Below are 144179 nucleotides of genomic sequence, written 5' to 3'. Positions count from 1 at the left end.
AAACTCTTAAGTGAATTTGTAATCATAATGGTACTCACAGTCCTTACTGGCATTTTCTCTAACTGCTAGCCTCATGAAACCTATCAGTACCGTTATATTTTCATTTCTCAAAATTAAAGTGGAAGATTTGGTTCTATTACTAGAAACAAAATAATTTTCTTTACTGTACACATGGAATAAAATAGTAGTTTATTTCTAAATTGTCTTCATTTTTTGGCCAAAGAATCACCAACATAAAGTAAAAATGATTTATTTCATCATAGAACTTTGAAGATGAAGAATATTTTAAAACCTCAAAGAACTTTTGAAATATAGCTTCCTAGGCACTCAGGACTTATGTAATCTCATTCTGGTTTCATTTCCTAAGATTACCATTGAACTCTACTACAAGACATTTTTCATGGATCTACATTTCCAACTCCAAAACTTTCAACCAATCTTTTTTGCTTGCTTCAGTGTAAAAGCATGTTTTATTCTGCATAAAAAATTACAAATCAGTGTGACTTAATCAGTACTAAGTTATCAGAATACAAAAACCTAAATCCTATAAATGCATAGCAGTACATTGCAAACCTGCTTCTTATTTTCTAAAAAATTTATTATTCCTGTACACACTTTTTATTAATGTGCTTTTCTTTGTAACAGTTCTTAGTTTTAGTTGAGTTACCTAACCCTGATACTAAAAGTCTATGTTTGCTCCAAGATTAAGGAAAACAAAACCAAACAACTTCCACCCCTCCATTTCCAAAATATCTTGTATTTTGGGGGCCTCTGCCATGTTTTCTTCTCCCCTTACTTATCCAGTCACTACAAAGTGGGCTCACAGGGGCACGTATCTCATGTACCTCATTTGAGGATTTTCTATTTAGTACACGCCTTTCCCCTATAGCATATTCAACACATACATTTCTTTTTTTTTTTTTTAATTTGAATTCAATTAATTAACATATACTGTAGCACTCAGCGACCCCATCCCATCCCATAATCCTCAGTTGGTTTCCTACGATCAAGAGTCTCTTATGGTTTGTCTCGTGCTACCTTTCTGAATCAAAATAGGGAAAAGCCCTCCTCCAACCCAGTCTTCCACACCTGAAAGGCAAATGGAATCTTCTGTCGTTGTACACTGTGTGAGAGACTGTGCCACTGAGTAAAAATGTCAAAGTATAAGATCTGGGTTACCTTCTATTTTCTCCTCATTGCCTTTGTTTTTTTGTTTTGGTCAAAACCTAAGTGTTTCTGCTAGAATTATCCTTGCAAGTTACTGTCTTTACTTTCGATGAAATCTTTAAGAAATATATACAGTACAAGGTTTTCAGTCACTACCCCCATTCTGGCCTATAATGTCCTTAACACTTTCAATACATGAAGCAGTAAGAAAATTAAAATATAAGGACCACTTCCTAAATATCTGTTACTGATGTAAGAAACTCAAATATAAGTTTTTTTTTTTAAAAATAGTCTCACTCAGGGCTTCCATAGTTTCCAGAACTGAGTCACTGGCGGAGCATAAAGCTCCGTAGGGTTTTGTTTGTTTGTCTGTCTGTCTGCTCCTCAGACTGCGGGCCCGTGGGTGAACGTCGATGACCGCGTTAGAAGTTGTAGGCCGCACAGCAGTCCCTCTTCATCAGAATCTTTGGGGGAAGAACTGGGAATCTGCATTTTTAGGAAGACTTTAAGGAAATTCTTGGCCTGAAATTTTGGGGAGCACACCATGAATACAACAGCCTCATTGGACCATGCTAAAACCTGGACCCATTCATATTCCTCTGTCTCTAGGTACTACCAGACTATTCTATTTTTTTCAAAGATTTATTTACTTTTACTTTTTTTCTTTTTGAGAGAGAGAGGTGGGAAGGGGCAGAGGGAGAGGGAGAGAGACTCCTTAAGCAGATTCCCTGGTGAGTGCAGAGCCAAACACCGGGCTGGATCCCGGGACCCTGAGATCATTGCCTGACCTTTGCTTAATGGACTGAGCCAGCCGGGTGCCCCTGCCAGACTATTTTAAAGATAGTGGGCACCTGGCTGGCCCAGTTGGAGGAGCATGTGACTCTTGATCTAGAAGTCATGAGTTCAAACCCCCCGTTGAAAATAGAGCTTACTACAGGAAAAAACAAACAAACAAACAAAACCTTATCAAATATAACTCAAGCAAAAGAATCTGTTATGTTCCCAGGAACAATAAATGTCTCAGAACTCCCACAGCAAATGATTCAAAAATCTATTTTAAATCTGTTTTGAAATATATCCTTTAGGGCACCTGGGTGGCTCAGTTGGTTAGGCGACCGCCTTTGGCTCAGGTCATGATCTCAGAGTCCTGTAACAGGTCATGATCCCAGAGTCCTATAATCGAGCCCCACATTGGACTCTCTGCTCTGTGGGGGGCCTGCTTCTCCCTCTGTCTGCCGCTTCCCCCGCTTGTGCTCTCTCTCTGACAAATAAATAAATAAAACTTACAAAAAAATAAATTAATAAAATGTATCCTTTAATGTTGTAATTCCTTTTTTGTGTGTTTATTTTTGCCACTAGATTATAAGCACAGTAAAAATAGGACGTGCATTGTGTCAACCTCTATAACTCCAAACCCTAGGCATAAAGAGAATAAATCAAAAGTGTGTTTGATGAATTATGTACACAATAAATTTAATTAAATTGAAGAAACTGGTGTTTGGGCGTGCTCTCAGCCCTATGAAGCACATTATAATTTCTGACACCTTAAAAGGGTCATTGACTAGAGTCTACTCCAAGAAATTTGGATTCAGTTCATATCGATTGCGGTCTGGGGAGAACATTTTCTTCAAGTTTCTAAGGTGATTCTAGTATGGAGCTGGAGTTCAGAATCAGTGGTGCAGACAGAAGGATTCTGTGGCGGCTGGAATAATCAGTCCCAAGTATTTCCATGCCCTAATCCCCAGAACCTGCCATCTCAAGGTTATGGACCATAAAACAGGGAGATTATCCTAGATTACCATGAAGCACCTGGTAGCCTAGACTAATGACCTGAGCCCTTCAAAGCAGAAGAGGAAGGTTGAACAGTCAGCCACGGAGATGCAACGGAAGAAAAGGAAGGAGAAGACCTATGGCACGGTTGGTGGCTTTGCTGGAGAGCCCGCGTACAGAGACTGGAAAGAAGCCTCTAGGAGATAAAGGTGGTTCTCAGATTAATATCCGGCCAGGAAATCGGGACCCCAGCTCTACAACCTCAAGGAACTAAATTCTGCCGACAACCTGCATGAATCAGGAAGTACATTTTGTCCCAGAGCCTCCAGAAGAGAATTCCTTGATTTGGGCCTTGTAAGATTTGCAGCAGGAAAACTAGCCAAGCCCACAGGACCCTTGACCTATGGAGCTGTGATGCCATAAATGTGTGGCATTTATTATAATACATCGGTGGCAACTTGTTACAGCCAAACGGAACATCTTGATCAGAAATTATATTTTCCCGTCACAAGTAAGTGGTGACTTTCTGCTTCGCAACTGGCTAGTCATCCCTCCTAACTTTAGAATACATTTCTCATGGTGCAAAGATCACATCTTCCAAGTGCTCCTGAATTATTAGGTGATTTTAAGATAATCATTTCAACTCTTTTCTCCTTGCCTTAGCCAACTAGAAAATCAGTACTTAATCTTCAGCTCCCTTTGCATGCTTCCTGAGAGACAGGTGCTGGAGTCAGAGAGACACCACTTCTGGCAGGGGAAGGGATACACAGACAGTGGCTCCATCAATGTTGCCAAGAATTTTTATCATCACTCGTCTTGCCAGGTTGTTTTAAGTGTTAAATCATATGGTAGATGTGAAGAACTTAGAATAAACCCCCAGTAAGGAGTAGCTGTTGTTATTATCTTTATCATTCTGTAATTTCAATTAGTCATAGCAACGTTAATCTCATACTTCATATCTTATCCATATCTTAGTGACTTGGCCAAGGGCACACAGATGCTTAGGGCCGATCCCAAGCTAAGAACGTAGATTCTCCAACTCTAAATCCAAAGTCCTTTGACCAAATTATATCGACTCAGAGAATTGAGTCATTTTTTGGATAATTAAGATTTAGAAAGTAGTGCAGGATACATTTCTGTTTCACTTATTCAGTTATTTTGTCTAACCACGTTTCGTTTCACTTTCATTTATCAAACTTTTTTATGGTTTCTCATGCAATTTCTTTTTATTCTTTTTCTTAGTAAAGTTGGGATATTTTACTTTTTTTAAACTTACACGAGTAAACAGCTTCACCACTCAGATTTGCCATTCTGGTAAGGTACCAAGATAAAATCACATGCATTTTAATTTAAGAAATACTTCTGGAAATTCAATTAATCATCTTACTGCATTTTTTGAGCATCTACTTTCACCTACTTGTGTAGGAAGATGGAAGTGAATATAAGTTAAGATTCCTTAACAAAAATATTTATCAAGTTAGAGAATGGTGATCTTATATTTAAGGACTCATTCATAAGGTTCTAAAGAGAGATGATTTCACCAACATTTAAGACAGGAAGTTAGTCCCAGGGCTCAGCCAGCATAAGCCATTCGGTGAGCTTGAGCAAGTAACATACCTTCCCAGGTATCTCATTTGTAAAGTGAAAGAGTAGAATAAGATTATTTAAGCCTTGGGTAAGGGTTCAAAATTTATGTAAAAGGCAGGAGGAACAGTTTTGTTCAAACTAACCCAAATCCAAAATATCCCCGAAACCAAGCCTTTCTGACACTGTTTTTTTCTGGCTCAGGACTTTCCCAAGGTTTCCTGCTTCTAACTGCCCGGAGGACTTTGAGTTGGAATCTAAGACATTGGAACATAGACCCATGATTTTTTCTTTTGCTACATGAGAATTCAGGAAAAGGTATCTAGGCCAAAAGGATCACATTTTGATTTCAGCTCTTCATATAGTGCCTCTTTTTAGAGCTATTCTTACTTTTGAAAGGCTGTTTGGGATAAGTCTAGCTCTCTCCTCTCCACTGCAGAAAACGGAAATTGAAAAAGCAAACATACTTCTTCATAAGCCTCCTTGTCAGACTTCTTCAGAGTGGGGTCTGATTGACTCATCTAAGCCAACGTACACTTACTGTCATCAACATTACAACAGCCTAAATGCTCCTGGGACTGGAAGCCAACTCTTTACGAATTTGGGATACATTGGGTTTTCATATCTTTTGCCTTTAACAGGAAATGACATAGATTAAAAAATAATAATTAAATTATACAGCTCCAAAAATTACAGAACATGTTAAGGAATGATTCAACAATGCATAAAGTCAACAAGGTAACCAATGAAATAGCAAGAAAGATTATTACATTTAATTCATCAAAATCTTACGAATGACTTAGTATATAAAAACACATCTAATAGTCAATTTTAAAAAGTCAATAAAAACCTCCAAAAACTATTTTATTTTGAAGAGACATCTGAGTTTAACTACAACAATTAAATTCCATGTGCTAAGAAAATATAAATATTGCCTACTGACCAATGACACAATTTCCCTTTTCCAGGAAGATAATAAAATAAATAAAGTAACATCCACCTGATACTTAATAACTAGCCTAATAGAGGGACAACTGTGATAAGTAGAGGCAGGAGTTGTACTGGTTACAAATTCTGATTTGAAAACCCAACCCAACCTCACACTTTCAAGTTAAACAACTTCTGTAAGAATAGCTTTCTCACTAGCAAAACAGCTCCTACACCAGAGGCTATTGTGAAAATAAAATGAGATAAAGTACACAGACCTTTTAGAACTTAGTAAAGTTAGATATTATTGTTATTACTATTATTATTATTATTATATCACATTAAAATTTTTAGAAACATAACCAAGGTTATACATGTTTTTGAGTTATTTGCCACAATTTCTATAGCATCATAAATGGGAATTTACCCTATATTTTAAGGGCTGGTCTTATGCATTGTGAGTTTATCTTCTTTAGATATAATATGCTCATTTTTTATTCTGTCATTTAAGTCAGTTATGAAAATATCAAATAAAGTGAATGGTAACAAGAATATTCCCAAATATGAAGTCCATTTAGTTAACATAACAGCATATTTCCCAATATTGAACTTATATAAACTAAAGATCTAGCAAATTGTTTGTCTACATTTTAATCAAATATTCACATCTTAAAGAATATAACATGCTAATCCAATTAAAAACAAGTAATAAAATCTCCCAAATTTGAGATTAATTTTAGGTTGACTATAATAGCATTTGCTAATACTGTATTGGAACAACAACAAAAAAAAATATTGACTCTATGCTTACTTGCTTATCTAACGAACATTCCAGGTTGAATAGCAGAGTAGCCATTAAAGACAGATAAAGTTGTGATTAAATTTGGGACTTCATTTTACACTCTGAAGTATGTACTCTTGGGAATAATTTTCCCATTGTAGGCATGATTAGCCATTTTCCGGTGATTTTGGTCACCTTCTTTTTATTTGAAAGAGGCAAGTGGCCAAATCTCAGCCCAATTAGTAAAAGGTGGGAGGGAGACTGAAAAAAGGCTTTGTACTTGATGGAAACACTCTCCCTCCAGGAGATCTAATATGGAAAGAATTGCTGCCCAAAGAGCACAGAAACAAAGCATATCTTTCCAGCTCTTTGGACTATGAGCTTTACACCTATTTCCCTTTCACAAAGTCAGGAATCAAATTCTATGTGAAAACATGTTTTCTTCCAAGGGCAATACAATCAGAAAACATATAATTCTCCTGGAATTTTAATTTAACAGAATAGCTCACCATCAACACTGTGTTTCTGTTATTTGGGGCTTTCAATTTTTCTTAAAAAATCAAATTTATACAGTACCTCCTAGCATATCTCAGCATTTGGGAAGCACAAGAACTCTGATGATACTGTTGATCCAGCACAATTTCTTTTTTTCCCTGATAAAATGAACCCTTCTTTCCAGCAGAGAATCCATTCCCTCTGGTTCAAGTGAGTCTGTCTTCCTGGTCCCAGAGGTAGGAAGTCACTGAAATCTGGTCAGATTAGCATAATCCTCTGGTTTTGGTTTGTTTGGGCGTGGGAGCATGGTCAAGCTACATCATTAGTTTTCTCTCTAGGACTTTTCTATTAGTGTTATCAGGGAAGACTTCTTTTTTCTGGGAGTTGCAAAGCAAGGAGGAGAAGGTAACCTTCTCTTATAAACGTTACACTAAGTAGAAGAAACCAATCTCAGAAAACACATCCTGTATGATTTGTTTTATGCGAAATGTCCAGCAAAGGCAAATCTATAGACAGAGCCCAGATTCGTGGTTGCGCGGGGCTGAGGGAAAGTGGTGATGGGGACTGCTTGCTAACGAGCACAGGGACCCTTTCTGGGGTGATACGAGTGTCCTCAAACCAAGTCGTGCTGATAGTTGCATCGTCCTGTGAGTGCACTGAAATCACTGAACTCTACACTTTAAATCGGTGGATTAGATGGCACATGGTTTGTATGTTAATAAAGCTGTTGTTTAAAAAGTAAATGCAAGAAAAAGTATGTGTATGTGAGGGAAGATCTGTGCCGAACAGAACATCTAGTTTCCTCTCTCTTCTTTGTCGAGAGATAATGCTCACACCATGAAACAAAGCACGATGAGCAAAAACCCGCCTAATCTACAGAGCATTGCATGGACGTAAACTCTGCCTTCAACGGGTGCATTAACTCTATTTTACATGTTTGGAACTATCTTATTTATAAGGAAAAGTACATTTTCCTTGAAATTTGCTTTCAGAAACTACTTCCCAGCTCATACACAAAAAATATTATATTTCTTTTGAGATAAAAATTTTAGCTTATAAAAATTAACCATCATACATAATTGAGGCAAAAGCTATTGTGATAAACTTAGAAAATATTCCTTAGGTTTAAAGAATTTATAATTGTTTATTTCTTTTCTCCTGTCAGTAACTTCTTTTATTTACATTTCCACAGTCTTATTTTATTTTTCTTACAGGGGTGGGAAACTGACAATTCATATACAAAAAATTTGTCAATATTTGATTCCACTTGTGACATATTTAATTCGTGTTATTACAAACACTAACAAAGAAACAACAAATGGGAGTATTAGCAAGAAAAATTAGGAAACTTTAGTTTGTTCTTAGAAATTAACCCAAGTTAAAAAACTCACACCCCAACGATTTCCCTTCTGTGAAGTTGTTACTCAATGGAAGCGAAGTGAGGGAAAGACGGAGAAAAGAGGAGCAGTGAAGGGAGAGATCGGTGGGTGCGTCTCAGGTAAATGCACACGTTGTTTAAAATTAACCTCATTTCCCATTATTTTTGTAAAGGAGCAAACGGTGTTGAATAAGCTCTCGCTTATTTATCTGAGAGAGAGCGAGGGAGCTTTCAGGGAGTGAGGCAGGGGCCGAGGGAGAGGGAGAGGCAGACCCCACACTGATCAGGGAGCCGGACAGGGGCCTCGGTCCCAGGATGCCAGGATCAGGATCTGAGCCGAGGTCAGACACTTAAGCAGCTGAGCCCCCGGGCGCCCTGGAGATCCCAGAATTTGTTTCTTTACAGGATCTCTATTTCTTTCAACATGAAACATTCTGTCTTCGTGTTTTTGAATACATTCGTTCACTTGTTCAGTCATCCAAATAGCCATTTGGAACCCAAGATATTCCAAAAGCAATGTTAACTGCTGGGGACCCAGAAATGATTCAGTTTTGGCTCTGAGAGTTGGTTAAAACCTTGTAAGAGAAGAAAGGCATGTACAAATACGGATAATGGAGTGTCCTAGGTAATCAATAGATTTTTTTTTAAAGATTTTATTTATTTATTTGACAGACAGAGATCACAAGCAGGCAGAGAGGCAGGCTGAAAGAGAAGGAGGCAGGCTCCCCGCTGAGCAGAGAGCCCCATGCGGGGCTCGATCCCAGGACCCTGAGATCATGACCTGAACTGAAGGCAGAGGCTTTAACCCACTGAGCCACCCAGGCGCCCCAATAAATATTTTTAGTGTTTGATCAGATGAGTGATGCATTTTACATGGGAGTGGTTTATGCGTGTGTCTCACACCCATGTGGAAAGAGCAAGAGAGACATAGAGAACAGGACACTCCAGTGGAGGTTTTAAAAATCAGTACTTGATGCTCCAGGTGCTTGCGAGACGCAGGTACAGAGAGGTGAGGCTTTCCAGGGAGGCAGGGAGGCAAATTAGAGACGGCATTTTCTATCACATTGAGGAGTTTTTGTTTAATGTTCTAGGCTAGAGATTTCCATCTAGAAAAATCTAGATTTGATGTGTTGGTTTTCAAGATTTCATCTTGAAAAGATCCGCTTTGATGTGCTGTGGCTGTGATCAGCACGACTGCGATTAGCAGCGATAAGCCTGAGTCTGGCCTCTGTGAGAGGCTCTGACCCATCAGTGACGTCTGCCACACGCACCATCCTAAGGAACAAGTATCCCAAAGACCTGTTAATGCTGCTACAAAATAATAGTAATAATAATAATAATAATAATAATACTAGTAGTAGTAGAGCACTATGAAGGGGTTTTCATCTGAGAAAGCAGGAGGATTGGGCGCCTGGGTGGCTCAGTGGGTTAAGGGACTGCCTGCGGCTCAAGTCATGATCTCAGTGTCCCCGGATCGAGTCCCGCATCGGGCTCCCTGCTCAGCGGGGAGCCTGCTTCTCCCTCTACTGCTCCCCTGCTTTTGCTTTCTCTCTCTCTCCGTCAAATAAATAAATAAAATCTTAAAAATAAAGAAAAGAAGGAAGCAGGAGGGTTAATTCAAAGATGGCAACAGGGGTAGTTGTAGAGGGAGAAATGAGAATGCTGTAGTGACTCGTAAGTAAGTGAAGAGAGAAAATAATCCTGAAGCCTAGAACCAAGAGTAACGATGATGGGGACAGAAAGGGGTATTTAACAGAGACACGAAGAATATTCAACCGTACGAGAATGTCAGGAGTGTAAGAAGCCTAAGCAGATTCCCCAAATTCTACCGTGAATATCTGCGTAAGGTCCAACCACTAATACAGGGGGCACAGCAGAGGAAGAGGTGAGGGTTAGGAAAGTATCTGAGTACAGACCCGACATTTTGAGGAAGAAAGTGCCTGGGAGATTGTGCAGACGGTTCTGGAAATCCATGAAGGGAGGGCACTGAGATGGGAAGTTCACACCCAGCAGCACAGAGTAGAACAGCAAACGGCGGGACTGTCCAGAAGGACCGTCACATGGGAAGGGAGCACACGGTGCATCCTGAGCTGAGTGTGTGAGTGGAAGGAGAGCAGTTTCCAAACACCCGTGTGCAAGGAGCTCAGCGTACGAACACGTGCTGATGGAGGACGGGGGCAGAGTTTTAGGGACAAGGAACTAGGAAAACAAAGGCATGGGCCCAGAACGAGCGGGGACTGTGTGAGGGCAGGTGCCAGCCTGTGGGACTCGAGATTCTCTGGGGAATTAAGGGTGGAAACCGGCCGAGTCATTGGGACCCTTGCTGGGCGCAGAGTCGCATGATGTGCTCCATGCCTGCCGTCATCTTGCACATACCGAGCACGGCTTATTTTTAATTATTTACTCCTGTGACTAAGTCTGGCTTGTGATTTAAAAATAGATTTTCCAGAGCAAAAGCATGGCACGGGAAGGCGCTCGCTGATGAACTGAGCTTAAGCGAGCACCTCGGCTTGGGAAGAGCGTCCCTGGGAGGAGACAGGCAAGTCCGCTTCAGGGAGTCGAACCTTTGCGGGGCTATTATCAGCTCAACTGTATGTTTTTTCCTGTTTCACAAACATGTTCCCAAAAGACTTTTAAAATAGCTTTCTTTCCTGCTAAATTGTTGTGTCAGGCACTTTTTCTGAATCTCAGCCTTCACTGGGCCAGGATGTGTTAAAGAAAAAATGCCTTGTCACGCTTGACACGGTGCAGGAGGCCTTCCCTGCCAGAGTGAAACACTTTCTTAACCTGACTGCCCTCTCCCACTGCAACTGAAGACAATGCAGTTCATGAAAATGCAAAATACGGAAGAAACGAGATGATTTCCCAAAAAACTCAAGCGTAGAATCTGTCCACTACACTAGGACTTTTTCCTAATAAAGAGAAAAAAAAATCACTGTAGAGAATTAATGTTTTTTCTTTAATAAAAGTTAAGATAACCTAAAATAAAACCTATTCATCCTATGGAATGGTTCCCTAGGTACCTAATACGTTGATCTTTTCTTTTTTTCTTTCTTTTTTTTTTTTTTTTTTTTGGAGGAAAAGAAAATCTCCAGCACGTCCTGAGGTCTGACGTGGTCACTTCAAATGAATCTTCATGCCCTGCTGGGGCGGGCTTGCAACTTGGGTGGTAGGACTACGTTTGCTTGTCTCCCTCGTGAGCAGTGTTTCCCCACCAGCAGTCTTTCTGAGCAGTAATAACCCTGGTCGTCTCCGGGGAAAAAGAAGGTGATGACCAAAGTCAGTACAAGATAAAAAAACAGCTCAAGGGCCTTCTTGATAGAGACAATGGGAGGAAAACTCCCACGTGCCCTTCTGGGGCAAGTCGGTCTGCCTCACTGAACAGTGTGCTGCTTTTGGCAGTACATAACAACAATTAAAAAACAAACAAACAAACAAATAACAGTAGGGACTTGAATGGGGGGGTTGGAAAAAGACAGGAAAATGGTAGAAAGTGAGATGTAGGGCAGAGGGCACAGGTTTTCACACCTCTGGTTTTGGATACGAGTTGCTGTATCTACGAACTAGGAATATAGGCAGAAATTAAACCTGCAAACTCTCCCTGGGTTTCTTAGATTTTACGTATTTATTTGAGAGAAAGAGTGACTGATAGAGTACAAACAGGGGGAGTACAACCAGCGACAGAGGGAGAAGCGGTCTCCCCACTGAGTAGGGAGCCTGACTTGGAGCTCCATCCCAGGACCCCAAGATCGTGACCTGAGCCAAAGGCAGACGATTAATTGACGGAGCCCCCCAGGCACCCTTCTCTCTGGGTGCCTTTAGCTCTCAGATGGGCATGACACAATGTCTCTTAACAACACACTCACACAATCACCAATTGTGTTCGAGGACCTGACAAGTACTTAAGAAGTATCTCTTTCCCCTGTGCAGAGCGGGGAATGCCTGGGTTTGCTTTAATTGGTCCCAGTGACAGGATTTGTAATTTTAAGTAAAATTATATGTCAACTCAGTCTTTGCAGAAGGACTTTATCCGCCATCCTAGGCATGGTATCACCACATTCAAGGGAGTGTGGACAAAGGCACTGCTTCCAAAAGCACTTACCTTCTTATCAAAACTATTTTGCTCAGGCACGTAACACTGCTGACCCTTGCTCTGTCAGGAGGTGCCTTTTCCTACATATATTAGGACCTTCCTCTAAAAATGGTAATAAATACCTGTGGTTAAACCTCTCAGATCATTTCTTTAGATCCCCAGGACAACAATATTAAAGAAGTGAAGTCTTTCATGCATTTTCACAAACCCATCCCCTAAGAAGACTTGTTTTGCATTATCAGCTGCTGGTTTTTATTTGCTTAACCGATTCCTGGATGAAGAAACCAGTGAAACAAGCTATCAGAGGCATGGCCTTGAGAGAGCAGGGGTAATTAGCTGGAGATAAAATGGTGCAAGTGCAAAATGTAAACGGTTCAAGGAGAAAGCAAGCAAAGCCTGCCGTGGCTCCTGATTAAGCTTATTTCGTTGTCCAAAATAATCAAAACATAATAACATACAAAACATTTAATAATTTGTTATTAATTAATGCAATACAATTTACTGTCTTGTGTTTTAAAACATAATGTTGTCTTCTAATGTAAAATAGTGGCAATATGGAGTTGTGGTGCCGTCGGGACTCTGCACCGCCCACACCATCCCCAGGGAAGAAAAAGTTCATGTGTCCGTGTGTGGCGAAGAAAGAATAAAAACAACAGAATGCTTTTCAAGCTAAAAAATACTTTCTTGTTCTGTAAAATTGCATAATTTTGATTTCGGTCTTACTATTTTATGAAAATTACTTGTAAGAAAACATGTGCTTTTAAAAATTGGGAATATATTCTTTAACTAGTAGAGATGTACAGAATATTCAATTTACAAATGAAACTGAAATTTTCTGCTACGTGTCTCCATCATGAAGAAAATCTTAGGAGGATGCTGTCTGTCTATAAGAGAGACCAATTAAAGCAAACCCAGGCGTTCCCGCTCTGTGTAGGGGAGAGAGATACTTCTTAAGTATTTACCAGTTGGTAAGAAAAAGGAGAAAAAAAGAGGAAGTATAGGGGAGCCTAATATTGTTGTTTGGTTGGTAGGTTGGTTGGTTTCTATGGATTTTTAACTAACCATTGTTTGTAATAAAACGGTTAGTACTTAAAATAAGCGACAACATAAGTGGCTGAAAAAAAATGCAGGTGGTTTGGTCCCCACTGCAGAGAGAATGTGTGTGTGTATGTGAGTGTGTGTGAGAGAGAGAAAGGGAGCTAAAACTAGAAGATAGGATCTTTTTTCCTGCTTATTTCATACTCAGGGAAGGAATGACAGAATCAACATCCTTAAAAACACATGTTAACTAATCAACTGGAAAATCTTCTAGTCTGATGTAAGAAGAGTAGAATTTGGTGGAAAAAACACTGTTTTATATAATGATGCTAACATTGCTTCATGAAGGACGTCATTGCTGTCTCTTCAGGACCTAACTTTAACTTGACCGTCCTTAAGAACTCCGAGTTTATCCCCACGTGACACTTCCACCACACACGGCTTCGTGGCCCTTTTTTTGCTCCTCTAATGGCATGTTTTAACACTAGACCTGGCGAGTTCTGGTCTTTGATCTTCCCCACTGATCTGAGGGCATTGCCTTCCTGATCCTTAGGTCTCCAGGGCATTGCCTGGTGTGTAGCGTCCTTTGGTAAGTGTTTTAATTAAAAAGTAAATACTTCCCATTACCAAATATGTGTCCATAGTTATAAAAATTAACATTGTTCTAAGGTTTACAAAACCTTGGGGCACCTGGTGGCTCAGGTGGTAGAGCATCTGCCTTGGGCTCTGGTCGCGATCTCAGTCATGAGATCACCGTCCTGGGTCCAGCTGGGGTCCGTTTTCGGTGGGGAACCTGCTTCACCCTCTACCTGTTACTCCCCTACTTGTGTGCATGGTCTCTCTCTCTCTGTCAAATAAATAAATAAAATCTTTAAAAAATGATTTGCAAAATCTGATCACAGTAAAAATTCATGTGCATTTAGGAAGAATAAAAGAAAAGTTAAGATGATTTGTCCAATCATTTTTTTTTTTTTTTTTTTTTTTTTTTTTTTTTTTTTTCATAATCTCTATACCCAATGTGGAGGTCAAACCCACAACCTGGAGATCAAGAGTCTTGCACTCTTCTGACTGAGCAAGCCTGGGGCCCTGTCCCCCCCATTTATAAAATAAAAACAAACACTATTAAACTAGTCAGAAAAGTGTTCTCTTATAATTCTGAAAAAAAATTTTTTAAATCGATAGGTGAATATATCATGGCAATCAAAGTGAAGAAGTTAGCAACAGTTTCAAATGAACTATTACTTCTAATTCTTAAATAGTGCATATGCAAAAGTTTAGTAGTATGTTTTTGCCTGTTAATCCTAGAAATTTGTGACATTGACTTTTATATTCTAAGAGGAAAAAAAAAAAATCCAAATTTAAAAATAAGAGAATGAGAAGTCTTTGGGCATAAGATGAGGACTGAGGTACAGTGAGATATAAATATACATTGATTGATATTCAAGCTTTCCTTGGCAACAAGCATATATTTAGGTAAAATATAGCTTCAAAAAATTCAAATAGCATCTGGTTGAATATGACTAAACCCAGGGTTCAGAATTTTAACCCTTCCTGGGGACCACAGGAGCAAGGGAGTGAGGGCTGGTTCTAGCAACAGTTGTGACCTATGGATTCCTGTGCGTGATACATTGAGGTTATTAATACTCTAACCTCGACTTGTTTTCTTGGCTTCTGTTACTAACTAAACAAGCTGTACGTAATTTGAGCAAACCCATTTATCTTTTTTTTTTTTGGTAAAATAAGGGAATTGGACTAGATTCTTAAGTTTCTTTTTTGTTCTTTAATTCTATTGTTCTGAGCGGAAAATACTGTTACTACATTCAAGATATATATATATTAATGCAAATACATTAAGTATTGTAAGGGCCTGTTTAGCCAGAGCAGCCCCACCCCCGCTGAACCGCCATTTTGCTGTAAAGCTTAAATTGACCCTGTGTCGTCCACCCCCCCCCCCCAGGAACTTATTTAAAAGCAAGTCCGGGAAACCAGTCCCAGGTAACAAAGTCCAAGTACAAGGGTGGGTCAGGCCAGGTGGAGGTGTTCAGTCAGTGGGGGCGCATACTGTCTCCTAGCTACCAAGGAGTATGGGCCCCTGCCCTTTGGGAGCCTTTTGGCGCCAATCCTAACCAAGGTGTGATAGGCTAAATCAAATGTCCACTAGGGTAAATTGTAATTCAATTGATCACCTAGCATCACTGTGGAGTTTCCTGTGTGTTACAATCTCATTGTCCACCTGTGTGTGGCCAAGCCCAACCACATGGCCTTTGCTCTATAAAAGTTAGTCTGGAAAGCATGGAGGGGTCGCCCTCTCTGTAGGGGTGGCCCTGACCGGTCTGTTTGACAGTCAGTCTGATTCCTGATGTTTGGCGCGGAATAAAGCTCTGCTTGACCTTCGCTTTGTATCAGTCTCGCTCCTTTAATCACAGACCCATTATTGGGGTACCCAATTTTGGGGGGACCCAACAGTATCAAAGGCCATACTGTGGGGGGGACTTTTCCCTACTAATTTATTTCAGATATATGGCACAGAATAGTACAGTTTGCAAAATAATGCCATTTTGAAATTTATTGGTAAAAACAAATTTGAAATTTGTTTTTAGCTATAGGGAGTTGGTTTTCCCCCTTTCTCCTCAAGGCCTTAATTAATAAATGAGTTGTCAACACTATTTAGGAATAGGGAATCTAGAAATAAACCCCAGAGATGCCTGATCCAACGCTCATAAAATTCCATCACGTGCTGTGTACCCTCCTTTGGAAAAGTTAGGACAATACAGAAGCCCAAAGTCTTGCTGCAGAAATAGGGACATGAATTCACTATAATCTTGCACTGGAGTACTTTATTTGTATAAATGAAAATTTTAAAACTCTCTTCTGCACCTAGTTTTATTCTTTTGCTCTTGTGGATTTTATTGTAATTCATCTACAGATTCTCCCATCTCAGAAAAGTGACCAATGAAATTTTAGTAATAGAAATTAAGTATTTTAATCACTGTAGAGTGGATGAAGTGATTATACTCCAGGATAGCTAAAGAATAAAGAGAGCTAGACCAAGAGAAAAAAAAAAGATAAAAAGTGCCTTGTTTTCTTTAACATTTTTATTCTAATCTCTCATTGTCTCTCATTATCATGCTCTATACAGTTTGTCATTAACACGTTTCATGGAGGTATATACTTTGGGTTTTCCTAAATTCTCTCCTAAAACTTAAGTAGCAATTACATTTTAAAGTGAGTACAAATAAATTAATTTATATCATATAAAGTGTTTACAATTACTCTTGGTGAAAAGCCTATCCTTCTCCCCTCTTTTTCTTCCTTCCCCTTGGTTCTGCCCCAGGCCTGTAACAGTCAATGTGAGCTCTTCGTAAAGGAATGTTTTACATGTGAATGCCTTTAATCAACTCAGTTTACCAAACAATGATGGGTAATAGCCCTCAAATTCCTGGGAAAATGTTTTAAACGTCAAAGTTTTTTCCCCTTCCACTGGATCAGCTTTTCAAACTCACTTGTTCTGATTCAGGAATTAAATCTTAGTTAAGATCAGGATTTTCCTCTGGACCAATAACGAAGATACTATTGTGATCTAAGCGACTGTGAGAGAGAAGGAGAGGGAGGGATGGATAGAGAGAGAGAAAGGCTGAGAGGTTATTCCAGAAGGGAAGTAACAGGGGCCAAAAAAAAAAAAAAAAGTAACAAAAGACAGGGAGAAAAGCTTCAATATCAAATAGGCATAATACTTACATATCAGAATTCCACATTTCAGAGCTTGAAACATCCGCTCTGTTTTCCTTGACAACTATCATACATGATTATTGTCAGTTAAATCTAAGTCTTGGAAGGTAATTGCTCCATCTGATGACTGCTCTACCTATATTTGTTAAATTTTTACAAGTTAAATAAATTCTATCTGCCCCCTTCCCAGGAGAGGACAGCAGGAGGATGCTCTAGGACTGCATTATTATTTAACGCGCTGGTATTCACACACCAAAAGGACAAAAGCAGGTTTGGGGAAGACTTTTAAGCAAATAAGAAATTATTCTTCCTTCAGCAATTCTGATACAAAACTACACAAAGTAATTGCCATTGGCCTTACCGTGAAATAATTTTTTTTATTAAAGGCATAACTTGTGTGCTGAGACCCACAGAAAACTTTGATTTGTATCTCGGTGGATGTAAAGTACCACAGAGGACCAGCCAGACTCTGCTTTGTTCACTTTATATCTTGGGAGAAGTGAGAAAGATTATTTTCTCAGAGTTAGTCATTGATTAAGTTTGTATTTTGTTGAACTCTGATACTATGTATCTATCCAACTTAGGCAACTTCTTTTACCCCTATAACCTTGATCTCTACAAAACAGAGGGATAATGATCTTATGCCCTATTTAGAGTTGGTGCGTCATACGAACAAAACGCATGTAGTTAGTTAAGAACACTGTATGACACATTAGTTAGCACTTAATAAATGTTAGTTATTATTATGGATCATTTTAATGCAAAATTAATACTATCATTGTTGGGTCCGCGGCTGGGGGAGTGCAGGAGGAACAATAAAATGGCCGCTGGGCGCCCTCCTCCAGGCCGCCCTCCTCCTTTCCCCACGACTCTCCCGCCAGAAGGAGGGACGCCGAGGACACGGCGCCATAAATAACCCGATACCGTGCAGGAAACGGAACATCAGGACTCCCCCTGCCCTCCAGCCACCAAACACTTTACCATATATAGTTGTGAACCCACACCCCAATACCTTACCTTATATGGCTGTGAACCTCTGCCCTGTCCGAACCCAAATAAAAGACCCAGCCGACCCCCTCCCGGGCACGACTTCCCCGACTCCCCTCTCCGGAGTCACGGATCCTCGCCCAAGAGCCCTTCAATAAACCTTGCCTTGGCCTGCCTCGCCTGGTGTCGTGTGTATCTCGCCTGTAAAACCTTAGACTCATTAGTTGTCACCCAGCAGGAGGAACGGAAAGCTAAATTGGGACATCAGTAAGCAAATATTTTATTTATACAAAAACGTCACTTTTGGGAGGAACTTTTTTTTCCCGGCAAGTTTTATTAGAGTGTGAGAAAGGGTAATTTGTATAATTGTAGTTGCCTAAGAAAGTCAATTAGTATTTTATCCAATGAGGTTTTTTAATTCCTCAGTATTTGTCAACAATATTTCATTTATAAATATAAAAGTTACTTTAAATAATAAAGTTATAAGTAGATGACCACATTTTAAACTCACTGCGCACATATGAATGTCATAATGGACTCATTTAAATCCATTTTTTTAAAGAAAGGCCATAATTATTAGCTGCAAAATCTGTAGGGGGCTGAAAACATGATCATTCTTTCATCATAATAGAAAAAATCATACCTAAAATCAAAGTACATATGTGAATCCTGGCTAAAAATAGCAACGGACTGCACTCTATGCCGTCTGCTCTTTTTAAGCCCACCACACATGGAATGCTCAAAAGTTGAAGAAAAACCCATGGAAACACTGACATTTAAGACAGAACGTTCCAGGACTATGGAGGCATTTCTAATTAACATAGAACAGGATTCAGAAGCAATCAGCACCTACCCAACTGACAAAAAGTTGACAAACACATCATCCCCAGATTCCTGTCTTTTCTGAGGCTCATAGGATTAAGAGTTGTGCCTATCAAGAAATTAATAAGTATTGGTGGTTTATTTTTTTTAAGGTAGCGAGAGAAATGAGTCTAATCTTTTTGCACACACCTCCTGTCCCCGCACCCCTCGTGCCCCACCCTACTTCCATTTATTCTGGAATTCCACACTCTGGAAAATAAGGTACATTTTGTTTGTTGATTGAATCGGTTAGGAGCAGAACCTGGTACTGTCTCTGTCATCTCTGTGGTTAAGAGTTGATCTAAGAAACCAAGCCCTGTAGGGAAGGAAGGAGGGAGCAAGACCCTAGCAGAGATATACTGAAGCTCCCCGAGAAGACGTGTTCATGCATTCTGCTGGTCAAAGTGTACAAGCTCTAGGATAGGGGGTATACATAGGGTATGAGACAATTCCGCATTAGAAAAGTCTAAAACGCTGTTTAGATAAATGCTTCCTTAGTGTTGGGAAATTGGCTAAAATCAGTAATGATATGCTTGCCTTTGAATTTCTGGCCAGAAAAGAGGTTTTTGGGAACCCCTAGAGACCAGTGAACATAGCCAAGGTCGTTTCTCAAAATGTGGAGGTCGGCAAGCAGGTCTGTTTTCAGGCTGTATTCAGCAAACAAAATAAAATGAATTTGTTCTATAAAGGGGCATGCTTGAAAAATATTGAAGAATTAGGGAAGGAATCGAAGAATTAGGGAAAGAGAAATCTTTTTTGAAGAATCTAAGGAAGAATATAGATCCGAAAAGTATGTTTACTAAATATAGAAAATTTTTCACAAACCATTGTGGCATTTAATAGTGTTTCTGGGAGGAAACTTGTAGTATCTCTGATATCAACTTGACATTAAGTCATAAAACTGTTTTTAGTTATATATAGTTCATGAAATATTTGGCTGAAAAATTATTTTTGAAGGATTGATATGTAAGAAGTTCTCACACAACAATTTAAATTGAGGAGTTACTGGTTTATAGAAGACATGATGATTATTTTCTACTTAGGGATTCAACTCCATTATTACCTGGGATAACTTTAAATTTTTAAAGTAATTATTACTTATTTACATCTACTCCTTTGAAATAATTCTTAGAAATTGTTAGCATTAGGGACTAAATTCTTTCTTCCAAAAACTTACATCTTGAAGCTTTGAAGCCCCACAACGTGACTGTATTTGGAGACAGTTCCTTAAGGAGGTAATTAAGATGAAATGAGGTCATAAGTGTGGAACTGAGAGAAACATCAGGGATGCACACACAGAGAAAAGGCCCTGTGAGGACACGGTCAGAAAGTGGGTATCTGCAAGCCAGAAAGGGAGACCTAAAGAGAAACCGAACCAGCCAACACCTTGATCTCAAACTTCCAGCATCCAGAACTGTGAGAAAATTAATTTAATTGTTTAAGTCTCCCAGTCTGTGATTTTTTTTATAGCAGCTCTAGTAGAATAATACAGTTAGGTTTTAGTCAGTTCTCAGAACTTGAATCTAAAGTGAAACTTGGAGAAAAATTTCCAAGAACTTTATAAACGGTATGAGTACAAATTATCTCATTTTAAACACTTTCTTATTGATGAATAGGTCATTTCATTTACTCAAAATTTAGAACAAATTTTATATCTGTTCTATATTTATATATATAATTAAACATATATTTCAATTTGCAAAAGAACAATTTGTGTTAACTAAAGAAAATACTATACGTGAGGTTAAATTAAAATGCATTAAAAAGGCCTTCCAGGGGTGCCTGGGTGGCTCAGTCATTAAGCGTTTGCCTTTGGCTCAGGTCATGATCCCGGGGTCCTGGGATCGAGTCCCACGTAGGGTTCCCTTCTCATCAGGGAGCCTGCTCCTTCCTCTCCCACTCCCCCTGCTTGTGTTCCCTCTCTCGCTGTCTCTCTCTCTCTGTCAAATAAATAAATAAAATCTTTAAGGAAAAAAAAAGGCCTTCCTTAGATTATTTTAACTAGTGTCATAAATCTATCTCTAAAAGATCTATGGTATCTGCCTGAAGGCATTGGAAAGATGAATAGCGTAATATTAAGCCATTAAATGTAGCAGTTTAAAAAATGCTATGACTAATAGCTCAGTTCTGGAGTCACATGCTCACCTTTTTGGAAGCAGAGCCTGGCTCAAATACCAACTTACCCTCTGTTTGCTCTACTAATCATCAAACCTTCAGTTGTGATTCCAAAATCTATAAAATGCAATAAATGCTAACATTCCTAAGGGAGCTTTCAGAATGAGACCATTGAAAATAATTTTCATGGAGTGGTTGAAGTTAATCAAAAATCTGATATTTCATGTTTTTAAAAGATCCTATCTTTCCAAGATTGGGAATATAAGATACAAATCTGTCTTTTGTATCAAGAATCAGCTTGATTAAAAGAATCATTGATTTTTTTTTTTTTTAAGATTTTATTTACTTGAGAGAGAGCAAGAGAGATTGAGAGAATGAGTCTAGGAAGGGGCAGAAGCCATAGTGGACCACCTGCAGGGAGCCTACCCTGGGGCTCTAGCCCAGGACCCTGGATCATGACCTGAGCTGAAGGCAGACACTTAACCGACTGAGCCACCCAGGCTTCCTAAAAGAAGCATTTATTTATTCATTCATTTATTTATTTACTTACTTTTAAAGATTTTTTTTTTAATTTATTTATTTGACAGACAGAGATCATAAGTAGGTAGAAAGGCAGGCGAGGGTGGGGGGGGAAGCAGGCTCCCTTCTGAGCAGAGAGCCCAATGCGGGGCTCAATCCCAGGACCCTGAGCCACCCAGGCGCCCCAAGAATCACTTAAACAGCTAGTTCTGGATGAGATCAAAGTTCTTTCATGACATTATAACTTAGTGTTCATAATGCATCTCTTGGAAAAATCTCTTATTTATTGAACTACTATTTTTTCCAAAGTGTAACAGTAACATTACAATGAACTGGATAAAAGTATAGCTCAAATAGGCTAATACTCATAATTATTTTTCTTCTTCTTTTGATAACTTTTTTAAAAGGAAAGAAGTGGGCCAGCAGGGAGAGGCAGCCGTCTTTGTGGTGAAGGGCATGCTGATGCTTTTGCCAAGTTTCACATATTTGCCCACAGCTACAAAGAGCTCAGCAGGCCAAAAAACTCTACTGAAAGAATACATTGAAATGGACTACAAATTCTTGTCAACTACTTCCAGGAGGAAAATAAATCATTAAGGGCTTCGTATGACTGAATTAGGAGTCCAGACTCAACAGGAGATAATATGAATTTACTTTTCAAGAGTATATATGTTTAAGTGGTATCTTCAGGAAAAGAAAAAGAATTTTGAAATGTTCATGAAAGGGATATAAGACAGTAGAGTGTGGGGGAATGCTAGTGTTCAGACAAGGAATGAAAGAAAATTCCTAATATCTAGTCCTAAATTATTTACACATAAATATATCAATCACACATGTTTAGAAGTTTATCTTTAAGCAGACATATCAAATATTGAATGCTTGCAGGGGTTTTGAGAAATAATTGAGTTAAGGGTTTCAAAGCTATTGGACAGTTTCTCTGAATGCACTAAATGTTGACTTTTGAATGCTGACTTACAGGAATTTACATGTTGGCTCTTAGCTAGAACTATCTAAGCCATGAATAGATTAATCCTAGGAGTTACGTAGAGCAGTAGCAAGACCTCCCATGTGGAAGTAGCTATCCTCATTTTTGCCTATTTGAAAATAACTTTATTAGGAAATATCATCCACTTTCTTTATTGCCATGTGACTCACATGAAACCACAAGATACTTTGAATCAAGCAGCTAATACCATAGTTCACTTACTATTTCCATAAATCCAAACACTTTGAAACCTACTCTTGGTTCCATACAATCGAAATATCTTAATTATCAATAAGACTAATAAAGAACCTAGACTTAAAATGCTCTTTTTCATGTAACTGAAACCTTAAATCTTAAATTGTTAGACCCCAGAAGCCTATGGATATTAAGTGATATCAGGTCATTTCTGATTTTGTCTGCCCCTTGGAATATATGACCTCCAGCATCCTGCAAAGTCTTACGTGTCTCTTGAAATCTCTAAAGAGATGCGTCGCAAGCCAGTCTCTTTCATAGGACCAACCAACACCATTCTTCCTCCAGCATTCTACTGCCTTTGTCTAGGCCCTCTGCCCTTGGAATCGCTGTCAGTGACCTTAATCTTGCCATGTCTTATTACTTCAACCGGACAACGATATCACAAAAACTATACCCTAATCCTCTCAAAGTCTTCAAATCTAGCAGTGCCAGAGTCCTGTATTCTATGCAGAATGGTAGAAAATGGCTTCTTTAAAAAAAAAAAAAAAAAGACTTCTAAGTTTACCCTCTGCTGTATTGTCACCTGAGCTCTAAAACAGCACAATTCCTGACCAGAATTTTACTAATTTTCTTATGAAAATGTTCCCTCCATCTTTGGGTCCTTGGAATCTCCCAACCAGCTCAAACGTCCAGTGAAGTATAGGTTCATGCCACACCATGAATTTTTATGTCTTCCTCGTCTTAAGTTAGGCCTCAGCAAAACAAACAGAACAGCTTCCTGTTTCCTTCTTCAGCAACATTCAAAGTCCTCTGTGTTCTTCAAGCATATACATGCTGGTGGAGGGTCATAGGAAGAGGACAACAGGAGGTAGTAGGAAGACCAGGCATCTCATCCTGGTTCCTCTAATTAATAAAAGGAAGTCATCGAGGTAGCATTTAATAATCTATTGTCAAAATATAAAAAAATAGATACACTATCTAAATATTTAAATACTACCTAAAATAAATTACTATAAACCAAGGTTTAATTTGATGTTATTTATAACAGTTACAATCAGGATTATGGTATAATTTACATGGTAATAGCTACCATTTATTGTTTACTGTGTGCTAAGCATTGTCAGGCACACTAGGCATACTATCATACTCAGTTCTGAGGGTAACAAATTATTACATTCTTTCTCTTTTTTTTTCCAGATAAGGAAATTAAAGCTCAAAGTTACTCACTAGTGAAGTCAGCAAGGTAAGATTCCAACCTGAGACTCCCTGACTCTTAAACATACATTCTTAACCAGAACTACTTCTGGACCCTGTTATATTTCACTTTCCCCAATAGTCACTGGTTATCTAGATACTTATCAGTACTATTTTGAAGTTTATATGGGGCACATGCTACCCCCCGCCCCATAGAACCATCACTAAAAGATCCGTGTTTATGGAGCACTTGCTTACTATGTGCCCACCAGCGTGGTAGCTCCTCCTGAGAGAGGATATGGATATAAGTAATCCTTACTGTTCCTTTACATTCAACTTGGTTTCTTTGCTTATGGTAAGAGTATTAGCATATACTTCAAGAAAAAAATGGACCATATTAAATAATACTATGCAATTTCTGCCTTAAAATTGTTCATTTTAGCAATCACATACAGTTTTAAATCTTTCTGACTCCAAAAAAAAATCTTTTTTTTTTTTTTCAGAATTAGTAAAACAGTATGTAACATGATTTTTGGAAAATGACGTAGTAAGGAAGCCTTCAGATAAGCCATACAAGAGTGACCAGTTAACAGTTGAAGAGAATTAATCATAGAAGACACTTTCAACTTTTTAAAATTTTATGTTGATACTAGTGAAACACAGTAAGTACCCATATTTTTACATACAATTCTAGTGAAACACAGACTGTTGGAATGATTTAAAACAGAACACCGTCAGACAAAACTGAATCAATGCCATTCATAGAAATTAAGGTTAAAAGAACCTAATGGTTTCATTAATAACAATAATAATAATAGTAATAAAAGCTTTTATTTGATGAGACCCAGTTATATGCATGTTGCCTTTATTATTTTGTTTAAATGTCATCATTTCACAATATAAACAAGATCGAGTAGGTACAAAACCTTTGCTTTTTAGATGAGGACACTCAGGACAGTGGACGTGAAATGTCCTGACCACATTAATGCAAATGGTCAGGCAGAGACAAGACTAGAAACATGTTCCCTACCTCAAATCCCTATTTGTTATCTTATGCTGCCTCAGGGAAACCATCCCAAATATACAAAATCCTGTGAACTATCTAACAGCATTTTTGAGATAAAATGTGAACAGCCAATTATATCCACAAACGGTCATGTGTTCTTTATCACTGAGATTTCAGTAGAAAATATGTGTTTACATATGGGTTCAGACAGATTTAAAAATCAGTGACTTAAAAGAGTTACATTTAATGAACAGAGTCTGTGCTTTGTCTTTATTTTTGTCTACTTCACCAATGTTTGAAGTCAGCTTGATGCCCCTACTAAGTCTGGCTTTATCTTCTGTAATAAAATAAATTTTATCTCAAACCTTCTTCAATATAAAAACTTAATGCCTCCTGAGTGTCTTCAGGCCCTGGTGCTAAGTCGGTTGCTACATAAAGAGAGAAAAATATAATAAAATGCTAGTTGAGAGACCTGGAAGAGACACTGTGGCCACAGTCTCTATGCACATGTGTGTGCTTTCTGTTAACTAGGTAGTATTTTCATGTCAGGTTATGGAGAGTAATTTCAAAACTTTGATAGGTCAATTTCTTTTCAACAGAGATACAATCACAGTGCTTATTTGAGCAGAGTTTGCACTTGAGGCAACTATCCTGAAAGTTTAATATGCATCAGCACATGATGTGAGCCCAGTTAGAAAATAACTGGACAAATTCAGTGGACACCGAATTGGACAAGAACCCAAAACAGGGTGATTTCTTGAAGTTCAGGCTGAACAGGATGTGACCGGGGACGTCGTGAAAAAGATTTATCAACTTTAACAACAGCGATAGCCTCAGCATAACAAGGTCCTTAAGCAGAGATGCTTCAAGCTCCAAGTTGGTCGTGTACCGGAGCACCCAGAGCAAGGAGAGAGGGAAGCTCATGTGAACAACGGAGTGTTGCTTACAGATAAGTTCTAAAAGGCATAATTACGTATTTGTACGCATTATGTGGAATAGTCAATACAAGTATATTGAGGAGAAACAGATATTAATTTTGGTTGTGACACCAGGTTACTATTTTCTTTCTTTTAAACATTTTTTTATTTGCCTATTTCTCTGTTATTCATTTCAGAAATGTAGAGGGTTGAATCAAAAATCTGTAAGGAGGGCATCCGGGTGGCTCAGTTGGTTAAGCGGCTGCCTTCAGCTCGGGTCATGATCCTGGAGTCCCAGGATCGAGTCCCATGTTGGGTTCCTTGCTCAGCAGGGAGTCTGCTTCTCACTCTGACCCTCCCTCCTCATGTTCTGTCTCTCATTTTCTCTTTCTTTCTCAAATTTAAAAAAAAAAAAATCTGTAAGGATATTTCTGGCCCTACAAAGCTATAAAGCTATTATATTAAAATATTGAATATAAGGCTTTTTAAAGCTCTGTGCCAGGAAATGGCATCAAAGACTTCCAAGTTAAAGAACTGTAATAGAGAGAATAGAAATTACAATTCACATTACAATATTTAGGTAGGTAAGGCTTATCAGAGAAAACTTGACTATTCCCTGTTCACTACAAAATTTTGCCAAGATTAATATGACCTTCAAAGACAGTAATAGAAAATAATAATAATAGAATGTAATAGAAGAATTTTTCTTTCTTTTTTTTTAAGATTTATGTATTTATTCAGAGAGAGAGCGTGTGCATGTCTGCAAGCAGGGGAAGGCAGAGGACCCCCCAGAGAGGGGGGCAGAAGAGCGGGAGAGGGAGAGAATCCTCAAGCAGACTCCCCGCTGAGTGGAGAGCCCCACACGGGGCTCCATTCCAGGACCCTGAGATCATGATATAAGCCCAAATCCAGAGTTGGATGCTTAATTGACTGAGTCACCCAGAAGTCACCCTAGAAGAATTTTCTGGCTACAAAGATATATAGAACTTTCCAAACCATTTTACATTATAAAATGTAAACCAAAAGAATAGTCTTAGCTTTTTAACTTAATATGTCTGTATGAACACACTTTTTTCTCTTCGTTTTTATTGCATGAATTTTTTTTTCTCAGAACGCATTTGAAGTTCAGCTAATGTCCCCCGAAGTTACACCATATGTATGCATGTTTGTATATAAATTTCCACCAAATATTCTAGCAAATGTAATACAGAATCTGAGATGTTATAGAAGTATTGAATAGTATTCTTCCCTTGTTAAGAAAACACAAAACTTATCTTAATAGGATACTGTGGAGGAATATTTTTATGATCTGGATACAACCATAAATTCTAAGGTCCAATGTGATTCAGAAAATTTACACTTTTGATGGGAAAAAAATGTGATTCAGAAAATTTACACTTATGATGGGAAAAGTATTTCGTGATTTTATATGTGTTTGTGTGTTAGTGTTTCTAGTGTGGTGGCAGCCTGTGTGTCAGACCCCCATCTGGATCCTTCATTGAATGTCCAAAGACTTCAGAAAAAATTGAGAGTAAATAGGGAATAATAAACTTTTTCTGGAAATAAGTAGCTAAGATTAGCAGATCTATAAAGTGGAATCCCAAATGATTTAAAGTTGGAGTTTATTACTAATTATGCAGTAAATGTGAAAAACAAGTTTACTCTATTTTGAAGATAATAAAAATAATAAATTCAGCATGGCATAATTTTTTTCCTTATAGATAGGGGCTATTCTGCTTAAAGCTTCGTTAACAGTAACCATCTTTTATTTTTATAATAGGAATATGTCCTGGGGCGCCTGGGTGGCTCAGTGGGTTAAAGCCTCTGCCTTTGGCTCAGGTTATGATCTCAGGGTCCTGGGATCGAGCCCCGCATCGGGCTCTCTGCTCAGCAGGGAGCCTGCTTCCCCCCACTCTTTGCCTGCCTCTCTGCCTGCTTGTGATCTCTCTCTCTGCCAAATAAATAAATAAAATCTTTTAAAAAATATATGAATATGCCCAACAAGGTAATTCTTTACAATGGGAATTGATAGTTATTGGCTACTTAAATTTCTCTTACTTTTTGGTGGCACGTAGACAAAACATTTGACAGAAGTGTTGAATTTTCATCTGGTGGTTTTGGGGTCAGATAAAACAGCCTAAAACAAATAAAAGTGTCTAAAGCCTGGCTTGAATTAACTAATTGTCACCAGGTCTATTTGCCAGGGTTACTGAATCACAGCTTTAGTTCCCTTCAAATCCAGAGTCTGTTTCTCACGGCAGCAAACTTTAGACTCAGCGTATTAAAAGCTACAACCGTTTGTGTGGGTTTTCCTTTGTCTTGTATCTGCAGCAGTCTGAGAGGGCAAGGAGCTTTGAGCCACAGCAGGAATTTCCTGTAAATTACAATAAATGTTTTCCTCATCGTCCACATCCTTTTTTAATTCCTAAGTCCTAGGCATTTTTCCACTCCTTTAGGTAGCAATTGCCTCACTTTTACAGAAGCTGTACATGTAAATTACAGGTACATGTAAATTTCGGTTTTTTAATATCTCATAGATATGTAAATAATACGTCATTAAATAAATTAGCAGGACGCGGTGCATTAATGGAGCAAGCCACAAAGCTGAAGACTTGCCCAACTGGCACTTTTTTAAAAAAAATTTAAATATTTTATTTATTTATTTGAGAGAGAGAGAGTGAGAGCATGAGTGGGGGAGAGGCAGAGGCAGAGGGAGAAGCAGGCTCGCTGCTCACCGGGAGCCCGATGTGGGGCTAATCCCAGGAGCCCAATCATCAGGCAGATGCTGAACCAACTGAGCCCCCAGGCACCCCCCAGTCCGGCATTTGAAAGTGTGATGTGACCGACGGAGTAACATAAACGGAAAATGAAGTAATCTCAGAAACAGGTTAGATTGGGCAGTTTAGGAAGAGCCGGCCGGGACCTCGTCACAGTCCTGGTGGGTGTAACGGAAGAGGCAAAATCAAAGTGATGGTGTCCCTTGTCACACTCGGGCTGAGCTCTGCATATTTTGGAGAGAGGAAAGGTTTGGCAAAATCGATATATTCCATAAAAAGATAAAGAATTTGCTTGAAAAGAAGCTTAAGGAAGTCCTGGGAGATGGGATGGAAGACAGATGAAGCAATAATAAAATATTGAAGCAGAACAAACAATGTTTTCTGTGGGGTGGGGAGGTGCTTTCTTTTCCTGTGGGGTTTTCCTGCATAGGGGAAGTCCGCATCGCACCCACGATTAGAATCCGTCTGGAGTCTGGTAGACTCTGGCTGACATTTGGCCCGAAGTACCCGATTCTTAAGCATAAGCACGGGTCCATCCCACCGAACAAGGTTTTCAAATATAAAACTTTCTTCACTGTAGGCGTTCCTGTTCAGCTGATTGCTAATTTTAGGAGTCAGTGCATTTTGGTAAACATTCGGGACTTTCGCCACATCTAACGGAAACCTCTTACGTTTTGCAGATGTGTAATGTTCTTCATTATCAGACATGAAACTTCATTATCAAAAAATAAAAGTAAGCTATCTGTCAATGATCATAAATTACAAATATAAGCTATTCACAGTAGAATCATAAGCCCAGGTTCAAAGGAACTTTCTTAACCTCCTCATAATTTGCTATCCTTCATAACAAAAGAGAAGCCTTTTTGGTACGTTCCCATCCATTGCTTGTAAAGCCTTATATTTACTCGTTTACTGGGAACACCAGCAGCTCGCTTCCCTGTGATAGATGCAGTATCTAGTCACATTATCCCAGATCCAATCCATCTTACTGTAGGTAAGCCAGAAAGATAAAGAAAGGTAGAAGGTAGGTCACTGAGGAGTAGGACATTCTAAGAAGGGCAGTGTTTGTTCCCTTCCCTTCCTTTAAAGTGCCTGCACGGCTGCCAGGCCAGCCTCTTCTAATCTTTTCATAGGAGAGTTTTCAATCAAGTCTTCCCTGCTCAAAATCTTCTATGCAACAAAACATGCACCTTAGTGAAATTTTATTAAAAAAATTTCCCGGGACACCTGGATGGCTCAGTGGGTTAAGCCTCTGCCTTCGGCTCAGGTCATGATCTCAGGGTCCTGGGATCGAGCCCCACATCGGGCTCTCTGCTCAGTGGGGAGCCTGCTTCCTCCTCTCTCTCTGTCTCTCTGCCTGCCTCTCCACCTACTTGAGATTGAAATAAATAATATCTTTAAAAAAAAAAAAATTTCCCGTCCAAATGACTGTCAGTGAAAGTTTTTAAAAATCATACTTGATTGCATTACTATTACAATTATAATTATTTTATAAGCATAAAATAATTTTTCATAAATAGACACTGTATTGGTAGATGAAAAACTAAAATGTATGAAGATGCTTAATTATCTCCCCAGTAATGTATAAGTGTAATGCAGTCAAGATAATGAATGATTCTAAAGTTTAACTGAACCAATAAAAGACAAATGGACCTTAGAATCCAAATAATTTTTTTTGAAGATTTTATTTATTTATTTGAAAGAGGGAGAGAACAAGAGACTGAAGAGCAGGGGGAGCAGGAGAGGGAGAAGGAGAAGCAGGCTCTGCACTGAGCAGGGAGCCAGATACGGAGCTGGATCCCAAGACCCTGGGATCATGACCTGAGCCAAAGGCAGATGCCTTACGGACTGAGACATCCAGGCCTCCCTCCAAAATAATTTTGTTAACAGAATTTAGTAAGTATGATAATTTAGTTAAATTTAAAATCAGTAATAGAAAAGATTATTTAGTGAAAAGTGTTGATAAACCTGCCCATCAATTTGGAGGAAAAGTTTATATCTGAGATTCAATTTCAGTTGGATTAAGACTTAAATGTGAAAGTGGACTATCAAGTTATTACAAATGTAGAAATTAATATTGTTGCAATGTTGGGACACAAAAGAATTTTTAGTCAGATTATTAAACGTAGTGATAACTACAAACTAGACCCTTCTGTTGCCAATATTCAGTCGAGCCAGAGATAGTCTCCTTATTTTTTTCTCTTGCCCACCTCTTTTTTTTTTTTTAAAGATTTTATTTATTTATTTGACAGAGATCACAAGTAGGCAGAGAGGCAGAGAGAGAGGGGGAAGCAGGCTCCTCACTGAGCAGAGAGCCCGACGTGGGGCTCGATCCCAGGACCCTGGGACCATGACCTGAGCTGAAGGCAGAAGCTTTAACCCACTGAGCCACCCAGGCACCCCTCTTTCCTGCCTCTTAACCATCAGTTCTATTTCAGAGTCTAACTGATGAAAGAAGTGCAAAAATGTTCAAAGTTAGAATCGAGCTATGACAAATCATTTTATTTGTTACAGAAAAATTCAGATAGTATTTAATCTTGTTCCTGTCTTTAATTCAGCATAGTTATGTTCAGAGGTTCTAGAATCTCAGCGCTGAATGGACCTGAGAAGTCTTGTAGAGAAACTTGCTCATTTTACAGATTTGGAAAGTAGGAGTTTAGGAGACTTTTTGCCTCCTAAGCCACAGCTGTGGTAGATGAGCTAAGAGTATGAGTTCCCTAAGTTTCGTTTCTGTGCTTCTTTCATTAGGTTGAAATTAAACCATAGATGAGTCAAACTAATATGATAGCAAAATACAAAAACTCATTTGTATTTTTTTATCTCCCCAGAGACAATTTTTCAACATCTTTCCTGCTGGAATTTAAACACACATTCACTTTAACTGTACTTGTTTAAAATAAAATTTTAAATACTGCAGAAGAGGCAATACTACCCCCCCCAAAATCTTACAAAACTCCTTAAGTCAGAGATCAATCTAATGAAGAGAAAAGAATTTAAATTTATACCTTTCATTTTCAAGCCACTTCCAATTCATGTCCTTTACAGTATTCCAAAAGCTGTTAAAATTTATTAAGTTAGAAAGACTCTTAGAAAAAATATTGTATAATCCTCTTAAATTCCGCATGAAGATGACTGGTACCGTTTATCTTGACGGAGAAACTGTGGAGGTCAAAATCAGTCTTTGCCTAGTAAGTGAATTTTCTTCCATTTTATGCTCTTTCCTACATGTCTGCATTAAGCAAATTTGGGGCTTATAAAAATTGATCTGGCTCCATTTCACATAAAAAAGCTCAGGAAGAGAAATTCAGCTGTCAGATATAAGTAGGCATTTCGAGCATCCAGACCTCTGTACGGGACAGTGAGTCATGTGAAACGTACTGTGCAAAGGAAGCTGACACACAAAGGAGGAGAACACAATGATGAGTTCCCAAAGACATGCTGTGGGAAAATATAGTGATGGAGGGTCTATTTCTGGGCCCAGCAGGATGACTTGGGACTTTAAAAATCAGAAGAAGGAATTATGTCACTGAGCTTTGAATTTAAGATGAAATTATTTAGGAGGCTTTTTTCATTAACGCTATTACAGTTTATCAGGATGGTACAAGATTGAATTGCTTAAATACTTTGCCGTCTAAAAATAAGTTAGGACAGGAAAACTACTTCAGTTCTGTTAGGGAGGGGGCTGTGAGGTGTAATAATAATTGCCTAATTAGTATGCTATTGACATGGAAGTAAAATGCTAAATGTGAATCAAGAGACGTGTCTGTCTGCAGCAGGAATCTCTTTGGAAGCACCCGCGCCGGTGCTCGGAATTAATGCCCAGGACTGAGATGGAAACTGTTCCGCCAGGGAGATCTAAAAATAGTCTCCAGAGCAACTGAAATCTTTAAAACAGCTTACCCCCCATTTTCCTGTTCTCTTATTGACAAGTGCTATCCTCTTACGTTCCAATTATGGGAAAGTTTTACAAGCATGTATAGGAATAGAACGGCGACTGTGTGATTCAGAAAAGAAAGAACTCTACAGAGGAATGTCATTTAGTTCAAATGAGCAACCTAGTTCTATTATTTCATAACATTAAACATAATTTGTTTTCTATGAATGTCTATATAGAAATATATATGTATCTAGTTACAATAAGGTTAGCTACAGACGTTACATATGTGCGTATATGAACATACATGTATGTTTGTGTGTGTGTGTGTGTGTGGTATTTGTGGCAAATATTACCAAATTACTAACATTGCTAAATCTGATAGGACCCATTTAAATTAATTTAACACTCCTAGTTCTCTGGCCAAGGTAACAAGAATTTAGGAGCTAAATTCATAACCTAAGGCCCAGGAAATGACTTCATAAGGTTGCTGGACATGCGTAAGTCCATCTCCACCAAGAGTTTGTTGGATTATCTTTCAAAGTTTTCCTTTTTGGGGAGTTATTTGGCATTAAGTTATAAGTCAGTCTGTGAAATCTTCCTTACTATGGTTAACATGTTCATATTATTGTCAGTTCCACTGGAAGTCCCACATGCTCCTCTCTTTAGGTCCTGAATGTTCTTTTGTAATGTAGACAATACCTGAAAGTAGGGCCATCCAAAGTTTGGACAGGTGCCAGCACAAATGGTTGCTGTATCATCGTAGAGCCCTGGAGGACAAGAGAACATTCCTGTGAATTCGGTAATATTATTAGTGAATAAAATTATTAGTGAATAGTGATTTTACAGAATTTAACTTAAAGTTATGTACTAGTGTGGGCTCTTTTGTTCAAACCATAAACCCCTGTATTTTAAATGTTAATTTTAATGGGAAGTTGGGAGGAGATGTGTCAGGCACTTTGAGGTTGCCATCACGCTAACCTGGAGGTAATCAAGAACTTTGTTCTTGGCACATTATTTTTAATGATGAAGATTTTAAGGGACACCAACATGAAGGATGGTCCCTGTTGTTCAAGATCTTAGCAGTAGGAAGAGGTGGTCCTGAAATGTTCAGGGGAAAGTTTGCTCCTGGAGGAAAGGAAGGGTCTGTCAGTGGTTCTGAGAATGGGATGACACGGCCGGTTCAGAGTACAAAAAGAAGGTCAATGTGGTCAGGGTGGAGTGAGTGGGGGGCAAAGAGTGTCCCAGACCTTGTCAAAGAGGAAGGCAGAGTCTAGATCATTTAGGAGTTTAGCATTTAACTTATTAAACATAGGACATTACCAAAAAGTGAGATTCCCCACCACTGAATGAGGACTTACTGTATGTAAATGGGGTTTATATGCCTCTTTTTGGACTCAAACTAATGTTGTAGGCAAGATATGGCTGTACTAGGATTTAATCCTGCTTTGCATTCACATGGTATTTGGACTTACTGAACTTCAAAAATGTCAAATTTGTGTTCACAAGTTACTTATCTCCATTAGTTCCTATTGTGATCTGAGAGGTTTTTATTGGACCTACTTTTGTGGATCATCAATTTGCTGCTACTTCTAGCAACAACCTTGGAATCGTCACCAAGGATTTCTATGAAGTCAATAGAGATATTTACATGAAAACTCAAAAGTTAAGAGCAATCTTTGTAATCAAATTTTTGTGACTCAAAAAACATTTTTGGATTACTTTGTAAAGCAGTACACCTTCATGTGTTTTTAGTAACTTATTATGTATTACTATAAATTGGTATATGTTACTATCAGGATCGTGATCCAGTCTTATTAAGGAGATGTGTATTTTTACGCCAACAAACACTGCACCCTTTTAGAATCTGGATTTTCTGCAAGCTATTTTGGAAAGAATAAAAACTCTGGTCTGTCTCAGGGTTTATTGGCATATATATGGAATTCAGAAGGTTCAAAGTGGAAGTTTATTTTGAGTATTTTCCCAACTTGCTAGAAAATAGCACATGAAATAGAAAGGACCGTGAAGTATTACTGGTTTTCTTCTGCAGGGCTCTAGAGATTTTGTTTTCACTCCGGCTGAAGATGCTGGGAAGACTCTTTCCACCCCTTTGGTGACGTGGGATAAATAAAAACCAAATACGTCAGTAGTTTCTTCTGGCTATCAGAAATTTTACTGATGAGGTAACTTCGATTAGTAAACGCACTATACTTTTTTAAAAGATTTATTTATTTATTTGAAACAGAGAGAGCAGGGGAAGGGGTGGAGGGAGAGGGAAGAATCGCAGGCAGACCCCCACGGAACGCAGAGCCCTTCCCAGGGTTCAATTCCACAACCTTGAGAACATGACCTGAGCCAAAGCCAACAACTGGGCGCTTAGCCAGCTGAGCCACCCAGGCACGCCAGTGTGTCGTACGTTTTAACAAAATAAGGCGTATGTCAGCATGGTCTGACCTCCACTTTCCTCAGAAAAATATCTGTATCTGTAGTACCAAAGGTTAATTGACATCCCAGGAGAAAAGATGCAAAGAAAACATAAAGCCTCTAGATCGATAGATCTGGAGAAAACTCAAAAGAAGCTGATTTTGTGCAGGTAGTGCCATTGCCTTAAGTGATCAATGAAATCAAAGTCAACTAAACCCTGAAAACAGAGAAAAGAAATACAGCAGGTAAGAGTAACAGATAAACCCTCGTAATGTGATGTCAAGGTGACGCACAACTGGTGAGGTAAAAAGATGCCAGTCTAAGTGAATTTAGTAATTTGAAAAAATATATTGGTTAGATTCGGCTGATGTGTCTAAGGACAAGCACGTGGTTTCCAAAATGAGAGATTATGTGAAAGACACCCACTCCCATGTCTTCTATAATGTTTTTATGTATGAGAGACAGTTCTCAGCGCAGTAGACAGCGTCTCTTTCAGGGGATTTGCAAGCTCCAGAAGCGGTTTTCACTATTTGAAGGATTATAAGAAGCTGACAACGCGGGTCATCGCATGTGTGTCCAGAGTCCCAGAAGGTTCAGCCCCGGGACTGAAGCGTAGCGTGAAGTCGGGCTTTCGGGTGAGGACGCGTCAGGTGCAGGTCCCTCCGGTGCGGCGGGCGCGAAGCCGCGAGTGGAGCGACCCCGACGGGGCCGGACGGGGCGGGTTCGTCCTCGGCTCAGTGCCGCGGTGATCGCGTAACCGCGTGGGAAGTCGCCGCGGCGCGCCCCCGCGCACTTGGTCCTCGTCTTCCTCTGTGTCAGGAGCTTGTGAGGCGCGCGTGGGGCCGCCGGGCGCGGGACGGGGCGTTAGAGCCGCGACCCAGGCCTCGCGGGTCTGCGTCCTTGCCGCGCCGAGAGGCTGTGTATCCCCTTCCCGTCCTCCGGGTGCTTTTTAAGTCCCTTTACAAAATGTGGAAGTGCTTTTAAAAGTTTTAAAGTGGCAACGTGCATTGTGTACAGTGAGCGCGTGTTGACGGGGAACGAAGCGCGCGCTCTGGACCCGCGACGGCCGCTCCCGCGCGGACAGGCGGACCCGCCCCGTCGCGGGAAAACGCGCCTTCTGCGCACCTGCCGGCTGCGGGCCGCTAAGGCCGCGGCGCGCCCCCAGGGGACCCGCCAGTCGGGCCGGAGGCCGAGCGGGCGACGGAGGAAGCGCTGGAGGCCGCGGTGCGGTGGGGACGCCGCGCGGCGGCGCGAGGAGCGGGGACGGGAACGGGGACAAGCGCTCCGCGTCCCGCTCGGCGCTCGGTCGCTGCGGAGGACCAGCAGGCCCCGTCCTGCCGCCGGCCCTGTCCGCCCGCGCTCACGGGCCGCCCCGAGGGCCGCCTTCGGAGTGACCTTCGGAGTGACCTCCACAGAGATGAAAGCCGCAGGACGCGGAACCCGCGCGTAAAAGCGCGCCAGGAAGTAAAGCGCAGGGACAGGGACAACCAGTCCGGGAAACGGTGCCCTTCGGGGCCGCGCGCCTCAGCCAAGGGGACGCGGCAGACGGGCGGGGTCCCATGAGCAGGCACTTGTCTACTTAAACGACGAGTTTCTGCTGCGCATCATCCTCCGGGTCTCCAAGATTCTTAAAATTAGAAAACATTCTTGTAGAACAGTAGGAAGAGTGTGATTCCTTCGTCTGAAATTGCGTATTCATTGTGGATTTATGGGTAAAAATATCAAAAGGCACTAGATTTGGGACGGGTCAGAGCACTGGGGTGGGAGAAATGCAGCTGCGTCATACATCTCCGATCCAACCGGAAAGTTTTCTTACTTTCCTCGGGAATCCTGTTAAGGTCAGACCCCTTTGAAATGCGCAAGTTAAAGACTTAGAATTTCATAAGTATGATTTAGGCGTATGAATTCTGCGTGACTTGGTGACTTTCCTAGCTGTATGGAGGGAATTTGGGAACGACGACGACGAGCAGCCCATGAATCACTCGTGTGTGTGTGTGTGTGTGTGTGTGTGTGTGTGTCTGTCTGTCTGTGCGCTTACCCCCGCGTCCAGGGAAAAAGGAAACGTCAGTAAAGTTATGTTCTGGATTATTACCAGGTTCTCAAGACTTCTAAGTTATGATTATTCAGATGGGGGAATGCACCCGCAAGTCACACAACTATTAATTTTCAAAGTCAAAATAGAAGAATTTTGTCTTGCTATTTATATGTACTTCATGTGAATTAATGCTTATTTTATTATTTAGAAAGAGAATCACTTGGTTTAAATATTTGTCTTGTTCCTCTTGCCATCTTTCATTTTGTCTTTGTAAACTTAAACCTAACTGTATTTTTACAACTTAATTCTCACCATATCCAGAGTTCAATAGAGAGAAAACTATTTTCAGGGCGCACAGAGATTATTTAAGCATTCCTCCTTCTGTATGCTCAGCAAACTCAGCCTGATTTGGTAGATTTAGAATGACCCAAGGGATTTGTATTTTACCAAACAGTTCTGCCGCTACAGATGTGCTATGATTAAAACAAAGTCTTAAAAATAAGTAATTAAAAATTAATTAGTAAAGTATCTTACTAATGTCTAATATTAGTATCTGGGCCAATATTAATGTCTGGCTGCCTTTTGAGAAAGTGTCCCAGACAGACTAGACTGGCCAGTAGTCAGACCCCACAAACCCTTAAAAGCACAGTTATTATCTTGACCAATAGGGCCCAAGCCTTAGAACAGGATTATCATCCAGGAGGTGGTGTTTGCCTCTCACAACTTCGTCATAAACACTCCCCACCTCAGAAGGAATAACTTCTAGGCTTAACCCTCAACCCAGTTTCCCAAACCAAAGGGCAGATGCAGTCTTCCTATCTGAACTGTTAGGCCAACCAGCTGGGAGGCATTTGACTAACTCTTGTCCATGGCCCTGTGTGCTGAGTGTCTCCACATCTTAATTTATGCAGTTCAGTGCTGGGTTTTTACTTTCTAACGTTTCTGGCAAATAAAATCTATCTTAGTGAATCTGTTGATCTTCTTTTATTGCCTCCCCTTTTATCTTCTCTGTTTTCCTCTCTATTTTGTTCACTCCCTTTTCTTGATCTAAGTTCTTTTACTTTCAAAACCCATTTCTGACTCTGATTTTATGTCAGTCTGTTTACTCAGCAATAATTACTAAGCTAATTACGTTCTTACAGTCATTTATATATCTGTTCTCTAGATGAAAATTTTCTGAATCTTCTATTTTCTCTGTTCTCTAGATTGGCCCTTTCCTCCCTAACTTGTTCCTTTCATGTCTTGTTTTATCAACTTCTGGGTGAATCTTCAAACCCTTCATCTTGCCATTTACCAAAGATACTGTCACCAGACCTGGAACAACATTCAGAGCTCGGATTTATTCCAGGATGGGATGCATGTCAACACAGACAGCACATTTGTTCCATTAGAGACGTCCAAGGTGAGGACAGCTAAAAAGAGGAATTAGTTAGAATAGTGCTAATTAGAGAATTGTTAATAACATTTGTTTGGGCAACATCATGAACCACAAAGTTGATATGGTGTTCTATTTTATGCTGTAGGTTAGCTAGCTCTGTCTCTGGTGTTACTGTCAATCTCCTGGAGGAGAGATTCCTAACACAGTCAAGGGGATTTAGCAGATAGAAAAGCTGAAAATTTACTAATATATATGCATATATATATATATATATATACATGGGTGTGTATGTATATATATATATGCATATTAGGATGTATCTTTGATTCCACGGTGCAGTGCAGAGCCAGTTGTAATACTTAGTGAAACTATTTTAAACTGACAGCAATTTTGTACATCAGGCAATTATTCAAACCTCAGAACAGCCTTTTTCATCCTGCAAGTAACACTGTTAGAAAAGCCTCTCAAGAATGCATGGTGTCTCTGCGGAATCTTGATGAGAGAGAACACATATTCTGGCACTGCCGTTTACTGAATCAGACTTCTGGAGTATCTGTTTGTCATTGTAAGGACTGATACTAGCTTGAGAAAGTATAAAGTGTTGCTCACTGTCAGATATTAGTAATTTTTGCATCTTATTTTTTAATTGGTTACTTATTTCTAAGACTTTATTTTAACTTATTTTAAATATTTTATTTTTAAGTAATCTCTATACCCAATGTGGGACTTGAACTCAACCCTGAGACCAAGAGTCGCAAGCTCTTCTGACTGAGCCAGCCAGGCTCCCCTGTACAATAATTTAACATGAAGTACTTGAATTGAAACTTCTATTGGGGTTTTTACTGGTTTTTTGAGTGCTTTTTCCACCAATTTACCAAGCTCATCTAGATTAAAAATTGTCAGTTGGCTGTTGGTCTCAGCTTTATTTTATTATTATTAATTCTGTCTATTTTAAGCCACTTAGGACAAAGAAAATGTGTTGTCAAATATTGGGTTGCTATACATAAACATACCAAAAATAAATTGAATGTAGACTAATCCGTAAAACAAAATACAGTTTTTGTTAGGGCATTGTTATCATTTATGTTTCGCAATCAGAAATTTATTTCAACTACATTATTTGATAATGACCATATCCAATAAAGTCAGGAAGTTCAAGAAGAGTTACAGAATAGGAAAGGATGGGGGTAAGAAGCTATTTGACAATTTGCTTTTATGTTTTGAGCAATTCTTCATTTAGGACAGAGTTGTTTAATCCAGACTTGTTTTGTTGCTTGTGGTTTAAAATTCAGCCAGTGTGTTATTAGATAATGTGTTGAAATAAACAGCAAAATAACTCCAACATATTTTATATACATATTTTCTCTGAATACTATGAGCATAATTTGAGAAGCAGTCTTTTTCTCAAAGGAAAGTTATTCTTTCCATAAATGACATGTGTATCTGGGCTCAGAAGAAAAAAAACAATTATGGTATTTCTAGGTAAATGAATGATTAGCACTTTGATTTATTTTTTTAAGATTTTATTAATTTACTTGACAGAGAGAGAGAGAGAGGAAACACAAGCAGGGAGAGTGGAAGAGGGAGAAGCAGGCCTCTTGTTGAGCAGGGAGCCCGATATGGGGCTCCATCCCAGGACCCTGGGACTGTGACCTGAGCTAAAGGCAGCTGCTTAACAACTGAGCCACCCAGGCGCCCCTAGTGCTCTGTATTAAAAGAAAATAAAGTTAGCTATATGAATCTCAACATATAGAAAAATCCAAATTTTAAAAGACAAGTATTGTCATAAGTTGTGAGATGAGTCAGTTCAGAAGATTTATTTTGTGAAAACCCATCATGAAGATTTCAGATAAATCATGACTTTATTTAATGACAAATACATGTTTCAGTTTATAAAAAAGCCCTCTGATTTTATATTTGGAAAATTTCCAAAACTATACAAGGATGAAAGGGCATTTACAATTGGTTTTCTTTTTAGAATTACCTTAAATATTTATAAATCAATACTTAGAAGCTTTATAAAGTATAGATTTACAAACACATAACTCATGACTTCTCAAACAGGTGTATAGCTTTTTGTGAATTAAACAAACTTGTATTCTACACGTATTTTTTTTTAAAAACTGATTTATTTATTTATTTATTTTCATTTCACTGCTTAGTTTTTTTCTCCTTCTATAGACTTTTTACTGTTATTGTCCAGGAAGGCCATAAGTAATGGAGTAAGACTTGTTGGGAGGCAACAGTTGGCAGGTCTGCCAGTTTCAACAAGAAATTCTGCCAAGTTCAGCCATTGTTTGGCCATTTGGGGAAATGCTTCAACATTTTTTGTTAAAATACCGAGCAACCTTCTCATTTACCCTAGTTTGAAGGTCACTCCTTGGAATTCAGTGAAACCTGAACACTGTGTTACAGAAAGCATCTTTACTAATTTATTTCCCTTCACAGAAGCAGTGGAGGGATAAATATGAGGTTGACCTAAGAATAATAAATGATAATTAGTTTCTGAATATTTTCTCTTTGGCACTGGGTCATGTTTCTAACACCTCCACAATCTGTATTTTTTATGTATCGTACACTGCACAGAAAACTACATAGAGTCAACTATCTAGTTTTCTGTGGACACTGATACAAAGAAATATATTCATTCATTTAATCATTTATTAAGCAATATTTAAGGACCTACCAAGTGCAGTCACTTATCGAGATGCTTAAGATATATTAGTGAAAAAAAAGCGGGCGGAAGTACTTGTAGAGTTTATGTGTTAAAGATATGGACAGAAAATAACAACATAGAATATACGTAAATGATAGTTGACGGTTTGTTGCAATGTGATTGATGTTATGGGAAGACGCCAGGACAAATTAAAATAGATGACGATGGGCTAAAGGGTTTTGGTGGTGCAGGTGTAGCTGACTTTAAGTATTCGTGTCTAGGTTAGGTCCCAAAGAAAACTTTGTACCTGAGCAAAGACTCCGGGGAGGGGTGGGGAGCTGACACGCGGGTTTCCGAAAGAGCATTCAGTGCTCTTCGAAAGAAACCCACTGACAGTTTTGAACCTTAGTTCAGATAATGTGCTTACCTTTCTTTAATTTTATGCCAATTGATATCAGAAGTACTAACAAGAAGTAAATTTGTCTGGAGGTGAAGGAAAAGGAAATGCTGAAGTCCAGAATCCAGGAACTATAGACCCAGAAATAAAGATGAGCATTTTTTTCATATTCAGGGGCCGTAAGGGTGAGTATGCGATGGAGAGTAAGGGAGACATGGTAAGCTTGAAAAATTACTCAGTTAATTCATTCCAATTAGTATTCTGTCACTAATTTCTATTATAACCTTATATCAATAAATATTGTGCACAATGACCTTTGTTGTTTACTATAAATTTAATTTAATCATTAAGAGTTATCCAAGTTAGAATTGATAAAAAAGCTAGAAAAGCTCATACGTTGTATTTACACTCTGTGTCCCTCCCTGTTTATAAAATTATGCAGTTATATCTGGAAGTAAAAACATAAGCCAGAATGTAGAACGATCCTTTAAGTCTATATGACTCTGAGTAATTTAGGAGTGGAATGTTGTCTAAATATAGAAATCTACCTTTTTTTAAAGCAGATGCTATTTATTTATTTATTATTTTTTAAAATTTTTTAATTTTTTATTATTTTTTAAAAGACTTTATTTATTTATTTGACAGAGATCACAAGTAGGCAGAGAGGCAGGCAGAGAGAGAGAGGGGGAAGCAGGCTCCCTGATGAGCAGAGAGCCCGATGCGGGGCTCGATCCCAGGACCCTGAGATCATGACCTGAGCCAAAGGCAGAGGCTTTAACCCACAGAGCCACCCAGGTGCCCCGCAGATGCTATTTAAAAATCTACATCCTAGTTACACTTAATGAAACCCTCTGAGGACATATGGATCTAGAATCTCGTATTTCTGTTAGGAATCCATTAGCTAGACTTATGTAACTTGTTCAGGACTCCAGCTTCAGAAACCATATGTAACATGAATAGTTTTGAACATGTGGTCCTTTGTGGTACAGATAGAACTAGATAGAACTAGATAGAACTAGGTAGAACTAGGTAGAACCAGAACTGATGCGGTTGAGAGCTCACAACCTTAAATACATAGTCGTTACGATGTTGAGCATTTGGTGAGTAATCAGGTTTCACAGGATTAACCCGAAAAATCACACAATTAGTGAATTTTTAAAGCATGTTTGAGTTATACAATGACTCAAACATAAACTCTTTGTTAATTTTGGCGTATTTATCTTGAAGGAAGGGGGCTGGACTCTGGTTCATTAAATATGGACATATATTAATTTTATGATGAAAAAGATTCAGTATTTTCTAATAATTTTGAACTGATAACATGGAACACAGCACAGGAAATCCTTTTGGAAAGTCTATAATTAAGGAAGTTAACTCATGTGAGGCATTCGATTAATTAAAATATTAAACAATATTTAGGAAAGTCATTTTATGGGCTTCACCCAGGTCAGTTTGTTCTAGACCTTAATACTTGCTCATATCTCATCTGAAGGCCTTCCTGTTCAAAGTAACGAAATCAAGCATCCTTCAAAGTTTTATTCTTAGAATATCTTTCTTTCACCACATTATTTCTGTCTTAAAAATGAACATTTGTGATACCCAGCCATGATGTTTGCCATTGATTTAGATGCAAGGAAATAGTTCTGTTAAAGGTATGAAAAGTCAAAGTTATAATGGAAGCAGTTGAAAGTAAGATATTTCAGAATATCGTAACCAAAGCACATACAATTGTGAACTAGGTAGTGTCCGTTCGACTGTTCTTTATCTCAGGGTTGGGTTTTTTTTTAACGTTTCTTCTATAATCCAAGGTTTCCCAGATATAATCATATGTACAGAAAGTATCTGATTTATCAAGTTTTGTCATTTCGGAAAACATCCTACTTCAAGCATTCAGTCCTGCCCTTGCGACCAGATGAGAAGTCGCGTGGCAGTCGGCGCTGTGGAGGAGGAAGTCGTGCTATAGTCGAGCGCGGAGGTGCTGACGCTGTCGGGAGCAGGCCTGTCCCGCTCCCCTCTGGCAGCTAGCGTGGGGCCAGCTGGCTAAGCTGAGGGCCATTCTGTGTACCCACACCCCTCAGTAGGAATTAGTCATGTGACTAAAATACAGCTGTTCTCTGACAGGACTAAACTCTGGTGTGAACAGAAAGTTCCCCAAAAAAGATATGCAATGAGAACAGACTTCAGTTTTATAAAGAGAGAACAATTCTGGAAGGTCTTATGTGAATCATGAAGCAGAAAAGCAAGCTACCTTTTTTTTGGGGTGTAGAAACCTTATACCGTTTCAGCCTCCCTCATTAATAATGTAAATATTTTAAATATTTCTTCTACCTCTACTTAGGACCAATTCAGACTCCACCCCTCTCCAAAACAACCAACCAAACAAACAAAGCCACTGAGTAACGGGAGAACAGATACCCTGCTCCGCTCACAGTAAGGTAGCGCCTCGTTATTAAGATGTTCATCATTTTCAGTTTAACTAATGAATTCACTGCAGTTCCAATTGTCGTTCCAGCAGGAATTTTTAAAGAATTTCCAAAATCCAAAGACTTAAATAATTTGAGGAAAAAAGAGCAAGTATGGACAAACGCCCCTAACTAGTTGTAACGGTTACTTGTGTGAGTTAACCTGGCCAGGCGACGGTGCCGGCTTGATCAAACACTAGTCTGGGCGTTGCTGTCAAGGTATTTCGCAGATGTGATCAGCATCTGACATCCGCCGGCTTTGAGCAGAGGAGGTTACCTGGATAATGCGTCTGCGTCACATCCAGTCAGCTGAAGGCTTTAAGAGCAACACTGAGGTTTTCTCAGAAAGAATTCTTCAAAATTTTTGTTTTCCAAGCTCCTCTTAACTACCAGAGGCTAGAGAGCAACCACCAGGCATTTGGTTTGGAGGAAGGCGAGGGAGAAGCAGGTATAGACGGAGGAAGTCAGTGAAAGAAAATGCAGAAGGAAAGATGGGAAATTACCGGTTGCAGATCCCACCTACCACACGCAGGCATCCCTCGTTTTCTTGGGCCTCTCAGCTATTGCATTTTTTACAAATTGAAAGTTTTGGTAACCCTGAATTTAACAAGCTTCTCAGCACCATTTGTCTAACAGAATTTGTTAACTTCTGTCTTTGTGTCACATTTTGGTAATTCTCTCCATATTTCAAACTTTTTCATTATTTTTATATTGTTCTGGTGATCTTGGATCGGTGTTCTTTTGTAGTACTGTAGTAATTGTTTTGGGCACCACTGACCATGCCAGTAGAAGATGGCAAAGTTAATAAATGTCGTGTGCGTTCTGACCGCCCACACATCTCTGACCCTTTCGGTAGGCGTCCCTATTTCCTAAGACACAACCACATTGAAATCACCCTACAATAGCCCCTATGTGTTGAAGTTGAAAGGAAGAGTCACATATCTCCCACTTAAAGTCAAAAGTGGGAAATGATTAAGCTTAATGAGGAAGATATGTTGAAAGCTGAGATAGGTCAAAAGCTAACTTTCTTGCACAGTTAGCCAAGTTGTGAATGCAAATTAAAAGGAAATTAAAAGTGCTACACCAGGGAACACACAAATAATGAGAGAGCTGAAGAGTCTTGTTGATGATCTAGAGAAAGCTTCAGTGGTCTGGATAGATCAAACCAACCCCAACATTCCCTAAAGCCAAAGGCCTAATCAAGAGCAAGACCCTGACTCTCTTCAGTTCGGGGAAGGTGGAGAGAGGTGAGGAGGCTGAGTAGGAAGTTGAAGCTCAGGTTGGTTCATGAGGTTTAAGGAAAGAAGCCATCTCAGTGACATAAGTGCATCCACAAGCGCTGATGCAGAAGCCGCAGCAAAGTACCCAGATCCAGCCAAGATAATCCTGAAGGTGGCTAAGGTGGCTACAGCAAACAACACACCTTCAGTGTAGATGGAACAGCTTCCAGTAGGAAGATGTCCTCTAGGCCTTATGTGGCTAGGGAGGAGAAGTCAGTGCCTGGCTTCAAAGCGTCAAAGGACAGGCAGACTCTCCTGTTGGGGGTGAACGCCGCCGGTGACTTGAGGTTGAAGCCAGTGCTCATTGACCCTTTGAAAATCCTAGAGCCTAAAGGGTTATGCTAGATCGACTCTGCCTGTGATCTACAAAATAGAACCACAATAGACGTCTGCTTACAGCACAGTCTGCTGACTATTTTAAGCCCACTGTCAAGAACCACTGCTCAGAAAAAAAATTATTCCTTTCAAAAGATTACTGATCATTGAAGATGCATCCAGTCACCCAGGAGGTCTGATGTACAATGAGATTAACATTGATTAATATTGATCTCATGCCTGCTAAGAAATCCATTCTGCAGCCCATGGATGAAGGAGTGGTTTCAACCTTGAAGTCTGATTATTTAAGAAATACATTTTATAAGGTTAAAACTTCCATACATAGTGATTCCTCTGATGGATCTAGGCAAAATAAACTGAAAACCTTTTGGAAAGAATTCACCATTGCAGATGCCATTAAAAACATACATGATTCGTGGGAGAAGGTCAAAATATCAGCATTCACAGGAGTTTGGGAGAAGCTGATTCCAACCCTCAAGGCTGACTTTGAGGGCTTCAAGATTTCAGTGGAGCAAATTCCTGCAGATGTGGTAGAAACAGCAAGAGAACTAGAATTCGAAGGAGAGACTGAGGATGGACTGGACTGTAGGGATCGCAGGACAAAACTTGAACAGATGAGCAGGTGCTTTTTGTGGGGGAGCAGAGATGGTGATTTGAAATCGAATCTGTTCTTGGGGAAGATGTTGTGAAGACTGTTTAAATGACAACAAAGGATTTATAAAAGTCCACAGTTTGTTGATAAAGCCGCTGCAGGGTTCAAGAGGACTGACTCGAGTTTTGAAAGTTTGTGGTACAATGCTACTGAACAGCATCTCATGCTACAGAGAGCTCACTCATGAAATGTGTCCGAGGATGCAGCAAACTTCGTTATTAACTAATTTTAAGAAATTGCCACAGCCACCCCAACCTTCAGCAACCCCCACCCTGATCAGTCAGCAGCCGCCATCATCAAGGCAAGACCCTCCACCAGGAAGAAGACTACAACTCACTCAAAGCTACATGATGATGGTTAGCGTATTTTAGCAGTAAAGTATTTTTTTAATTAAGGTAGATGTGTTGTTTTTTAAACATAATGCTATTGTACTGTACTATTTACTTAACTTTCATAGGTATTGGGAAACCAAAAAATTCACTAACTGGCGTTACTTTATTACAATGCCACTTCGTTGAGATGATCTAGAACCAAACCCTCAGTATATCTGAGGTCCGCCTGTGCTTTAACCTAGGGTTCCGGGACCAGCATCCATTCATCTGAGTGACTAGATACCAGCCGCCAGCTGGAAAGGGAAGCCGAGTGGTTAAGAGCCTGAGCTCTGGATTGCCAGGACTCAGTTCCTGGAACCTCTACCTGCATAGCTACGTGGTTTGGACATGGTACTTAGAAGCTCTGTGCCTTGGTGTTGGAGTTTCTTATCTGCACAACAACAACAACTCCTGAGGCTGTGGGGAAGGTTAAATGAGTTTTTACATGAGTAATGAGTAATGTGCATGGCAGAAGGCAAATCCTCAAAGAAATGAGCTAAATATCTCAGCAGGGCATGCCCCCCTCAACAAGAGGTTCTCCTGGACTAGTGGGGTCTGGAAACACTCATCCACGCTAACTTGGGGAGGGAGAACTGCCGCAGGAAAGGCAGACTCTCCTGTTTGAGGAAAAAAAAAGATTATTTGTCCCACAGGAATATGAAGATATGTGCACTCGTCTAATAATGTCAAGGACCAGAGGCTTAAGTTGACAATAAATATGTATATTTACCCAAATAAACCTGACAAGTTCAAAGCTATTTTAGTGAGTTAACGGGACTTTGATGAGACTGTGTCTAATGGATTTAAACGCAGCAGCCTCCTGGCCAGCTGGGACATGACTGCTGTCTGAGGTGCTCCCCATTCCAGAAGTTGTTTCAAACGGGGATCGCACCCACAGTTGCAAGCACAATCGCGTGAGTTACAGTTTTTGCCTCAGCTAAAAATTATATTGCCGTGTTTTTAAAAGATTTAAAATAAAAAGATTTTATTGAAAATAACTTTTTGAAGAAGACATATGTAGACTGATTAGTAAAATATGTAAACGTGTTAGTCTAATACTAGGTTTCTATCATTTAAGTAAAAGTAAATCTCTCTTGCCTCTCATTTGAAAACAACTAAAGACAACTACCGAGTTAGGCAGAAAGCACCCACACGTGCACATTCTGTTTGACAACATTCCTTTCGCATAGTTTTATCCTCCTTATTTTCAGTTATAACGTGCTTTATTCTTCTCCAGTACTTACCGAGTTCCAACTTTCCCTTCAAATTATCCTTGGAAAGAAGGCAGAATTGAGGTTTATGCACAAAATATCTAGACAACAACCGACATCATGTCAATGAACATGGATGGATTTGATTAACACTTGTTTGCGGAACTTACGACTTTGATACTCGGACATAAGACAAACTTAGCTTAGCTTTGATTGACAAAACCCAGCCTGTGTGCTCATGAATATGCTAATGAGCCCCCATGTGACTAAGCTGTAGGAGGGAGGGGCTCTGGTCACCTGGTCACCATTCATGTTTCACTCTCATTCAATAAACCAAATGACGCGCTCAGGTGTCCCTGCGGTTTCATGAGAAACACACTTGGACTTAGGTTAGCCTAAACACAAATAGGAAAATAAAGGCAGATTTATACAAAAGTTTATGCCATATTACCATTTTTTAATCAAAAAATACATTCCATGGTAAGGGGATAAGATTTCTGTGAAAATTGGGCTCCATCCAATCCTCAATGAAGTTAATGTTAATATTATAAGTAGGTTGGTTATTTATTTATTTACTTATTTATGTTTATGTTGGGTTGAGCAGAGTTGAGATTGTTGACCTTTTAGTTGGTAGTAAGGCAAAAAAAACCATACATTTAATTAAAAGCACAAAGGAATAAAAAGATAAAACTTGTTTTACATTTAAAAAATAAATTCACTACTTTGATCATTTTTCTAAACATAATATATTAGTGTGTTAGTTTTGCAGAATATCATCTCTTTGAAGTAAACAAACTAAAGGGAAAATAGGAAGAAACTTGTTCTAGGAAAATATTTGTGATTTATCATCTGATAATTAATATCAGTAAACGCAAAAACGTAAGGTCTAACTCAGTTCACAGCCAGTGATTCTCTCTCTTTCTTTTTTTTATTCATTTGACACAGAGAGAGAGATCACAAGCAGGCAGAGAGGCAGGCAGAGAGAGAGGGGGAAGCAGGCCCCCCGCTGAGCAGAGAGCCGGACACGAGGCTCGATCCCAGGACCCCGAGACCATGACCTGAGCCGAAGGCAGAGGCTTAAACCATTGAGCCACCCAGGCGCCCCCAGTGATTCTCTTTTATTTTTAAATAGTAAGACTTTTATTGTGTGCTTAAAAATTACATTCATTTCTTCATTTTTTGGTAAAACAGTCTATTAAATTAAGAACAAAAAAAACTTGATTTCAAGATTATACAAATACTGGAAAATGGAAAAATTATTGATTTAATGCATAATATAAAACTAATTAGACATAAAAATAATCTAGATTTATTGAGGACTTTTCTGTTTAAATTGGAAAGGCAATGTAATGTATAAAGATGTATTTCCTATCATTTAAATGGTTTGCTGACTTAATTTCTCTAATCATATGTTCTTTTACCCTAAATAACACTAACGCAGTATTTACATCCCAGATTTTACGATTAAAGGTATGCCACCTAGTACTGCTTCAATTTTATGCTAATTAAGACTCTATATCTTCAAAATTATAAACCAAATTATAGGTATGTAAACCAAAATTTAGGTATGAAAACTATCTGGACCCTTCGAGTTGTGTAACTGCTATCGATGAAGGAATTTGGGCAGGAATTCCTAAGGGAATTCTATGAGAATGAATGGGAAAATGATTGAAGTATCTGATCAGTGTGTAGCCCTGATCTTCTGTTTCTCATAAATTTTTATTTTCCTTCTAATTTCATCAGAACATTTTCTTTTTTTCTTTTTTTTTTTTAAGATTTTATTTATTTGACAGACAGAGATCACAAGCAGGCAGAGGCAGGCAGAGAGAGAGAGGAGGAAGCAGGCTTCCCACTGAGCAGAGAGTCCCACGTGGGACTCGATTCCGAGACCCTGGGATCATGTTCGGAGCCGAACAGAGGCAGAGGTTTAACCCACTGAGCCACCCAGGCACCCCAGAACATTTTCTTATATTAAATGAGAAGATTTCTTAAAATAATGTAATAGTGCTGCATGGTAGAAGTACTTTGATAGAAAAAGAGAGCTTTCCTAAGAAATTATAAATGTTTATAGTTCATGCATGGACTTCAAACCCAGATACAGACAAATGTTTTAAATAGTTATGTACTGACTTTCCATCTTAAGAGTGTTCTCTGATGGTCTAATTGAGTCAGGAACTCAGAGGTGCTACAAACTTGACACTGCGTGTCTTTCATCAACACCACTGCAATGATACAACTTACGTTCCTAGGTTAATGCCATCTTTGAATCCTAAGCAAAGATAAGATAGAGAATAAAGCCAATGATTTCAAATAGTGTCCTTGAATATATTTGGTTTTTTTTTAAAGTTTATACCATAATCATGATATCTCTATAAATAGTATTATCTTTTCAGGTTGTGTTGACAGTCATACACAGAGTATGAAATCATTTTACTTTGTGAATGTATATTTTGATCCTTTAAAAAATGTTTTGTTAATTTTTGTATAAATATCTCTAAGACAATTCTTAAAAATTAAGTTACTCTCAAATTTTAATCATGGAGCTAAAAATTGAATGCAAAATAGTGTTATAATAGTCACAAAAATGATGTACATTAAAATATATAATAATACTATTAATTAAAGTTTGATTAGTTTTATGTGTTTATCAAATAATTTATCCACATTAACATAAAGCATATAAGGTCATTGTTCTTTGTCTTAATATTATTTTGAATTTCTTACTGAAATAAATTTGTTATGCATAAAATAATGGTAAAATACATACAATGATTTTGAAGGTTTTCCTAAATATACTAGAGGTTTGGTTCCATTTAAACTTACATTCGGCATCACCAGGAGTAAAGTATACACACCTTGGTCATTCATTTAACACAATTTTTAAAATTACAGAGCCAATTTTAATTTCTTTTTGCTTTCCTGTTTTTCCAGTCTTTGTTTTTCAGAGTGAGTGAATAGTTTTGTATATTCTAGAAGTTTACATATTTTAACTAACAAAACAATTTGGAACATGCTAAGATATATTAGGAAAAAAAGACCTTGTAGTAATAACCTCAACACATTTCTTAAAGATAACTGAATATTGCAAGTAAAACATACCTCAGCTCACATTATATTTATGATTTCTGAATCATACTTAGAACTGGCCTGAGACTCTGCATAGCATCTAGAAAAAAGAAGTTAGTTCTTCACGGCTGAAAGCATGCAAGGATCCTCTGATATTCTCTTATCATTAAAGAAACAAACTTTAGAATATAATAATATGAGTTCTTACTTAAACTTTCAATTATTTTCTCAAGTAACAAGTCTTTACCTAATGACCTTTGAAATTCAGTGCCTACTGGTTTTCAACAGTATTTTCTGAAAATAAAAGATGATAAGTCATACTATTAGTGCAGTTTTAAGATTTTAATTAAATTATGGAAAAAATTATGGGGAGTTCCTTATAAAATATGATATTAGTGTAATACCTCCTTCTAAGAAAATCTAAATGAAAAATAATGCTATTTTCATTTTTGTTACTAATCCATGGCATTGGGTTGGGCATTTAATGTGTTCTTTTCATTTCCTTCCCCAATTATCTAATGGCTATTTACAAAGTCACCTTCTAAAAACAGGTTTTCCATTTCTACACATGTGTCAGGGAATTCGATACAACTAATGACTGAAAGGAAATAGGAAATCAGCCATAACATTTTTAAGAATCACAAAAATAAGACTTAATTGAAGTTTCCATTATTTAGAGAAATTTGTGGAAAACTAAGTGGAAAATTCTGAGGGATTTACTCAGAATGAGTTCGTAGTCCACTCTTAATGTGCCAGATTATGGGCATGTAAGTACAGGATTTCCCCACCGAAAGACATGTTACAGAGTATAATTACACAGGTAAGAAAGAATATATATATGTATTCTATGCTATTTATTATGTGTAAAATATATACGGGTAATGTCAATCAAGATAATTTGAACCCAAATCTGATGTCTAATTTTTATATAAATAAATTATATCAGTCAATATCATTAGGACCCAAATCTGACTCCTCATTTTTCTTAGCAACAGATTTATGAAGTCCCTACACCAGGCTTGAGCAGACAAGAGTTTCTTCACAGCCCAGCGCAGTCTGTGATGGTGAAGGAGGCATTAACAGATGTTTCATCTCAGTGTTACTGTAAGTGTTTTCTGGACGTTCTTTTTTTCGATACACACTTTAATTTCTCTGTTTAGTGATCTGGCATACATATCTGGGAAAACTTTGTCACTTTTCTTTATTCACAGTTATCTCTATTTCATATCCTCCCCCCAAAAGCTTGCAGAGGAAACCAGAGTCGTCGGAGGAACACACTGCTAGCTAAAGAGTTGTGAAATTACAGCGACTGCACAATAACGTTTTCTCAATCCTAGCTGGATTTTTCTTTTTCTCTTTCTCTCGTAGCCCACCCCATGATCCAACACCACGGAAACGATGCAGGGTCAGCCAGAGAGACATTGAGGCACATCTGGCGACAACGAACAATGAACATCCCACCAGCTCGCTGGCTAGAGGGAGGTGTGCAAGTGAAGGTGAAGGCACATAGAAGACACGTAATAAAGCCAAAGTGATTACTTTTCTCTTAATTCTCCATTTTGTTCCACTACAGAGTGACTGAGACCCCGGGACCCTGTCAGTAGTTCGTCTCCCCCCCTTCCTCAGAGTTCTGACTGTATAAAAAGTTTGAAGACCCTTCCTGAGGGGAAAATGTTTTCCAGCTGTCAGAATTGGAGCTTAGCTAATAGCAGAGCAAATTTTAAAAGGCGTTGTTCCCTGATTAAGTTGTTTGTTTGAAGTATGCCTTTTAGTCCGTTTAGATTTTTATCCGTTGCTGAATTTATCTTCCAGGATACCACCGCACATAACAAGTCTAGAGTGGTGGATTTTGTGTACATTTCAGAGTAATAGACGTCGTTTCCTGAACCTGGGAAATAAGTGAGAGCCGGTTGCAGTATTACTTCAGTGTCCCTGAATTCTGCAGGAGAAACGCTGCCCAGCTAGGTGAGACCCCCTCGGATGCATGTGTTTGCTCTGAATCCCGCACTTACCAGCCCAGCCTCCGAAGACACTCGGGGAGAAATGTCCTCAGGGTGGAGTTTGATCTTCTGAGACTCCGCAGGAGGGATGTGCCCCAGGCGAGGTGGCAAGCGTGGGAGCCTCCGGTGCAGTCCTGCAGGCTGAGGTCGGGCAGCAGAGCCCGGGGCTGCTCAGCCAGGAGGGGACCCTGTGCGGGGAGAGGCTGCTCTGCCGGCCGGAGCCTTGTCACGCTGCCTGTGCTCAGCAGCAGGGAAACTTCGGAGCTTCCTGTGACATCACCCTGACCCCGCCTGCAGCTCGTGTTGGGTTACTTTCTTTCTCCGGAGCTCACCCCCGGGAAGCAGCCGTCCTCGCCCACCCCGAGCGCAGGCAGCACAGAGCAGAGGCCACCGCGTGCTGTCCCAGACGTCGCCGGCCCCGGCTTTCACCTGGACGGAGCATGTCAGGACGTGCCACACACACTGCCTGCGGCTGGAGGGGTGTGCATGCGGCGTCCTGCTCCGGCACTGAAAGGACTTGGGGGCGTGTGAGTGTGAGAGTGTGTGTGTGTGTGTGTGTGTGGAATGTGACTTTGCAAGGCATTGAGCAACTGTTGTCAGCATCTTTCTTCGTAATAAACACAAAAATAATACTCGCATCCGTCAGAATCTGCTCCGTGATCCAACGCCCACTGAGCTTTCATAACCAGGGCTGTTACCCGGTCAGGTTTTCACAACTAAACGATGAAGCTCCTCTAGGTTTTTTGACTTTTTTACTTTGTCCACGACATGACTACCTGCGTATGTGTCATAAAACCACTGTGTGTGTGTCGTGTGTGCTTATACGTAGGATCGTTTGTCATTATATGTAGGTTTCATTATCTTACCACCTGTGAAATAAAAAAGAAATTTGTATTACATTTATCCCTCAAAATAAACCTTGCCAAAAATACAGATAACTTACAAACATAATGATTATGTAAAACAGGTAACATATTCTAATTCTTTAGAAAAATTTTCCCTCAAAACATAAGTTTATTCCAAATGTGTTTAATAAATCATTGGACATTATCTGGGAAGAATGCTTTAAATTTGAAATGCAGTTATCTTTTCATAGTGCGGTAAGTGTGTGAGATTCAACAATAATCATAATTGCTGAACCCTGAACAGCACTGGGCATCGATATCTTCCTCTGTAAACTAGAAGAGATGAATCAAATAATATACAAAATTGCTTATATCTCTTAGAATTTCAATCAACAAATTATGTAACATTTAGAAATAGATAAGATACTGTGATAATTATTCAATTCTTAGTAAATTTGAGGTCAGAGGCACTGAAAAATTAGTAAATTACTGCAAAATTCAGAAACAAAATGAGATGCTTACACTTTTTGTTAATTAATAAAGGAGGACAAGGCAACATAAATTAAAGGGACACCGTGTTCTGAAGCGGTTCCCTCTCGTCGACATTGTTATTACCTGGATCCACTGAAGAAACTCATTACACGTCTTTGATTTTAAAGATCCATAGGATCAAGGTGAATAAAAATAAATACCTATAAAAATAGGATCTATACTAATCTCTGTCGGTTAAAAGATTTGCAAGAAACTGAGAGTCAGACCTTTGGTTATGAGGGAGAGAAATAACCAGAGGAGTTAAATTGCCGAGTTACAGGACATTGTATTTTCAGGAACACGGCTGTAGACGGCCCCAGGTGCACGCCTGACTGGCGCCTTCCACCGAGGAAGGCTCTGCTCAGGAGCTTCTCCGCAGGGTGCGACGCGCTGGGACCGGACCCACAGGCATGACGTTCCAGTGCTGGTCCTGACACTCTCCAGCGTGACCTTTGACAGAACTTGTTAGGCCTTGGTGTTCCCGTCGGAAAGCTCACAGTGGAATCGGGCACTGGATTTTAATCCCCAATGGCCACTGTCCACGTCTTCTCATCGCCCACACCTTGATAATGATATTGGACCCCTGGGAAGAGAGGAATATAGCTTTTGAAGTTTAATTATGAAAAACTAAGACTTTTCGGGCGCCTGGGGGGCTCAGTGGGTTAAGCCGCTGCCTTCGGCTCGGGTCATGATCTCGGGGTCCTGGGATCGAGCCCCGCATCGGGCTCTCTGCTCAGCAGGGAGCCTGCTTCCCCCTCTCTCTGCCTGCCTCTCTGCCTACTTGTGATCTCTGTCTGTCAAATAAATAAATAAAATCTTAAAAAAAAAACAACAACAACTAAGACTTTTCCCAGTAAGTTCACAAAAGCATTAATACTTTTTTCAAAGATTCATTTACTCATTTGTCCAACACTAGTGAAGTCTGGTAAGTGAAACGTCTGTGCTGCAAGTGCGTCTTCGGACTCTCACACCAGTGCTCTTGTCCTTTACTGAACAACAAGTCGCATCCGGAAGCCTAACGGACGCTACCACATCCCTGCTTAAGTGACTGGTCAGGCGTGTGGTCCGAGTTCATGAAGACCCGTGGGTAATTCTTACCGGCATCATCTCTAAGCCTTGCTCAGAGATAACGGGCACCCTGCGTCCCACTCACCGGACCCTTGAGAGTTGCCATTTTGTAAATTCCAGACGAGATAAATGGCACGAGGGCCTCCAAGGAGCCCCTCTGTGTCTGGAGGGACAGGACCGAAGATGGATAACGCAGATTTCTCAAGGGCACACTGAAATATGATGACAAATATTTAAGAAAATGCCGTAGAACAAAAAAACGTATTTCAGTAATCAATGAGGGATTCTTAGGCAATGTGGCACTGTCAATAAATTAATTCAGCATGATCTATTTCCTATACATATATCTTTTCCACATGGATCGAAGACATTGGTGAGCATGTACTCATCAGTCACCAGGCGTTTTTTGAGTCACGTGCTGTAATAGTTGTGTCAGGGAGTTCCAGAGAACAGGATGCGTCCCCCTGTGTAGTTGTTCATGGCACATGGTGACGGCCCACGAGGGTTCAAGCACCAGATTCTCTGCGGTTAGCAAGGGACCTGCAGAGTCTAGATGCAGCCGTGCCGAGCGCCCAGTGGGGTCTTCTACAGACTGAGGGATAATGTGCGACTGAAGAATGACACGTGTGATGATAGATGGTCGTGGTTGTCCCTGTGAGAGTCCTGCCTGCGGGACCGCACCTACCCTTGTGGTCCTGCATAAGGCTCACGGGTGCCACAGTCCCACAATAGTGAATACCGATTGCCATGTGAAGTGCACTTTTTTAAAGATTTTATTTGTTTATTTGAAAGAAAAAGAGCAAGAGAGAGTCTGAGAAGGGGGAGAGTGACAGGGAGAAGCAGACTCTCCGCTGAGCAGGGACCCCATGCAGAACTGGATCCTGGGACGCCAGGATCATGACCTGAGCTGAAGGCAGTCGCCCAACCCACTGAGCCACCCAGGCGCCCCTGAAATGCAGTATGACTCATACTCAGGAGAAAGCGATCTCAGAATCTCTGGATTACCTCTGATATTATTTTACTAAGTTAGTGAAATGGGCCAAAAATGTGTCTTGACAAATTTAGTTCTCTACAGGCTGCCCTGACCACTTACTTTGAGTTTCTGTAGTTACAGTCTCCGGGGATGATTTGGCCACAAAAATAAACAAAGCAAAACAAAATACTTTTACATAAAGAATATTACGGACAGACTTACCTCTGAGGAGAAAGTAAGAAAGATCTTTACAAATGCTTCCTATGATGATGTGGATTAAAATATTTCAGGTGTTATGATGTATGTTAATAATTCCTCTGGGTCCACAATTGGCTGAAAGTTGTTACACCCAGAGATAATTTATGCAGTCAACAAAACTACATATGCCATGCTTTACTAAAAATGCACCAATAATTTGAGGAGAAACACGTGATTTTTATAATCTTGGCATCAAAAAATTCTATGAAGGTAATAAGTTGACCTGACCTTTTATTTATTATTTTATCTAGCAATTGCTTAGTATATTTAAAGTTATTTCATTATGAAATGAACTGTATTCAGTAAAAGGACCAGATCAAATGAATGGCTGGGTCATTTAGAGAGAATTTGCTGTTTTCTGTTATTAAAACCAAAAAGCTGATCTTTAATTGTGCATGTAGTTTATCATCTTGAAGGAAATTATGTAATTTTTGAAATACCTACTATGACTACAAATTTGAAAAGAGCACAAAACTTTAAATTTGAAATGAGTAACATTACATCCATATTAGGTAAATAAAACGATTGTACTAATCTACAGCTAGTATTTCTTTCAGTATCTTATAATGCGTTTCCCCAAGAGAGTCAAACAACATATCAAAAACAATCAGCTAAGAATCTGCCTATTCTTTTCATTATTCTCGTTAAGTTCTGATGGATTTGCATCTTCCAAGAAAATCAGTTTGTTTTATAGATATTCATGATTGTTTGAGCCTCTCCTCCTCCCAAAGGAATAACCCTGGCTAGAAAAAAGGGCAAATGAGATACATGATGGGCAAATTCAGAATGAAAGCTTCAGTACAACCAGGTTATTAGCGCTCAGCGAAATGAGGGTACTACATGAGCTTGCGGAGAGTGCACATTGTTAACTTGGGGATCATATGCCCCAGTTTGCGAGGGCAGTCCCGGTTTATATTTCCACACTCAAAATGTCATGATTTGAATGGGAAAAATATATATGGTCACCCTATACACGCTATCCGTACCGCACTACCAGTGGTAACATAAATATTGACAGTGATTTATGCCTTTGGGAAACCTGAGTCTGTTTCCCAGAAGAGTTTAAAATAGTTCCTCCTATTTCTAGGATAGTTTTAGTTGGCCTTGGAAAAGATGCCCTTTTTGTCCCTGGATATGCATTTATTGTGAATTTCTCCCGAATTTCTTATTCAAGAATGTCAATCTTGATTACCAGAATAAATGGTTTGTTTGAGTTTATTCATGTTGACGTAAGTAGCATATGTTTAAATGCCCATGTCTTAAGTTCTAAAGATGCCAAACGGCATGAATGTTTTCCCACCAAAAACTTCTTTATTCAGCTGTCATGTTGATACAGCTTGTAAAGGTAATAATTATTCATATTTTTCTCTTCAATAGTTTACTCATTTAACATCACTCTATTACTGATGTTAACATCAGTGAAAGTTTTTAAACAGAAGGGAATGTGGAACTATATGTAGTGTATATATTTTAAAAAATACAGTATATTTGCGTAAGAATTCTCAACAGTTTGGAGAGAAGCCGCAGATCCCTTGAAGGCTTAGTGTTGAGGAAGTAGGTACCCACAGTCCCCTGCTGCCATCTAGTGTTGAGTATTTTCAAATTGCCAAAAGTTGCTCTACTTGAATAATGAAATTCTTTCTTTCTCTGATAAAAAAAAAAAAGAAAGAAAGAAAGAAAGAAAGAAAGAAAAGAAAATCCCAATAACTAGGGAAGATTACGAAGAAAATATTCTGATCCACATGTTAACTGGAGTTACAATGGGCACGTACTTGCTCTAGCCTATACAATTGAAGTATAAACTTATATATAATGGAAAAAATACATCATAAAATATTTAGATAAAGGCAAACCAATAATTAAATGTTAAAAACATAATATAAGTTAAAAATACAAACTAAAAAGACTTGCCATCTTTTGTCTTCCAATAAATATATATATTACATACATACATATATTTAAGTATTTGAAGTGATCTAAAGCTAGACAACTCTGACGTCCACGGCTAGGCTGGAGTGGACTAACTCCTGTGTGTCTGACCAGGAATACAAATCAGATCTTCAAAAGCTTGGGGCACCTGGGTGGCTCAGTGGGTTAAGCAACTGCCTTTGGCTCAGGTCATGATCCCAGGGTCCTGGATCAAACCCCATTTCAGGCTCCTTACTCAACAGGGACCCCGCTTCTCCCTCTCCCTCTGCTTGCTACACCTCCTGTTTGTGCTCTCTCTCTCTGTCAAATAAATAAATAAAATAACAATAATAATAAAACTAACCTAAATCTTCAAAAGCTTACAGCAGAGTTTTCTCTGATGTCTGTCAAATCAGTCCCTCACTATATCCAAGCTTAAAAAATATTCCATCACTATGTGTTAGAAAAAAAAACAGTCATTAATTGGCTATACTCCTGTTCTGACTAAATACAGCTGACATTTGACAGAGACAGTATTTGGGGGCATAATTATTACCTCCAAGATTTCTCTCTATAAACATTTGTATCATAAGAAAACAAGGTCTCTTGACAACAGTCATTAAACACATATTAACTGATCACCTATCGTGTGCCAAACATTGGACAGATATTAGAAGTACAAAGTGGTCCTTCATACATTGTCATGTACAGAGACATGGTCCTTGATCTCAAGGAATTTATTTTCTATCCCCAGGTAGACATTTAGAAAAATACCTTTATTTTTGCTTATACTGGTTAAATAACTCAGATTGCTAAAAGCAGTGTGTCCAATGACTGGAACAAATCAGGCTAAGTAGATAGGAAGGTAGGATGGAGGGAGAACATATTTCCTGTAGAAAAGCATTTTCTCTGAAGATAAGAATTATTCTGGAACCTAGAAGGGAAAAAGTAGGAGACATTCCCTAGATTAGAAAGAAGGATTCGGTTGCCAACAATTTACTGAAAGAGTGCTCGGTAGACTTGAGGCAAAAGCATGAAGGGAATGAAGCAGGTTTGGAAAAAAGATGAGGTGAGCAAACATGTTGTCTCAAGTAAAATCTGGATTTGACCCACGCAGTCAATTGCTCCATCAGGGTAGAACTCTGGAAAAGCATTTGCATGACAGAGTTGGCCTCCCAGATGCAAAGGAACCTGTCTTTACCGGCTCCTCATTAGTCACTGTAGAAGCCACTCTGGGTGTGGGGAGCATAATTTCTAGAGAAGGAACTACCATCAGCCACCATCTGCTGAGGACGATTTGGAGAAGGATGTGCCGAGGGCTACCAGGAACCGATTCCCCCAGCAACTGCAGGATGAGACCCTGGCTCAGGAGAAGACGTATGGGAGGGACCACCAAAGTAGAGTTTGCTGGAAATCTGTCACAGGCCAACAAAACCCATCCAAGGGTTGCACCTAGGTTATCTGTAGAGGCTGGAGGCCAGTCAGTGAGAAGAGAGTGTGGCATGAGTGTATCAGGACCAGGAGGTAAGGTGTAGGACCTCGTAGATTATGGTACATGTGATGGGTCCTACAATCCAAATCAAGTTCTATGCTTTGTTTTGGTGTGGTTGGGTCTGGCCAGGGTGGTGGGGCTGGTCTGAGGAGGTAAGTACCAAAGCTTTTCCTGTGAAATGTTTGCATATCTTTCTGCAGTTATTAATGAAGACCATGTTCACAACGTTAGCCATGGCTCCTTATGTATGGGACCCTTAAAATTCCCTTCTCATGGTATGCGTGGGTATTCAGAAAATAAAAATACTACAATTGAAGGAAATTCTTTTATTAATTGTAAAACATGAAAACAAGTTCAATAACGATTTGTAGTGATTAGCATATATTTAAGTACTTAACCTCTGGTCATGCTTCTGGGACTTGTTCTGTTTTAGGAGAAGTTGAGGAAGTAAAGTAACGTTGATAACCGACATTTTTTCAGATATCTGCTCTATGCTTTAAATACTTAAAGCATAAAGTGAGGATTTTAGTCTCACTCTTCAGATGAGGGAATGGAATCCTAGTAAATTTATACAACTGGAAATTGGTAGAACTGGAACTTGAAACCCAAGTGGTTTAGTCTTTAAACCTGTCCTTCTTTACATTATTGGCAAAATATTTAATCTGACAAGCTACTGAAAATACTTTCGGAAGAAAACTGTATGGAATATAAGTCAAGTGATGTTGATTACTGAGGCTTCAGTGAGATAATTCCACATAAGAAAAAACATGAGTATTAGCAAGATAGGAAGATAGCACAGTGTTTAGCAAGTTTACATTAAAGCTTCCCCACTAGCTTGGCTATTTTTCTATTTAAAATATTTATATTTTGGTTTCTATCCAGATCATGCATTTTTCAATGTTATTCATATATGAATGCTAGTATAAGTTTTTGAATATTTAAGAGGATGACATAAGGAATAAAGATGGTCATTTCTGAAACTCAAGATTTCTTAGAAACAAGACATTTAAACTTTGTAAGGTAAATTTTACCTCTGTAAAAGGTACATTTCACTGATTTTTTTAACCCCCCTTTTACTTTTGTTAGGGAACTTTCCATATTAAAAATATTTTTTAGCACCCCTTAGGCAATTTTCTCAAAAACAAATTATGAAAAGTTTTTAAAATTCTCAAATACATAATTTTTACATTTTTCTCAGTTAATCTTAAAACCACTTATGTCAATTCCATTTCTTTTATTACTTTAGCAAACAAATTTCACCTAAAAGTTCCTGCTTTAACTTTTACTGCCTGACTTACTTGAGTAACTGTTAGAGCTCAGAGACTATACTCTGAAGCCTTAAAATATGAAATATTTAACAAACTGTAGTATGACTAGTTAGCCATTTTAGTAAAGGCTTATGACGTAGCAAACAGGACACGGAGTACCTTACAGGTGCTCTACTTACCGTCTCCATCATTTCACAATAGAGGCCATTAGGGATACGAAGGCTTAAAAAGCTCGAATCTAGGTTGATCTGAACCCAGATTCTATGCTGTTCATTATTTGATTTGTTTTTTTCTTCCACAGCCTTTAAAATAGCATGCATTTGTGTGAGTAAAAGTTCTATTTTACTACTGAAGCTCTGAGATACACCACGCTTTAAAGATTTTCCTCCCCGATCGATTGTGTCTGTATGTAATTTGTGCGGGAGGAAAAGAGAATATGCAGAGTTAAGTAAAAAGTTTCCTATCATACTTAACATTACAGTTTGAAGACTTTCTCATTGAATAAGGTCAGATATTTTGAGTAAAAACATGGTAATTGTTTATTTCTTCTCTGGAGTAGCGATTGCTTGGCGAGGTGGATCATTTAGGTAGCTCACAGATGTTCACATTTAGAAACTCTGGAAATGTCCCTAGAGTGATTTGCAAATTTTGTTGAACATTTGTTGAGAGTAGGGGGTATGTTTAAAAAATAGACTATTGCAGAGTGCTGTGAAGTGTGTAAACCTGGCGATTCACAGACCTGTACCCCTGGGGATAAAAATATATTATATGTTTATAAAAAATAAAATTTAAAAAAAAAAATAGACTATTGCAAAGTAAAAGTTCTTGCTCTCTGACTCCAAAACCGATGAAGAAGGCAGTGGTAGCATTTTCCTCTGGCTTCTAACTTGAGAGCATCTGCAGCTCAAATTACAACCTCTGCGAAAATACAGAGTAAATATACATTAAAACCCTCCAAATAGGCTCATAATTGACTTAGCTGATGTTATCTCATAATGAGAAGAAGAGCAAATCATCAGTAATGCGGACAGGAATGGGTTAATTTGGGCTACCGTTAGATATAAAACTTGTTAAAATAAATTTTATATTGAAATACAAGATTGGGGTACTAGAGATAATTTATTTTCATTAAATTTTGCTAGTTCCTTTATGAATGATTTTAAAATGACGGGGTGCCTGCGTCAGTCGGTTAAGCAGCTGATTTTTGGTTTTGGTTTGGGTCATGATCTCATGGGCCCTAAGACGGAGCCCCCATGGAGCCCGGCCGGCAGTCCGCTTGGAGAGTGTCTCCCTCTGCCCTCCCCCAGCTCGTGCACCGGCTCCCTCTCTCTCTATTTCTCTGTCTAAAATATGTTTTTAAAAAGAATGATTTAAGAGAGATTAAATGATTTTATGTTTATTTCAAAACTTTCATCATCATAAAATGCCTTGATGACCTCATGTGAATCAGAAGCACATGAATTACTTTCTCCAGAATGCATATAATCTTGAGAGGAAAAACAGTTAATGTTTCAGAAATGTTTTTAAATCATAAGCAAAACCAAAATATTAAGGCCTTCAGAATCCGCCAGAATGAGTGGAACCCCCGCTAAGTAATAAACTGGAAGCTTCTCGTAAAATCTTCTGATGTCTGGGAATCAACAAGGCACTGAAGAAGAAAATATGATTTGGACGTGGTCCATTTGGATAAGGCAAGCTGCATCAACATAGGCCTGTTTTGAGGGAAAATAGCCGAACATTGAAAATGACCACCGTATGCTAGGGGAGACGTCATTACCGAGGGAACAGCCTGGCCAGTGAGGATTTGAGATGGTTTTCTCCATCACAGAGCATCTTTTCACTTTCCTGCTTACTGTGTATTGGCGTTGAATGCTTTTAAGTAGAGAACATTACCGTAAAGCCCTAAAATGCCAACACTGGGAGAATCCTTACAGGCAGTCCAGCTCAGTCGTTCGTTTCAAGTATGAGTAAATGTGAAGCTAAAGAAACTAGATGACAAATTCACCACCAAGTAGGGTCAGTATTGGTACAAAAAATAGTGTCTTAGGTCACACTCAGGAACTTTTCCCCAAAGCCTCTGGTGGAAGGTGAAAGCATTAAACGAGTCTATTTTAGTTAACTTTTGCTTTTCCAGAAAAGTACTCCACCATCTCTTTGAAAGATGGGTCAGCACTGAAGCCTTTTCCTACCAGTGTGTAGCTGGTGTCCTCCCTCAGAACTTCATATCCAACTTCATTCTGGCCATTGAGAGGAACAATTCCACTTTATTTCAGTTTCTCCATGACGATTCCCCCACACTCTTCTCTGTCCTTTAGGAATCTTCTCTTCATTGCTAGTATTTGACATTTCCTGTGCGTGGAGGCGGGATGCTGGGGGGTTTCCATTGTTGGTTATGGCGCACAATCTCCACAAAGGAAACCTATCCTGTTTCCCCTCTCTTTTAGCCGCTCTATTTTTCTGGACTTTCTATTGCTTCAAGATTAGGCTCCTGAATTGATTTCCTAGTTTTCTCATTTTTTACAATCCAATTTTTTTTTAAAGATTTTATTTATTTGAAAGACAGACATCACAAGTAGGCAGAGAGGCAGGTGGTGGTGGGGAGCAGGCTACCTGCCCGGCAGAGAGCCCGATGCAGGGCTCGATCCCAGGACTCTGGGATCATGACCTGAGCCAAAGGCAGAGGCTTAACCCACTGAGCCACCCAGGCACCCCTTTTACTCTCCAATTTCCATTCATGTGCCTCTTTCTCTTTATAATAGAGATTTTCTTCTCCATTTCTTAATTCGAAAATGCTTATGTATTGGGGTTCATGGGTGGCTCAGTTGGTTAGGTGACTGACTCTTGATTTCCACTCAGGTCATGATCTCAGGGTTGTGAGATCAAACCCAGCATCAGGCTCCACTCTCAGTGCAGAGTCTGCTTGGGGTTCTCTCCCTCTGCCTCTCCCTCTCCCCATTACCCCACCCCAACCTCCCACCACCCTCTGCTTGGGGTTCTCTCCCTCTGCCTCTCCCTCTCCCCATTACCCCACCCCAACCTCCCACCACCCTCTGCTTGGGGGCTCGCTCGCTTGCTCTCTCAGAAAAAAAAATGATTATGTATTTTACATTTTCTTCCTTCACAATCTCAAAGGATCTTGTGTCCTTTTTTTTTTGCAGACACGAAGGGCTACAATAAATAGAATATTTAGCTCTTTCTATGTCCCTCAACATTTGAATTTAGAGAAAATTTCAATTTTCTCTAAAGGATTTAAAAAATTTTTTTGGTATACATCTTTCATGGGATTTACTGCTACGTACATTTGGGTTTGTGTTCTGTTGTAGCTAGTACGTATTTTCCGTTTTTCTGTGTAGTGTACAAAAATGCTCTTGATTTCATGTGTTGAACTTGCATGTAGCAATCTTGCCACACTTGTATTATTTCTGTTTTTGATTTTCCTAGATTTTCACTTATTTTTTTTAAAGATTTTATTTATTTATTTGACAGAGACACAAACAGTGAGAGAGGGAACAGAAGTGGGAGGAGTGGGAGAGGGGGAAGCAGGCTTCCGTGGAGCAGGGAGCTCAACGTAGGCCTGGATCCCAGCACCCTGGGATCATGACCTGAGCTGAGGGGAGATGCGTAATGACTGAGCCACCCGGGTGCCCCTGGATTTTCACTTATGCTAAGCATATTGTATGAAAATAACTTTGATATATTTATGCCTAATTTCTGTTTCTTTTTGTTTTGGTATAAAATTAAGACTACCTGGATATGTTGAATAGTGATGTTAATGGAGAACACATTGGTCCTGTTCCTGAGTTTCATGGGATGTTTCTGAGATTTTATCACTACACATCATGTTGTATGTTTTTGGTAGGTATGCTTCCTTAGATAAAGAAGATCTTTATTTTGCTCAAAGTTTTAAATCCTGAAACAAGTGTTGAATTAGACCAAATAAACTTCCTTTATCTATTAAATGATTATTTGGGGTTTTTTTTTTCTGTTAATACTTTTTATTATACTAAATAATGACCAAACGTGAACCATCTTTATATTCTTAACAGTCATTGGTGTTACTGAATTTTTTTTTCTTTTGCCTCAGATTCTAATATGGCTGTTACTGCTCCTGTCTTGTTAATAAGTTCAATATTTTCTTCAAGAATTGCTTAATTTTTAAAAAATGCTGCATTGCAATATTATTGATCTTGGTTATTGACTTTTTTTATGTCTTCTCAAATTTTGTGCCTGAGGCCTCACTCTAGGCCCAACCCTGGCAGTCAGATCACAGATTTCAGGTAGTGCTTATGCCAGTAGATGTTCGGAGTGGACTCATACCCGGTTAATCAGAAAGTCACATTTCTCTAAGCATGATATTTGGGTCAAGGCTGGCCATTAGATATTTGGGTCAAAAAGAGAGCAGCCAGGAATTTTTTTTTTATATATAAGAAAAATTCCTTAGAGTTTTTGTGTCCACAGCAAAATTGAAGGAAAGATACAGAGCTTTCCCATATATGTCCTACCATGACACGTGCATGGCCTCCCCCATTGTAGCGAATCCCCCAGCAGAGCAGTACATTTGTGCCAGTGGATGAACCTCCACTGACCTGTGATAGTCACCCAAAGCCCGTAGCTTACATTGACTCACTCCTGGTGTACAATCCATGGGTTTGGAGATATAATGACCTGTAATGACCAATTTCCATCATTACGGCAACACACAGAGGATTTTACTGGTTTGAAAATCCTGTACTCTTCCGATTCCTTCTCCCTTCCCTACCCCTTGGAACCAGGATCTTTTTACCATTTCCAGTTTCCTTTTCCCACAACACCACATATTGGGGCTCCGAAAGCACGTAGACTTCCCAGTTTGGCTTCTTTCACTTAATAGTATTCATTAAAATTCTTCCATGTCTTCTCACAGTTTTGTAGCGCTTTTCTTTTTGACACTGAATAATATTCCATTGTCAGGATGTAACACTGTTCATCCGTTCCTCTGCTGAAGGACCTCTTGGTTGCTTCCAGGTTATGGCCATTATGGATTAAGTTGCCACAAATATCTGTGTAGGCTTTTGTGTGGACAAACATTTTTATCTTATTTGGGTAAATACAAGGAGCTTGATCGCTAAATGGTATAGTAAGAGTGTGTTTACTTTTGTTTTAACTGCCAAGTTGGTTTCCAAAGTGGCTAACCATTCTGCGTTCATACCAGTAACAAGTAGGGTTGCACCTGCTCCATCGTGCATTTGCTGGAATTCGGTCATGTCCATGTACCTGGTTTTAGCCATTCCAGTGGATGTGAAGTAGTAGCTCATTGTTGTGGTTTGTATTTCACTGACGACCTATGATGCGGAGTGTCTTTTCATACGCTTATGTCATTTGTAGCTCTTCTTTGGTGAGGTGTCTGCTAAGGTCTTTGACCAATTTTTTTTTTTTTTAATAGCATTGTTATTCTTTAGTTTTAAATGTTCTTTATATATTTTGGTTAACAGTCCCTTATCAAATGTGTCTTTTGAAATTTTTCTCCCAGTTCATGGCTTGTTTTCTAATATCTTTTATTATCCTTTGCAGAGCAAAAGATTTTAGTTTTAATGAAGTCTGGCTGGCCAGGGATTTCTTTCATGAATCATGCCTGAGGCCAGGACTTCAGTTCTTTGAGGTAAGAGAGTATAAACTTTTCTAGAAAAATTTATCTGAGAGGATGTGAACCTTAAATCCTAGAAGTCATCTTGTAACCCTATAAGATTAAAAAATAAAGGCAAAAAAGCTGGATGGAAGAATCAGGAATAAAGATAGACTGAGCACCTGAGTCCATCTATACTGAAGTAAAATAACTTTGGCCTTTCTAATTTTATGATCAAATATACCCCATTTTGTTTCAAACCTTGGGGATCCGAATTTTTGGATGAGGAAATCCTATTCATTGTCCTAATGCTCTATTTTATTACATTAGATGACCAAATGTGTTCACATCTCTCCTTCTCTCTCTTTGGTGAAATGAATTACCATGTATCACTACTCCCTTAAAAAGTGCTCTGCATAATTCTAGCCAAGACACCAGCTACGTGGTTGTAATTCAGAGATTGGCCCCAAGGGACTGATGTTCTGTGGGGCGGAGTACAAGAAAAGTAATTCAGGTGTGTTCACGCTCAAGTTCTTGAGAAAGAACTGAAAGTCAAAAGTTGTAAACTAAATTCAAATAATAACTTCATAAAAAGGAGTCAAACAGGAACATTTTATAAAATAACTCAAGATTTCTCCTAAATAGTTGATTAAGGTCATTTTCTTCCTCCTTCTGGCATGGAAATGGGCCATGACATCTTTATTAGTCAAGATTGGAAGTCGCTTATAAAATCTGTATATGTATATTAAATAAATATGTATATTAAATAAAATATGTATATTAATGATATATATTTAAATACGCATGTCATATTTATATAACTGTAGGAGATGATTGTAGAAATACATATGGAATGGAGTAAGCATTGTAAGGCATAGTAATTAATTTTTTTTTAACAAATAAGAAGTCCTAGTATATGAATGCACATTTGTAATTGAAAGGAGATTATTAGCAAATTCCAATGAGGGAGGTACAAGTCAACTGAAGCTTATGGAACAATTTTTTCCTTTGTCTTAGGTCTCAATCTTTGTAATAACTGAAGAACACTAAAATTTTTTGAAGTATAAAAAACTTCGTAACAGTTACACTTCATTATTCAGGATAATATTTTATTTCTTGTAATGTAAAAACTAAAATCATTTGAGCAGTTTTCAGCATGATTTGTTAATTTTGAACACAGAATAAACAAAGTTGGTAAATATATATAAATGCTATATAATGTAATTCTATATAAAATTCACAGTTAGATGTATTTGATTATGTAAAACAAAGTAAGACAGTACCACCAGAGAGCTTCTTATCTAAAAATACAGCAAAAATAATATTCTTGTGAATTAAACATTGCAAACTATCTCAGTGTGAGTCTTTCCTGATTACATAATGAACCCATGGATGGTTTTTGGAGAAAACGTCCAACTCACTACTGTGTTATTTATACGTTGTTGGTGGCAACTAATCACTTGACCTAAGGAGACATTACCCTTTATTTAAGGGTATAAATGACAAGAAAGCATATTGCACAGGGATTTTGGTTTCCCAAAGTCTCAAATACCACAGCAAACATTCAGTTTAAGACTATTACTTATGTATGTATTGTGTGTATGTATTCTATTTGAAATCAAGATATAAAATTAAGTGAACTATTTTATAATGATATAATTTTTATGTCATAGGATGAAAATGATTTATAATTATATCTTAGGACTTCATATTCAGCCTCAAAACTATGTAGATTTTATAGCACTCATGAGCTGGACCCTGAATTCATGTGGAAAGTTGAGAAAAGATCACATTTTTAGGTAGGAAATCAGCATGAATAAGTTGAGTAATTAAAGATGTATTCAGTGAATAGTGCATACCCTTTTAACTAAATTGAAAGTCAAGAAAGAGGGCAGTAGTTAAATCCAAAAAAATACATATCAAAATAGAATTGTGGGGAATGGGGTGAGGTTAAGTACCAACTAGTGAGTCCTTGATGGATTCTGAGAGGTGGAGAAATATATTGAATTAATTCTTAGGAATTAAAGCAGTTACTGATGTGAAGAATGCAATAGGGGCAAAAAGCCTGGGGCTGAAGGTTATTAAACAGGAAGCAATAGTGTTCAGAGACCGATGATATATATATATTTTTTTCTTCATACATATATATATGAAGAAAAAGAAGTCAAAATTGGCTTCAAACTTTCAAGACTGAGGAACAGGCAAAATTATAACACTACTGCTAGAGAAAGTCATAAAGCTAAACTAAGCAGATGAAATGGTTACTTGCTTCTAGATGGCAAGTTGACACTCGAATGCAAAGCTAGAGATGAGCGCTGAGAGTTGGAGTGTCCTGGAGGCTGTGGAGATCCGCATGGCCACAGCTGAGCCGGGAAGGAAAGGTCTAGATCTGGGGGACCAGAATGAACTCCAAGGAGAGGCTGGGCCACTGGGACGGAATATCACATAGATTTTCTAGTAGAATCTTCCTCTTCGACGGAAATAACATGACTTTTTTCTCCCCACCTTAAACATGACTTACTGGGTTGTGCTACGTGCAGGGCCCAAGGATAAATAAGTAGGTTTCAGCAGGTTTAAATATTCTTACAATTTTGTGTAAGAGAAAACTTTGTTAAATAATGAATTTGGGATGTAGGTAGATAATTTCCTTTTGATTACCATTAAAAATTTCCCTTTCCACCAAGCCTCTTCTTACCATGATCTGTACTTAACACACAACTCTTCAACCATTTTTACTAATATAATGGGTCACAAACCAACAAAAAATAGTTAATCAAAATCAGACACATGGTAGAGTTGACCCTTTTTGTTCTGATAATGGTTTGGCTCGAGATTGATCTGAGGCACGGGTTTGCGAACAAGGAGAAGAGATATGTCCAGGGAGGGAGGCACATGATGGGTTGTACTATCACCAGCTCTCCCTCAACGCTCAACTGACCAATCCTTGGAGAAGAAAGTGCTTGTCACCATTTCAGATGTGAAATCCAAAGGGTGTTTGATCTTTAATGGCTATATTTTTTAATCTGTGCGTAGGCAATAAAGGAGATCATCATCTACATCATCAAAACAAATAAATGACACCATATTTTCGAACAACTGATACCAAATGTAAAAATGGACTGATTGGATGTGGTCAGTAATATGACAACTTGTAGTCAATGGGAAATAGAGAGGGATTGAGAGAGTAAGTAAATTCATAGTACTCAGCCCCTGGATATGCACTTTGATTACATAAAGAAGTTAATTCTGATACTAATTATTAATAGTGGTTAATATGTATATAGAAAATTCATGGAAATATTCATTAAAAGGATTTTGGGAAAGAAAATATAGCGGAAAGTTTCATCCAGAATATTTAGAACTGATACAATAATGTGACAAAATTTATGTTTTTTTAACAAAAATTTTTTCATACACTATTTTTACTCTCGGCTTCTTTCTTTTTCTTTTGGTTTTAATTAATCCTCCTTTTGATATTCTTTGGATGAAACCTACATAAGGAAGAGAAACAAATTTATTATGCAAAACAGAGTAATATAATAAAACATTTTATTTAAAATTTTCTCAAATTATCTTTAAATATATAAAACCAAAAACAATTGGCTTAAAAGCTTTAGTCTTTAATGCAGAACAAGCTATTTCTAAGGAAGTCATTTCACGTATATAAGAATGAGCAAAAATGGATAAGCATGCTTCTGACTTTTATTTCTCATCTTCGGTCAGAAATTCATGCTCATTTTATTAAAGCAAACATCTGGCTGAATATGACTGGTGGACTTACGTGTGATTTTTACTTATATGTTAATGCTCTGTAAACCTGCATCATTTTAATATTCAGAAGAAAGTCAGTAGCTACATTTAAATGTTGTGCATTGTAAGACAGCTTAAAAATATTTTGGTATAATTTAAAATGAAACCTTAGTAGGTAAATATTAAAGAATAGAATGTTTTGTTTCAAGTAGATTATTTTTTCTGTGAAAGACACATTATGAGGAATTGTAGTTAATATCTCCAGCAATATCATCTAAATGTAGTTGAAAAGGGGACATATATTACCTAAATTATAATATTTTGTTTATTATAAGTAGAACTAATATCATAATATTTTTCTTATATTAAAATTTGTTCATAATTTCAGTGCAATTATTATCTTAAACACTAGTGAATTAATGGGAAGAATGTCCTTTTTACCTTTCTTGCAAGCCCTAAGACATGCTTTTTTAGAAGTAAAATTATTTTCATTCCCTCCACATCCACTGTACTTAAATGGGCGGCATTTCCCAATGACGGAATTGTAGTAGAATCGGCTCTCATTGGCGTGACACAATCCTCTGTCTGCTGGAGTCAGACACCAGGAAGGACCGTGAAATTCTAAGAACATCAAGAAAACATAGTAAATCACATGATAGTTAATCTGAAAGTTTCACATTGTTTATTGCTTATCTATTTTCTTATAGTATATTCAAAACAGTAATCTGACTGAATAAAAGTAGTACTCAGTGAAATGCATGTATTTCAACTCCAGGAAAATGCTTTAGTGATCTCCAAGTGGTTACGACAGTCCGACCTTTCTCTGGGAAATAAAGTAGATACATTTGTAAAAGTGAGGTGCTGTGGTCACGCTCTATAAGGGAAAAACTAGTCGTACATGACAGAAACCTCTATTCAAAAATTTAGAAAAATTTGTTAACCATATTCCCTTTAGGAAATTATCAGTGTTTACACGTCCTTTTTGTTCGTGGATGTTCGACTTGGGGAGGAGACGCGTCCGGATGAGCAATCCTCCCTCGCTGAGCGACACAGGCACTGATGCTGAGGAGGCATTGCTGCTGCCCTTTGACTCAGGCTCTAGGTGATTAGCTAACCACAGGTTAAGGCACAGGAACTCAGGTGTTCAAGCTTCAGAGAAGGATCCCGGGAGAGATGACTGATGTGGTGATCAAGTTCTCTTGTGAAGTGAGGCATCAGTTCTTGATGAATTAGACGTTTTTGCAAAGGAAGGCGCATTGTTAAAGCCAGTGAGATAGGCCACGTGCGGGTTTAAATCAAGCATACCAACTGGTCTGTCGATGGGACAAACCACTTTAGGAACCAAGAAAGAAAATGCAACCAGGGTGGTAAGAGGATCGCTCGCTTTCTTAAGGCAAAGCAGAAATAGTTTCAGTTCAATGGTAGTTCTTAGCTCTTTTGGGAATTCCTGTCAGTGAGGGGAAGCTGGTGTTCTAGCAACAGACTTACGAAGCTTGGTATTAGTAAACCAACACTGCAGGCAAGTTGGTAGATGGAGAGAAATCAAAATAATAAAACTTTAGTGGCTTTGCCAAATCGTGAGATGTGGGACAGCGGATGCAGACAAAGAGGGTATACTAAATACACAAAATTGGCAGAAAATAGAACTTTGAGGAATCCAGCCAATGAAGGCAAATAGGTTGGCCAGAAAGCTAAGTGGTTTGATGACAAGCGAACCCCCAGTGAGACTATAAAAGAAAGAAAATGAAACAGTTTGAGGGGAAAAATGCAGAAATTATTTGATCTGATCTGAATTAATGAACAATAATCCTAATTAGACATGAAAAATACAAGCATCTACATTTCCTCCTGCCTTCTTGATGATGTAAATGAAGATGAGAGTGTCTTGATATAATGGCTCATATAATAGAGAAATCCTGGAAAACAGGAGTCAGAACACTACAGAAAATATGTAAGACATTTTAGGAAGATGAAAATTCTGTGTCAAAATTCAAGAACTGTAGTCACCTAAAGAATACTGTATTATTTAGGTCCTTCATTAGGTCTATGAACACTGATTTTTAAAAGAAGACCTTCAGATCTGAAAAACTAAGTCATGCAGTCTAAGTCATCTTTTATGTCCTCCTATATGGGGGTTATAGTGCATGATTACTGCCAGCATAAATCAAAATTAAAATGTTTTTGGTGAGAATGTACGCTTAACTTTCTAGAAATGGTTGAAATCTCCTGCCTCCAATACAGTTTATGCAAGAGGAATTTTCTAACAGGACAGCAGAGATATACTGTAATTGAGCCTACTATGGTGCACACTTTTCCAACTCCTCATGCTCTGGATTCTCATTAACCCAGAACCTAGAACATGAGATGGCTATCTGTTGCTACCACTTCTATCTCCATGAGCTTCCAAAGTCACCATCTGTGTTCAGAAACAAAAGAAATACTCCTCAAGCAATTAGCCTACTTTGAGAAACAGAAAATTTCTATTTTTTTTTCATTTTCAGCAAGCACCCACAGATGCTTCATAGCTGATGTAGAAATATGACGGTATGACTTATACCTTAGTTTCACTTTTGCATGTTGTAAACAAGACTGAGAAGTCCACAGTAATTTGAAGATAATAAATATAGACATTTCTATAACTTTTATACTTTTTACAGATGCTAATTATTATGTCTTAACAGCAATGTTCTACCTAAAGTTCCTTATTCCAGGACAGAGAGATTTTCTGATAATGTGAAGTAAATCCATCCTTCTTTTCCAGTAACCTGTAGTAAACTTGGCCCCATAACAAAATCAAGGCTATTTCAAAGTAAGAACAAGCTTGACTGGTACATCTTGGGCTCCAGTACTAGACTGAAGTTAGCAATGGAGGCGGCTCTGGAACCATGGAGCATAAACTACGGGTTTGGTGGGGAGAGGTACCCTAGCTTCTGTCTTCCTTTGGTCACTGAGTCTTCCAACAATGTCTGCCACTCACCAAATCTACTCAGAAGCCATGGCAAAGAGCACAATGTACGTATGAGACAGGGCAAGAAGGTGGCAGTGAGATTAGTTTGAAGGCAAACAGGCAGTTGGCCTGCACAGATGCCATTGGAGAGTCTCACGGTTGTTCACTTGTTTCACTTTGTTTGCCTTGATTTTAATCAGGGGATAAACTGTCTACACAGATTGTCAAATATAACTCACTGTTGACCCAGATAATTATTGTGGTTCCTAGCACTAAAAATACAAGTATTTTGATAGCGGGTTAAAATTTGAAATTAATTAGTAAGAGTGTTGTGTTACAGTTAACTTTTAGAAGTTTTTAATACAATAGTTATCACTTGTAGAGTTTTTATAAGGCCTTTATTCTTCAGAACATGAATTATACTTGCTGTGTAACCAATTCATTTCTCCTAAAATCATTTGAACTCCAAGTAGTTAAGACTGTCATTGGATTGGTGCACCTGGTGGCTCAGTCAGTTAAGCATTCAACTTTGGATTTCAGCTCAGGTCATGATCTCAGGGTTGTGAGATCGAGCCCCACGTTGGGCTCTATACTGGGCATGGAGCCTGCTTGGGACTCTCTCTTCCTCTCCCTCTACCCCTCCCCATCTCCCTCCCTTTCCCTCTCTTAAAAAAAAAAAAAAAAGACTATCATTAGATTACTCTAGCATAGACAACAATGCTATGACTAAAATAATGAAGCAGACGGCTTCTCAAGGACATTGTAGCTCTAACGATTTTTTGAGTCCTTGATTATCATCCAGTTCATCTCCAAAGGTGAGGAAACAGGAGTTCTTGCCCCCCATGAGGAGGTCAGCTTGGTTGTTTTCAATTAACATATACTCTAGAGAAACATAAGCACTCACCTATTCAAAATCCAGACAATGATATCTATAATGAAAGAAAATATAAAGGTTTTGAAGTAGTTACACAACGTAATTTTTTTGGTCTAGATTATAATTATTCACAGGTATTTAAGATAGAATAAAAAGATACTAACCTGACTTCTGTTCACTTTCCAAAGGTAATTTAATAACCAAATGTATTCTGTCTTGATCTTGCCATTAATAACAACTTGGATGGCTTCCACTTAGAGGCTCTAGGACAGTTTTCAGAATTCAGGCTCCACGTACATGCTGCCTGGAACTGCCATGATCTAGTGTGACTGCTAAACTGGAGGGTGGCACCCAAAACCAGTCTTCTATTCAAAGTGGTTTATATAAATTTTCTCCAAAACGTAAACTTCAAATTTTGTAGTCACTTTGAGTCCTTACCGTGGTGTCTTCCTGTTCCCATTTTACATACCTAACATTTAGGCTTTTATTTTACCAACCAATTTAGGATTTATGAATCACCCCATGACTTGCTGAGAAATGTTTTGTCTTCTGAGATTGTTTTAAGGAATTGAATAACAAATCTTTCCTCTGAATATGTTCTTTTTCCCCATAATTTTCTAGTAAAGAAAAATATAAAGACTTTAACTTTCTAATTATAATTTATCATTGTAAGACACTGAATTAATGCAAACGTATAACAAATATAAAACAAAAGTTCTCTATAATTTGACCCTTGTCCCTTAACCGTTGTCCATGTTTTGGTATATATTTTCCTTCAAATTGCTTGCACAGGCAGACGGATATGAGCGTACTACTCTGCGTTTTCCTGTACTTACTAGTATTTTGTGACTGCTTCAATATTTGCTCATATCCACCTCCTTTTGAATATGTGCAGCGCTCGTTTCTTGAATTGAGTCCAGTGTGTCTAGTCAACCACGATTCATGTGGATCCTTGTTTTCAGCTCTGTATTGATGGCTCATGAGCATTCTTGTACACGGGTTCAGATATTTCTAAAGATCTTTCTAAAATCAGAATTATGGGGGTGGCTGGGTGACTCAGTCCTTAAGCGTCTGCCCTCGGCTGAGGTCATGACCCTGGGGTCCTGTAATCCAGCCCATTTGGCATGGAGCCTACTTCTCCCTCTCCCTCTGCCTGCCGCTCCCCCTGCTCGTGGTCTCTGTGTCAAATAAATCAATAAAATCTTTTAAAAATTAAAAAAAAATAGAATTGTGCAAAAGCCGTACTCAATTTATAATTTTGTAGAAGCCGCCAAATTTTCTACTAAAAGTTTATATAAATTTATACTTCCACGATGACGTTTAAAGGTGCCTGAACAACTGCTAAATAAAATGTGGGCCTTAGCGCAATGCATTTAATTACATTCACTCTTCTCTTCTCATACCCACAAAAGCAGATGATTCCTGGGGAGACGTTTTTATTACATAGGGACCTTAGCAGTGCTCAAGGTTGCAACTCCCCAGAACACACACTACTACGCTGTTTATTCTACACTGTTAGGGGTTCTCCAGAAGCTACGTTCAGTCTATATTTTATTTACTTCATGACGTGGTAGGGAACAAAAACAGCAGAGAAATGTGAAGAGGAAATATGCTAGAATGTTGACAGGGATTTTGTCTGTGAAATGCAAACATGACCAGTTGTCTTTTTCTTTTCTATTTTTTCAATTTGTCTATTATAATATTAAATATTAAAATTAATATTAAATATTAAATTATAAAATAGCATATGTTAGAAATAGGATTATATAATCAAAACATTTTTAGACTCACCCCAGAGTCCTGGGGTCATAAGGAAAAGGCTGGAGATTGGGAATCTGTTGTGGTTAGAAATAGAGAGTAACCCTGTCAGCTGTGAAGACACTACTTACAGATAGTAATTCTGTACTACGGGAAAAGCAGTATCTCCGTTCACTAACATGGGAAAGCTGGTGTGAAATGGGCAGCAACTGACATTTTATATCGCAGGGAAAGCCAGCGAGGCGTGGGAACATGAGTACCGTGACCTTCTTTCCTTTCTGTCCCTGTGCACAGTAACCAGCTGAGAATGAAAAGTAAGAAGCGGGTTTCTGGGACATCCGAAACTGAAAGGTCACGGGGGAATAGACTGTGAGACGCCTTGACCCAACAGGAAGCTCCACAGGTTAAAAAGAAAGAGAAGTCGTGCAGGTATCCACCGTATTGGACTTCTTTGCCTGGATACGGCCTACTCTGTGGACAGAGTTCACAAAGTTATCTTTATCCAAGGGTTTTTCTAAATAAAGCCATAAGGCAAGCAACCCATGGTAAAATTACAAATTACGATGCTGCTATAGGAGTATAATTTATCCTGAGATAATTGTCTTATAATCAGAAAAATTTTTCCTTAGACAGCTGCAAAATTGAAGACCCTGTAAGATTTTAGTAAAGGTGAAAATTAACATTTATTTAGTCCCTTGACCAGCTTTTAAGGAAGAATGAAATTTTAACAAGTGGAAGAGGTAGAGGGGAAAATAGGTAAAGAAAAGCACAAAAGTCAGAATATTCCTAGTGTGGGGCACTTTGCAAACTCCAGGCTATCTGAAGTGGGTATAGTAGGATGCTGGGCTGGGAGAGTAGATCTGGGCCAAATTCACAAGGTTTCTGATTACTAATAGACTTGGGTTTTATGATATAGACATGAATGAACAACTTAAAGTATTGAAGGATGAAAGAGACAGTTCTGCTCTTTCTTGATAGGTGAAGCAAGCTCAACCAGGCATGTGGAGGCTGAGTCCTGCAGGAGACCTGGAGACCCCAACTGAGGCAGGTGTAGCGGAAGTGAATGAAACCAAGCACTGCACGGACTCTGGCAGGGAGGGAGCTGGAAAGAAGACTGTTCTGGTATTTTTAGACGATCGACTAAGAAGATGGAATATTTTAAGTATATTATGAAATAGAATTATAGTATGAAATGTAGTCATAACAGTTTTATAATTTACAATTTTATCATGGCTTGCTTTCATTGTAGCTTTACCTAGAAAAATCCCTGAAAAGACAGAATTGTGAATTGTGCTCATGCATTAGCCAGCATCTAAAAAAATAAATCCAAGATGTTAGATAAAAGATAAGAACACAGGTTTAGGGAAAGATAAAGTTTTAATTTTGACACCCTTCAATGGAAGTATTATACTATGCCTCTGTCCCCCCACACCACTTGTGCAGCTCTCTGTCTTAGCACGTAGTATAGGCACTGAAGTCATCTTCGTACCTGTCCCCTCACCCCATTTCACAGGCAGGCCTGTGAAGAACAACACCAACTTTCTTATTTTTTATTCAGACTCCCCATTCCTGTGACAATTCCCATCCTATAGGAGTTAGGATTTGTTGAGCTGAACTGACATTAAGAAGTATAATAGATTTATGCCTCAGGTCATAGGATACAATTAGAAACACAGGTTTTCAAGTCCTCCGATTAGAGCATACGGTTCAAAGACACAAAATACGTGTTGGTGTTTTATAATTACATCTGAATTTTAGAAGGGCTTTATTTTACTTCAGATAGTCATGGTATTATGACTGTTGAATGAAGATACTTCAGATCAAGGTTACAGGCTTTAGTTACATGTAAAATTTATCACTAATAAAATGTATAAGATAAAACCCCTGATTATTTCTTCCTGTTATAAATCTCCATTGACACTGGGTAATCATCATCAAAACCTTCAAATATTAATAGTTCTGAGTCTTTATTGCATGTTAAACATGGGATAAGAATTTTGTATTTGCCATAATCATCAGCAACTTTGTGAGCTATTACTCTCCATATATAACAAATGAGGAACGTGGCCAAGAGTTGTGTGATTCTTTCAAGTCCACAAAAAGACCTGGTGAGTAGGAGGACTGGAATTTAAACCCACATCTTTCCGTCCATAAGCCAATGCTCTTAACCACCATAAGGTGTCCTCTGAAAACTACCTAGAAAATAAAGATAACCGAGCAAAGACAATTTAATAATTACCAGATAAAGAGAAAGCTGTCACACTTCCCTTTTATATCCAATTTCCAAATTCTCTCTCCTTTGCAACTCAGGCTCAGAATGTCTTATGTATTTCTTACCCTAAGTTACATGCATGAAGTCGGAGTTTATCAAGTTTGAACAGGAAAAAGATATCTCATCCGAATAAGTCATCAAATGAAGAAACTGGAAACAAATCTTGGGCGTAGGAGTACTGAGCCAAACAGTATTCAAAGAGCTCAAATAGTAAAGGCAAGAATTACGGCGTTTGCGTAGTAACCTGGACTGGTTCTGGAAAGAGACTGACGTTCCAGGTGTCTGTGATCCCATTTGCACGGGCCAGTCGGCTCTCCTTTTAGTAGCAGTAAGAAGTGACAGAAGACTAGAAACCATGTCCCACCGTGTCTCAAGAAAAGATAGAGGTGGGATTTTCCTAATTAATATATTTTATAAAAGTGCTTTTTAAACTTATTCCTGCACAGATAGGTCATTATTCAAATAGAAGTAGGGCAGTCAGAGAATTACAACAGAGTAGCACAGGCTTTTCTAACCTGTTCCTCATTCCTAACCTGCTCTAGAGCAGTTAATACCAAATTCATGTAATAATAGGGATGTGCCATCTAAAATCAAACACACAGGTCCATGGAATGAAAGAGCCAGTGATAAACCCAAACTTATTTGGTCAGTTTATCTATGACAAAGGAGGGAAGGATATACAATGGGGAAAAGACCATCTTTTCAATAAATGGTTTTGGGGCAACTGGTCAGCTCATGCAAAATAATAACACTGGACCCCTTTCTTCACCATATATAAAAATAAACTCAAAATGGGTTAATCTCAATGTAAGACCTGAAACCATAAATTCCTGAAACAAAACAGGCTGTAAATTCTTGGGCATTGGTCTTAGCAATATTGTAGGAGTCTTTGCTTCTCAGGCAAAAGCAACAAAAGCAAAAATAAACAAATGGGATTACATCAGACTAACAAGCTTCTGAACAGTGAACAAAACAACTAACAAAACAGAAAGGCAACCTATGGGATGGGAGATGCCATTTGCAAATGAGGCATCTGAAAAGTGGTGACTGTGCAAAATGTGTAAAGAACTTGTACTGTTCAATACCAAATTAGCAATTCCATTAACAAATGAGATAACCTAATAGACATTTTTCCTAAGAAGACCTACAGATGTCTAACACATACATGAAAAGAGGCTCAACATTACTAGTCCTCAGGGAAATGCAAATCACAGCCACAATGATATCACCTTACACCTGTCAGAATAGCGAGTATCGGGAGACAAGAAACAACAAGTGTTGGCAAGAATGTGGTGGAAAAGGAACCCGCAAGTGCTCCCGATGGGAGTGTATATTGATGCAGACACTTCGGAAAAAATTATGAAGGTTCCTCAAAAAATTAAAAATAGAAATACCATATGATCCAATAATTCTGCTCTGAGTATTCAAAGAAAGCAAACACACTAATTTGAAGAATACCCCTGCGTTCACTGCAGTGTCACTGACGGCAGCCAAGCTATGGCAGAGCGCGGGCGTCCGTCGGTAGATGGAGGACAAAGACGTGGTGTGTGCACACACACGCACACACACGTACACCCCACAGAATATCACTCGGCCACAAAAAGAATGAGCTGTTGCCATCGGTGAGACCATGCGTGAACCTAGAGGGTATTATGCCAAAAAAAATAAGTCTGAAAAGTCAAATTCCATATGATTTCACTATATTGGAATCTAAAAAACAAAACAAACACAAATACAGAGAACAAACTGTGGCTCTGAGAGGGCACGGGGACAGAGGAGTCCGCAAGTGTGGGCGCACTCGAGCCGCGGGAAGTCTCCCTCCTGCAGTGGGTCGTGCGTGCACAGCACAGGGAGGATGAGCGATACTGGAGTGACTCTGTGTGGGGACAGGCGGTAGCGATGACGTATATAAATGTCAGGTCACTGTAAGCGAACAGTACTGTAGGTCACCTTATCTCAATCAGAAAGTACCGTCCAGTCAGTCTTGTTAATTCGTCAGTTTGCAGCTCGTGTCCGTCCGTGAGTTTTGATCGACAGTTGTATAATGGTCAGATACTTAATGAGACGCAGTATTTTACTCGCCCGTATATTAGTGTCATACAAAAGAATTTAATTCATAAATTAGAAGTCTGTTGTTTCCTTTTAAAGAAAGTTCAGGAACACTTCTCTGGAGGACTCCCATGACCGGGGCAAGAGAGCGTATCCTTGTTGAAAGCAGAGATGGCCCAGGAAGAAAAGGATTAGCCAAAGCGGTCAGTGGTCACCCAGGGTGACTGTGTCCGGCTGGCAGAGGGAAGGTGCTACAGTTTTGTTTCTCACCGGCTCTGCTGCCAGGAAGGAGACGGTCTTACGGGTCCTCTCACAAGTTACCTATTTTTAGAAAGCCAGCTTGTCAGTAACCAGCATGTGAGGCACCAGTGTCACCAAGCAGGCGTATGTCAATGAGGGAAGTTTCTATGCTTCTGGGTCGGGGAGCACATGACAAACAGGGTGCTTTGGGAGGACGTTGAAGTGGGTTTTTGATGAAGGGGCTTTTCAGAATTGTAGACAGGCTAGCAGCAAACCATGGAGCTAGATGATGGGGTATTTTCTTTGCAGGCACTTTCAGTGGTTATAACGTGTAAGCAAATCCTCAACCAGACACCAAACAGGTGACAGTGTTTTCTTGCAAATCTGAAAAGTAACTGTTTCAGCGATGGCATTTGACTTTCATTCAGTCAATTTCTATAACATCTCTTCCAAAAGGCCAATGATAACCAAAAAAATTTTAAAAGATACATGTGTATGTATATGCATGTGTATATATGTTTGTTTTATGTTTATGTTTTCTTTTCTCTCCATTTTTCCCACATGTATATGGAATCTGGCCGGTAGGTTATACCTTGAATACAGGCAGGAGAGAGAGAGCCTCAGGTACCCAAATGGCTTGCAGAATGATACACAGTCATTTTCCCTTGACTTAGTGGCTGCCCGGAAGAGATACGGACTAGGTCCAGTATTTAGGTGTTCTTTTTTTTTTGTCAGAGACCAAGTGGGAACTGAGTTGCCAGGTCTTTGAAGTCTATCACAAGATTTTGTTTTTTCAAAATATACAGCTGATGTCATCCCAAAGCAGCTATTACAAGTTGACGCAGAGAAGTAAAGACACGATGAGAACCAAGAAAATAAATCACTTTTTAAAAAAAGATTTATTTTAGAGAGAAAAAGCGAGCATGGGGGCAGGGCAGGTGGAGAGGGAGAGAGAGAGTCTTAAGCAGAGCCCCGCTGAGTGCAGAGCCTGATGCAGGGGCTCGGTCTCATGACTCTGAGACCACGACCTGAGCCGAAATCAGGAGTTGGATGCTTAACCGACTGAGCACCCAGGCACCCCAAATCACTTTTTTAATCAACGGGCCAGGTCCATTCAAAAAGCCCAGAATCACATGCAACTGATGAATCACAAAATTAACCCCTGAAATTAATAATATACTATATGTTAACTACAATGCCTTTAAATTTAAAAATCACAGAAAAATAAACAAATAATTCCTTAAAAAAAAAAGAGCCCAGAATCAGCATGAACAGTTGAGAACATTAACTTTTCTTTGATAGACATTTACCAATGAGCTCTGTTGAGAGGACTGTATTACTATGTTCACATAAATATTAAAACTTTATTAATGGCATGTTATCAAAGGCATCACATATACGATATAAAGCAGAAATATTAAAATGTGCACAAAATTCTGACTTATCCTAAAATGGACATGGATGCATGGATGCAGAAGGTGGGCAGAAGGACGTGCTTCCAACTGCCATCTGTTCTTCTGTAACTGTGGGTCACAAGTTACAGATAAAAATTGTGAGCCTCCTGTCCTACGTGTAACACTGACCTGAATACTAAGGAGGGAGGATCTGCAAAACGTATAATACATGGTCTCTTTCCTCAAAAAACTTGTAATCTAGCCAGTGAGGTGGGGCTAAGACAACATCCAGTCATAGAAGCATGAGGGGAATCAGCATAGGAAGTCGGGAGAAAAGGAGGGGAAGAAGGCTTCCTCGTGGGGGTGAACGCAGCCTCCATGCGGAGGGCCGTGAATTTCAGGAAGGAGAAGCCGAACAAAACATCGGGAGCCCTAAGGATGGATGATTCGTGTTTACTAATAACAGAGTAAATGAGTTCTACTTAATGACAGTGTCCATTCAGAAGGGACAAAAATATTTTGTATTTAGTGAGACAAAAATCTGGGACAGTTAGAGGGGTAGCAGATAATGCAGAAAAATCTAAAACAAGGGAATGAGGCTAAATTACCACAGAAAGAGTCTATCTGTAAAGGTTTAATTTATTTTTCTCTAATGGAAAAGAAATGTGAACTTGCTTGACTAAAGATACTCTGACGCTGATATAACGGATGAATGAGAGTAGAACAGCAATGTCCGAAATGCTGTATCCAGGGCACGTCACGCATGACTCCCTTCTTCCCTGTCTTTTCTGTCCCCCCCGCACATATGCACGTATACACATGTATTATGCACATATACGTATATGTGCATGTGTCTAAATGCATAGCTATAGGAAATGCATTTAACATGTGTGATATATGAGTATATATTAATATATATGGTATATCTGATCTCCTTGGTATCTATCTGAGGTTTATGACGCCTGGGTTGCCTGAGCCAGTATTGGTCCAAGCTCATGTTTGTTTGTTTGTTTGTTTGTTTGGTAGATCATATCCCAACACATATGTGATTTTTTGAAAATTGAAATACTTTAAAAATAAATCTATTTTATCTATCCACCAAAACGAAAGACCTAGTTTTTTGTCAATATATATATTTATTTCAAATAGATCTTTTTTTTTTTTTGGCATCCCCCTTTCATTTTCATTAGTGTCCCTTTTTGATGACATCAGATGGAGATCATCAAAACCCACAAGATTGATATTCTGAACAAAACAGGTAGACTAAAGACGGAGAAGACAGGAGTGAACATTTCATCAGAAAAACAATAGAAGGACTGACTAGGAGGAGAGGGTGATCAGAGGAGAGTACCAAGTGCTCAAACTGAAACAGCTAGAAATGGTGGCAGAACTCTGAAAGTTTGGAAAGCTGGAAGTTTTCAGAAGACAAAGAAAAGTTACACGAAGTTCTTTTGGCTTCAAAGCCCATCATACTTCTATATGACAATAATCTTAACTTGTTTCCGCTAAACATATCTGAACTGTGTAAGTTTCCATCTCTGTATTAATTTAGGCCTATTGTCCTTTCTCTTCTGAAGGTTAATTGTAGTTTTGTGACCTTATGTGTACCGATCCGCTTAGCTGAGTAAGTAGAGATCTTACGAGTGTCTAAAATACCGACTTCTGTGAAGAGGAACTTAGAGACGGTTGCTTTGCAGGTGAGAAATGAAGGCCAAGGAAGTTACGGGTATTGCTCTGGGTCCCACAGGTAATAGCAATGAGTGATACTTATGTGGCGTGGAGTGGGTACTGCTCTGTGCTTGGTGTACCTTGTATACTGACTGATTTCACCTCACAGCAAAACTTAGAAAGTGAGAACTGCATTACTGCCATCCTCACTGTATGGTGGGAAACTAAGGTTCAGAGAGGCTAAGACGTAACTCAAGGTTGCACAGCAACAAGTGGAAGAATTGGGATTCGAGCCCAACTCTTCAGGCTCAGAGTCTTTGACCTACTGGACTATAGCGCTAGTCCCAAAGGAAGAGTCAAGAAAACTAACTGCGGTAGTTTTTCGTTCTGAAGATTAAGTACAGATGTACACATGTTTAGAGGGGGGGCCTTAGATGGATTTCTCTCACACACATGGTGAGAACAAGCATTTGTTTTACCTACATTGATATACTCATTAGTTCAGCTCATCCAAACTCAAATACTTGTACATAAGGATGAGCTTACAAAAGATGTTATAAAAGTCTCTTTAAGGAAGAGCGAGCCTCAATCTCTGAGATCCCCTATATAGCCTACCAATAACAAAATCTGGAAATAAAAGGAAAAAATTCAAGCTCAGTTGGGCTTGGCATTCCAATATCTCCAGTCAAGGAGGCTCAATGGGAAAAACATTCTCAAGCTTACATGCAATTTCCTGGTAGTTAAGGATAAACAGCAAACAAAACTTCTAAAAGGTTTTCCTACTATCATTGTGAAGAGAAACATTAAAATTATGTTTACAAATGTTCTCCTTCATAACGATAGCACAGTCTAGCTACATTTTTGGAATATTCAAATACTCTACCTAAGGATTGCTATTTAATGGAAATAATTTTAAGTGAATGCTATCCTATTTTTGTTGTGGGGTATGTTATTATTCCCATACACGGAATCACAATTAAAACAATTTACGTCTTTTCAAAAGAAAGTAATACGGAGAACCTTATACGTTTGCCAAAACCTTGAACAACAAGGTTTTACAGAAACATAAAAGCATATTTCCTAAATTAAAATATGCTAATATAATCACAAGCTTTGACAGATGTAATTATTTCTGAGCTGGAATATCAACAGTGTCTTCATAGACCTCAGCAAAAGCCTTTGGTGGAGGAGGAAAGGGATAGTCTACGTACAGGCAAAGTGGGGGCACAACACCCCTCTGACATTGGGTGAGGTAGAGAAGGGCTCTTCTAGGTCTTGGTGAAGAGCAACAGCAGCATTTCCACCTTCCCCGCTTGGACGGGAGGGACACGGGATTGAGTGGATCTTATGAAGCCTGAAGGCACAGCTGCATTGTCCCCTTTCACGTTAGCGACTCTGCATCACACTGCCTATAGTCACTATTGCAATATTGCTTCAGGCTTTAGCTCAGGAATGTTACAAAACAAAAGAATGAGAAATGAATAATCTAGAAAAGGAAGAAAAGGAGTCAGATTGGCTAGAGGAATTGAGTAGAGGAATTGAAGCCTTGAGGCAATTACATATAATAAAAAATGAAATAATTCTCTAGACAAAGAAAGGAGGAAGAGTTCCCTAATTTTAAATGCAGTTACTATGAAGGAATTAAATGTCTATTGTTTTAAATAAAAATCCTCTTAATCTTGTTTTCTTTTAAATTCATGTTGTGAATTTTTACTGTTTCCTTAGTAATTTTCTGTTATAACCATTAATTTGGTTTTTTTATACTTTTCACTGCACAACTACATAAAAACTTAGGATATTTATCAGACAGTATTTAAAACTCGTTTATCTTCTCACACTTATTTTGTCTCCTCCTTTCTATTTTGGCCGTATGCATGCCAAAAATCATGATTTTTATACTTGATAAAACTTTAAGGCAAAACTTTCTCATAACTTATTCCATTCATTATGATAAATAAATACAGACCTCTATTTGAATTAGTGAAGCATTCCAAACAAAAAATATTGAAACATATTGAAAACTGATTTCATGCATTATTTTATTAGTAGACATATTGTATCACATGTCTCTTCAAACCCATTAAGTTTGTTAGTCTAAACTTTCACGTCTTTCACACAGTAAGAGTTAGCACGCTTTTCAACATGGGATACTTAGCTGGATAAAACAAAATGTCACTGAAAGACACAGGGCTGGAAGGACACAAAGAAACAATGCAATGAAATTACTTAATTTCACAGATAATAAATCAGAACTACCTAGATATTTACTATTATCATTATTACAAACAAAGTAGTGTTTGAAAACTAGAGGCAACTCATCAGGCATTGGACTCACTGCTCTCGTTACAGACTCTAATCTGAGGCCCTGAAGGCCTTTGAGCACACGGTTTTCAAACTCCCTCTGACTGCGGGGCACTTAGGACGCCTCACGGGCTGCTGGAACGCGGCTTGAATGCCTGCAGTTTCGGGAATTTAATTCCTATGGAACCCACTGATTTCTTAAGACCTCACATTAAAAAAAAAAAAAAAAAACACTTTACTAAAGGAAACTTACACTTCAGATTTCACGAATTAATCCTGCTTCTGAGGCTGGGTTGAGGCAATAAGGAAGGGCTGGGACGTGGGCAGGAGGGTCTGCGCTGCAGGGACGGGGGCGAGGATGTAAACTTGATGTTCCCTCGCGGGGCAGCGCCAAGATGCGCGGAGAACAGGTGTGAGTTCCCTCTCGGCCTCTCCCACTCACACCACCCGGTCCTCCTGCACACACGCTTCCAGTTCTCCTTGGGGCCTCTCAGGGCTGCCATTCAGGGTGGAAGCGAAGCCCACAGACATGACCGGGTCCCTGTGGCACCGAGAGTGGCACTGACATCCCTCCCTCGGGACAGGGACAGGGACAGGACAGGGCGCAGCCAGCACTGCTCTCCATCCGTCCGGCAGAGCCGCTCCCCGTTTGCCTGCTGATGTGCTGGTTGTAACGGGGGATGCTGGAGACTGTCCCCACCGATTCTGACACACCTGCCGTGGGAACCCCTGCTGCACACACTGTCTCTTTCACCCTCGGGCCACAGTTGTGCGAGCTACAGAACTCTCTCAACTCTCCTCAACTTGACATTTAAAACTTGCACACGGACTGCGTCGAAGCAAAGTCTCCAGTGTGTGAAAGAGCACGTGTGATTTTTAAAATTTAGGTGGGACCTTATATTTATCCTGTTAACCCCAAGCTCTCTTGGTTGTTTTTAACTGCCTACATAATTGTGGTTTCCACTTCTGTATTCCAATATTTTTACTATTTTCCTGCTCTGCATTTTTTGTGGGCAAATTTCCTCTACGTCTATTTAAATTTGAAAAATGCATTGACAGGGTATAGCCCAGAAAAGAATCTTGCAGAAATCCAAAGGACAATTCCCTTCAGAGTGACATAACCTTTGGTGATGGTTATTCAACAAATTCCTAATGTGTCCTGTGACTAGACACCTGAGACCTTGCCCAATGCCATGCTCAAAGAGCCTATGCTGCCTCTGACACAACACTGCCATCGTAATCATTGATCACCAGACATTGATGCTGACAGCTCTGAACATTATTTTATAAGATAAGTTTGGCAGAATTAAACATCATAGGAAAGCCCTCATGTGATATATAATCAAAAGCCTCCCTCAAAGAATACTTTAAAAGAGAGGAAAATTATCACCCTTACAGGATGGAAGACAAACATTTTGAATTTCAGTATTTCAACACACCTATTATAACTAGAGTGTATTTAAAACAAAAACAAACTTCTAATATACATTCTACTTCTATTGTTACCATAATATTTTGGGGGAAGCAATTTAAAAAAAAAGGTATTCTTACCCAAAAAGCTGGGAGCCTCGGTAGGCTGGGGAGCGACGGAGTCATTATTCACAGAATCAACCGGGGTTACGTTATTTGTCAAATCAAGTGGTGTCATGCTGCCCCCAGAACTAATGGGTAGTGTATTATCCGTAGAGTCAGATATGACCGTATTCTGCACAGATTCTTCCAACTGAAGATCGTGCGCTGGGAAAAAACACCATTAAAATGCAACATTGTCGTAAGTCCATGATCACACACACAAAGCAAGGCTCAGCGGTTGTGTTAAGAAGAGGAGACATCAGGGCACCTGGGTGGCTCAGTCATGATCCCAGGGTCCCGGGGTCAAGCCCTGTTCTGGGCTCCCTGCTCAGTGGGGAGCCTGCTTCCCCGCTCCTGCTCCCCCTGCTTGTGCTGTTTCTCGTTAAACGAATAAATAAAATCTTAAAAAAAAAAAAAAAGGAGGAGGAGGAGAAAGAAAGGGAGGACGGAGAGGAGGAAGAGGGGAGGGAGAAGGAGAGGAGGAGGGAGAGTCGACCTCTACAGACACCCGCGCCTGAGTCCCCAGAGACTCTTGGGGCCGTTTAAGTCAGGATCTCACGAGTCTCAAAGGGGAGCCCCGGTGGGTTCTGTGCTGGGTGGGGAGTCAGTTTCAAGGTTCTGTCCCTCTGTCCCTCCCCCGGTCATGCGCACATGGGCGCTCATGCACACTCTCACTCAAATAAATAAATAAATCTTTAAAAAAAAAGAGTGGACTTCTAGAAATTTTATTCACATTGCTATGTTAAATTAGTGAGCAGTAAATTTTCATATTTATCCATATCATTTAATAAATCACATTTCTGTGAGTAACTTTGTAGTTCTTGGTTAGAAAACGTAACAGTCAAAGTCTAAGGCAATCCTGTAATAAATTTCATGCTCAGGTAAAACTGATTGATTTTAGGTGGTAGGTTCTGAAGAGCGACTTGTCTTCAAACTATTATAAATCTAAGGGATTTCAGCCGTCCTATTCTTATGCTTACATTGTACTACAATATTCTCAGGAAAGAAAATTAAATAATGTAACTTAAAATAAATCTCTGGAAGTAAGTTCCTCTATACATTTCTTACTTTTCTGTTCCTTTTTTTTAAGTTAACACAGTGACTAATTTTTTTACCAGATTTAGTGGGTGGTAACGTATCTTCATCTGTGCGGCTGAAGCGAAAACCTAGGTAAGCTCAAACATCCTTTAAGATCCGTCATTCTTGAAAGAAGGCCTGTAAATGGAGTAAAATGAGACGGAGGCGACTTACCTAAGTCCTCACAGGTGCTCTTGCATTGTTCCAGTGACATGAAGTTGTTCTGATTGCCCAGGCACCCGCCATACTTGAATTCTTCGCATTTCTTTGTCTCGTTGTTATAAAAATACCTGGTCATATAGCCTCGACAGAGTCCACTGTCTTCATCCAAAAAGCAGTAATCTGGCTTTTCTGGAAATTACCAAAATGTCAGAAAGCAAATGCTTTCTTGTGAATAATTGAATTATGCTGGGTGAATGTACAAGACAACTAAGTTGAAGTTATTTAAAGAGTAAACATGAAAAGTTAAAGGTACGAGGTAAAAATGAAACTTTATCCACAGCCGCACAATATTAAAATTGTCCACTACGTCTGCTGGGACGTTTAAAATAAGGAAGATGTATCTATTGCACACATTGTTGCTACTGAAATTTCAAGTTCTAAATTTCTCAACATAAATTAATAGGGCACCAACTATCAACTATTTCATGAGTTGAAAGAGTAAAAGATATTGTTATTTTACCCTTGGTTTGGAAGAGATATTCAAAAATTCATAATATTACAAAATATCATGGCAAAATTTTGGTTCAATTTTTTTTTTAGACCTACATGCATTGACATTTAGGAAAGATCTCGGAATATTTCATATTTTTCAGGTGTAGACTCTCATCAGGGAAAGAAGTATAATGTGTTGCTTCATTACAATGGTTTCAATTTTTTAAAATATTGGAGTAGGAGCTTTGAGGCTTATGGAAGCTTTCATGGCTATTCTTAGAAGTTCCTGAATTCTTATGCCAGAGTCTGTATTAAGTGAGGCATGACATCCTCTGCCTCTGTGTCTCCTGTTTTTCTTCTTCCCAGCATTGGAGTGACTCCAACAGTGCAAAGGCAGAAAGGAAATACATGTTCAGGGATTGGAGAGGCTTTTGAAAAAAAATCTAATGCCCATTCTTTGATAGTGGTCCAAACCAGATTAAACACAGCTGTCACAGAAGCTGTGCCACTGTGATCTACATTACAAGCCTTGTCTACATGCACACTCTGTAAAGAGGAGAATTAAACTTATTTTCAAAATGGTGATTGCAAGATATATGGAGCTTGAATTGGGCAAGGCCCCCATCTCCCCACTTTTTCCCTGCAACTATATTATCAGAGTGGCAAAAACGAACTGTCGTGTCCTTTTACATTTTAAAGCAACTTGTTCTATCTCAAGGAAGCAACACTCAGGAAGGTTTTACTATAAAAAGCATATATTTAATAATGATTTCTGCAGTAATTGCAAACCTTCAGGAAGGATGATCTCCTAGGAGAGCATTGTTTTATTAAATAAACATCCTATCTTCATGTAGTATAAAATATCTATCTTCTATAACTTCTCAAATTTCCAGTTTGAAAGTTATTTTGTTTATTGTTTATTGCCTCTTGTTTCTCAAGGTGAATGTTACTATTATCACCATATTGGCCATTTGTGGTTAAGTGTAGTTTATGGGACAAGGAAAAAAACTAATTCTTTAAATTTTTTTAATACTTTTTTTACAAGAGACTGAGGAAAAGATACATTCAGTTGCTATCATTTTTATTTGTCTTGGCCTTAGTATGTACTTCATAGGAAATTTTAAACCATCCTAACAGAGACTGTAAGAATTCTATGTTTAACAAAAAGGAGTAGGTAAAATACATTGCATATAAAGAATACAAAACAATAGGAAATTATGCTGAGAAGTATAATTAAGAAATTGGAAGTTGCTATTATTTATGAGGCCCCATTCTAAGGACATAAATTTATTTTAAGACGAACTTGAAATTGTACACTTGTAAAATAATTCTACTTGGGCCTACCGCTTAAAATAAGGTTACAAATCAGGAAATTCATGCCCCATATCTCCCAGGTAAAGTTGCACTCGTACTAAATCTGAAACACAATCCTTGCTCTAGGCTGAGTCTCGGTTAAAACACAGAATACAGATTTTTAGCGAGAAACAAACTTCCACTGGCCACATTGAGTTTTACTATTAAGTTCTGTTTGAGGCTGCACACTTGACAATTGTCCTAAACCAAACTATTTCGAAGAGGCTGTCCTGTAACTGTCCCAGTGTTGACACTGAGAAGCTATCATGAAGTTAGACTGAAGTGGGGATGCTTAGAGGTCTCATTCGAGGTCACATATCCATTTATAATATCAGCGAAGAATGAGAGAAGAGGAGCTCCTAACTGGGACACTAATTACACATGTACCTTATGGCCCCGTGGCCACCTGCTAAGCCCAGCGACTTCCCGGCCCACCTCCCTGACTCTGACAAATGTGTTCATTCAAGTTGCCTCTTGATCTTTCTCTTGCTCTGACACAACAATCTCCATCCTGGGGTCTCCTGCTTTCTGTCGCATCTCCTACAAATGATGAAGTCGAACTCTAGGCTGGGGCTTCTGGAGGCATGGTGATCTCCTGAGCAAAGCAATGTAACGAACCGAGCAGGTCATGAACGAAATTGAGGACATCTTGCTTTGCTCCTCAATACCACCACTATTCTAGGATGAGTAAGAAATCCATACACCTACATGGAACGGAGAGCATTCTTACCTTGTATCTAAGGAAATGTTATACTTTTCGTTTTAGTCAAGTTAATGCCAATCTGACAAAGCTCCTAAAAATGTTGATTTAGAACTTTTTAAAGGTAAAAGGGCTCTATTTCCCTTAATGTGCTCATTTTATAGTCAGGGAAAGAGGAGTTCCAATGGCAGAAGTGGTTCTTCTAGTTGGTAGCAGAGGTGTGCCCCTTTGCCTACCATAGAGGTCTTCCTCACACCTACTAATTTATACTGCGCTTTATAATATATACGGTTATGTTTTATATGCTGTCAATTTTTGACTGTGTGGAGCCAATAACTTTGGTAAAAATAAAATACTGCATTTTTGGAAAAATATAAATTAATTGAATTAGTAGAAGAAAAAGAATGATTGAATTCCAAATCATTACATATACATTAAATAGCATAATTTTATAATTAGTTTTATCTGCATACATTTTTTTCTTAATTTCACTTTTAAAAAATACCCTAACATTTAAATGTTGGTATTTCTTTTCACGAAGATATCATCTTTTACTTGGTGGATGAAACCCACTATTTGTAAATATCTTGCATTCTTTGATACCACAGATAACCAATTTCATTTAATTGGGACATGGAACATTTCTGTAAAGATTAATTCAATATTTATAGAAAGTTATTTTAAAATTTATAAATAAATACATCCACTGATAGTGTTTGTACAAACCTTGCCACTGAATTTATTTTATAAATTTTAATTCCAAAGTCTGGTAAGTCTTAAGTTTATCAGCCTCAAAACCTTTCAACTTTTTCTCACACATTTTAATCGAAGTCAGAAAAATTAAAATGTACTTTGAATTTTGTGACTCATTTCCCAAGTTAAATAATTTGATCTCTTTGTTCCGTTCTTCTCATTCAAAAGAAAATGACATAAATGGTAGTTGGACCAAGTCAGTTTCTAGACCTTTACTAAAAGGAATGTATTTCTTAATCTGCTGATACTTTTTCATGTGCTAATATAACACTTTAATCAGAAAATTATTTAATATAAATCTAAATTTAAAACCAATAAATAATTTAAATCACAAGATCAAAGTGTGCACACACAGTGTATAACGTTGGTGAGAGCAACCGCTTACTGCCGCGTCTGCATTCACTGCTGAGAACAGACTGGGACAGCTCGGAGACATGGACCAGCTCGGGGAGCTACTGGGTGTAACTTGCGGAAGACGCACGGTGCTGAGATTATCAAGGGACCAGGATCTGAGAACTAGAGTGAGGTTAGCGGCATCTAAGTTACTGCTCAGGAGATGGTAAAACACCATGTGCATGGCTGTGGGATTTGGCCGATCTGAGACTAAATACCATGCTGCGTCAGAAGGAGAGGACAAGACAGTGTCCGAAGACTTCCCTACCAAATACCATGTAGGCTGTTTTAAATGTTTCATTATATCGATACAAAATAAAACAATTTCAAAGATCATATGGATTTATGATGAACTCCATAGCAAAAACAGCTAAGAATCGAATTTCTAAGTGTCTTACATAAATTCTAATTAGCATATAAATGAATGTTTACCTTTTTCTAATTTTATCTTTGTCCTAGTCTTTGGATAAACTGCAAGAAAAAACAGTATGTGCATCAGTTACAACAATATATATAAATAAATTATATATAAATTTCAATTTAACAAACTAGGATGATGTATTTATTGCCATTAAAATTATTCTTACACAAAATGTCAACAAGTAGCTTAAATTTCTTATTTTCTCTAAAGATTAAATAATTTTAATTTTTATAAATATGAGGCTATCTACATTTTAACATAATAATGTCTTAAAACCAGGGTTGAAAGTTTCTAACACACTGACAAAAGTAAGAATTCGTGGTGAACTACAACTGCTATTCAAAAGATCCATGACTGAAAATCATTAAGGTAATGTGAAATATGAAAGTAATTCCAGCAGCGCACTTGGCATATCAGAACAGATCATTTCTACAGAGAAGTGGCAGTAGGGGAAGAAGAAACCAGAATCGTCTCCTTTCCTGATTCCTTTCCCGCTGCATTGCTTCAACCCAATCACAAGTTTTATTATGATTTCTAAGTACGGAAGAGAAATGAAGCAAAAAATATCTGTGACATATTTTTTAGTTTAACCGCAAAGAATTAATGGAATTACTCCACTCAGGACTAGAATGCTGCTTGTCTTTGACCCACTGTATTCAAGTATAGATTCTACGTTCTAATTTAAATGAATAGTAATGAAATGCAAATCAGTACAATATGTGAAGTTTTAATTTGCTCAAGTGGACATTAGGAAGGCTGAGTGATGTTTGTTGTACAATCGTTTGTTTTGCAGAGAAAAGCTTTGGTCAAGGCAGTTTATAATTAGTTGTGTAGCCAGAGAGATAGGGGTTGGGGGAATAAGTTGGTGTATATGCCCTTTCAGCCAAAAATCAACAGTTAGGGGATGCCTGGGTGGCTCAGTGGGTTAAAGCCTCTGCCTTCAGCTCGGGTCATGGTCTCAGGGTCCTGGGATCGAGCCCAGCATCAGGCTCTCTGCTCAGCGGGGAGCCTGCTTCCCCCTCTCTCTCTGCCTGCCTCTCTGCCTGCTTGTGATCTCTGTCTGCCAAATAAATAAATAAAATCTTTTTAAAAAAATCAACAAGTTAGGTTATTCTTTGCAGAGTAAAACATCTTTGAAAGAGAAGGTAATGAGGCCTCTTTTTAAAATTTTCCTATGCTTTATTAAATAGTCTTTAAAAAAACATATATATACAGTATTTTAGATATCAAGGAAACCTCAGGGTATCTCTCATTGTAAATAACCAACTGTCGATGTGTTTCTGTTAAATAGTGAATTGTCATAATTAGCTTATATTGAAATATTTTAATGCACAATTAACTTGTTACACTTTTAATTTACGAGGACAAAGAAAAAATATATACAGATAAATATTACATCAGACTAGAGTGCTAAATAATCATTTTTACTGTTTTGCCTATTGACAGTAGCCATTGGATAGGAACAGAGAAATGCTTGATTTCAGTGTTCATGCAATATTAAAAGAGATAACTTGTTTGTTTTCTGATTCCATTCCAAGTTGGGTTAATTTAGCTGGCGTACATGTGAACTAACTCAAATTTTTGTATTGGCATACTGGAATTTAAATATATTTGTGATACCAGTGATAATCTTTGAGGATTCTGAAAATAACATGGATACCCTATTTAATTGATATTTATGCCAACCAACTTTATTTAATTAATATTATGCCAGTCTGAAGAAATAGATGTTTTACAGCAAATTATCCAAATTATCTTTTCCTAGATTTATTTAAAGCATAACATATGTGAATTCACATTTTAAATATCTTATTATAATTATAATATCATTAATATCTAACAAATTAATTGGTAATTACATAACACATTTTAGTAATTTTACTTACCCCCTATTCTTTCTTCATCTTTTTCTCTTATATTGAGGACCAAAGGGTAAGAGCTTAAGACTAACTTTTAATGATCTTTATTTGTTGAAGTCAGCCTAGAAACTATTCTAAGCGGGTGGGAAAAGGACTGTAGGGTCAGAAGATTCTCATTATGACTGAATAGGTCTTCATGGTTCCAAACAAAACGTTAAATAATAAAGTTAAAGAAAAAGGAGGAATGTTAACATGCTCTTTAATTCCCTGTGGGGAAAATTCCCTTCTAAACCCCCCACGAAAAGCCACAAGTCACAACTAGTCCAGCCCGTAAAACAGCAGGCAGTGTAAGCCGCGTACTTCCGAGAGCCTTTGTGCCTGTTTCCAGAGTCAATGAAGTCCTGTGAAACTAAATACACTTTTAGCCACACCATAGAGGCTGACTGGCTAGAAAACTGAATGAGAATTTGATAATTTGATCTTTACATCTAATTCGCTAATTACCCACGCTACATTACAGCTATTTTTCTGAAATTAACAATCAAAGATAATATTGTTTAGGCTATAGGAAGAAAGCAACTGACCCGAAAGATAATCATTTTAAAAACCATGTACTTGAAGACATTTTACAAACTTAACTTTTCTTTTAAAAAAATTATTAACCTTAATTCCATGTTTCTATTATTAGATAGGAAAATACACCAAAAATTATACATATTTGGAAAAAATTAATAAAACAACTTTATGTGCAAAAGGAGAGCTGTGCTTACACGGCAAACTAAACACAGTCATAGTTCCTATTCTCTGAGATACGTGGCTTGCTTTTATTCTCAAACATGGCAGTTTACGAGATAGAGTTCTCACTGGTCTTCCCAAATAATACAAAGCTTCAGCTTTCAAGCCTTAATATAAAATATAAATCATATTTTGATTTTATGTTTCCTATACTTATCCCATCTACCCTTTACCTAGGAAAAGCACTTAAAGTGGTATATGAATTTGGGGGGTGCCTGGGTGGCTCAATCAGTTAAACATCCAACTCTTGATTTTGGCTAAGGTTGTGATCTCAGGCTCCTGAGATGGAGCCCCTTGTCGGGCTCCTGGTGGGCACAGAGCCTGCTTGGGACTCTCTCTCCCTCTCCCTCTGCCCTTCCTCTCCCGCTTGGTCACACATACTCTCTGTCTTAAAAAAAAAAAAAAAAAAAAAAAAAAAAGTAATATGAATTTCTATAATGAAACACTTAACATTCTGTCAATAGAATGTTAGCTAATTAAAAGTAATTAACACATATTAAATAAAAAACAACCAAAAATTTCTCAAAATAATCACATTGATCTTGGTTAACTATAAAATAATTAGGTTCTCAGCATAAAGAGGGCCACTTTTGAGAGATTTCACTGGCTGCTTCCATAATATTTATACCTTATCGCAGTAACTAAGCAGTGTGCTTTACATGTGCACAAAAATTTAAACTACTATGAGCATAATGAAAAAAATGTATAATTTAGCAGATAGAGACATTAACAGGCATGGCAGGATAAAAGGACAACGTGCTGATGTCATTATTTTCTAATGTTTTTAAGTGCTTTCAAGCCTACAGTCACATTATTTGCTTGAAAGGATCTTTCCCATGAACAAGTGATATAAATATTAGGATACATAGCATTAATGACTTTGGTCTGTGTGATCATCACATCCTCAATGTGCCCAGGAAGAAACTGAGCTTCAGAGAGTAACAACATTCAGGATTGAAACAAAATGAGCATTTGTCTCATTTATTACTTTTTATTAAACTGTTATTCTATTCATAACATAATGTGTACATCCTCATTGAAAGTCAGTTAACTCTGATGGTGTTGTCTCTTTCTGGATTATTCTATTCCATTGATTTCTGTCTGTCCTTATACTCACATCATCCTGCTCAATTTTGGCAGCTGTGCTATAACTCTTGAAATCAGATAAAGTCTGGAGCCCCTGAGTGGCTCAGACTGTTAGCATCTGACTCTCGGTTTGGGCTCAGGTCACTGTCTCAGGGGTGTGAGATCGAGGCCGACATTGGCTCTGAGCTCAGCGCAGAGTCTGCTCGAGGTCCTCTCTCTCCTCCCTCTCCCTCCCTTTCTAAGATAAACAAAGTCTTTTTTAGAAAATGGAAATCAGGTAAAGTCCTCCAAATTTGCTCTTTTATTCAGAATTATTTTAGCCATCCTAGGTCCTTTGTATTGTGTATCAATTTCAGAGTTGACTAATTAATACAGAAACAAAAGTGTGCTGGAATTTGATTGGCATAGGATAAAATTTCCAGGTCCATTTGTGGAGAATTTACATCTCAACTGAAGTGAGTCTTTCAATCTATTGTTTTATATCTGTGTTCACTGAAGTCTTATTTCCAATGGCTTTTTAACAATGTTTTATAGATTTCATTGTAAATGTTATGCACCTTTTAATTTAAATCCATCACTAAGAATTTTATGTTCCTGGGCGTCTGGGTGGCTCAGTGGGTTAAGCCTCTGCCTTCGTCTCAGGTCATGGTCTCGGGGTCCTGGGATCGAGTCCCGCATCGGGCTCTCTGCTCAGCAGGGAGCCTGCTTTCTCCTCTCTCTTCCTGCCTCTCTGCCTACTTGTGATCTCTGTCAAATAAATAAATGAAATCTTTAAAAAAAAATTTTATGTTCCACTATTTTAAATTGAATTTTTTAAATTTTGTCTAATTTTCTATTTGTTCATTGCCAGTATGTGTGTGTGTGTGTGTGTGTGTAAATATTTATACTGTCCTTTTATCCAATGAGATTTCTAAAATCATCTGCCAGTTCCTAAAATTTGTCATATATACAAGCAGGTTTTCTCTCAGTCATGGGGGTGCTCTGGGGTGTTCCATTTACAAATCCCTGTAATTATTTTCTCAAACTTAGGGAATTTCACCAAATGCATTTTGTTGTTCAGTGACAAACTCAAAGGGACTCTTGTTCTGACTTTTTAGCTTTTTCTCTACATATGTCCATTCTCTCCCACTTATTATGCCCCCAAACCCAGTGACCTCAGTCTCCGAATGTCCCATCTCCATATTCTCTACCAGGGAGACCACCATCCTGGGCTTGGGTTCCCCTCCCGTGGCTGTGGTTCAGAAGTGCCTTCATGCAGAAAGCTGGGGGGCCTGGACTCTCCTCACGTGGTTCCCTTCTCTCGGAGGCGACAGTCCTGCACTCCCTTTTGAGCCATGCCTGCCAACAGTTGCTTCATATATTTTGTCCAATTTTTCTAGTCATTCATATTATGAGAGAAAGTTCAGTTTCAGCTACTCCATTTAGCTGAAGATAGAATTTTCTCTTTAGGTGGTTTTCTAAAGCCTGGCAGCCCCTTCTCTATCTGCTAGTTCCGTCCTCACAGTGGTTTACTACACGAAACAGCCCTCATTCAAGCAGCGAGCGGCTTCAGAAGATGTAATAAGGAGATGGAAGCCAGAGCCTCGTCTCTATGTGGTAGGTAGGAATGACGTTGTAGAAGATACCATAGGCAAGGTGGTCACTGAAAGGCCAAATAATTATATTTGATCAAATTCTAAAGAAAAGGGTAACTTTTATACGATGGTGAAATAAAAGAAACAGGTGTGCATTACGGGAAAGAGGCCAGTTGACGAAAACGTTCAGGCTGCTAAAGGGAAAGATGAGAATCGGGGCCTCTAGCCGAGGTGCTGAACCTGCTGGTCAGCCCCGCACGGACGGACGCTTGGCCCAGCACGGACGAGAACAAGGTCCAGTGAATGGAAAATGACCAGGTGATCACCAAAACCAGAGGCCCCACAGAAGAGCCCCGAATGCTTGATCTGTGTTAGTAACATTTCCACACTTGTGCGGAGGAGAAGGAAGGAAGGAAGTGCTCAAGGGCAAAGAAATGCATCCACACCGGCCCTTCTCTGTCAGCTCTAGAACCTCACGGAGTCACACGGGAGACATTCTCTTTTTTCACCACAGTGAGATTTTCCCACATGCCAGGAGCATCATGAAGCCAAGGCTATTTTGTAAAAGCTGCTTGGGAAAGCATTATCCAAGTGAGAATGCAGAACTGTCTGCTTTGCAAAAAGCAAGACACCTCGTGTTACTAAAGATGCCCTCTCCATAGTGCTACCATTTAATTCAACTCGCTCTGATAACGCACTCGGGAAACGTGGGTGAGACACCGCGGAGATAAAGACGATTGGGATTCTTCTATCCCGTAAGTAGCTCACAATTCAGAAGAATCAAACAGACATAAAAGCATTCCAAATTTGGGCCAGCGATTATCTGGAATGTATCTCAGTGAGATGAGAAAACCATATTATAGTTTGTAAAATTCAGGGGGAAATGTTTTAGTAGGATTAAAGCAAAATAAAAGTGTTCCATAAAGCTTACCAGCAATGTAATATGATATACTCTGAAAAAAATATAATATATATGATATACTTTGAAAAATAATATAATATGATATACTTTGAAGAGTAAAAATATGAAAAGTTGGGCTTCGTAAAGTCTACATGGGCCAGTAAGGTTCATATTTTCTTTTCCACACTCTTCCATTCTCTTTAGGTAGAGAATGACTTAATTTTCTTATATGTGTATGAAACATCTATATATTTCTGCTCTCTGATGTAGTTTAGAATTTTCTAGTGAGTAGCTACTGGAAGGCTCAGAGCGGCTTTGACCGGAGGTAGCTATCGGGTCACTGTGCTGATGAAGGGAAGACTAAGTCAATGTGACTAACAATTTCCTTCCTGACAACTCACTGCTGCCCAGGAGGCAGAATTATACCCAATTCACTGAAGATATAAAATCAGTGAACTTAAAGGTTTTTCTTCTTTCTTTGTTATGGAGAAAAATATAGGATGACAAATGAGGCTTAATATAATTTGTAATAATGGATATGGAAAATGAAAAGCAGTAGTTGAACATGAATGCCAAAAATGTGAAAAAAATATTCCTTGGAATGTTCAAATAGTTCTAATTTCTTTTCCTAAAATTATCAAATCTATAATTAGATCCGATAACCCTAAACTTTTTTTAAAAGTTAAAGGAGCTTCGAGGCTCCTGGGTGATCAGTGTCTCCAGAAACCTACCTTCTGTACATTTTTCTTCGCAGTCCTCCAGAGTTGCAAATCGATTCTGATTTCCTTCACATCCCCCATACATAAATTCCTCACACTGCTGAGTGTGGATGTTGAAAAAAAATTGCTTAATCATGGCTCTGCATGGGCCATTATCCGGTTTCAAAGCACAAAATGAATGTAGAAGTTTCAGTGGCGGCAACTCGACATCTACAAGGTAAAAATAAAAGATACAGAACCTTTCATCCACGCAGTGATAATGTATTTTATTTCCTTTTCCATCTCTCCTGATCTTTCTTAAAAAGCACAACAGAAACAACACAGGCTGAAGAAACCAGGACAAGTTATTTAAAATTCTCAAAAAGGTAAATAACATTTATAAACATGCCAAATGAAAAATATTTTATCAACAATTAAACTTTAAGAGTAGAATAATTTTCTAGACTAGTGTTAGGGATTTGGTTTAAACGTACACAGTCAACCAGCATGGAAATGCGTACTCGTCGTAAGGTCACCACCGTGTTGACATTGCAAGTGAGTAGAGACATCTTTTTAAGCTCAGCAGTTTTTAGGGGTAGACATTAATGGGTAGCTCTTTGATTTGCTCTCCCTAATCCACAATTGTGTCATTTTTTACATACAAACAACTTTTTAAAAGCAGCAGTATACACATGTTCATGTAGATATATACACACACATATATTGTATTATCACACTGTATTAAGCCGTTCCCAAATTATGAAAATGTTGGTGTTTAGTATTACAAATACATATATATCATGGTCCATTCTTTTACTTACCATGGTTAGTTTTTAACAATGTTGAAATAACTTAATACTGTCTAGGTTTTAAAATAGAATGAGGCAATTTTTTTGATCTTGAGTTAGAATTTTTTTCCCTCAATATCCAACCACTTGTTTTAGTCACAGAGTAATTTCATATCTTGGGAAAGGACTTGTGTATACAGAAAACTCAATTTAAAATTTTAAGTTTTATAGAGTCTAATAATATTAATATAGGACTAATTTTAAGTAAGTTGCATTTGCTTATAGAATCTATCACTAAGATAGATACTGAAAATTGTGGTTGGTACTATCAGAATAATAAAAACAAAATAATATTATTTATACTTCTTGAGTATTGTCTATAATATATTTTCTAAGACGTCCAGTATTCACAACGATCACTTCTGAGGGACAGTGAAGCCTTAAAATGACCTAAGCCAATTTGCCCTTTAGAGGGCAGCAGTATGCTGCTAGAATAAAACTGATGAAGTCTGGGTATCTTCCAAAAGGAGTTTAATGCACTATAAATTTACTTCGAAATAATATGAATGGATGTCACCATTTAAAAATACATGAAACATTTTAAAAGAATTAAATAAAAGAACGAGTTTGTGAATATATAACCACCTAGAAGGAAATCAATTTTGAATATCCTATAGTTTTAAAACTTCTGTGAATTTTTTGAAAGAGAAGATATAGATATCATAAAAGTTGGATTAGATAATTTTATTAAGTATCTTCTACCCTCCAGCTTTTGTTACCTTAATGATCTACATCGAGTTAATGTCAAGTGTGATCCACATTTCGATAGTGTTAGAACTCTTTATGATAAAATAATTGGAGGGACGCCTGGGTGGCTCAGTGGGTTAAATCCTCTGCCTTCGGCTCAGGTCATGATCCCAGTGTCCTGGGATCGAGCCCCGCGTCGGGCTCTCTGCTCCGCAGGGAGCCTGCTTCCCTTCCTCTCTCTGCCTGCCTCTCTGCCTGCTTGTGATCTCTCTCTCTGTCAAATAAATAAAATCTTTAAAAAAAAATTTTTTTTTAAATTTAAAATAATTGGAATTTTTTGTTAATTTCTATATGAGTCATAAAATGATAAGTAAGCCCTGAAATCTTAGAAGGTTTAAAAATATAGCTTTTTATATGTAAGTTATTATTATTCATTCTTATTCATTTCACAGTAATTATTTATGAGCATGTGAATTTTATCTCAACCACTCATCCAGCTTTTAAACTTAAAAAAAAAATCAAAGTTTAATTTATAAAATGCCAAATCATCATTTTGATTTCTTGGATAACTGAACTGACAATTTTTTCAATTGAAATAAGTTGAGCTGACAGAAATGATAGAACAGTAAATTCTCAGGTCCCAAATTTGATCAGGTAGAAAAACACAAAACAGAGATTATGACACACAGATCTTCATCTACTAAAGACACGGATATTTTCAGCACCAAACACAGTTTTCATTAATTGGCTAATTAGCAGGTTAGCTAATTATTACTAGTCAAACCTTTCACTAATGTTGAATTTTATGCACCTGCGCACTCGTGCGTTTTCAACTTCCTATGTGGTTATGTGCAAACAAAAAAATGTAATTTGAGTCTTATCTCTATGATATTTTAAAATAATTTTATACCGATTACATACCTTCCCTAACGCCAATCTCTATAACATACATGTAAATAGCTTACCAAAATGAGTCAATAACCATTTATTGACATACAATTTTTTCTCATTTCTTTTCAATTATGTGCCTAATATTTTATGCTGATGAACTTATTTGAATATGATTGGCTTTAAAATATCTCTCAAGGCATATCAAAAGTTTCTGGCACCTAATAATGTGGGTACTCCAGAATTATAATTTTCCTTAATGTTCTTGGATGTCCCTGAAATTCTTTTTTTTTAATTATATACACAACTACTTTTCTCTATAGAAATTCATCATATATATATTATAGCACTTATATACACATTATATATAAAATAGCATTTTAGAGAGTTGGTAAAAATATTTTTCATAGATAAATATGTGAATATAAATAAAAAAGTGATTAATGAAAAAATATGTGCTTTCCATTCATCACTGAGGTTACAATTGTCAGTTTGAAATAAAAAATAACTAAAAGCCTTTTCAGAGTAGTAGTACACTTGCGAATAATTGTAAATCGTGCTTACATTCTCTTTCTTGAAGATTTAGAATACGGTCCCTGATCTTGTTCTTAAGAGCTGTGAGAAGCTGGAAGACTGCATCTAAGACCCTACAGTGCATTTTACTGCGAGCAGACCCACGGCAAGTATCAGTGTATGGGCACGATGTGTTTTTACACTCTACACACATTTTTATGCGACTGATAAAAATCTGATTCATCATCAGTTCTATAAATATCTGATCTTAGAATCAGATCGCAGAATCTCAGAAGTCACATATTTAATTTTGAGAAATGAGCTAGGAATAATAATAATCTGGTATTCTCAATGATATGGCTCTACACAATTACTTCAGAAATCCCTGTAGCGCTCCTCAGACAATATGATGGTCCCAGATTCCCACATCAACGTGACTTCAGATGTCTACAGACACAGGTGTACAGGTGTACAGGCAGATGCCCGCAGTGTAATTCTCTACCTGTAGAACCCGGGTGGGGCTTCACCTACTACCTGAGTTGCCGTACATATTTAGGACAACTAGTTTCTATAAATAGTAACTTGTGTGAGATTCTTTCTCATTGATAATTCCTCTGGTTCGGACTTTTGATACACCTGCTAGTACTTTTCGTCATGCCGAACTTGTATTGTACATTTTCTCTATTAAGCCTGGGCCACCGAGTTCAACTCATTGTTGAGGATTGTGCCACCAGATGGTGGTCGTCCGCCACGGAAGTCAAAGTTGGTGCCCGTTTCTGTCCTTGTCGTAGTCACACTAGCTCATGTTTACGCAGTACTGTGCCCCAGACATTTGGTGATTATATTACTTAGTAATCACACCAACCTTCGAAAGGTATTCTCTCCATTTACAAATTACAAAACAGCACCTCAGAAACTGACTGCTCAGTTCGCACCACAAGCACTGGCTGTAGAACTGACCCCCACCTCGTTTTACGCCAGACAGCCCCCACGCTCATAGTCAAGTGATATTGCCAGAGATCTGCATGACCAAGATTCCTCAACAGGCATTTTAGGTCTAGCACATAAGATTTAATTCTAGAATACATTTTTTCTCAAACTGACCTTATTAAAACTGAAAATGTTTCAGCTATGAAAGGTAGGTAATTCTATATCAACTTCCCAAGTGAAACACTAAGAACTGTAGTTCATTAATTTATTATCTAATTATTCATCTTTACCATTCGCACTTTAATGTATTTCTTAGATGCATCCCATACTAGAATACTCTTTTAAGCAGTCAGCCTATGACCCACCCTTGGCAGAGCGTCCCTGACATGGGGGAGTGATGAGGTGTGGTCTCTCCGGTGCGGTGCCCTGCTGCTCCACGCAAAAGGGATGGGAGTCTGTCTTGGTTTTCATTTCTCACCTTGGATAAATCTCCTTGAAAGTTAACAATCCTGTGTTGGTCATGGGGCAGGCGCTGCGCAGTCATGGCAGATAAGATAGTACATTGGGGGGCAGTGACGCCCCCCGTCATGTAGCCTGTGGACACTGAAGACTTACAAACATTCAAGAAGTTCAAGGTGCTCGGAGAGCTCAGCTTGTCTGCAGGGTCAGGGACAGCTTTCCCGAGACTCGAAGTGGAGACTTAAGCAAAGTGTTACTGACAAGGATCCACCTAACCCCACGTAACTAGAAGACATGTACGGGGCGGTGGGATAGGAATTTAATCTGATGCAGCCACAGGAACAGAATTGTGGTTTTTAGTGTATCATTTTTATAATTGACTTTTTGCATTTTATGTTTCACTGTCCCCTCCCCCTGTCCCGGGACATTGGATAGCAGGCTCATGATAATATTTGGGGACATGTCATGTCATTCTCCTGGAACTTGTGTGGAAACAAAGAGCTTTAAGATAACTTGCTATTTAAGAGTCTACATGCTGTGCGATCCTTTCACGAAAAGATTTGGTTTGTCTGGCAGCGAGGAACACAGCCAGACGCTCTCTGCAGTCTCCGTGCCGGAAAACGGGCCAGGTGCTTTTGTGCAGTTTATGTAACAACCATACGAACAGTTTCTGCATCACGTACGTATCACCTAAGACACTGGGAGTCAGAGCCTTTACATAACTCATCTAATTCTGCAAAGCTACCATGTGGCAAACCCCATGCACGAACTCAGGCCTGCCTGATGGTGAATTGTATAAAAGACACCTGTCTTCCTCCCAGCGCTCCCTGCGAAGCTTCTCTCTCGCTCTAAGGGAATTTTTAAAAAAGAGCTTATCGCTAATATTTTTATTATCAAAAAGTTTACTGTATTTCATCTTCCCTGCTAGTTGGACTGATTAGGAAAAAACCTACTATTGCCTTGTGAGAGAAGTGATAAAATCTTCCACGTTTTTCTCTAAGATGATAGTGCCCTATTCCAGGAAGTGGCCCACCGCTATAAAAAGACGGCATGACCTTGGCACTGTGTGATAAATGGTATCTTCAAAATCGCATTGATTCTGATGTGGGATCAGCTATTTCAAGATTAAAAACAAAACAAAAGCAAAGAAACCCCAAAACTGGTTCAGATTGTGCAACCGGTTTCGTGATCTTCACATCTAGCTTTCAGATTAAAAAAAAAAAAAAAAGTTTTCTTGGCCAGAAAGTTTTGGTTTGTTCTGAATTTATGGAGAGATTTTAAACTCCAGCTGAATTACAGATGGTTTGTTCCAGTTTCTTGGTGGACTGTAGCAGCCTAACAACGTCAGGAAGCTTCGGGGGACCCGGCTTGCGTCTTCTCAGCCTAACTGAGGGACGTCAGAGTAGGTGAGTACTGGGGACCCTTTCTCCTCCCATTTTCAGGACCGGTTGCCTGCTTTTTTCCCTTTTGGGACTTTATTCTCTACTTTCCTTCTCTTCTCAGCTTCCAGAATATTAGAAACCTTCTCTTTTAATAAGTGAGACAAATGAAGAATTAGAGCCCAGATTCTCATTTTATAAGACACATTATAGTGTTTACTTTGTTAAATAGTGTCTCATCTTTAGGAAGTTTTTCTAACAATATTTTATTTCCAGTGACAATTTAAGTCTCCCCTGTGAAAGTGTGAGATTCTTGAGAACTTGGTCTGAGTCATCGCTGCTTCCCCAGTACCTACCGATTTCAAGCACATAAGATGTAGTTATTCCATCTTTATCAAAGGGAAGTACATTGAACGAAATCCCCTCGAGAGTGGTTGGATATGAAAAAAGAATGTGTGTGGAAGTCTTCGGTACGTCGTCAACATACCAACAGAAGCTGTCACTTCTGTTTGTATTGTCTCACTACCACCAATGACTTGAGATCTCTACCAATAATTTACTAATTTGCCACAAAATGCTAAGAAAGAAATATATAATAATAATCACTATACAATTTTCTCCTTGTTCTGTTGCTGATTGTTAGTATTTTATGTTTAGATACGGAGATTTATAAGATTAGAACTAACTTGTATTAAGCCAGATCTCCTAATGTCCTGTTTGACTAGATTCTCACACTGGACTTATCTCGGAAGTTGTTTTCTTGAGAATAAGGCAAAAAGTGAATGTCTGTAGTTTCCTTCCCTTTCTCACGCTTTTCCCAGCTACAGGATGGCACCAAGGTTCACAGCTGTTTCTACAGTACTTTGCTCCTTGCAACTGTCCAGAGATACTTCTGAAAAAAAAGAAGTCTTCCTTGCTAATATGACTTTTTTTGGTCTAAGTTTTTTTTTTTTTTGACAGATTACATGTAAGACATTTCCCAAGAAGGATGCCACTTCATAGAAGCTAATTTTCCCACACAATGGAGAAAAACATATTACATTTTGGGATCAAAATTGAGAGCTTTAACTAGCTGAAAAATATGAATGCTTCTAATATTTTACCTGTAATATCTGCATAATCTTCAGTTTCAAGGACAGCACTAAGAGGGGCAGAGGCACAATCAAGCAGTAGATACACAGACACCCAAAAAATCTGTTCTTTCTTCATTGTATAAATCATCTCTGAAATACAGAACCCAGATATATTTAATTAAAAGTTAATGTCAAATTATCTGTAGACGAGTAGGAATCTGATGCAAATCTCCAAATGTAAATTTCTATGACACTTAATGTCCACAGATTCCATGAGTCGTGTTTAAAACATGTGTACATATCATTCGACATTGTAGATGCACAAATGTGCAGTGCGTATGTCTAATACTATTCAGGTATGCAGCTCATAGTTCAACCTCGAAAATGCAAATGAAAGTAACAACTGATCAACATGCCTAAGTATCACTAAGACCCATTTTCGTGTACAGCTCTATTTGCCACATCTCTCTCGCACCTATTCTTTGTCAGTCAGAATTAACTATATTTTAATATTCTGGCATTTTTCTATTATTTCATTAATGCAACTTTCAATTCCCGACTTCTCTTTCCCATGGCTTCAGATCTTTTCTTTAAAAAGAAAGACATTTTCCAAAGTTTTGTTTTTGTTTCCTTTAAAATATATTTGTTTATATAACCAATTTTCAACCCAGATTTTCTATGAGACAGCAGACACAACCGGAAAAAAGAAACCTGTGGCGTTCCAGCAAGTCCTTTACCCCAGTCTCTCACCCTCAATTTAGGGAGTTATCTGATTCCAAAGAGTCTCACGGAAAAGTGACGAGAGTGATAAACCGACACATTTACACTCTGAAGGAAACAGATTTCAGCAGGAGAGTGAGACTTCCTCTTTCAAAATGATTTACAGACCCACAATAAAAAATAATGGGAAACCACACTGAAATTTGTTTAGGGTCTTTCTACTTCAGATTCAGAGGCAGAAGGAAGTGTGTTCATACAGCTCAGGAAGAGAGAAAGCAGCAGCATAGGAACCTGTCCAGCCACTGATGTTATCGGAGTCAGGAGCGAAAGAGAAATCTTATCAGTGAACCTCACAAATGCAAGAACAGATACTCCATCTGAAATAATGTAGAGAATTCTCTGTTTACTCCTCGAGTGAATCATAGCGGCAATATCCAGCATTACGGTGTGTGCAGCTTTATACTAAATAGTAAAGTAATGCCATTTGGATTTAAGCTTCATTAAAATCACTAGTGAAACGTACAACCTATTTTTTCACAACACTTTGTAAGTGTTAGCATGTGTTTGATTTTCTGTCAGTAGCCACGTTATATACCTTCTATGTCATACCTAAACTATTTGAGTCCACAAATATATATGTGTATATATATGTAGGTGTGTATATGCATACATAAATAATTTTGAAGAGTCAATCAGCTAAACTTCAAGTCTTTAATCTTACGTTTGAAAATGTAGTTTTCAGGGCACCTGGGTGGCTCAGTGGGTTAAGCCACTGCCTTCGGTTCAGGTCATGATCCTGGAGTCCTGGGATCGAGTCCCGCATCAGGCTTCCCTTGCTGTGCAGGGAGCCTGCTTCTCCCCTCCCTCTGCCTCTCCACGTGCTTGTGCGCTCTCTCTCTCTCTCTCTCTCTCTCTCTTTCTCTCTGTGTCAAATAAATAAATAAAATCTTTAAAAAAAGAAAGAAAGAAAGAAAATGTAGTTTTCAGAAGGCCTGGGTGACTCAGTCAGTTAAGCATCTGCCTTAAGCTCAAGTCCTGATCCCAGGATCCTGGGATCGAGCCCCGAGTCTGGCTCCCTGCTCAGCAGGGAGTCTGATTCTCCCTCTCCTTCTGCCCCGCTCTCGGCTCATGTTCTCTTTTTTCAAATAAACAAATGAAATCTTAAAAAAAAGGGAAAATGTATTTTTCAAGGACTCTTCTGTCTCCATTAGTTTCTTTCAGATATACAACCCCGTCGTATTTTGAGTGCAAAATATAGCCCAAGTTTGTGTCCCATCACTTAGGGAACAGGCTAAAGTTGGGTGCCTACGACCTTGATGAGAAATTGGGGTCTCAACCCACCAAGTTACTTCTTTAAAACTAGTGGCTTAGAGTGTCGTTTAATTTCAGTCGTTTCAGACTTTCCTTGGTTGCAAGGATCAGAAGCAGATCCAAGGGTTCAGGCCGTTGGGGTCAAAAGGCCATCAGCTCCTTCATCCCGAGAAGGTGGAAAATCCCAGGTTCGGGCGGGAGGTGAGCGTCGGGGCGCTCAGGCCGCCGCGCCCCGCGGACGACTTAGGGTCCTTCAGCGCAGCGCGGGTTCCCGCGTAGGACGCAGCGAACTGCGGTTTCCAGGGTTTTGACCTTAAGAGATTCTTCCTTCAAAACAGTGTGACTGGGACGCCTGCGGCCTCGGTGGGTGGCCCGGGTCATGGTCCCAGCGTCCTGGGGTCGGCCCCGCATCGGCCTCCCGCCTACTCGTGATCTGCGTCTGTCAAGTGAACGAATAAAATCTTCGCAACAGCGTGGCGGCCTCTTCCCACCGGCCGGGGTCAAGCAGCCCGAGGGCGGCCCCGAGGCTTTCCGGGTGGAGCAAGCGCCGTCCCGGCCGGGCCGCGCCGTCTCGGGTGAGGCGGGGACCCCGCGCGGACCCTGCCGCCGCCGCGGGGCTCTGGGGTCTCGGGCGCCGACCCGCTTGCAGACGAGCGGACGCGCGTCGGACGGAGCGAACCCCAAGCCCCGCGCCGCGGCCGACCCAGAGCCCCGGTTCCAGCCGCGGGGCCGCCCGCAGCGACCGCGGGACCGACCGCAGCGACCGCGGGACCGACCGCAGCGACCGCAGGAGAAACCGCAGCGACCGCGGGACCGACCGCAGCGACCGCGGGACCGACCGCAGCGACCGCGGGACCGACCGCAGCGACCGCGGGAGAAACCGCAGCGACCGCGGGACCGACCGCAGCGACCGCGGGACCGACCGCAGCGACCGCGGGACCGACCGCAGCCGCACGGCTCCGCGGGGGCGGCCGCAGGCCTCGGCGCGAAGTCGCTGCGGCACTTGGACGCGGCGGAATCGCAGACCAGACGGCGCGGCCGGGCCCTTCAGCCGCGTCTCGCAGCCGCCCCCGCGCCCGGGCCCGTCGGGAGAAGCCGCGCGGAAGCCGGACCCCGGAGGGTCCGGGACGAGCGACCACCTCGAGAGGACACGGCGGACACGATGCTCGGGAAGAGGCCGGCCGAGGTCCCGGGGCCGGAGACGGGCGGCGCCCGGCGGAGCAAGAGCGTCCCGGGGCCTCGCGGACCGCGGCTCGGGCCCCCCAGACCCGCCCCGCGAAGCCGGCGCGGCGGGGGGCGAGCGCACGAGGCTCGTGTACGGAAGACGAGGCGTCGCGGACGCCTGTGCGATTTCCCCTAAACACCACGGGAAGGGGTCGGCGTGGACCGGGCGCGCCCCAGAAGGCCAGCGCGGGCGGCGAGCAAGCGCGTCCGAGACGCTTGATTCGTCGTGACGAAATTCCAGAGGAACACGCTGGCGACACAGGGCGGCAAGAATCCCTAAAAGCTGACGCCGGGAAATAGGAAAACGGACAGCCTACGAGCAAAGTGACTTGCCGGTTACGCGACCATCTGAGTCACTGTGTCCCCCAAACCTTGCACGGAGTCCCGACTCCCAGGAGTGACGGTGTTAGGAGGTAGGGTCTTTCGGGGAGAATTAGGTCTTAATAAGATCCGTGTTCTTACAGCAGCGACCCCACAAAGACCCCCCACCCCTCCTCTATGTGAGGACACCGCAAGAAGGTGCGAGCTAGGAACGGGAAGACGGCCCTGACTCTTGCCAATCCCCTTTAATTTCTAGTTCAATACCGGAAGTTATTTAAGCAAGAATACATTATATAAATGTGATGTGTCAGTGACTAATTGTGCATGATACTACGTGAAACACTAAGAGAGATTAAGAAACCTAGAGGAAGCCTTGATCCTTAGGAATTTACATGTAACCAACTGAACTAAATAAAAATGCAACGTTAAATGCCTAGATAAATGGTCAAGGATCTTTGTATATGCCAGGCACATAGTAGTAGAAAATGAACATAAGTTAAATTACTTAACTTGAATAAAAATAGTATTTATTTTGGGGGCAACAAACTAAAAATCCTAAACTTACCTCTGCCGGCAACCTGTTAAATAACCTTTGGAAATAAATTTATATATTTATTTTAATGATTTTATTTATTTATTTGACAGACAGTGAGAGAGCATACAGGGGGAGCAGGCAGAGGGAGAGGGAGAAGGAGGCTCTCCACTGAGCAGGGAGCCCAACGCCGGGCTTGATCCCAGGACCCTGAGATCCTGACCTGAGCTGAAGGCAGACGCTTAACTGACTGAGCCACCCAGGCGCCCCATATTTTTTAACCTGATTTATAAAACATGATTTTGGCTACATTGTCCTTAAATCCCATTCAAGTTCTAAAAATTTATGCATTTTAATTAACATATTTTATACACGCCACAGAATAATTTATAGTTATGTTGTAGAACTTACATCTTCCATTCACTTTAATGCTAATCTGCAGCATCAATTTTATCCTTTTAGGTCAAGATGTGTTCTCAGAATATAAGTTCAGCAAGATGTTATTAGCTGTTATAAAAAAAAAAGTGTTCATAGGTTAATACATATTTAAGTCTGAATTAAAAACCTTATATAGGTTTCTCAACTGTAGGATGTTTATAGGATCCTTACTATAGTAGTGTGCAATTGTATCTTCTATGGGAGAGTATAGTCAATGTATTTCCAAACTTATATGACAAGGGGCTATTTTCCCATAAAATATTTCTGGAAAATTCCTTGACAAATAATGTTACATTTAAGGAGAAGTCAGTAGATTATCTGATCTAAAAAAATATTAAAAAGCATGGTGTGATCTGTGCTTTAATAAAATCCGGCGTGGATAGCAGGACATGGAGAGGGGAAAATTTAAGTGGAACTGGCCGCTGGAAAGTCGCAGAGGATCAGACTGAAACTATGAACGGGAACCGTCAGTGGAGCTACAGGGCCAAGGGCAGGTCTGAGAGACGTTCTGAGTTGAGTATTGCGGAAACTGAGTGACTGAGTAAATACAGGATATGAAGGACAGAGAATTCAAGTATATCCTGGGTGATTTATTGTGCTGGGCACACAAATAGGTAAATTAATATAAGTACTGATTGGCGTGCGTAGTAGGGATGAATTCAGTCTGGACAGATTGTGTTCTCAGTGGACCTGTATAAAGGCAGTTAAAGACATCGGACAGGAGCTGGGAAGTGTTTTGCTGAATCATCATCATCGCGAGGCAGGGTCATTTCACCAAGGGAAACGGTGCCAGTAAGTCGTTCCCAGCTCCCCCTTCAACTTTACTTCCTACACGTCTTTCCTGTAATTGCTTGGCTTTATGGACACTGCCTACTATTCCCCTGGCTACAAAGAAACTGCTTATTTTTAAACAAACCATACTCATTCTAGGTGTACTACACTGAAACTCCTGTTTCTTGTGACAGGAATGCTGTCCTCCAAGACCCTGGAACAGCAGACTCCTCCTTTAGGAGCCTTTCCAGAGATCTCCCCCAGAAGATTTTCTTCGAGCACCAGATTTAAAAAGTAAACACCACTGGTTCCTTATCATTTTCTACCCCGGTAACCTGGTTTTTCTTTTTTAAGTTTCTTTGCCTTTTCAGTGCTAAACTGTAGAAGTTCTTTATCTGTTATAGATATAAATTCCATGCCAAATGAAAACATTATATATATTCTATCTTGGTTTATGTCTTATCTCTTCTTTTTCATATACGGGTCTTGATGAGCACAAGTTTTTATTTTTAGTAAATTCGATTTTTAAAAATAAATAGTTCAGTAGCTATTAGTTTATCTACAAGTTGAACAAACATTGCCCAGTCACTTTTAGAATACTTTATTATCCTCTAAGAAAATTCCCCACCATTAACCCTCACCTCCTTGCTTCCCAATTTCTGTCTCCGCATATCACCTAATTCTGCACAGCTCATATAAATGAAATAATGCACTATATGGCCTTTTGTGTCGAGCTTCTTTCATTCATGTCTTCAAGGTTTGTCCATGTATAGCATATACCAGTATGTCATTTATTTTTATTGCTGAAAATATCCTATTGTACAGAGATACCATAATTGATCCATGTATTAGTTAGTGAGCATTTGTGCTTTTTCTACTTTTGGGGGACTATGAATAATGTTATGAACATTTGTGCACAAGTTTTTGTGCAGACATATGTTTTCCTTTCTTTTGGGTATATAACTAAGAGGGAAATTACTGTATCATATAGTAATTCTTCTTAATATTTTAAAGAACTTTCAGATTATTTTTCAAAGCAGCTGTACCATTTCACATTCCTACTAGGAATGTTCTGCTTTGTTTTCTGAATAGCACTTATCCCTACTTATATATTTATTTTTGTACATGTTCATTCTCTCCATCACTAAGCATTTTCCATTCAAGCATAGACACTTTATGTAACATTCACGGGTCCATGTTTAGTACCCGAAATAATGATTGAGTAACACTTGGTGAATAAACTAATTAACTGGGATATACTTTGTGACTAAAATTAGGTTACAATATGGATCTTTGGATATATCCATGCAGTTTTATTTATTTCTCTCAGTCCCACCAAAAAATAAAGAGATTAGAAGCAAATGTGACGAGTGGTCATCCATCCGTATTTCTCTTTGTAACAGTGTTTTTCATATTGCTTATTCTCCTTTTCTGGAAGTATGAAATATTTCAATTGATAAATTTGCTTATTTTTTTTTAAAGAGAAGGTAAATACAGTAATTTTGTGTTTATAAAATTTTGCTTAAGTGGTAGGTATTTTCCAAATCAAAAGAGGAATAAGAGTGATTGCTTAAATCCGATCAAAATAAATGGCAGCATGTAGGAGAAAGTGTGTGAAAGAAAGGGAAGTGGTTTGTATGACTGGGAAGTGAGGAGCCAGAAATGGAAAGGAAAAGGGAAGAACCTTGAGATTTTCACTTATTGAGGATCTAAGCTTATCTATGAACTTCAAATCAACTATAATCCTCTTAAAAATCTTGCCTATAGGAAATCTTATACCCATCTTAAGAAAACTGAGGCTCGGAAAAAGGGCATAACTTTTCCAAATAGAATGAGACGGAGCTAAGGTTGCACCCGTATCCCTGTAACTCCAGAGCTCATGGTCATCTCACCAGACCAAGATGCCTTCCCAACAACCAGTCAGTCTTCAACAATGTCTACAAAGCACTCTGCCTATAAGGTTACTCTGGTTTGCTTGGCAAGTATATCACTGTATAGAGGTGGCTACATTCCTTAGGGAAACCAAGAACCATCAAATCAATCCAAGTAATGTCCCATGCTATAATCCCAAATAATATTTCTTCTTCTTCCCTTCCTCCTTTTTTTCTCTTTCTCTTCTGTTTTTCCTTCCTTCCTTCCTTGTTCCCTCTACCCTCCAATGCTGTCCCCTCCCTTCTTTTCTCTTTTTTAGATTTGTTTAGCGGTTAACAAAAGGAGTGTGGAATGAGACTCTGCCATGGGCTCAGTTGTGTCCCCCTACAAATTCGTATGTTGAAGTCTTAACCCCCAGTACTTCAGACTGTGTCCTATTTGGAGATAAGGCCTTTATTTTTTATTTTTTTAAAAAACTTTATTTATTTATTTGACAGAGAGAGATTGCAAGTAGGCAGAGAGGCAGGCAGAGAGAGAGGGAGAAGCAGGCTCCCTGCTGAGCAGAGAGCCCGACACGGGGCTCGATCCCAGGACCCTAGGATCATGACCTGAGCTGAAGGCAGAGGCTTAACCCACTGAGCCACCCAGGTGCCCCGAGATAAGACCTTTAAAGAGGTAATTGGGGACATATGAGGTTGAGGTGGGCCCTAATCCAATATGACTGGTGTCCTCATTTAAAAAAAAAAAAAGAAAAAGAAAAATTATGATTCAGATACATACAGAGTAAAGACTTCTTACCTATTAGCCCAGAAGAGAGACCTCAACAGAAATTAGTCTGTGTTGACACCTTGATCTCCAACTTGCAGGTCTCAGAGCTGTGAGGAAATAAGTCTCTGTTGTTTAAGCTACACAGTCAGCAGCACATTGCACGGCAGCCCTGGCACAATGGTACAGACTGTAAAACTTGAAATTCCAGTTCGGTAACTGACCAATTATCTGAATTTGATAGTACATCGATCCCCTCTTTGCCTCTGTTTACTTGTTTCTAAAATGGGTATTTTACTAGAACTGCTCTCAGGGGTGTGAGGATTAAAAGGCACGCGATGGGAGTGGATTTTAAAGGCACGGGGTGGTGACCAGCTCAGCAAACCGCAGCTGTCACAACCCAGGTCAGTAACTCCTGACCACGTGCCGGGCACAGTGTAAAACGCAGCTCCTGTCCGCGGCGTGTGTCCTTCCGTGAGAACGTTCTCTCAGACTCTTCGAAGGTCTAAAAAATACCTGAAAATAGGCACTGATTGGGAAGAGCTCAGGGACCAACTGAGACATTTCAGTCTCATGTGGTTACGTGTGGAACGGCTGGGCTGCGCGTGGACACGCAGCAGCACCGACCTTCAGGCAAAGCCAGTCTTGTCAGGCCGCGGCCGACCGGGCGGGAAGAGAGCTGGAAGGGAATGGCCGCGGGTATGGACAAGGCTGGGAACTTGGGATTCAAAGAGCAAAAGCTCCCAGAGCACGGAAGGGACCCGGAGCTGGAAGTAGCGCCAGGTTCTAGAACATCGTTTCAGGAAAGGCGTGAAACAACATGCGGACAGTCACTCAGCTATCATTCCCAACTTGTTGTTTAATCCCCTTGTTTTTTTAAGATTTATTTATCTGAGAGAGGGAGAGAGAGAGAGCACGCAGGGCGAGAGGCAGAGGGAGCAGCAGACTCCGCACAGAGTGGGGAGCCCAAAACGGGGCTTGATCCCAGGACCGTAGGGATCATGACCCAAGTCAAAGGCAGTCGCTTAACCGACTGAGCCAGCTAGGTGCCCCTTATTTGATCATCTTTAAATTAATCTGGTAAAGTTATATAGTATGCTTATTTGTATATCATCAGCATGGTGCTTATGTAATTTAAACTCCCCAGCTCAAATTTTCTTGTTCACATATTGTTGAACTTTTTTGAAGTCTAACTCTTAATCTCGAGATCAACGCATACTTTGCCATGTCGAAAAGAAGAAATTCCATTTTGGCTGCGTCTTTGTAGTGCACCAGTGAAAGACAGGAGAGACAAAATGGGACAACCAGAAAAGAGAAAAAAAATAGCTTGAAGGATAATTCCAATTTTCTGCTCAGCAGTGGCTAATACTGTCATCCCCTGGTGCTTTGCACTGTCGTCCACTCAATTTGGCTGCCCCTGGGGGAGCCACCCTTCTGCCCACTAACATCTGAAGCCTGTTTTTATCTTTAACCTGTGTGCTTCCTTGGCTTTTTTCCATTTTGTGTCAATTTGCAGTACCCAAACACCAAGGATAATGACTGAAGAAAGAAAAAATTAGGATAAAACTTATGCTGGGAAAGCAGAAAGATTAAAAACCCTATAAGGATTATAATAATTTTCTCTTTATGTTTTGAAGTTCACTTTTTACAAGTAGTATTTTCAATGGAAAATTTCCAAATATTCATAAGGACTAGCGTCCAAAAATGGATTTTTGTTAAAAACTATTTTTAATAGGCTTCCCACTCTCGTTCCTGAATGCAGAGTTTCTGAACTTGTACCATCTCAGGGAGAGGTTTGAGAGTCAGACTTTCCTCAGGAAAAGAGTATTTTTTGAATAAATACATTGTGGGAATGCAAATGTTCCAGCAGTTCTCCAAGAGAGGTCTCAGGCTGTGCGAGCGCACATCTGCCCCTCACCAAACTCGGACAAGCCAGGTCAGGGCCTTCTCTATCACTGTGTTTACTTTCCCCCAGGCCCCAGTTCTTGGGACACCGAGTCATCATTATAAACACTGTTTTGGCATCGGGATTATTTACCTATGAGATAAGATTAAAGTAAAGATACAATGTCATGAGGTTCTGACTATATGGAAATATACACCACATTTATTTTAAGAAATACTGAAAGTGCAAAGATATCATTATAAGACATCATTTTTTTGTAATATTTTATCATGTTTTTGAGTGGTTTCTTATCGTTCGGCTTCTGTATCTTGACAATAATGCTGTACAGCCAGTGGGACAGATACACTGGATTTATGTTAGCAGTACATGACTTGTTTCCCGACGTCCGATGCCCAGCCGGCTGGTGAGCGACAGAGGCAGGACTCAATCCCGGACTTTCCCAGAGAGTTCCTTAAAATTAGCAAGACTCATGTGACAGAGATGCAATCCGACTCAGGAAAATATAATTCAATATATTAACTAGTTATATCTGTCTGTCTTTATTTGTCTTTGAAATATTAATCTTCATCGTGAATCAGAGACTATGACTCGGAAATATCACCAAAGAAACTACAAGATAAAAATCAGTTTCTCTGGTTTGCTAATCCTTTAAGTCTAACTCATTAACCAAAACAAATTTTTACTGTTGTTATTATTATAATTTTTGATTTATTGAGTTGCCTAAATGTTTCTATTCCTGGCTTAAAATATATACTTCATTAGTGATTATATTTAATACTGTGTAAATATTTCTCCATCATTCTATCCACATATATGGGAAGTTGGTTTTTTACTCAACCTACCTAAGCCCATTCACTAAGGGCATAGGTCAAGGCCTTAAAACCCTGGGGGGTTTGTCCCTCACACTTGCGGAGAGGACACAGAAGTTCACCCAGCAAAGACCCAGGGAACAGAATGAGTCTGCACAAAGGAACATCTAAGAGAGGTGCCTGAAAACCTATGACGTATCATAGTTTCTCTTTTTCTCCAAACGTTAGAGGAAATAGAAGCTACAGCTACAAACATTAAAAAAAACAATCTTGACTAAAGACCAAATCTGAAGGAGCACGTGGCTGGCTCCGTCAGTCGAGCATCTGACTCTTGGTTTGGCTCAGGTCATAAACTCAGGGTCCTGGGGTTAAGCCCCGTGTCAGGCTCTACCACTCAGCAGGGAGGCTACTTGTCCCTCTCCCTCCACCCTTCTGCCCTTCCTCTCTCTCCCTCAGAAAAATACATAAAATCTTTAAAAAAAGAGAGAGACAGCAAGAGAGGTTCAGATGATATATAATATTACTGCAAGTGGAAATGGTGAGAAGTGGGCTGATTTGTCAGTAAAATACAAGGTAAATTCAAGCTAATTTGATGGTTAAAATTACATGGAAGATGAGGAAGAGAAAAGAATCAAGCACAGCGACAGCTCCTGATTTAACAAAGGTGTCAACGAATCGTCCCAGGCAATGAGTCGAGAAGCCTAAGACGAGGAACTTGTTGCTTCCGGAAAGTGATGAATTCCATGGGACGCAGCTTGAGTTTGAAATGCGTGTGAGACAGTCATAGTGTAAGGACCTATTTCGCCAGAGCAACTCCATCTCGGTTAAACTGCCGTTTTGTTGTTCGTGCAGTAAACGTGCACTGACTCCGTCCCCCCCAGCCCCCGAGAAACTTACTTAGAAGCAAGTCTGGGAAACCGGTAAACTATGGCCGCCAGTCCCTGATAACAGAGCCCAGAAAACAAGGACGAGTCAGGCCAGGTGGAGACGTCCGATCGGTAAAGCGCACGTACTGTCTCCCTAACCACCAAAGAAAGTAAACCCCACCTTCTGGGCACCACACTTGAGCGCCAGTTCTGACCAGAGCGATAGGTTAGTTCAAACAGCTACTGTAGGGTAAACTGCAACTCAGCTGGCCACCTGCGTGGGGCCTAACACGACTACGCGTGTCACAATCTCACTGGCCACCGGCGTGTGGCCAGGCTTTTGCTCTATAAAAGTTAGTCTGTGAGGCTGGGAGGGGGTCGCTCTCTTCGGAGGCGGCCCTGGCCGGTCAGTCTGACTTCTAATACTCAGCATAAAATAAAGCTTTAAATAACCGTCCCCTTGTCTCAGTCTCGTTCTTTAGTAACGGACCCTGACGATAGGAGCCATGAAACAAGCAGCCCAGGATGTGGAGCTCCGGGCAGATGTCTCCGCTGGAGACAGAAACGTGACAATCGAAGTGGAAAAGCTCATTACTTCCGTGGACCGGGCTGGATGAAACTGCCTTCGCGCGCTCACGTACAGCATTGGCTCGGCAACAGGCATTCCTCTTCTTCCAGGCGGTTTTACAAACTTTAGTTTCTGTCATCTGTGACTCTACGAGGTCAGCGTGAAGACTGGAAAGGGATACCCTAGAGCTAAAGTCCACAGAATGAGGAAGAGGAAAAGAGACCTGAGAAGACAGCTAAGAACTTGCCAGGGAAGCAGGAGGAGACCTGGCGAGTGACAGTGGCAGGAGTGTTAAGGGAAATGGGCACTTCGAGTCGACAATGTCTAAAGCACAAAGGGTTCAAAGTAAGGCAAGAGCTAAAAGAGCATGCATGGGGGTTTGTGACCGTGACATTGTCATCGCCCTTGCAAAATTACAGAGGATTTGGTTCGGTTTCGTGGGCAGCAGCAGGTGAGCTATCGAAGGGACTGGAACAGAGGCTGGGAAAACAGCAAGTTAGGATACCATTTCATGAGTGTATCCTGAAAAACAAGGGAGAGCGTTGTAAGGGAGACTTTTGTGGAGGGTATAGTTTTGTTTCTGCCACTAGAGAGGGAGACAAAAGCTAAAACAAAAATAAAATGAACAGAGCGGCCCTGGGGGGCTCGGTTGGCTACGCTCCCAACTCTTGATTCCAGCTCAGGTCATGATCTCAGGGTCCCGAGACTGAGCCCGTCAGGCTCCACACTCAGCACAGAGTCTGCTTGGGATTGTCTCTCTCCCTCTGCTTCTGCCCCTCGCCCCACTCCCACACATGCTCTCTTTCTTTCTAAAATAAACGAATCTTTGAAAAAATGAAATGAATAGAGGGCCCTGGGCAACAGGTGAAGAGGGTCTAACTCCGGCCTGAAGAAAAGAGTATATTCTCTTGTTCTCTTTTTTCCTGGGGGTAAGGAGATAGAGGGATGCGATACACGGCCAAGTGTGTGCATGTACATGTGTGTGTTGAGAGTTGTTAAAGGACAAGTAGAAAGTAGATTTTCTTGCTGTGATTCAGTTTTCTAGGTGAATGAGAGGTTGAGATTGTTCAAAATGTCAAGAAGTAGTGGGCTTTTAAAAATGTGAGGGTTTAATACTTTAGATGAAATAAAAGGACATATTGAAAATTTCTTATTAAAGGATTTATGGGTTTCTGGAATCCAAAAATTATCAATGCATAACAATTTATGCCTCAAAAATCAGTGCTCCTTCTTTCTCTCCAGATATAAAAATTAAACTTTTTATGAATTGGATTTTATGAATTGGACAGACATAAAAGACAAGAAGGGCAAGACTTAGAGGAGTGTTGGCCTGAGGAATTATACAAGTAAAAATTGTGGTTCGTGCAGAAAAATATGCTCTAGTAAGGGAATATGGATTAGGCCAGTGAGATTATGGACATATTTTGAACTTTTTTTAATGATTTACTTATTTATTTTAGAGAGAGCGACAGAGCGCATGTACAGGAGCAGGGGAGGGTCGATGAGAGAGGGAGAGCCGCACACTCCCTGCTGAGCCAGTGCCCACTTGCTCGGGGCTGGACCTCACAACCCCGAGATCAGGACCTGAGTCGAAATCAAGAGGGGGATTCTCAGCCGACCGAGGCCCCCAGTTGCCCCTTATCTGTGACGCCTGGAACTGCTGTTTGTGTTATCTTACTTGCTGTGTATTTAACAACCATTCTTTTCCACTCTTCACTGGTATCAGCCGTCCGTTCAGAGTCTAGTTCTCAGGGAGAGAGAGCCTAGTACCGCCCCAGGAATAAATTTATTAATAATGAACTCTTTATTAATCCACATTCATGGGTGATTCCACTCCCCTACAGGGATTGGTTTAATTGTCTCTACGTGATAAATCGCTAGCCAACGACATGAGAAAGAAAATACGCCACTTTCCAGGGATGGGCACTTTTGAACAAGATCCTTTCTCTAAATGGAGCCACACGGGAAAGGCCACATGATGTCCCTGTTCACTGGCCTCGATGCGGTGCCTTTGGCTGAAGCAACCATCATGTAAGACTAAGAATTACCTGAAATAAAACTGCATGTCAGGGGTACCTGGGGGCTCAGTCGGTTAAGCCTCTGCCTTCAGCTCAGGTCGTGGTCCCAGGGTCCTGGGGTCGAGCCCCTCAGCGGGCTCTCTGCTCAGTGGGGAGCCTGCTTCCCCCCTCCCCCGCCTGCTGCTCCCTCTGCTTGTGCTCTTTCTGTCTCAAATAAATAACTAAAATCTTAAGAAAAAAACTAGCTGCTCTAAGTGATAGAGAGAAAAGGACAGAAGAACCTGGTTTGCTAACCAGTCTTGAAGCCTGTTACCTCTCTGCTTTGTGTGATAAGACCATGTAACCAGGTACGTAGCCTCATTGTTTAAGCTAGTGGTGCTGCAGCTTTGTCCTGCCACCAGCCAGATGTGACCCAACTGGCAGTTATTTTGCCATTTTTGCTTCCACAAACTGGTTATGAATCAATTTGTTTCAACGGCTTTTACTTGGAGGATGTTTAGGAGATGAGGAGATAATACCTGTACTACAAAGCCCAGGTCAGAATCCCCTTTCCTTATCATTAAAACTATCTGAGATTGAAATAATGCCTGATGGGGGCGCCTGGGTGGCTCAGTTGGTTGGACAACTGCCTTCGGCTCAGGTGGTGACCCTGGAGTCCTGGCATCGAGTCCCACATCCGGCTCCCTGCTCAGCAGGGAGTCTGCTTCTCCCTCTGACCCTCATGCTCTCTCTCTCACTCTCTCTCTCTCAAGTAAATAAATAAAATCTTAAAAAAATTAAAAAAGTAAAATAATGCCCGAGGTTTCGTTATAAAAGAGTCAAATTTTTAAAGTTTTTTTACAACAGTTTTAGTGTCTTTTATTTTTTTTTTATTTTTTAAAATAATCTTTCCACCCAACATGGACTGAAACTTACCACCCTGAGATCAAGAACTGTGTGGTCTCCTCTGTTTACTGACTGAGCCAACCGGGAACCCCTGCACAGTGACATTTTTAGATTATGTTTCAGAAGTACATTCAGAGGAAAGGTAAAATATGGGAAACAATGAAGGAAAACACAATGCTTTGGTAAGCAAATAATATTAGAAACACAGAGTGGTTCAAAAAGAAAACAAAACCAAAACCACCACCAAGAAAACCTTCTGAAATAATTGCAGACTATTGACTCCACTCATGTTTACCTAAAGATTGGCCAGTTCTCTAGGAAAACATCTCTTGGGTCTGGTTCTTATTACAGGAAGTGACATTTCCAGAGAATTGTGTAATATAAAATTCCCTAATGTTAGTTCATAGGTCAAATCCTAACAGTGATCTGTAGTTTGGATTGTGACAATCTCATTGATAAAAAGCTTTGTTACTCTTTTACATTCAGAAGCAGCGCTCAGATATGATTTTATAAAGTTTCTTCTAAGAATAATACATTAAAAGCTGTTCACTGTGTAGGCCTAACTTCTTCTTGTCATGTAGAATGTAAGAAATGAAAGTAAAGAAAATCCCATGGAAAGGAAATGGTGACACCAGGGAGAAAGAGTGAGTATCTTCATGTTACAAATAGCCTACATGTATAAACTATTTATTTAAAAAATAAACAAGGGGAGCCTGCGTGGCTCTGTGGGTTAAAGCCTCTGCCTTCGGCTCAGGTCATGATCTCGGGGTCCTGGGATGGAGCCCCGCATCGGGCTCTCTGCTCAGCGGGGAGCCTGCTTCCCCCCGCATCTCTCTGCCTGCCTCTCTGCCTGCTTGTGATCTCAGTGTCAAATAAATAAATAAAATCTTAAAAAAAATTACAAAAAAATAAACAAAAACTTAAGTGGAGAGTGTGCATACAACTAGAGATAAAAGAAACCATAAAGATAAATATTTTTTAATGAGAACACTGAATCCCAGAAACAGATTTTTTCCCCAAAGTCTTACATTTGCAAATTGGTGGAATTCCAATTCAAACATAGGAATTGTGACCATTCAGGAAAAGGGAACGGCACTTTCTCTTCTCACAAGAAAGACCCACTATTTTCGCAAATATCTTCCTCTTTTTTTCCCCTAAAGTGAATTTCAGATTATCTACATTTTCTAGAAACTAACATTCATCAAATTGTAACTAGGGGATTTTTATTCTCTGTTTTGGGCCTAAGTCCTATAAGTAAACTAAGTCAAGAAGAAACTTATCAGTTAAAAAAATTAAAAAAAAAAATTTAGGGGAACCTGGGTGGCTCAGTCAGTTAAGTGTCTGCCTTTGGTACAGGTCGTGATCCCAGGGTCCTGGAACCAAGTCCCAACAACTGGGTCCTTGCTCAGTAGGGAGTCTGCTGCTTCCCCTACTTGTGTGCTCTCTTTCTCTCTCTCCACCAACAAATAAATAAAATCTTTAAATTTTTTTAAAAGGAAAAACAACCTCCCTCTAAATAATAATAAGAAATATTAATTCTTACTGCTAGTTAAGAGAGAGTAGAGACCTGAGAAGTAGAGAAGGAAAATTGAGACGCGATGGGAGGAAAGAAGGAGAGTAAAGAGATAATTAAAAGTTATGATAGGGAAAATGTAAATATGTAAGAATATTGTTAAAAATCTTCAAAGTCTGAAGAGAATATGAAATGGATCTTTTAATACCAAAACTACAGTGGGCAAAAGGAAGCCAAACAGAAACACATTATAAAGGAAATAATGCCAAATACCAAGGATTCTTCATGATATATTTACCCATAATAATCAAAAGTCTTTTAGAAAAATATGCATGGAATTATTTTCTAAGTTTTACAGTAAAATTCATAAGACTTTTTTTCAAAAGAAGGCGTCATTAATTTATTTGAGTTCATCTTTCCTCATCACGGTGACTCTGATTCCCATACTAACCCAGTTTAGTTAAAAGGAAGCTTGTCAGAGGTACTGTTTTCATTTCTTTTTTTAAAGATTTTATTTGTTTATTTGACAGAGAGAGAGAGATCACAAGTAGGCAGAGAGGCAGACAGAGAGAGAGGAGGAAGCAGGGTTATAGAGGAGGAAAAGGGTTATTACTTCCAAATATTATCTAAAGTTTTCATCCTTAGGCACAATAAACTGCGACTGTTGGTGACCGTATCCATCCTGAGTTCTGCTTCCCGGAGTCATCATTATAAAGGAATGGGCAGCCCCGGGGAGCTAAGTCAAGCACTTCTAGGAACCGTGAGCGTGTTCACCTTTAGCTACTTCCGTTCAAGATGCGAAATGTCAGACCCATGAAAGAATGAGAGCTACGGGCCCAGGGAATGAAAGGCAATGGTGCCACTTCTTTTCTGATTCAGAGCATCCTACAAATAGTTCTCTTTTTCCCCTGGTTCCTTACAACTAATGCTCATTATATTACATTTTTATAAAGATGAGTTAGTTTGTCCAAATTATCATTTCTTTCTTTCTTGTCCAAATCCAACCTAATACATACTCATTTAACCAGGAATTGGGTAACATCTTCTTGTAAATGCCCTACTTAATTCCTTTGATTGTAATTTTCTGAGAATAGAGAACAGAGTGTTGATTTTTTGGTAAGCTACTTGAAATCTTAATGATTAAATTAATGTATACATTATTAAAATGTATGACATTGTATACTTTTTGTATCATGCAAAGAATCTAATATGTAAAAAGTATATAGTGGGAAAGCCTGGGTGGCTCCGTTGGTTACGCATCTGCCCTTGGCTCAGATCATGATCCCAGGGTTCTGGGAAGGAGCCCTGCATCAGGCTCCTTGGACAGCAGGGAGCCAGCTTCTCCTTCTGCCTGCTGCTCCCCCTGCTTGTGCAGGTGCTTTATCTCTGTCTTTCTCTCTCTGACAAATAAACAAAATCTAAAAAAAATAAATAAATAAAAAATAAAAGGCATATAGTTAATGCTCAACTTTGAAGATACTAAAAATTGAATCTGCTTATTCAAGGGTAATGATAGAACTCAAAGTGATCTTGAAATGATTTAATCTCCTCTTTGGCTTCTCAAAAAGATCTTTTCTCAAAGATTTCTTTTTCATGGGATAACTTCATGGCTTATCTCACACCAAAAACCTTATAAAGAGGGGCGCCTGGCTATCTCAGTTGGTAGTGTATGCCACTCTTGATGTCAGGGCTGTGAGTTTGAGCCCCATGTTGGGTATAGAGATTGCTTAAAAACAAAAATCTTAAAAAAAAAAAAAAAACTTTATAAAGATAACTTCTTTATTTTGCCATCTCCAGGACATATTACTATTTGTTTCTCTTTTTAACCCTAAGTCTATATATTGTTTTCTTTAGATGTTTAATCATGTCCCAGATATATCCTTCATGGTGACATGTAAGCTCCTGAGGGAAACTACAGACTCCTTTCTAAAATGCAGATACACATACGCACAGACACTTTTTCACACACATTTCTGAAGACCACGCGTGGATGCCCACTCATTCCTGTCTTTTTAAGTGAGGCATCCGGTACCTAGTACAAGGACAGATGGTCCCTTGTATCTCTCTGGCTCCTCAATATGGAGATGACGGTATGGAATGCAGCAAGTGATAGTGGGAAGAGTAATGTTGATATAACAGTGAAATGGAAAACAGTCATTTCAGGGACCTTTAACTTTTTTAAGGGCTTTAATTAATGAATGCAATCCTAGAACGGCTTGAAAGGAGGTGACCACTATAGAAAAAAAATCTCTCCTGCCATGTGAATTGAAGCTAATCTAAAATCTCCCGATTCAACATCTTTCCTCAGGATTTCCTTAAGAGAAAACATACAAAAAGAGGTTAATCCTGGGAAGTCTGGAACCGGATGTAATAAAATTATTGGCACCGAAAGAAGGGCCTAGGCATTTCTAGGAAAAACGGCTTATTTCACAATTTTTTGATAAACCACATTAACATCAGGATGTGGATGTATAATGATTTCTCATTGTGTAACTGCTTCCTTTCCTCGTAGACTGAACAACTACGCTAAACGAGATTAAAACCACGGGACTCAAACAGGATGTGCAGAGACTGGAATAATGCACATGCTCTCACCCATGACTATGAAGTCAAATTCTAATGCTTAATATAAATTTTGTCTACAATATTTACTATTTGGGATTATGTTTGCTTCACCTGGTATAAATGATTGCGTTCTGAGGTAACGTCAAGCATCCTCATTGATACCCACATCACCGGAGCCGCGGAGAGAGAGGACTGTGCCTGAGAAGGAAAGTGGCCCCCGATGGAGCGTGGTCTGCACAAAGCAGTGAAGACGCCAGGGCATGTGGCTACATGCGCAAACATAAAAGACTATCTTAACATTTAAATCTGTTTAAAAGATAATTAGCTCCCCAATTTTGACAAATGTATCATAGTAATATGTTAATAAAAGGAGTTTGGAACAAATGGCTAGTCTTTCCAGCTTCATAAATTTTCTGTAAATCTATTTAATATATTTAATTAAAATTAATTAAAATAAAAATTAATATATTTAATTAAAAAGATTTTTAAAAGATAACTCACTGAAACCAGAATAATGACAGTGTGTTACTAATAACATATATGGAAACAAGATGTATGACTACAATAGCACAAAGGCCAAGGAAGGAAAAGTAAAAGTTTACTGTTTGAAGTTTCTTATGCCATAAGAGAAATGGCCTAAAATCTCTTGAAAGTAGACTGGGATATATCAAAGCTGTATATTCTAAGCCCCAAACAACTGTTAAAATAAAAATAATGATAGCAAATAAACCAACAAAGGAAATAAAATATTTTCATACATAATACTAAATTCAAAAGAAGACCCCAAGTAAGTAAAAAAGAAAACAAAAATAGGACCAATAGAACAATAGCTTAATGAGAGACTAAAATCCAAACATATCAATTATCACATCAAATGTAAATGTTCTAATTTAAAGGCAGATAGTGTCTGGGGCACCGGGGTGGGTCATCAGTTAAGTGTCCCACTCTTGATTTTGGCTGAGATCGTGATCTCAGGGTCCTGGAATCAAGGCCCTGTCTTGGGCTCTTTGCTCAGGGAGGTTGGCTTCTCTCTCTTTCTCTCTCCCTCTGCCCCTTCCCCTGCTAAAGCAGGGGCGCGTGCGTGCACACACACACACACACACACACACACACACACCACTTTCTCAAATAAATAAAATCTTCAAAAATTAAATAAAGGCAAATTTTGACTGACTGAATAGAACATCAAGACCAAACTATATGTTGCCAAAAAGCCCATCTTATATACGAACACAGAAGGTAAAAGTTCTTGATATAGACTGATAAAAGAATAGAGAAGGTACAAATTACTCATGTCAAGAAGTAGAGGTTTCACATCATTATCGATTCTAGTATAAGTTAATATTATAAACAAATTTATGCCTATAAATTTGACAACTTAGATAAAAGCACCAATTTCTCAAAAGACACCAACTACCAAAGCTGACTGAAGAAGAAATAGATGACTTGAATATCCCTATAATTATTTTTTAAAAATCAAATTTTGTAATTATAAACCTTTCTACAAAGAAAACTTCAGTCCCAGATGGTTTCACTGGTGGATTGCACCAATCATTTAAAGAAATAATATGAATTTTACATCAACTACTCCAGAAAATTTAACAGAAGGGAGGGTATACTTGCCAATCCAATCTGTGAGGCCCAAATTACTCTGGTACCAAAACCAAAAAAAACATATGACAAAAAAACCAGCCTCCAGTACAGCAATATTAGGTAAAAATAAGTTCCTGTTTTCATCAGGAAACAAAATAGGAAGAATCTGCTTTGATTTTTAAAAATTCAGGTATACAACACCGTAGTATTTGTACTTTTGTTCTATTATTTGAGAAAATGTAAAGGGAATGTAATTAGGAATCTAGAATTCTTCAAACTGAATTCTTATTAACAGTTTTCTTTTAGTATTTTCTATTGTAGTAGATACACCATAAAATATGCGGTTGTAACTATTTTAAGTGTACAGTGCAGTAGCATTAATTCCATTCACAATGCTGTACAATCATCACCACTATCTACTTCTGAAATCTCTTGTCGCCCCAACCAGAACTCTGTATGCATTAAGCAATAACTCACCATTCACCCCTTCCTCTGCATGCTGGCAACCTCCAGTATACTCTCTGGCTGTGTGAACTTGTCTATTCTGGATAGACACATGGAATTATGTTCTTCTGTGTCTGGTTTATTTCACTTAGCAGACGTTTTCAGGGTTCATTCATATAGCATGAATCAGAAATTCATTCATTTTGTTTTCATGTATATTTGAAAATAGTTGGCACAAAAATAAGCAAGAGTAGGCATATGAAATTTTGGTATAGTTGTTTTGATTCATTTCCTAAGATACTATAGTTTCCTAAATGAACCCTAAAAATATTATCAAAATTTGCAACAAACACTATTTTTCTGAAGACTCAACCCATTACTAAGATTTACTCCATTTCTAAGCCTTGTGGAACGAGGAATGAGGGGATCCCTCCAGATGGGTCATTATGGGGTTCAAGGACAGTTAGACACAGAAATAGACTGACGGCAGAGTGTGGTGGTGCTGAGGGTGTGATACAGCTGAAGGGATCCGTGGCATATTATGTTTGGTGATAAAAACCCTACATTTTATTAGGGCCATAGGGATTGATACTTTCACACTTCTGATGTTGAAATAGCCTAATCAACAATATAATATCTACTCAGTCTGGAGAGAACGCTACCAGTACACTTTGATTTGGGAATACCTTCCAATAAGTCCATGTCACCTCAGGAAACTCACCCACCAGATGGAACAACTGGGATAGAAATATTGCATCACTGGGACTTCCACTGCGGACCATGGTGTCCTTTTACTCTTTTATTTTTAAAATAAAATTAAAACGTGTTTATTCCAACCGAGAGAGAACATAAAATCCCAAGGGAAGTCCTGAAGAGAGCTGAATAGAGCAGATTTGACATGGGTCCAGAGCTTTTGGCTATTGGTTCTGGGAAGAAGAAATGTGGAAGAGACTAGGTCACCCTCAACCTTTTGTTAGTTGAATCTTTTTTTTCCCCAAAGATTTTATCTATTTATTTGAGAGAGAGAGAACAGAGGAAGAGGGAGGAGTGGACTCACTGCTGACTGAGCAGAATGTGGAAAACGGGGCTCAATCGCAGGACCCTGACACCATGACCTGAGCTAAAAGCAGCCACCTAACAGACTGAGCCACCCAGGCGCACCTTGGTAGTTGAGTCTAAGCTCTTGTTCTACACCTAGCACTTGGAGAAGAAGTGGAAACAAGGAAAGAAGAGTAATGGGAAGACTGGGATCCTGGAAATGGCATATCCCACCAAGAAACCAGTTACTGAGGATCTCACAGACCCAAGAGAGATGGTCTAGCATGAAAGAATTTTCTGGAATAACTTGTACCCTTTCTTCGTTTTGGTTAGATTTAATATTCAGAAACGAGGACTTCATTAGTCACTCAATTTCTTTTTATATTTTTTAAGATTTTATTTATTTATTGGAGAGAGAGAGAGCATGAGAGGGGAGGGTCAGAGGGAGAAGCAGAACCCCCACCAAGCAGGGAGCAGGATGTGGGACTCAATCCTGTGACTCCAAGATCATGACCTGAGCCGAAGGCAGTTGCTTAACCAACTGAGCCACCCAGGCGCCCAAGTTACTCAATTTCTTGAATTCAGATTTCTCCAAACCACAAAACAATCAAAAGGAATTATAGTAATGATATATTTCTATAACAACTAATGCATTTAAGAATATTTGTTTTGAAAAAGGCAACTCTATAAATTAATTTCCCAAGTTAAATATTTTAGATGGAAAACAGAAAAGGGAGGGGGTTGGAGACAGCCTTTATTGAAATAGGTGAGTTAAATTATACTACAGTTCCTCGATCACATCTCATACCAAAAATAAATTGGTAATACAATTAACTTATTTTAACCAATATTATTATTATTCAACTTATCTAATGTATACTAACAAATATTTTGAAAACCCTATTCTAAGTACTTCCTTTCCCTTTTCATATTGTCTTTCCTGCCCTTTACTTTTTTACTTTGCTTTTTTTTTTTTTCTGCTAATTACGTGGTGATATGAGGTGCAATCTGTCTTAAAAATTCCAGACACTGAATTTAAACCAACCATTTCTAAAGAATATATAGCACATTGGCTATTTGGTTAGCTGTTATGTATTCTGGGAATAAGTAAAGCCTTTTGAACTTGGCCTTTTCTTCCAGTAGTTACTCATCTTGTCCAGTTATCTTTTGAATTTGAGTAATACAGATAACCAAGATCCGGGAATTAATTCTGAAGAAAAGAGTAAATTAATGTTATGAAAACTACAATTTAACACAAAATAATTTTCCACTTCATAAATTATCTTTCAATTTAGCAAAAATGTTTATTAGAGAAGCTTCTACTCAAAATAGTTGTGCGACCACGCATAAGTGCAGCCTTGGGTGACAGACAAGCCGTCAGACCAGTAAGTACTGAGCGTGTAACTCATCTGGACAGGAGCCATGTTTCCCAGAGGGATTTTGATCCAGTCATTGGAGGTGAAACAAATTCTTAAAGATATCAGACTATACCTTTAAAAAAACAAAACAAAATTTGTGCCATTCAGCACCCCTAATAGAAAGAGGAACCAAATGGTAATGAGTATGTCATTAAAGTTCTCCAGCAAGATTCTATGTACGGTCACCTAAAGACAAATTTGGTTTCCCAGTGTAACTATTCAAATTTTAAAGTATTTTAAAGTTTTGGTTTTAAGTCTATAATGTTAATTATCTGTAATTAACTGTAATTATCTGTAATTAATCTGTAATTAATGTAATCTCCGTTGATCTCTGAGTATTTAATATCATTTTATTAACCCACAGCCTCTGAATCAAATTTCATACTCCAACATATTTCCAAAGACATTATTCACTTTTTAGCTTAAAGATTAGATGAGATACAGATAGTATGTCATCAAATAATCATCACTAGAATGATGAATTACAAGTATCTAAAAATGTTTTAGGAAAGGATTGTGTTAGGTTTAAAAACTTTGCAATATCTCAAAATTGACATGTTTCCCTTCTGACATAAATATTAGGCCTTTACACATAAAATATGGCTCTCTGGGCTGTATGTTTCCTGCTTGGGTTCTGCCCTTTTTGTTTATCACACAATTTACAAAGTCATTTGTGACTAATTTCCAGAGCACTGTGACTCAGTGTGGCTGTTGCTTATCTTTTCTGTTTTTCCTACATGGCTCTGCTCTTGGCCTTCATTTTTTGGTAATAGTTACATAAATGAGCTTTCCATCATTAAATAACTTGTAGTTCTGTGGTGGTGTGCTTCTATATTATGTGCTTTTATTTACTAATGTCTTTTCATAACCATCACGAACATGATAGTACATCATGGAGGTCTATGTAGATCTATTGCTCTAATTAACATAATTACACTATCTGTAGTGCAATTTTTATCCTTATATATTCTTATTTAAGTATCTTAGAATACGAGCTTTGGTCTTTAAAGACTTGTAAAGCATTTCCTCGGAGAGGCTTAGTTACTGTAGGCATAAAATATTTAATTTAGATTACAAGAATTCTAATGTTTATACTTCATTTTAACTGTCAACAATTAAAAGGAATGAAAAAAATTCTTCAAACATGGCAGAGAGTCTCATTATCATATTTCTTTGTATGTTAATAAATAATATTTAAAAGTAAACCAAATATTCGGAAAATTCTAATTAAACACACAATTAGTAAGAACTGCCACTACAAGTGGAAAATTATAAGAAAGGCTACATCTCACCAACTTCTGAAAGAAAAAACATAAAGATATGCTGCACATACATTTCCTTAGGAAGCCAAAGTGCAGAGAGCTGAATTTTGTGAGTTTACTTTGTTTACAGAAGGGTCAATTTCCCTTGCGGGTTAAACGACAATGGTCCTCCCCTACCAGGCTCTGCCTCTCAGAAGGACCCGGCTCTTCTCCCAAGAACAAGAAAGATTATTTCTCAAGGGCTAGAAAGTATATTGCCAAATACTCACGAGTAAAATCTCTGAAGAAAGTTCTTAGAAAGATTTTTTTCAACGCGGAGTTGAGGGTATTTTGTTTTCCCTTCCAGGCAGTGAAGAGAGGCCTTATCTTTTCTAGTCTTCTTTTAAACAGATCAAGAAACTGGGGAGTGCAGGAGAGTGTGAGATGTAATCTGATCCTGCCAGCAGCAGAGGCGAGGAAGGAGTTGAGGATCCCACAGCCCAAAGTCGCTCCTGTCTATTGGAGCAGAGAGGGAGCCTCGGGGCTGGCTTCAGAGATCGCGGGTGGTTGGGACGACCCAGGCTTCCTGTTTAGGTCACTGCAACAGTATTTAAGCTAATTTTGCCAAACTCTTTGAAAGGCTTTTCTTTTATGGACGAAACAAAGGAAACAGCTTACACTAAGAATTCACGATTACTGTTCTTAAATAACCCTTTCTTCTCCTTTCTAGGATTCCTTTTGTATCAGTTGAAAAAACAAAGCACTTTTCCCCCCCAGAGTTATGTATTTTTAAAGCAGTCTATATGTAGTATTACATTGTTACTTAATAAAATGAACTTTTTTGCAGTTTGTTTTTTCCTCACATTATTTTATCCATGATATCAGTATACTTGTCCAAAAATCTGGGGCTACTCAAGTTTCCTATGATTAGAGAGGGACCATGTCGCCTTTTCTGCTGCAGCACACGGGGCCGTGAGCCCCGCAGCTCAGCTAGTTGCTGGTGTTGCAACTTTGGTCAATTAATTAAACTCTCTTGTGCCTCTGTTTCTTTTTCCCTAAAATAATGATAATAAAAGTTCCCAGGTTTGATATAAGAGTAAATGTATTAATACGTATAAATGTATATGTACATAGAGCACATATAAAGTACTTGAAATACGCTCCCACACATAGCAAACCTTCGATAAATGTTAACTATTGTGTTTGTTACTGTTTATTGTATGATGATGACGATATTAACATTTTACATGATTTGTAAGTACTTAACTCTTCCCCGTTGCTCTGCTGTGGGCTGCTGTCGTGGAGACTAACCTTTGGGATTTTCCCAGTGGAATTACGGTCATATCAGACTAAGATCACTAGAGCTTTCCCAAGACATCAGAATCCACTATGCCCTGAAACCTTAGGTCATTTGATCAGAAAATCCACCAGTTTCTTGTTTTCTCCATTTCAGACTGTCTTTATGCCTTCGACTTTTTTTGATTCATTCCTTTGATCTCCGGTTAAGGGGTAACTTTTCTTCTGTGTTTTTAATATTTATTGAATAACTATTAGGTGTCTAGCTCATAAATCACCACATTTAATTCTCACAACTAGCTTATGAAGAAGGTCTTCTCTTTATGATGTAGGTGCCCAGGGCAGGCCACCCCAAGATGGCCCACTTTGGCATGAAGTTTACTTTTTCATTAAAAGCAATCAAAACAGGGCCCCTCGGTGGCTCAGTGGATTGGACCTCTGCCTTCAGCTCAGGTCATGATCTCAGGGTCCTAGGATTAAGCCCCACATTGGGCTCTCCGTGGGGAAACTGCTTCCCCCCTTTCTCTCTGCCTTCCCCTCTGCCTACTTGTGATCTCTCTCTGTCAAATAAATAAATAAAATCTTAAAAAAAAAAGGCAATCAAAACCCAGCAGATTCAGAAAAGTTTATTTACTTCCCCCACAATCACCTAAAATAATTTATGTATTTATTTTTAAAGATTTTGTTTATTTATTTGACAGAGAGAGATCACAAAGAGGCGGGGGGGGGGAGGGGAAGCAGGCCCCCTGCTGAGCAGAGAGCCGGATGCGAGGCTCGATCCCAGGACCCTGGGATCATAACTTAAGCCAAAGGCAGAGGCTTTAACCCACTGAGCCACCCAGGTGCCCCTTGCCTAAAAGAATTTAGATAGAATACTTGCTCCAGGAATAGAGCTGTTGCTAGAGATAACTACAATACAACTTGAACTAGGCATGGTAGACACATTTGCTCTTTTTTTATCTTCCAGTGAATTGCATTCTTTTCTTTTAATGTCCTAGACCTCTACGCCCTTCTCCTTATTTCAAATGACACATAGACCTCTTTTGGCCTATCTTTCGAATTTCCACGCCTATGGATTACCCATACATACAAAATTAGTATTATTTTCTCCTATTAATCCATCGTGTGTCAATTTAGTTCTTATTCCAGCTAGAAGGACCTTGAAGGACCAATTAAATGTTTCCTTCCCTGCAATAGTGTAGGAGAGAAAAAAATAATTTTCCCTCTACCCTTCTAGGTTCTTGGCTGACCACTCTGTGATAAAAAGATCAACAGGAAAAAAACAAACACAAGTGTAATCACATATACGCCTACTGTATACAAGGGAGATACCTAGGAAAACTGAGTAACTCCTTGAAGTGGCCCAAGCCACCACCTTAAACATCTCTAAAGACAAAAGACAATGTTGGGGTGTGGGTGAGCAGTTATGGGAGGCTACTGGGAAAAGACAGTAACTGAGGATGCGGTTGCTCTGCGAATTTAAGTCATTGCCTTCTCCACTGATAAATTCCAGCTAGAGGAAGGGAGAGGGAGACCCTGTATAGATGGGAGATTTCTCTTATAAATGTAAATGTCCCTTAAAAAAAGGCAACTTGTCCATTTTCAAAGCTTTTCCTGTATCTGGCATTTTTCCAAGAAATATTCACCCTAAGTAGGAGATACAGACTTCCAGTCATGGAATGAGTAAGTCACAGAGATAAAAGGTGCAGCACAGGGAAGACAGTTAATGGTGTTGTATGGTGACACATGGTAAGTGCTACACTTGTGGTGAGCATAATGACCAAGCATTGTCTTGTATACCTGAAACTAAGGTAACATCATAAGCAATTAAAGAAATTCAAATAAATAAATAAATAAATAAAAGTTATAAATCAAGTCAACAAAATAGTAAATATGTTCTGTTTTTCTAACTTGGAAAAACAAACAAACAAAAAAAACAGCCTACAATTACCCTTATACCAAAGAAGAATATTTTTGGGGTGATAAATTCCACTCCTTTTTTTTTTTAATATTTTATTTATTTATTTGACAGAGAGACAGTGAGAGGAGGAACGCAAGGAGGGGGAGGGGCAGAGAGAGAGGAAGAACCAGGCTCCCTGCTGAGCTAGGAGCCCCATAGTGGGGGGGGGGGGCTTGATCTCAGGACACTGGGATCATGACCTGAGCCAAACACAGACCTTAGGGACTGAGCCCCCCAGGTGCCCCTCCACTCCCTGTCAGTGGCCACACTTCACAGGTTAAGGAAGGAGGATTATGATCTGTGGATTCAAATCTGTGGTCTGACTTCAAAGCACGGGTGTTTAAACGTTCTTCTGTGCTCCTTTCTCACACACAGTCTGTAATTCACACCAGAACAAAGCTTTGCTGTGTGTTTAAACTTCACTTTTAACAATGAAACGTTGCTGCATAATCATTCCCCTATTACCTCCTATCCTGCCACTCAAGAAAGCCAGGTGGGAGACAATGGTGATTGGAATAAATGCGGGTTTTGGAATAAATTGGAATAAATGGGCGGCTCCGTCTTTAAGCCTCTGCCTTCAGCTCAGGTCATGATCGCAGGGTACGGGTTCAAGCCCAGCATCGGGCTCCCTGCTCAGCGGGAAGCCTGGTCTCCCTCCTCTCCCACTCCCCCTGCTTGTGCTCCCTCTCTCCCTGTGTCACTCTCTTCAAATAATAAAAACAAAACAAAGAATAAACGGGAGAGAATGTGCAGCCCCAGGAGACAAGGAAAGAACGAAAGCACGACAGGGCTGGGAGCGGGACAGGTGAGAGAGGACGCCCCGGCTCCCCAGCCAAGTCCCTCTCCAGGTCCAGTTCAAGCTCTTCTAAGCACTCGGAAACATATATCCTTGTACCAATCCCTCTTTCCCTCGTTAAAAAGAAAAACACAGGCTCCCCATGGCATCAGGTAGGCCAAGTCACTAAATTGGGGCTTAATACCTACCTAACTAATTGCGATTTCAACCTCCCCCCAAAGTGGCAATCCTAACTGGTTATTCAGGAACTTCCTGATAAGCACAAGCGAGGTGATCTGCGGCCGGGCCTCCACGTTCCGCAGGGTGGGTACTCAGCTAGTAAGACCTCTTGCCCTTAGCCCTAAGCAAGATGACTTTACCTGGGACAATCTTTTCTTTTCATTTGCTAACAACCTTCTTGTTCCACCCCCTGCTTAGAAAGACCTTCCATTTTGTAGGATTCCTTGGAGCTCTGCTCTATTTTCTAGACGGGATGATGCCAAATTCAGGACTTGCTTAACAAAGCCCATTCGATCTTCATGTCTACTTGGTTGGATTTTTGTTCTTTAACACCCTAAAGTCATCGAAGAAATCTGCTTTCTGTGAGGTAAAGAACTCTATTTGGAAGAGCGACCACTGAGCCGAAATGAACTCCCCAGAGACCGTCCATTTCACATTTACATTACACTCCGCATCAATGAAAACCTTTCACTGTTTTGTGTCCATGTAGCTGACACAAACTGGCATATTCTCGTCCCAAAGAGAGCCTGGGGACACGACGGGAAGCGATTGTTGAGATGAGACAGCCACTGTCACTACCCGCTCTGTGGACTCAGCTTCTCCCTTCCCTTAGCTCTGCCCGCGCCCGTTCTCGCGGGTTTACCCCCAGTTTGCAGTCCACTCTGCACACGTCTGAGTCTAAAGTAGTTGGATTGAAAAGAATGTTCTCGCCAACAATTCGACTATTTGCCATTGATCTTAAAGCTCTTTTTATCTATCAGGATCTGGGTGTTTCAATACCCACCTAACCCTGGGGACTTTTCCTTTTCGCTCCTTACCATTCTCTGTGAACGTGTTCCTTCCAGCTCTCACACAACTCAAGTACACTCGTTTGTTCATATCTTATCCAAGCTATAAAACAGTCTTTCTTTTTCTTTATTAGTCCAATGTATCAGGAAACATTTCCTAATTTTATTCATTAAGAATCTTGTCCATTAAAATAAATGGAATGTTTCAACAAGTTCAGGTAACTCTATAGGAGTGAGATGAATCTGGAAGGAACTTAGTTCCTTAAAGGAATTGTTAGAAGAGCACACAATGTTGCAACTCAGAGAACCACAAAATTCAACAGGATGTTCCAAACCAACGTCTACAGAAGATTTTATAAACATTTTTTTAATTTTTTTTTTATATTTATTTATCTGACAGACAAAGATCACAAGTAGGCAGAGAGGCAGGCAGAGATAGGGGGAAGCAGGCTCCCCACCGAGCAGAGAGTCCGATGTGGGGCTTGATCCCAGGACCTCGAAACCATGACCTGAGCTGAAGGCAGAGGCTTTAACCCACTGAGCCACCCAGGCGCCCCAGATTTTATAAACATCTTAAGCAAAATTAAATTTTATCACATCTAACCCTCATTTCATGCATTTCTGTCTAAAGTATGTATAAGATGAGATATTCTATTGCTTTATATTTCAGCCAATTACTTATCACACAAAGTGTGACTGCACAGATCTTTAATTGGATTAGGTGAGGGATGAGGGTTGGGCTTCCCGCGTCATCTCAGCCTTCATCCTTTACCCAGAGTGTAAACCATGCACTGCTTACAGCTCACTCTCCTGAAAGTGGCTTCCTGAAAACGATCAACAAATGGAAACCATATATGTTTTCAGAGTTGACATGTAAAAAAGAATGATATCTAAATTTTGTCAGATTGTAATCAAAGAAACTCTATGTAATAGGTATGACACACACCAACATGCGTGCAAAATTGCCTCTATTTATTTCATTATGAACAAAACAAATTTAGCTATGAAGCCCCTATTTTTTTTTAATATTTTATTTATTCATTTGACAGAGAGACACAGTGAGAGAGGGACCACAAACAGGGGGAATGGGAGAGGGAGAAGCAGGCTTCCTGCTGAGCAGGGAGCCCAATGAGGGGCCCGATCCCAGGATCCTGAGATCGTGACCTGAGCCCAAGGCAGAGGCTTAATGACTGAGCCACCCAGGCATCCCTAAAGTACCTATTTTTACTAATGTGAAAAACTTGTACTGCTTTAACCATTAAGTATCTCAATTTTCTTAATTTCCAAAAAGAGATTTCCAAAAAAGCAATTCCAAAAGCAATTCTTCTCATAGGGAAGAAGGGAATTAGATATATGTTGGGGAGAAAGGGAATACTTAAGCTTCTTTTTTTATTTTTCTCTGTGGTAGATTATGTTATTTGTTTATACATTCTCTGCTCCTCCCTTGGGGTCCCTCTTTGATAACCAGGGACAAGAGTATATTTTCCCTCCACATCGACATTACGTTTTGCTCTATTGCTAGCTTCGGCTAATAGAATGAGCAGATAAAAAACAAATAAGCAACAGCTAAACAGATTTTTATGAGCTTTATGGGAGATTTATGAATTTTATAGTTCTCTACTTATTTTCTTTATTTTCTCTGACAGATGACTCTCATGTCCCCCACATGAGGGTTATTCTTTTGAACACTTTACTGTGGTTTCACAATAAAGAGGAAATGGGGCACCGGCACAGATGACCCACCAAGGTCACTGAAAATAAACCCTCTCTTGGTAAAAGCCCTACGGATTTTGCGGGAGCTTTTCTCTCCAGCATAACTTAGGCAGAAATGAATACTACACTCTCCACTTACAGACCTTCTTCCCTCGAAGATCTAGTATCCTCACTGCATCCATATTACTATATTGTATAACCCCGGGAACTGAGCTAAACGGGACCCTTGAACTGAATTCCTTCTGTCTCTCTGGAGCCATATTCTTTTTTTGGTTTTTCTTTCTTTCTTTTTCCCCTATGCACTTCATTGCCAGATATGAAGTAATCTGAGGGGAATGCCCTCTGGAGATTTACTGATGGTGAGCTGCCGCATAAACAGAATCAAACACTGATCGATTTGAAATATGTCGCAGCCTGAAGGAAATTCTTGCGTACAATATCGTAATAACAAAAGGGTATTTAGGAATTTTATGGTCACAAACTGACTATAGTTATAGAAAACTAGTACTTCTCTAATTTGGTTGAATTTTCACATGGAAATCAAAATGAGTGCTTACATACAAACTTCAACTAGAATCATGTTACTTTTGTTTTCTGTAGTTCATATTTTTATTAATAGGACAATTCTTTCTTTTTTGTGAGAATGATTGTTGGGAAGTAGTGGTAACAGTGGGACCTTGAAGGTCTAGTCATGGCTGAGGGTGAGGTGGCGTTCTCAGATCTTCCCAGGACCCTCGGTCGTAACTCGTGTTACTAACAGGAAGACATCTTGAGCAAATGATTTTTCTTATCAGACAAAACACATTAACTAAGAAAACAGGGAAAGCTACATTTTTGTATCATCTGTGCTTAGGCATTGCATTTCATAATTACAGCTACTTATTGATTTTTTAAAATGTAATGTCTCAGAGGAAAAACAAAACAAGTTGAATTCCTAACTTTTTCTTTCTAGGTATCTAGAATCAGATATTCTATTAGTTAGCATGGTGAGATTACTTAGAACTTTTGCTTTCATTAATGTGCTTTTCCCCCCAAATCTTATTTAGTTTATCTTACTCCTCTGTGAGAATCTGGAATGTATATCTGTATCTCTAAAACATTAATAAAGAGGTAAATGCTTTTGCTTTTCACTGATGAGATGAGATTTGTTACATCTACCTCTGTGAAGTAAGTCCCATGGAAGTGACACGTCTGTTAAAAAAGCATCATGCAGTCTTAGGTCACAGTAATTGATCTGTATCATCTAGCAAAAAGGAAGTAACACGCCCACTTCACTTTGTGGTATTTTGCTCTTCTATCTGGACAAAATTGTAGAGAACAATTGTGAAAGCAGAGTGTGCTCACAGTAGCAAGATAAGACCTAGTTTTTTAAGGCAAACACATTTATGTATCTTATAAATACATATGGCTAAAATATTGATGCAACCTGGGATATTTAATTTTAAGAGGAGAACTCAAACTGTGGGGAGTCGTAGTATACATTATCTTGAAGTATTTAGGAGGCGATTGTGTAGAAACAACAGTACCTTTGTTCTATGTCGCTCCAGAGCGAATAATTAGGTGGAAGAAGCTACTGGGGACACGTGACCACTGTGGTTTAAGGAGAGAGGATGAGCCGCTCAGTGGTGAGGAGTGTGTCTGCTCCTTGCAGGGGTGAAGGAGGCCCAGGGATATGCGGACGTTGTTCTAAAGACGCCGGACGCTGGGTGAGAGAACTGGACCAACAGATCCGGAGAGCTGCCTCCAGTATTCAAAACCCTTGAGTGCTTTACTCCTTGATTAGTGGAAATGATAATACAGCCACGCATATAAAAATAACATAAATAACAGACATAACAACAGTAATTGGTGCTTACTTAAGGCTTATTTGTTGCCAGACATTGTTCTCCATGTGTTCTACTTAAGGAACCATCATGAAATGGGTAATTCTATTTTTCTATTTGGACATTAAGATAAATGGTTCATTCACTTGTGCAAACTCGAAGAGCTAATAAATGACTGTGGGATTTGAATCCAAATAGTTTGAATTCTGAGAATACAATTTAAATATTAGGTCACACTACCTCGCTGTTTTAGGCCTTATGTCACCTTTTTTACATGTTTCCATAGCCATAATAACTACTTAATGTCCTTCACAAACTAGAAAAAAATTTTCTTAAAGCCACATCTAGTAATTTCTAAATTAAATATAGTCAGAAATAGAGAAATTCTATCTCTATTATACAAAAGATTACACACTGCTTTGTGCATGAGTAGATATTTACAGTGCTATCAAATGCAGTATTTTTATAAAAATGTAAAATTAAAAGCAAAAAATCAATCAATGTGGAATAGATAAACACATTGTGGTGATCATTTGGTAGAATCTTATTGGAGAAGTAGGTGTTCATGAATATCTGTGAACATGTCCGGAACTCAAAAATAAATCAGTAAGTTAAAAACATGGGTGCCTGTGGTTCAGTCAGTAGAGCATATAAGTCCTGGTTTAGATGTTCTAAGTTTGAGTTCCATACTGGGTGTAAATATTACTTTAAAAATCTTTAAAAAAAAAAAAACCCTCAAAAATGGAGAACATCATTTACTGGATTCCTGGGTGGCTCAGTGGGTTAAGCATCTGCCTTTGGCTCAGGTCATGATCCCAGGGCTCTGGGGTCGAGTCCCACATCAGGCTCCTCACTCAACAGGGAGCCTGCTCTGTCTCTACCTGCCGCTCCCCCTGCTTATGACAAATAAATACATAAAGTATTTTTTAAAAAATCACGTCACTTTGGAAGCACACAAAAATAACACTGTATATTAAGTAAAGATGTGTATGCAGTGAAAGATGCACCTGTGGTAGCTGGTTGTTCCGGAAGAAAGGAAAAGGGAAGGAAAGAAGAGGAGCGTGAACGGGAAAGGCTATAAATAGTGGAGCTTTCAGTTGTATTTGTAATATTTTATACTTTTATGTAAAAATACTGCATAATACTATATTTTACATAAAACACTATGCAGTAAAATGTAAATAAGTTCATGTAAAATACATAGAAAATATGAAAATGTTAGCATTTATTAACTGCAAATGATCATTACTTGGATTCTTGATGTTTTATTTCTTGGGCTTTTCCTTGATGATGAATATTTAAGTTAAAAATCAATCAGAGCATATAACAACACAACACTGGAGAGAGAACATTTCCACTGTTCGTTGTCTCCGAAATGTTTAATTTTTGAAATTCTAAAATCTTCCTAAATAAAAGCAAAAAGTATAGCATCAAAGCAACGTTAAAAGAATAACTTCTTGAAACATTATTCTGTTTGGCCATTTTTATCACAACGTGACTAAAAGAGTCGGGAGTTTTTACTTTCATAACGTGAGGCTGTTCTCTGTTGTAATTTTCAGTCAATGCACATGAAAGGCAGAAGCGTTTCCTGGCTGACTTCACTACAGTTCACAGATCCGACGACCGGCAAGGCTAATGCAATATCTACGCGGGACAAACACGATCACCCTCTTCTAAATGTGCTGATTTTTCTTTTTGGTGGCCTTTCTCGCCGAGGCAGTGACCAGCCTTGGCAGGACGTGTGACCCGGAGCACAAGTCCCCGGCGGTCTGCCCCACGCACGTGGCACAGCAGGTGCCTTCAGAATTTTGTCCTCAAAGGGGATTCCTTTTTTGCCTCCGTTTTGCCTTTATTGTGAGGAAAATGAATAAATAATGTTCCTTGGGGTACGGCTACTCTACAGACAGGGGCGTCTACTTAGTAGGATGTGAACTGTGGACCTTGAGCTGAAGGCTGGAAAGTCATTCTTGATCCGAAGTCCTGATGCCACTTTCAGTCTTGCAGTGTCACGTATGACTCTTGGGACAAATATGACGCCACACAAGGAGCAGCACATAATCTCTCCATCGGCCCTGCCCCCAGAGAGCCTGGCTGATGAGATTCTGTGACCTGCCCTGATCCCAGAGCCCCAGAGGACAGCCTGCCGTCCTCCCCGTGTCGCACACTAGCCGCCGCTCTCCCCCAAGACCCCCCGAGGGGACCCAGGTCCTTGGACTTTCACTCATTCCTTCAGCGAGGAACAGAAGTTCACTTTGAGAAGGGCTGGGTTTCCGCACAGCAGGCAATAGCGCAGCTGACTTAACTTATTACGACGTTTTCCAGTTTATCGTCCTGCTCGGCAGTTAAACTGTGTATTTATCCCAGATTTCTAAGCCCTTCCACGGTTGACATTTGGGGACAGTTGTCGCAGTGGGCTTTCCTGTGCGCCGCAGCAACATCACTGGTTTTTGTCTATCAGACGCCAGTAGCCAATTCCCACTCGACGGTGACAACTAAAGATGTTTCCAGACATTTTTTTCTGAGACCGTGAGAGAGGGGGAAGGGCGGGGAGAGGGAGAGAGAGAATCTGAAGCAGGGTCCAACACGCTGTCGAGCCCAAAGCAGGGCTTGATCTCGTGACCTGAGCTGAAATCAAGAATTGGAGGCTAAACCCACTGAGCCACCCGAGCGCCCCTCCAGACGCATCTGACATCAACCCCTGGACAGCAAAATCTACTTCGAGTTAGAGCCACGGTGCTACCATGAGCTCAGTTCTGCCAGACCTGAGGGCACTTGGGTGTTCTACCCAGCTGCCCGGTCCTACGCGGACTGGCACCACGTCCCACATTCTTCCTCTGAAATTCTCTGCAAGCTTTGGGCCTGTTAGATGGCTTCTTTGCAGAGTTCATCTAGATATAGAAAGTGGGCATTCTTTCCGTTGATCGTCACTCCAAACAAAATAAAATATCAGTAAAATAAAATAACTGATTAAGTAAACATATCTGTTAATGATAAAAAGTAGGAAAAGTATAGAAAAGACCAAACTCGAGTAAACATTTCTCACATATATTGCCCACCCATGGGCATCGCAATAATTATTCTATATATTCTCACAGATGGTCCTTCACAGGTGCATGTACATGTGTTTCTGTTTTCAGAATGAGATTACACCGTGTCTATCCATAGCTACTCTGTTTTTAATCATTTAACATCTCTTTTCACAGTATATACTCTTCTAATACATTATTTTAATAATGGTTTAATGCTATTTAATTACAAATGTTTCATTATTTATTTAACCAATGTCCTGTTGTTAGAAAGCTTCAACTTTTAAACTAATGTAAAAGATCTAAATTCCACAGGAAATATACTCTAGAAAGCCTGTAGTCCCTGACACCATATTGATATCAATTATGTATTTTATGTCGAAGGAATTAGACCTGTTTTCTTCATGAAGTCAGCCGGTTGCTGCCGTAGATCCAATGATCTCTGTATTTTCTAGGCAAATGTCCGTATCTTCCAGTAGTGCTATGACACCCGTAGAAGATACACTCCGAGGAACTAACACTCTCCTCTTGGAACGTGACAGGATGGGATTTAAAATTGTGGAGATACTTATCTGATACTATTTCTTCTAGTTATTACAGTATCAGAAAAAGTTACAAAGGCAGCATAAGGTTGTTGAGCTGTAGGTAGAGGAGAAAATGTACACACGTTTGGTAAGTCTATTTAAAAATAAGACTTAGACCGGAGTTCAGGTTCATCTAAGTAAAAGTTTGTCTAACTGCTATATGTAGTGTGTACATAGGTGCATTAGAATGTCTAATAATTATGTTTATGACAATATATCTCAAAAAAGTTTTAAGTGGTACCAGGTAATGGGTTAAAAAGAAATTAAGGATACTTTGTTTTTTTAATTTTGTCCTGATCACTTAAATTACCAAGTATCTTATATGAAATAACTGTATGGGTAATACTTTTTCCATTCAAAATATGTATCTTATTTAAAGCAAAAAAAATTTTTTTACCTCTTTGTTGTTAAGTATATATTTGTGTTTTCACTAATCTTTTCTAAAAGAAACCAAAAAAACCATACTGCTCGGCGTCATGTGGAATTCTGAAGAAAAATGACTCACTGATGTGGATTTGTGATTACCTCCGTTTGTCTACTGATGTAAGACACAGCTGCAAAAGCAAGAATGGTTAGCAGGCAGAATTTGATGAGATTTTCTGAAAGAATCTTAAAAATATTGCTAACAGATAAACCTTATTTTAGAAAGTTAAATAGTTATTTTTCATAAGTTTCTTATTTTTAT

The 144179-nt window shown here is 39.2% G+C and overlaps 1 protein-coding gene across 1 annotated transcript; it reads right to left on the bottom strand.

The window, feature by feature from the left end:
• Positions 1–69466: 69466 nt before the first annotated feature.
• Positions 69467–131688, bottom strand: TFPI (tissue factor pathway inhibitor). The gene is made up of 9 exons (XM_032860262.1): positions 131580–131688; positions 110991–111086; positions 106502–106621; positions 99728–99925; positions 92793–92831; positions 88682–88858; positions 87410–87595; positions 70797–70976; positions 69467–70096 (listed from the first exon to the last, which is right to left on the bottom strand). The coding sequence occupies exons 3-9, from the start codon at positions 106617–106619 to the stop codon at positions 69990–69992; spliced, it is 1005 nt and encodes a 334-aa protein (XP_032716153.1). The 5' UTR covers positions 106620–106621; positions 110991–111086; positions 131580–131688; the 3' UTR covers positions 69467–69989.
• Positions 131689–144179: the final 12491 nt, after the last annotated feature.

This window comes from Lontra canadensis, unplaced genomic scaffold (genome assembly GCF_010015895.1).
Source record: "Lontra canadensis isolate GAN:19392208 unplaced genomic scaffold, GSC_riverotter_1.0 scaffold18, whole genome shotgun sequence".
Lineage (NCBI taxonomy): Eukaryota > Metazoa > Chordata > Mammalia > Carnivora > Mustelidae > Lontra > Lontra canadensis.
This window is presented reverse-complemented; position numbering and strand designations above follow the sequence as displayed.

Bases quoted from the DNA above. Each gene is read 5' to 3' on its own strand.
- TFPI (XM_032860262.1), bottom strand. From the start codon at position 106,619: ATGATTTATACAATGAAGAAAGAACAGATTTTTTGGGTGTCTGTGTAT. The intron at 99,926-106,501 runs GTAAAATATTAG...TTTACCTTGTAG, and splicing joins AGATTATGCAGATATTACAG to ATGTCGAGTTGCCGCCACTG. The intron at 70,977-87,409 runs GTAAGAATACCT...TGATGTTCTTAG, and splicing joins CGAGGCTCCCAGCTTTTTGG to AATTTCACGGTCCTTCCTGG.